A 102,500-nucleotide genomic window follows, 5' to 3' on the forward strand; every position below is an offset into this window, starting at 1 on the left:
ATCGATCAGGCCCATAATGGAAAAGGAGAAGCCATGCCTCCTTCAAGCTGCTTAGTATCACACGGGGGTCAGCAGAGGTCCGGCCCCAGCTGAGCAGAGACCAGCAGGAAATGTTTGAGAGAGAGAGAGAGAGAGAGAGGGGGGGGGAGAGAGAGAGACAGTTTTCCTTACTTTTTCAGGGATGACGATGATGAAGAGAGGACCATGAGCATCTGTACTCTTGTTGTGTTTGTTGTCGCTCAGAGCGTCTGAGCGCTGGAGTGGAGGTGAGTCAGCGTCCAGAGTTCAGGTTGGATCAGTGTCACTATCTGACACACACACACACATACACACACAACACACACACACACACACAGAGCCTAGAGCCCAGAGCGATGGCAGCAGTCAGGCGAGGGTCTGCCACAGAGCTGTCAGGACGTATTGTTGCTACCCTGCCTTCCACATTTACTGTGTGTGTGTGTGTGTGTGTGTGTGTGTGTGTGTGTGTGTGTTTAAGCTCAGCTTCCTCCCTCCATCCTCCTCTTCCTCTGACTCTTTACGCTGCCTTTCACCTCCAGTCTCCTCCCTCTTCTGTCACTTTGTCCAAGAGGTCAGTTTGCGTTCCGTCCCTTTAAATATCAAACAAAAACAAAACAGGTGATTAAGGGGACTTCCGGGTTCCATCAAATGAGTTTTTGTTGCTACAGAACAGAATCTTCACTGTGAGTGTTTCTGCTTCATCACTGGAGCTCTCATGATAAAAGTGATGTATTGCCTGCGATGCTGACTGTCAGAACGAGCTCAGCAGAACATTAATATGTGACGGAGCAGACATGGTGTCATAGTGACGCTGTGTCCTGTGTGAGGAAAGGGACTCATAAGATCAGGTCTCCTAGCAACCGTCTGTGTCTGCTTTCTATAGACGGCACGAGCACGAGAGCAGATCAGCGCTCTGCCGTCTCAGGTTTGAGATCGATTTATCAAGATCACAATCAGAACTAAACATTCTTACATCAGGAGTCAGGATCTTTGTGCTGCGCTCCTTCAGTCACAGAATCATTCAAGAGTTTGTGATGAAGGAGTTACATCATTATGAATCACAACAGACTCTTGGTATCAGTTTGAGACCATGGAAGCTTTGGAAATAAAAACAGCGACTAAGCTGAGCTCGTCTGTCGGCATCTGGTGTGGAACATGAGCACACACAGAAATAACATTTTCCTCTCAAAGGTCAGCGGCAGGCACACACACACACACACACACACACACACACACACACACACGCTGCAGTCTGTTTGCAGGGCTTTGCAGTCTAATGAGCAAACATCACCTCCTTCATCATGAAACGCTCATTCATTAATAATTCCACTCAGAATCAGTTTAATCAACCAGAACAATGAGTCAGACACCAAGCAGCATCTTCTGTGTGTGTGTGTGTGTGTGTGTGTGTGGCTCCTGACCCACAGGCAGTCATCTCAGTTTAGCAGAGCAGCTACATGCTAAGCTCTACATGGAGATCGAGGTGCTGTCCATCCACATGTATGTTTCCATGGTGATCGGCTGTGTGTTTGCACAGATGGTAACAGAACATTTCCCCTCCACACACACACACACACACACACACACTCTTTGCTTTCTTCCTCTCTCATCTCTCCATGTTTCATCTTCATCTTCTCCCTGCAGCTCTTCCTCCTCTCTCCTGTGGTTCTGTGTTTTGGTCTGTGGCTCATTTTGGTTCTTGTTCTCCTCTGTTCTCTCCCTCTGTGTGTGTTTGAGTGCCTTCAGCTCTCCTTCCTCCCCTGTGGCTCTGATGGGGAGCCACATCAACTCCAGATCCCTCTGCTGTGTGTGTGTGTGTGTACATGTGTGTCTAAGCCTGCCAGGCTGCTTGTGTGTGTGTGTGTGTGTGTGTGTGTGTGTGTGTGTGTGTGTGTGTTGTGTGGAGTAAATGGCCCCCAGGATCCCCTGGGTTGAATCTCAAATGTACTCACAGAGAGGAGAGCAAGACTGCATGCCTTTCATTAACACTGGAGAGAGAGAGAGGGAGAGAGAGGGAGGGAGAGAGGGGAAGAGAGAGAGAGAGAAAGAGAGAGAGAGAGAGAGAGAGAGAGAGAGAGTGAGAGAGTGAGAGAGAGAGAGAGAGTGAGAGAGAGTAAGAGAGCGAGAGAGAGAGAGAGAGAGAGTGAGAGAGAGAGAGGGAGAGAGGGAGAGAGAGAGAGAGAGAGAGAGAGAGAGAGACAGAGAGAGAGAGAGAGAGAGAGACAGAGAGAGAGAGGGAGGGAGAGAGGGGAAGAGAGACAGAGAGAGAAAGAGAGAGAGAGAGGGGAGAGAGAGAGGGGGGGGGGGGGAGAGAGAGAGAGAGGGGGAGAGAGGGAGAGAGAGAGAGAGAGAGAGAGAGAGAGGGCCCAGGCCCCAGGTCAGAGTGAGGTACAGGTCACAGAGCAGCTGACGTCTACATCCACTCTGTCCTCTTGAGTCCTGGGACAGTAAAGCTCTAGATAGTGAAGCTGCTCCCTCACAGGGCCAGAGTTTAGCAGAGAGGATTTTAGCATGGAGTGTGTGTGTGTGTGTGTGTGTGACATACTGGACAGTCATATTCCCCCAGGAAGCAGACTGAAGATGTTATCCTGGTATAATGACTGTGATAAAGCTCTGCCTGTCTCTCTGTCTCTCCACCCTCTCTCCACCCTCTCACTCTGTCTCTCGCCCTCTCTCTTCCTCCTCGTCTGTCTCTACTCTTTCATTTTGTACCTGTACGATCAGTGATAAAGTGATCTTTTCCTCTCTCCCTCTCTCTCTCTCTCTCTCTCTCTCTCTCTCTCTCTCCCTCTCCCTCTCTCTCTCTGTCTCTCTCTCTCTCTCTTCACCTCTCTAGCAGCCGATGCCGTGCCGGTACGAAAAGATGGGGATCAGGTAAAAAACAAAACATCTTTATCTTTCTCCCTTAATGTCTGTGTAAGTCCTGAACCTTCACATCTACTTCCTCATTTAGATAAAGCCAAGGTGACAGCAGAGCTTTAATATTCTTTTCCCTGTTTGTATTTATTTTGAGGGCTCACACACAACCTGACAGCTGCTGTTTGATTTATCACTCACTTTCAGTTTGTGTTGTAGAGGACGTTTACACTCCTGCTGCGGTCTGACTGAGCAGAGGACAGGAGGCCCGGTGTGTGTGTGTGTGTGTGTGTGTGTGTGCGGTCTCTTAGCGGGGCCACAGAGCGTCTGTCCCCTGGGCTCCAGCTGGAGTGGACTCATGTATCACCATGTCTCAGCTGGACCCTGGAGACACAGACACAGACACACAAACATCTGTCTTCATGTTTTGTTTGGATCTTACCTGTCCTCATGTCTCTTGCCTGATGAGGTCATTCAGGAGGAACAGTCAGCAGCTCCTTAATGATCTGATCCATCTACATTAAGACAAATGCTCTCTTTATGTTGGAGTCACTAGAGTCTGACCCAGCGTGTCTCTACCTGCTGCTGCTGCTCTGGGTTCAGAACCACAGGAGCTCAGAGGCCACACACACAGAGAGAGAGAGAGACAGCAGCAGGGAGACAGGCTTCTCTGTATTCAGCTCTGTGTTCCTGTAGAGAGGAGGACCTGCTCAGTCTGGGCAGCTGTGGCCTCTCAGAGACTAAAGTTAACAACTGACAGAATTTGGACGCAAATGGTTTCCTCTGAGGGTACGAGCCATGTTGACTCCCTGGTGCTAAGACACGCCCCCTGCTGGCCTCCCGCCTGTGGAAACAACCCATGACCTCAGCAGGAACACAGTCTAAGTGAATGTGGTTGTGTGTTGAGGTTTTCTCTTCCCTGCTTGTCGTGGAGCTTTGATGCTCCAGGCGTTCTTCTCACGGTCTGACAGTCACCGTATGTCGTCTCCCACACTGTCAGCGTTGTCGCGGTAACATAGATATAAGTCTCAGCTCATATAACATCGTCCTTCACTTTCAGAAAATACACAAGGAAAGGTCTGTTCTAACACACACACACACACACACACACAGAGCAGAAAGGATGATGATGAGGATGATGTTAATGTTGCAGCCTAATTGTCCTCCCTCAGTCCTAAGAGCTCAGCTGAATTCAAATCCTGCAACCTCTGACGCAAGCCGGCTTAATAACACACACACACACACACACTTCAAGGACAGTGATGACACCAGGACTGTCAGTGGCGTCTGCACACACGTCTGACTGTGATAAATCATCGCCTCCTACGCTCAGAATTATGAATTCTCTTCCCCGTGCAGCTGAACCCTCAGAGCTTAAAGGAGCAATACGTACATTTATGATGCTGTCAAGGACGAACTGATCGTTCTGTACACAGAGAGGAGGACACAGCTGATTGTCACTGCTGAGGACCACTACTGAGGCCTCCAATAGAGGTCAACAGAGGTCACACAGCTCTTGATGCCATTAAGCAAAGACATTAACCCTTCATACATCAAATCAAATGTGATTTGTATAGTCTAATATCACACACAACAAAGAGAGAGAGAGAGAAAGAGAGAGAGAGAGGGAGAGAGAGGGAGAGGGAGAGAGAGTCAGAGAGAGAGGGAGAGGGAGAGAGAGAGGAGAGAGAATGGAGAGAGAGAGAAGGGAGAGAGACAGAGTCAGCGAGAGAGGGAGAGAGAGAGGAGAGAGGATGGAGAGAGAGAGAGGGACAGAGAAGAGAGAGAGACAGAGGAGAGAGAGACAGAGAGGGAGAGAGAGAGGATGGAGAGAGAGAGAGAGAAAGGAGAGAAAGAGAGAATGAGAGAGAGAGACAGAGAGGGAGAGGGACGGAGAGTGACAAAGAGAGGGCGAGAGAGAGAGAGAGGAGAGAGTGAATGGAGAGAGATAGAGTCAGAGAGAGAGGGAGAGAGGAGAGAGAGAGAATGGAGAGAGTAAGAGAGAGAGAGGATGGAGAGAGAAAAAGTGAATTGAATGAATTGAATTGTAGCGCTGAAAGATGAAAGCTACTTCGTTACCGTATACCTTCTCATGTTCACCGCTCACAGAAGCGTTGCCATCGGTAACAAGCCTCATGACAAACTGGAGAACATTTTTAAGCTGAGAGGACAAACTGCTAAATGTAACTTCCACTGCAGCTAACCCAGTGTGTGTGTTTGGTATTGTATGGTGTGATGTATGTTAGTGAGTGTGTGAGTGTGTGAGCGCGTCTACAAGAGCAAAAAATCGACGGGTGTGCAGGCCCATCAGATTTGCTGTTGCCCCCAGCAACAGGGTCACCACTGACTGGTAGCCATTGGTTACCTGAGCAGGCGGACAAAGAGATGCAGCTGATGAAAGAGTGACCCCCCCCCCCCAACACACACAAACACACACACACACACACACACACAGAACACACACACACACACACACACACACACACACACACAGAACACACACACACACACACACACACACACACACACACACGACCCTACAGCAGTAGTCAGTAAAACAGCATAAATAAAGGCCTGTTGTCGTCACTCAGCTGCGTGGCGGTGTCATGTGATGTGACAGCAGATGATCCGGTCCATTCTCCCTCTGTGGCCTCATGTCACTCTGTATTTACCGACTCGTCTCCCTGATGCTCCCGTCTGTGCTTTCTCGGGGCCAAAACAACTCTGTGTGTTTGAGATCACGCGTGTTTGGGTTCATGTGTTTGGGATGTTCCTTGACACAGGATAATAAAAACATGAGGCCACAGAGGGGGAATGGACCACAGAGCTGATTACTTGTTGCTTGAGGAGAGAAAGCTGAGGCTGATTTCTAACACCTGGACACAGCTTGATGACAGAGAGAGAGGGGGGGAGAGGGAGAGAGAGAGAGAAACAGAATGAGGGAGAGAGAGGGAGACAGAGAGAGAATGAGCAAGATGGAGAGAGAGAGAGAGAGAGAGCGAGAGAGAGATCAGATCACTCAGGCTTTCTATCCCACAGCAGTAATATTGTTTACATTATTGAATCCATAACTTATTGACTCTTTGCTTGTCCGGGTCAAAAGAAGCCCGTGCCCTCACTGCTCCCACAGGTGGAGTGGCGTCTTTACAGCGTGCATCAGCTGATCCTAAATGGTCACCTGACTGTCTGAGTCCATTGGAGGAGGGTTTAGTGTTGGTCCATGACTTCACCGCCTGTGACGGTGACAGATCCAGATCATCCAGAGCAGAGTTTCCTCTCCTCTCCTCTCCTTTCCTTTCCTCTCCTTTCCTTTCCTTTCCTCTCCTTTCCTTTCCTTTCCTTTCCTTTCCTCTCCTTTCGTTTCGTTTCCTTTCCTTTCCTCTCCTTTCCTTTCCTCTCCTCTCCTCTCCTCTCCTCTCCTCTCCTCTCCTTTCCTCTCCTTTCCCTCCCCAGCATGGTTGTGCCGAGTTTTCCTTGGAAGGAATCAATGTAAGTCTCACTCCAGGTTCAATCAGTCGGTGCTTTGCAACATTAAATAGGGACCTTTGAGATGGGAAGGCAGCAGCTGAAGGCTCCTCTACATCCTGCACTAACCTGTGTTTTCCATATCCTCAACCGTTACCTGGACAACGACCACAGCTGCTTTTGCACCTTGCATCAACCTATCAGGATAATGAGGAAACATGTTAATGCAAGGTCTCCATGGTGACCTGGACCTGGAGTTCAGGCTCAAAGGAGCAGGTTAACATGTTTAGATCACAAACACACACAGAGTGACAAAATGTGGAAGTTGATGAAAGTTTTTTCACGTTCTCCTTTGCATCCACTTGTTTTCATCTCTCCCTCTCTCTCTCTCCCCCTCTCTCCCTCCCTCTCTCCCTCTCCCTCTCTCTCTCCTCTCATGATGCCTCATATCTCTCCTCTCTCCTCAGCTGTCCATGGAGGACACGACTTCCATCCTGCCTCGTCTCAACAGGAAGTCCAACGACAGCTACGGGATCGGTGCCCTGGCTAAGTCCTCTCTGACAGGTGTGTCAGGTGTGTGTCTGTGCTGCTAGATGGTAAACAGCCCCCATGTTGCCTCCACACGCTCTGCTGAAGGTCAAGGGTCAAGTCACTGTTGAGGGGGGCTGCATTGGCTCTGCCTGCTGTTTAAGGAGAATTCTGCTTTCTTCCCTTAGTGGTTATATGGTGTGTTTGGTTGAACAGATATTGATGGACTTATTGGGCAACAGTGTGAAGTGTCACGCCAATGACACCAAATAATCTAACACAGGGAAAAAGGAAATTATTCTTGAACTTTTGATATAATTTGTAAATCAATCAGCCTCAACAGATGACTTCACCCCTGAGGAGGAATAGGAGGAGCTTGGAACCAACATGGCCACCCCTGTGGGTGCCCCGCCCCTTCCTGTCCCCAATACTCTGCCCCCTCTCCCATTGATATCAACAGCAGCCGTCAATGACGACCACATTTACTGAGTCATTGATGGATCCGATCAGATCTTTGATTTCAAAGAAACTAAAGTAAGTGAAATTACTTACTTTAAACACTAATTGAAGCATCTCCACAGGCGTGTTGGGAAGCCTTGTGTGTGTGTGTGGTGGCCGTGCTGGTGTGTGGTTGGTGTTAGTGAAGCAGTGACTCGTCTGTGTGTGGCTGATGACTCGTTTGTGCTTCAAGTCCAAGTGTTTTGTGCTTTTGTAGTGCAGCACCTCAACGTGTTTGTGTTATATTTGTGTTGTATCTGGTGTGTGTGTACTTCAACACTCGAGTCAAAACTATCATACGGCTTATTCACCTGTGTGTGTGTGTGTGTGTGTGTACCGCAGGGCAGGAAACACTGTCATGTTGGAAACGTGATTTGCTACAATCCCAACGTGACTGCCCTGTTTGCTGAACATTGAGCAGCTCGCGTCTCGCCGTCTTTACAGGAAGCGGCACTCTATTGTCTACAGCACACACTCTACCTGATAGGTTTGCCGTCTTATCACAGTTCATTTCTACGGGGTCAAGGAGAGTGGAGCCCAATGGCCCTCTGGAGTAGAAGCAGGAAAGCTGCTCATGTTGAAGACAACAGTGATTGTCTTCTTATTGTGAAAGTGCAGCTGGGTACTCCCTCAGGTCAGTCCTAACCTGGGTCAGTCCTAACCTGGGTCAGTCCTAACCTGGGTCAGTCCTAACCTGGGTCAGTCCTAACCTGGCCCAGTCCTAACCTGGGTCAGTCCTAACCTGGGTCAGTCCTAACCTGGCCCAGTCCTAACCTGGGTCAGTCCTAACCTGGGTCAGTCCTAACCTGGCCCAGTCCTAACCTGGGTCAGTCCTAACCTGGGTCAGTCCTAACCTAGCCCAGTCCTAACCTGGTCCAGTCCTAACCTGGGTCAGTCCTAACCTGGGTCAGTCCTAACTTGGGTCAGTCCTAACCTGGGTCAGTCCTAACCTGGCCCAGTCCTAACCTGGTCCAGTCCTAACCTGGGTCAGTCCTAACCTGGCCCAGTCCTAACCTGGGTCAGTCCTAACCTGGGTCAGTCCTAACCTAGCCCAGTCCTAACCTGGTCCAGTCCTAACCTGGCCCAGTCCTAACCTGGGTCAGTCCTAACCTGGGTCAGTCCTAACCTGGGTCAGTCCTAACCTGGCCCAGTCCTAACTTGGTCCAGTCCTAACCTGGGTCAGTCCTAACCTGGGTCAGTCCTAACCTGGCCCAGTCCTAACCTGGCCCAGTCCTAACCTGGTCCAGTCCTAACCGGGGTCAGTCCTAACCTGGGTCAGTCCTAACCTGGGTCAGTCCTAACCTGGCCCAGTCCTAACTTGGTCCAGTCCTAACCTGGGTCAGTCCTAACCTGGGTCAGTCCTAACCTGGGTCAGTCCTAACCTAGGTCAGTCCTAACTTGTTCGTGCCGTGTACATTGTGTTATTTAAGCCGACTGGTCCATTGAATAGGCCACGCCTCCAACAGCCGTCTTCATCTCTGACACTCATCCTCTCTCATTCTCGTCTCCATCTAGACTCTACAGGGAGTATTTGATTTTTAAATGAGATGGGCTCACTTTGTCTAAAGGGAAAACAGTTTCTATTTATAACTCGTGTGCCTTCTGCACCTGGGGGCAAAGCTTTGCTCCGTCTCAGATGATTCATGCCTGTTTGCTTTTATTGATCAGCCTCTCAGTGTTGTTTCTGTGCAGATGCATTTGGATCTTAGTTGAACAGAGATTTGGACACCTAATGATCCTCTTCCTGTCCTTCTCTCCGTCTTTGTGACAGCATTAGAATGACGTGAGGCCCAATGAATCCATCCACTCTGTTTACCAGGAGAGGAGCAGAGGCTTTAATTATTAATATAGGTTCATCAGCATTTAGGCCATCATGCTTGTCTCAGCGTCTCATTTGTGTTACACTCTAATTAGCAGACAGGAAACCATGTCTGACCTTTGATAGTTGGGTTCTGTCACCTGACCAATGATTGTGTTCTGACTGTAACTGATACAACTCAACTCCAATCTAAGGCCCTCTATAATTGAATGAAGCTCCATGAGGCTGTTAAAGTTACATCCTTCAGCAGAGCAGCAGCTTGTTCGGCTTAGTTCAGTCAATTACACCCGACCTTCAATTCAATTAACCCTCCCAGGTCCACAAATGTCACTGACTCAAACTGCATCAAGTGGATTCAGACTGAGCTCAGTCACTCAGCACCAAACTCCATGCAGCACAGTGACTTTCACCTCTGGACTATTTAAGCCTCAATTCTGCAATTAAGTTTATGTGATAGATTAAGTGATTAAGTTTAGGTATGACAAGTTAGAGGCATATTGTCCTGCTGTAAAAATGAAGCCCCGCCCCTTTAAATCAGCAGTAGAGGCTCCAGCAGCAGCAGTGATGTTTACATGAGGCTGTGATTATTGCCAATAATGGGAGTGGCTGTTTTGTTTCCTTCAGTCTGCTTGTTTCCCTTTGAGAGCAGAATAAGGAGCGAGTCTGTGGGCCTGAGACTCAACTTACATTCAGTCAACCAGAGATAAGAGCTTTAGATAAGTGAGTCAGCTGGCTGTGGGTTAGGTTTGGGAGGTTTGTTCTGATGGTGCCTACTTGGACTCAGTCCTGATGCTAAGCAGCTGCTTGGTCTCATCTGTATCTCCATGCAGCCATACGTTCATCTAACCCAGTTTAACGCCACACACACACACACACACACACATAAAGGAACATTCTGTCATCATCTCAAATCATTCCACTTCCTCCCTGAGCCTGAGCGTGAAGGCGCGGCGACCTCATGAGGTAAATGTAGTTTTGACAGTGTGTTTGTGTGTCTGGTGTGTTTGTGTGTCTGGTGTGTGTGTGTGTGTGTGTGTGCTGGCTCGTACCTGTTGCAGGTGTGAGTCGCTCGATGAAGGACAAGGTGACCAAGCCCACCGCCATGGCTCAGGGCAAAGTGGCCCACATGATCGAGTGGCAGAGCTGGGGCAAACCATCTGCGGGGCCGCCGGGGGGCGCCGGCCACACCAACCTGCAGAGGGAGAAGGAGAGGAGGTTGGAGAATGACGCCTACAGCGACCTCAGTGACGGAGAGAAGGAAGCCCGCTTTGCTGCAGGTGAGGGCGGAGCTGTGTCAGGCAGTGATCACGCTTTAATACGACCTTATCTAAGCGTGGTCACATCATCCAGCTGGTATCATGATGGAGCTATCTAGCTGCAGGAAGGACTGAACACAGCTCCTCCCTGAACTTCCTGTCCTGCAGGCATCATGCAGCAGTTTGCCATCTCTGAGGCCACTCTGTTTGGATGGAACTCTATGGATGGAGAGAGCATGGGAGCCGGATCAAACCAGGGCAGCGTAGCTCACCTGAGCGAGGTCAACCAGGAGAGCATCACCAGCAGAGGTACGCCACCCTCACATACTCAACAACTCAACTACACAAGAGCTCAGATACTGACTGGAGTGTGTCGCTGTACATATAACCACCTCTCTAACACACACACACACACACACACACACACACTGAACTCTCCACTCAGCCACCAGCAGCACGATGAAGCACGACCACACACACATTCATCACATCGTGCTTCATCCTTTTTCTTGTGATATTGAGATGGATGGAGCCGTTCTTCCTCACAGAGAGGACAGCAGGAAGTGGAGCCCACCTGCAGGAGCACATCTGCATGCACCTTTAGACACTTTGATCCAAGTACAGCTGCAGCAGAATGTGGCTTCTGTCCCGTCACACAGATCAGGATCAATACATGGATCTGCACCCTGACACACTCACACACTCGTTTACAAACTGGACACAACTCAAGCATCTGGGTCCTCTGCTGCTGTTACACACACAGACCTGCCGCTGACAGACAGACAGACAGACAGACAGACAGGTGGAGGTGAATATAACCTCCTTTGCAGCAGTAACAGACATAAATATCTTCCTCCTGGTTGAAGAGCTCCGTCTGCTGTTGAGCAGAGCAGCGAGCCTCCAAACCCTGAGGGGCTGCAGGTGAACACAAGGACACAAGTCCATATGTGGACCATATGTGACCATGCAACACACACACACACACACAGAGGCACCGCTTTCTAAACCACTTACCCACCCGGCCCGGTCCCCAGGGAGGCGTCTCGGTCCCAGCCCCCCCCATCACTCTTATTCCAGTGAAGCGTGTTTCCTCTGGACACAGAAGCTGTTAGGATGGACTAAATGAATCTTCTACAGCACATGTTGCCTCTCATGTCACGCCTTTTACTGTAGCAACTCCATCAGGTGGCTCCTTGTTAGGTAGAAGTGATGCATTTATTTAATGTTTCTTCTTCTTTTATGTGTGTGTGTGTGTGTGTGTGTGTCCTCATCCAGACCAGGTGCTCCATCATTCCTCTGCTGAGGTGTGGCCTCACACCTACGTGTCCCAGGGTCTGTACTGCCTGTCCTCCTCTGACGCCTGGGAGCCAATCACCAGCCAGCCGTCGGGCGTGGCCTCTCCAGCTGCAGGCTCTTACATCATGGCTGCTGGTACGGATGCTCCTGGTCTCTGTGGGCTCTTCTAGTCTGTAGTCCTGGTTTAAGTGTGTTCACTTGATGAGGAGCTTCCAGAACTTGATTGGCTACAAACATCCGACTGAGGTCCGTTAAGGCGGGTCCATGTTCCATCACCTAGGCAACGCCTGAGCTGCTGTATGAAGGGAATGAAGCCACACACAGATACTCAGATAGGGTTGTAACCTTTCACAGACGGTGATATGAAAGATGACATCATCATCATCTTGTCCCTGTGATGGTTCTGACCCAGTGTCCTTTGGTCTCACATGTCAGCCCATGTTGATTCTGGTTCCAGGTGGCAGCAGTGGAGCGGGTGTGACGCCTGCTGAGGGCTTTGAGGGCTCAGTGGGCGGTTACTTCCAACAGCATCAGACTCATCTGGTCCTGCAGCAGCAGAACCAAATCCAACATCTCCAGCAGCTCCATCACTACCAGCAGCAGATCATGCAGTACCAGCAGCAGCAGGTCAGTAAAGCTCTGGAGTCAGACAGACAGACAGACAGACAGACAGACAGACAGGCTGTGTTGAGACTGTAGCTTGGTCTGTTTTGGTTAAAGGAGCTGCGACACCAGGAGCCTCCTCGGCCTCAGCACGTCTCTGAGCTTATTAAAGATCTGAGGCTTATGAAATAATAACTTGTAAAGGTCAGAGTGTGTGTGAGGAGGTGTAGTGATCCAGACCCACAGTGGGAATGAGCTCATGAGCTCTAAGCTGTGTGGAGGAGGAGGGGGAATATATTCAGTCAAGTCTTCTTTCATGCGTGACAGCCAAAGACTATTTCCTGCTTTTCTCTCAATTTACATTCTGGAATTTTAAAGGCTTCTGCCAGAGGGACACACACTTTGACACCATGTGCATCTGCTGCTCTGTGGAGTCACTCTGCTGCTCTGTGGAGTCACTCTGCTGCTCTGTGGAGTCACTCTGCATGGAGGAGCAGATCCAGAGGATCAAACACATGTCCAGTCTTTGCATTATAACTTTCCCTCAGATGTTTGGTTAGAAACAGAGCAGACCTGCCGCTCTGTTTACCGCTCTGCCCCTTTGACTCCTCCTCCTCTCCTCTCCTCTCCAGAGTGCCTCCCAGTCGCTCCAGGCCACGCCCAACAGCACCATCCACAGCCTGGGCCCCCCCACACACCCTCGCCTGGCCGACCTGTGGGGGGCAGCGCAGGTTGAAGCCCACCAGGTACACTTCCTGTTTCAATCTGCAAGGTTTTTGCATTTACTTAGATTGACTTGTGACATCAGAAAAACAACATATATATATCAGACATGTTGCCGAGGCAACTGAACATGGCAGTAATGTGTGTGAGTGTGTGTGAACCCACCTGAGGCTGAGCTCCTCCTCTCCTCCTGCTGCTGTCAGGAGCCAACATGTTGTTTCTGATGTCTGGATGTCTTTAACGTCTCTGACCTGTGGAAACCTCCTCTGGTCTGAGCTCAGGCAGCCTGAATGTTCACAGTGAAGCTCCTCCCCCTGGTTACAGGTGGAGATCGTGGGGCAGCTGAGCGGACAGATGGGGGAGACGATGGTGGGAGAGGAGCTGGAGTCTGACGGCAGCCCACAGCAGCATGGAGAGGAGGAGGGGACCAAGGTGAGTCACTGCAGGCTGAGTGTGTAGAGTGACCTCTGACTGAACTCTGATTTACAACCACATCATCTCAGCCTCTTCATTCAGGATGAAGGTGTCCACTTCAGTTGCAGTGATGTGTAAACAAATGGATGTATTGACTTCATCCCAGTATGATAAACGTACCGACTGATGTCTGAATCACTTCCTGTTCTCACAGGTGGAGGAGGTCACGCTAACCGTGGAGGCGGAGCCGTACTCTCTGACCTCGTCGCCCCTGAAGGAGGACGCCCTCTTCACCGGGGGCTCCAGCCCGGCGTCGACGGCACGGACTGACAGGATATCGTTTGATGTCTCGCCCTGTGTGGTCCAGGAGGGGGACGCAGAGGACGGATCAATTGTTGTTGTAGCTACCAATTGAGGTGCAGAGTGAGAATGAGGACGTAAATAATAACTCCAATAATCAATAAAGCTATTCTATTCTACCCCCCAATATTTACCTGCTGTGAGCCAGAGGGGTGTAATGTACAGACATCAGAGGCAGGGGGCGCTCACATGTGGAGGATTCCTCTGTGGAGAGAAAGACTCTTCCTTCCAGGACCAAACTTTGACTCTGCTGACACAAAGAGGGGAAGGATTTTATTTTAGGATGGATGAAGAAACATTTTGGACCAATGTGAAAGAGGGACACATGAAGGGGGCGGGGCCAGACAAAGGGCCGAGTCACAGTGCAATAATACAAACATGGAGCCTACAGACGAGGAGCGGTGAGCATCCTGATCCTGATCCTGAATAAAAGCTGGCAACAACTTTCACAGTGAGAGAAGGAGATCAAGCAGCGGTGACATCATCTCATCACACAAAGGAACCAGATATTCAGGCGTGAAGGTGTTTGGACGTATTGAAGTCATTACCATGGCGGCACGGCACCGGCCACCCGACTCATCAGACTCCTGGCCTGATGTGTGTCACCGGGGTAACGGTTTATGTGTGTGTGTGTGAGGGCGAGCTAGCCAGAGCAGCTGATTGGTTAGATGGTTGGACTCCTGCATCAGGACCTGGTGTCCACACTGCAGCCGTCACCACCTCCTGATCTCCTCCCCGGGCTGCTCAGGCTGGATGAAGCCTCTCCTCTGCTGTAGGAGACAAACCAGACTCTGAGTGTGTTTGCAAATCATTTCTCCTGTCTGTCCAGGATTTGCATCAAATAGAAGGAGATGCAAACTCCTGCAGTGAGCTGTGGATCAGTGTGAGGCAGTAAACTCACAAACCTGCAGACATCAGGGCCAATGATCTGCACACACAGCTTCCTGTCAGTCTGGATTCACCAAACAGAACCTGCATGCTTCTGTCAGACACTATAACACAGTGAGAATATAACTACAGGCTTTCTTAATAAAAAACAAAACCCTATAAACTGATATGTACCTGTATGAATGTAAGACTGTGTGTGTGTGTGTATGAATCTAGCTTTGTGTGTTAAATATATATGATGTCAAACTCTGTGGTTGTGCCGTTCTGTTCTGTCCCACACACACACACACACACACACACACACACACACACACAGAGGAGTGCAGAGGAGAATCCACCATGACAGCCCAGTGATCCAGGCCCACGCTGCCCCCGGTGGCCACGATCATCGTCTGTCCTCTGTCTGTCCCTCTGGCACATGTTGCTCAGAGAGTTCGTCCTCTGTTATCACACAAACAGATCAGGTTTATACAGTGAACTCACAGGTCTTTAACTGGCCTGAAAGCTTCATCCTGATTGGTCCTTTACCACAGTCACATGATGATGTCATCGTGTAGCTTTACTCCATTACACAACTGGTGAGACGCGACCGCAGAGTAAGTATTTACTGAGCCAGTGGTTGGCCAACATCCGGGTTTCACAGTCAGGGGGAGTGGTTTGCTCGGTCAGCTGGCCAATCAGAGCGGAGTGGGCCTTTTGGGCGGGGCCTTCAAGAGCATCTGTGTGTCTGTAAAAGTCTCTCTTTGATGAGCTGAACTAAGAGAGCAACACGTGATGAGGAGCTGCACTCAGGACAAACTGACATGGAAGGCCAAAACATCGAAATGGAGTTAAAGTGTAAGAACACTCTCTGGATCATCGGGTAAGTCGGAACATTCTTTATTTGTTGTTGTTGCAAGTTTGGCACACTTGAGCGCAATATAACAAGATGTATGCAGTCCAAGCCCCAGTGTCAGTGTGTGAAGGGTTAAAGCAGCGTCCATCCGTATGAAGCAGCAGAGACATGACGTCTGTCCACACAGCTCATGGATCCAGGTGTTATAAGGATTTCAGCCAATTCTAGAATAAACATCCTGTAAAGTTTCATACTTTCATACAAGAGAGGTGGGATCGAGTGTTTAGAATTAAAAGTTACTATTTAAAAAAGAGGAGTTCCTCATAATGAACCAAAGTATTAGACTGATGTAACTGAAGCTCTGTGAGCAGACGTTGGTCCTACCTGACGTCAGTTCTGCTCTTGTTCCTGGAGGCTGAATACAGCAGGAAGCAAACCTTTCTGTCTGTGTGCAACTACAAGTTCACCTGCTGCTGACCTGCATAAAGGTCATAAAGGTCATAAAGGTCAAATGCAACAAAACAAAACAAGCTTTGTCACTTAATAAAGCTTTATTTTGCTACATCATTCAGCTTTATAAAGTCTAAGATACACCAATACATGAACCTGTACACACACACACACACACACACGCACACACACACGCACACACACACACACACACACACACACAGATTTGTAGGTTTAAAGACTTTCAAAGCTGCACCTGAGGTATAAAAACAGGAAGAATGTAACTCTAGTTTTAGAAGCTGATGTTTCTTCCTGCTTCACTTTGTGTTTCATGTTCCGCCTGTGCCGCTGCACTGCAAAGCTTCAACTGTAAATGTTGATACAAATGCAAAACTTTGAGGGTAAAATGCAGCAGAAAACTTGAGTAAAAGCCCAACACAGAATATAAATGTAAAGAACAGCAGATCCTTCAGATAAAAAAGTCACAGTGTGATTAAAAAGTGAGAGTTTCCTCTCCCACACACATCAGGAGAGATTGACCTTAATGCTTTAAAGCTTTTGTTAAGTTCAATCTCAATGTAAAGGCGTGCAGTTTGTCAAACATGTTTGACTCTGGATTGTTATTGTAAGATTTAGTTTATCAAAGTTACAAATATAAAAGTATATAAATGTATAAAGGTATTAAAGCCCGATGAGGCAGAGGGGAGAGAGGAAGGGCATCTTTATACCAATGAAGACTGAAATGATAGAAGACGAGAAACTAGAAAAGGAAGAAAAAAATAAAAGATTGAAAAGAAGAGATCATTAAGAAATACTTTGTTTATAAAAACACAGCACCCTCAGTGGTTTGAGAGCTAAACCATGGGCTCATCATCGCTGTCCTCCTCCTCCTCCCCCAGGCGTCCCTCTGTGGGCCTCAGGGAGGTCAGAGGGACGGAGGCCGGCGGAGTGAAAGAAGGAGGGATGGGAGAAGGAGTGAAGGAGGGAGGGAGTGTGAAGTTACTGTTAAAGCTGCAGCTCCTGCAGCTGCAGGCCCCCGTGCTGCCCGCACTGCCGCTGCTGCTCTCCTCCGGGTCGTTCTCCTGGTAACCATGATGATGATGATGATGATGAGGGTGGCGGTGGGCAGAGGGGGGCTGGAGAGGCGCCGGGGCCGCCGGGGCAGAGGCAGCCGCGGGAGAGGAAGGGGCCGACGGGGCGGATTTAGAGACCGAGTTGTGGTTTTTGATGTCACGGAAGCTGGCCAGGGGGGGGCGGAGCCTCACGCCGGAGCGGGTGGAGCCCTCGATGGCCTTCTGGAGCTGAGAGTCAGACAGAAGAGGAAATCTTAACTTCCTAAATCTTTCAAGAAGACATTTTACTAAAACCTTTCAATGTTTAGACCGAGACTGAAGTCCTCCGGTGTAAAGAGAAGAACTCGCCCCTACTTCAACACAACACAGCAAATATCCAGGGTCGTCCAAATGTAAGCTATTAAGAAGGAGACAAGTGAAGGAAGCATAAGGCAGGAAGGAGAAAATGTGTGAAGTGAACTGAGATGTGTGGTGAAGAGGAAGAGGAGCGAGAAAGAGATGAAGGTCACAGTGAAGAGGACGGTAAAGACAGAGAGCAGAGGGAGGGAGGTGTGGAGGCAAGGAAACACACATGCAGGTACGGATCACACTCACCAAACACTCACACATCATTCAAACCGCTTTACGAGATTCTGCATAAACGACGAGGCGAGAGCCAATCACACGTCAGAGTGTGTGAGGAGGAAAGAGGAGGGATTCAATCTCATTTACTGCAAAGCTTCCAGACCCAGATGACCTTGATCAGAGAGATGTGAGCCACGTCAGGAGTGAACTCTCTTACCTCCTTCAGCGCCACCACGCCCACCAGTTTGCCGATGCTGGTGACGTAGGCGTGACTCAGGCCCAGCAGGGAGAACAAGGTGTGTGTCTGCAGGGGGAAGAGGAGACGCAAGAGGTCAGCACCAGGCTGGAGCCATCACACCGCTTCTACAACTATTAGACAGTTACATCCCATAACTCATCACAGTGACTGTGACTCTTTCCAGCAGAACGCCTCCAGTCCCCAGGTATCATCACAGATCTAACACATTTAAATCTTAGACAACACGCCTATTTTAAACTGTATTTGAAAGACCATTCAGTTGATTAGTCACTTTATTTAAACATCATGTGTTCCTGTGGAGCTGCGGCCTCCAGACAGCTTCTAACCTCCTCTGCTCTATCAGAGAGTGAAGCCATCCTTTGTTGATTTAAGGCCGCTCCTTTCCTCTAATTCCCCTGTGATCATCCTCAGTCATGGCTTCAGCTGTGGAGATGTTTCATGTTCCTAAAACTCTCTCTCCTACAGGCTTTACTGCTCTCACTCAGAGTCTAGTTGCAGAGACACAGACACAGAGACACACAGAGACAGAGACACACAGAGACAGAGACACAGAGACACAGAGACACACAGACACAGAGACACACAGACACAGAGACACACAGACACACAGACACAGAGACACAGAGACACACAGACACAGAGACACAGAGACACAGAGACACAGAGACACACAGACACAGAGACACACAGAGACACACAGACACAGAGACACACAGACACAGAGACACAGAGACACAGAGACACAGAGACACACAGACACAGAGACACACAGACACACAGACACACAGAGACACACAGAGACACAGAGACACACAGACACACAGAGACACACAGAGACACACAGACACACAGACACACAGACACACCGACACAGAGACACAGACACACAGAGACACAGAGACACACAGACACACACAGACACACAGACACACAGACACACAGACACAGAGACACACAGAGACAGAGACACACAGAGACAGAGACACAGAGACACAGAGACACACAGACACAGAGACACACAGAGACACACCGACACAGAGACACAGAGACACAGAGACACACAGACACACAGAGACACAGAGACACACAGACACACAGAGACACACAGAGACACAGAGACACACAGACACACAGACACACAGACACACAGACACACACAGACACACAGACACACAGACACACAGACACAGAGACACAGAGACACACAGACACACAGACACAGAGACACACAGACACACAGACACACACAGACACACACAGACACACACAGACACACAGACACACAGACACACAGACACACAGACACACACAGACACACAGAGACACACAGACACACAGACACACAGACACACAGACACACAGACACACACAGACACACACAGACACACAGACACACAGACACAGACAGACACACACAGACACACAGACACACACAGTCACACACAGACACACAGACACACAGACACAGAGACACACCGGCTCCAGCTGAACAAACACAAACAGATTGATACAGATCAGATATTCCAGTCAGCTGCTCTTCAGGTCAGACTCTGTATGCATCATCACATCTCAATCATAAAACCTCCTTCACACACGGGTGAGCAGAATGTTCTGGATATTAGCATGAGAAACAAAACCTTAGATACACAGGAGCACATGTTGACCCTCTGAGCTGATTCAGACTCATTTAAACATCCTGAGGAGATGAGATTATAAAAGAACAGAAGCAGGTTTAGTTTGTTTGTTACCTTGAAGGTTATGGAGAGATGATCATGAAACTTGGCTAATATCAGATCATCCTCTCATTCTCATCTAATACACTCACACAGGTTGACCTAACAGCCCTGTGGTGCAGTTTGGAGTGAGACTGTGAGTCACATGGGTTCAGATGAGTCATGTAAGCATAGATCTGCCTCCTGTTGTTAGAACACACTGACTCCACATGGGTACTCAGGCTCAGTCACTCCATCCTGGGCTCACACAGCCACAAAGGGATTCTAACACTCAGGGAAACAAACCCAAGTCCTCTGCTTCTGGATCAACAACATCTACAGGACACACAAGGAGAATATAAAGAATGGACCAGAGCTTGAAGATCACATCCAGAGCAGCAGGTGAAGAGAGAGGCGGCTCTGTGAGCTCAGCACTGCAGCACTGAGGATGCAGCAGGTCTGAAGGCTGAGCCAGACAAAGACAAGCTGCAAATAGAATTTAAAGTGTCACTTAGCAACTACAAGCGCCAAGTGTTTCCCACAAACACCTGCTCATTACAGACGGGCCTGTTTTACACCAGGGTGTGTGTGAGAGCAATAAAATACTCTAATCCATCCTCCTACTGAGAACTCTACACATGTTATAAGCTCTGATCCATCCTAACATCAGCTCTCTCCTCAGCCCTCACCTTGTGTAGTGATGTTCTCTCCACCAGCTGGAAAGGGGAGGGGTCCACTCGGATCTCGTCGATCTCCATGGGCTCGTCCACCTCGGCCTCCTCCCACACTTTGATCTGTGGGACCAGAGAAGGAGAAGCTGATGTGGCTGTTAGTTTCAAATCCAGCTGGTGGCAGAAGAAGCCTCCTTGAATTAAGATGCATGTTCAACCAGAGAGTTAGTTTGTTTCTATGATCCTCTTCCTCTGCAAGATTCACACCTTTGAATCCCAACACAGCTCTAACCAGCAGACAGAACTGTTGTAAGACCAAAGGGAGCTGTAGGGTTTCCCTCCTCTAAACGTCTAATGGGAACGCGTGAAGCCGCTGACAAAGCCACGCTGCAACACTCTGAGCTGTGTGTGAGTGTGTGTGTGTGTGTGAGGCTCCTCCTGTCCTGCTGAACACCTTCAGACCCTTCCTACGCATCCTTGCACGTCTGAAGCTCTGTGATATAGGATGTCTGACACCTTTAGGCCTCCGTATGGATTTTAGGGCCCACGGCCCGGCCTGCTGTGACGGGACGTGGAGGGAGAGGAGACAGAACCAGGCTGTGTGAGGAGCAGAGACAGAGCAGAGACAGAGCAGAGACAGAGCAGACAGGACCGCAGGGCTCAGCGTTGTCTGGTCGCTCCTAAAACCTCTGTCTGTGTTCACACCGGAGCTCAAAGTGCCACAGTTTGCATTTTCCCTAAGATCCTGTGTTGTAACAAGTAGAACAACCTTTACAAACCCATGTCTCTGTAAACTGAGACGCCCCTGTCCCTCCACAACCGTTCAGCCATAAGGAGAAGTAAATGTGTTGAAGCCTCACAGCACATGAACATGAATGTGCTGCAGCCTCAGTACTTTGGTTGATTAGATCATTCCGTCCTGAGACATAAGAGATGTAAACATTCCTCCTCACCTCCTCTGGGCTCATTGAGTCAGACAGCTGTGGAGGCGGCGGCTCCTGTAAAGACACAACAGAGGGGAGACGGGTTCATTCAGATCAAAACAGGAATCTATAACACTGAGACAAACCTGATGATGAGAGATCACCTAATGCATGTCCTGCATTCCCAGCTTGTGTTCATGAGACGGTGACCCTACGTTACGTTACGTTACATTACCATCATTTAGCAGACGCTTTTATCCAAAAGGACTTACATTACATTACCACCCATTACAGAGGGGGGAGCAATTGAGGGTTTGGTGCCTTGCTCAGGGGCACCTCGGCAGGGACTCGAACTGGCGATCCTCCTGTTCCCAAGCGATTCTGCAGGGTGTTTGTGTAATAAAAGTGTTTGGATCTTTATCACTCACACACACCTGAGACGGTCCCACTGCCTGTCTGTCCTTGGAGGTGAAGAGGTGCCTGAGTGTGTTCCTCACAGAGAGCAGAGGACCTTCATCTGAGGGGGGGGAGGAGACAGAGAGAGGGGGTGGGGGTGGGGGGTGTGGTGGTGGTGAATGAAGTTATGGGACTTGTTTACTGAAACAAAGACACCCATGGGCAAAACTGTTCAGACCCTTCAGTCACCTGCTGTGGGGGGGCTGTGTTTGGAGGAAGACTCCGGGGGCTTTGGAGGAGGCAGAGGGCCGTTCCTCTCCTCCTGCACCGAGCTGCACTGCACATGAGGGCAAACAGAGAACAGGATGTTAGAGTGTGTGGTGAGTGTGTCAGACAGGATCAAACTGCACATGAACCTTCTCTCCATCCTCCTCTTCGTCTTCTTCATCTACAAAAGCAAGAGACTCCCAGCTGTGTTTGGCAATCTGGTTCTGCTCCTGGAGACTTTGGTCCTAAAACACACACATGTGAAATGACAGGTAAGGCCCGGCTCCTCCAGCAGGGGCGGGGGAGGGTGGGGGGGTGATCTGTGCCAGCTCCTTACCTGCATCAGGATCCGTCTCTCTGGGGACAACCACCAGTCACACAGAGCCAGCAGCTCCACACGGTCGATGCTCCCCAACAAGATCATAGAGTCTGAAAGCAGCGTGAACAGTCAGCTGAGATACCACACACACACACACACGACTCCACTCTCATGCAGACAGAGGCTACATGGCAGCACCTTTGGAGTCGACCAGAGGGATGTATTTGAGCGAGGACGAGTCCAGCAGGTACTTGACTTCTCTGTAGGTGGAGTGAGAGGAGATGAACTTCACCTTCCTCACCATGATGTCCTCCACAAAGATGTTGTACTGGCTGTCAGAAACACACAACTCTTCTTTTACACACATGTAAAGCCAACTGTGAACCAACAACAGCCTTATGAAACAGCACACACACACACACACACACGCACACACACACACACACGGTTTTAGTCTAGTGATGGTATCATTTTGAGCCATTTGATCATGTTCCTAAGCTGTTCCAGGCCTGACAGACAGCTGATAGATGCTTGAGTTCCATGCTCCTGTATTAAACAGCATTACTGTGTTTGGCCTTATTGGTTCATAGATGATGTCATTGCTCAGCTGTTCACATTCAGGAGCAGGTGTGAACAAACCTCATGTGTCCGAAGCCGAGCTCTGGCAGGTAGGGGAGCTTCTTGACCTGGATGATGGAGTCGTACAGGGAGGGCTGCAGACCCTGGGCCACCATGTTGGCCAGGATCACTGCCACCATCATGGGCAGGATGTGTGAGATCTGACCCGTCAGCTCAAAGCAGATCACTGCTGTGGACACGGTGTGAGTCACTGCTCCGGTCAAGGCTGCCGCTCCTGAAGAGAGGGAGGGAGGAGGGGGTGAGGGGGAGGACGAGCGGGGGAGGGGGGGGAAGGGAGGAGTTTAAAGTAGAGGATTGAAGAAGAGGAGTGGACGAAGAGGTGGAGAGCACAAAGAGAAAGATGGAGAGTCGGGGCAGGATGAGGAGGGAAAGGAGGCACACACAGGGGAAGGGAACATCAAAGGAGACAAGTTATAGAAGAGGAAAGGACAGAAGAGCACAAAGAGGCAGAGGAAGTGAAGAAGAGGAGGGTGAAGGATGAAGGCTAGAAAAGAAGAGAAGCAAAAGTCAAAAGCAACATGTGAGAGAACAACAAAGAGAAGGATGAAAGGGTGAATGAAGGGGGGAGGAAGATGAAGGCACAGAGAGGAGGGGGGGCTGATGGGGGGGCAGATTTCTGGGTCAGTGGCTGAAGTGAGGAAGGAGTGACATTTCACCATCAGACTCCGGGAGGGGAAGAGGATGAAGAAGAGGAAGACTGGGTGAGGAGGGGAACTTGACAAGTGACAATGTGAGGGGTGGAGGGGTTGACAGTACAGGAGGAAGAGGAGGAGGAGTAGAGGATGGGGATGAAGATGAGGGAAGTGACAGGAGAGATGACAGACGACATCTTGACCATCACTGTCGAGTCCAGGGTGCAGGATGAGGAGGAGGAGGAGGAGGAGGAGGAGGGGTGGGGGAGCAGGGAGCCAGCAAACACTCAACGCCAATCAGGACAGAAAGGCCTCCAGACATCATGTGACAATGTGACACAGAGGAGAAGCTGGGAGGGGGAGGAGACTAACCGATGACTGCGTACCCCCCTGGGATGATGCGGTACAAGATGCCATCAAACACGATCCCGTGAGGAAACAGGGTGGCCATGATCTCTCCCACCAGCCTGCCGAACGCAGCACCTACAGGAGAAGAACAACAACAGCTGAGTCCACATCTAGACCTGCTCCAGATGGAGTCACACAAGCTCCAGGCTCCAGGCTCCAGGCTCCAGCTGAACCTGAACCTTTCAGTGTTTGTAACCACAGCACATTTTTCTTCTGCATTTCTAGTTTCCTGGTTGTTTCCTCGGGTACAGATGAATATTCTAAAGTTAATCATGTGTAAAGGTCAAACTGCAGAGCAACAAAAACAAGAGACAGAAACACTGAAACACTAAGTGAGCAACAATAATAACAATACTAATGAGACACAACCTGAGCCCAAACAGGTCCTCACCCAGGATGAAGACGGGCATGAAGGCTCCAGAGGGGATGGGCATGGTGGTGGCCACCGCCGACATCCAGAACTGAAGGACAGGAAGGGAGAGAGCACGGTTAGCCTGAGACACACTCACTCACTCACACACACACACGCACACACACGCACACGCACACAGACACACACGCACACAGACACACACACACACACACACACACACACACACCTCAGATTTTCCTGAATATTTGTCCCTTCTCTGTTTTATTGGATCTATGCAGATTCTCCCTCTAAAGCTAAACTCAGGTACTTGTTCCTCTGTCTAATAATCCTGCTGAGAGCTCATGAGAGGTAATGAATACCTTTACAGCAGCTCTCTGTGTGTGTGTGTGTGTGTTATTGTTGGTTTGGTCCAGATTACCATTCTGCAGCTCGTTTGTCATCATAGCTGAGAGCTTAATTACTGTGGACGGAGATGAAACTCATTAGCACGTCTCTCACAGGGCGGCTGCTTCCCCCACGAGACGGCGCTCGCTGTGTCTCCTCTCCCTCTAATCCCAACAGTCACACACACACACAAACACACACACACACACACACACAAACAGCCAATCAGAACAAACACACACAAACACGCTCACAAATAGTGAGACAGATGGGAACAGAAACATTCAGACACACTGAACTCCACTGTGTGATGGACAACCAAGTGGGCGTGGAGCCACACAGAGAGGAAGACGAAAGATGAAGGTGGAGAGAGACGATGACGAGAACAGAACAGATGAATGACAGAAAACAAACTGGACTGAATCCTACAGAAACACTGCACCTGCTACTAACAAATAAGCTGCACCATGTGTGACCTTCAGGGTCCACGTGTGACCTTCAGGGTCCATGTGTGACCTTCAGGGTCCATGTGTGACCTTCAGGGTCCATGTGTGAAAGTAAACCAGCAAAAGATAATAATAATTAATCATGTAAAACTCTTTGTTGTTGTGACTTTTACATCCTGGAAGCCCGTTTGACGTGCGGTGAGCATCAAATTCTACATCCACCAGGGGGCAGCGTTTGTTACACACATGTTAGACTGAAGGTGTATCATACGTGTGTAAGTGTGTCCACATTACTTCTGTTTAGTTCTTTGTTGAAGTAACAGGGAGGCAGAAGACATTGTCTCCTAGCAACTGTCACCGTGGTTTCCTGAGATAATACCGGAGCAGATTTTCACGAGAGTCTTCAGTCTCTTCACCTCTGGGGTTCAGTGTGAATGTGGAGCTCTTTTGTGCACAATGAGGGACAACACTCAGCTTCATCAACTTACTGCTGATTCACATCACAGAAGGATTTATGTTCAAATCTCTGCTCATAAAAAATAAGTAAAGTACAGTGAAGTGAGAAGCTGGAGAATGTGGTTACTCTCTGGTGTGTGTGTGTGTGTGTGTGGCTGCTTTAAAGAAAACATAAGCTTGAATCACCGCCAGACTGCCAGCACTGTTGACCTTGAAGAATGAAGAGGATGGCAAGCACACACACACACACACACACACACACACACACACACACACACACACACACACACACACACACACACACACACACACACACACACACAGTGGTGACCTGCAACAAATGCTGTGTGATGACGAAAATGCTGACGTCAGGTGGAGCCAGGCAAACATACACAAGTACACACAAGTACACACAAGTACACACACACACACACAGTCAGACACGGAGAAATACACACAAACAAACAGGATTGGTTCAGAAAAACAACAGGAACAAGGACACAAACACACTCGGTCACAGGCACACAGGCACACACACACCCACACTCACACATGCTCACACAGACCACAGACCTTCATGATGAAGAAGAGCAGCAGGATGATGAAGACACTGACGTCGGGGTGCAGCCAGGCGGCAGAGAGGCCCAGGCCGGGCGGGGGAGGGGAGCCAGAGATCTTAGTCCAGGTGAAGTTGTCAAAGAGAGAGTTGATGCACTCTCTGGGCATCAACTGGAGGAGGGGGGGAAAGGGGAGAGAGAGAGAGAGAGGGACAGAGAGAGAGGGAGAAAGGGAGAGAGAAAGGGAGAGAGCGAAAGGGAGAGAGAGAGAAAGGGAGAGAGAGAGGGAGAAAGGGAGAGAAAGAGAGAGAGAGTGACAGGGAGAGAGAGAGAGGAAGAAAGGGAGAGACAGAGAGAGAGAGAGAGAGAGAGGAAGAAAGGGAGAGACAGAGAGAGGGAGAGAGAGAGAGATGGAGAAAGGGAGAGAGAAAGTGAGAGAGAGAAAGGGAGAGAGAGTGAGCGACAGGGAGAGAGAGAGAGAGAGCGACAGGGAGAGAGAGAGAGAAAGGGAGAGAGAGAGAAAGGGAGAGAGAGAGTGACAGGGAGAGAGAGAGAAAGAGAGAGAGAGAGAAAGGGAGAGAGAGCGACAGGGAGAGAGAGAGAAAGGGAGAGAGAGAGTGACAGGGAGAGTGAGAGAAAGAGAGAGAGAGAGAGAAAGGGAGAGAGAGCGACAGGGAGAGAGAGAGAGAGAGCAAGCGACAGGGCGAGAGAGAGAGAGAGAGAGAGAGAGAGACAGAGACAGAGACAGAGGGAGTTAGTGAAGATGGAAGGAAAGTGTGAACATCTTTTTTAAATCCTGTACTTTCCAGGATTTTCCTGCTTTTTCTCTTTCCTGATAAATCACTGCAAACTTTCCTCCTTCATGTTATCACAATCATCAAGCTGCTGTGTTTGGCGCCAAATGAGTGAGAAGAAGAAGCACTGAGGCTACGTAGAGGAGCTACACGCCTGTACACACACACACACACACACACACACACATTAGCATTTAATTCACACACACTCACCTGCTTCACACTCTGATCTATTCTCAGCCTCTGTTCAGCACATGATCTGCGTTTAGCTCCGTGTGTGTGAACAGGAAACATGTGATGAACATGTGATGAACATGTGACCTGATGTCTGATCAGTGAAGGTCTGAGGAGGACCTGGAGCTGTTTCTCCCCTGTTGTGTTCTCTGGTCTCCTGTTCTCACTGAGGTTCAGACACACAGTCACACTGCAGCTGCATGTTCCTGTCCCACTTTATTCACCCTGCTGTCCCACTTACACACACACGCACACACGCAGGCACACACACACACACACACGTAGACTACAAATCAAACAACAAGGCCCTAAAGAGACGGATCTGCTCACACACTCCTGCTCACACACTCCTGCCTGAGTGCCATGCGTCACACAGAAGGATCATAGAGAAACAAACACTTAAGGACGCATCATGAACTCTGACCTCTCCAGCCATGAATTGTCCAAATCCGGGTGGGAAGGTCAAGGTGGAGATCACCAGGGTCACCACGGCGGGGAAGACGAGCCGGCTGGCAGAAGAACACACACACACACACACACAGGTCACTGGTGACTTCTGAATGTCTTGATTAGTAAGTGAATGAGTGAGTGGTGGGCAGACACACACACACACACACACACACTCACTGTCGGGTGAGGAAGCGTGTCATGGCGTTGGGTCGCCTCATGAACACCACCACTTGTCTGTTGAGGTAAACAAAGAACGCTCCCAGGAAACCACAACAGATTCTGCACAAACAAAGGAAGAAGATTCATCTCATGTGTGATAGAGCTGAGTCTGAGCATCAGACTGAGTTCATGAGAGAATATCAACTTAAACTCCTCTAAATAATAAACACTTAACACTGAGTTAACTTCACCAGTAAAGCTTTAACATGACGAGTTACCTCATCAACATGCAAGCACAGGTTTCTTTCTGTTACATTTGCATCAAGTCTCATTTATTATCCTACACACACACACACACACACACACACACACCCAATGATGGCAAATGCCGGCAGCTCCTGCAGGTCAAAGGGGAAATCCATGCGGAAGTTTGTCCTGAACAGAGCAGTGATGGTGACTGAAAGATGAAGAGGAGAGGAAGAGTTCAGTCACAAAGTTTCATCAGAGGAACAAAAGGCAGAGAGGCTGATTTCTGTTGAAAACACCAGGAAATATGAAACCTAAGGAGTAAAGTTAGTGATCAGTCTGTCCCTGCTGTTACAGCCTGCAGGAGGGCGCCATCTAGTGGACACAGAGGCTGTGTGCTGCTCTGTGAGGCATTTCTGGAGTTAGAGCGCCCTCTAGCGCACATTTGATGCAAGACACAGCAGATTACTGTCCAGACACACACGTCACACACTCATTACAACACAACATGAGTCTCATCCACACCTGCGTCTTTGTTAAAGACAGATAAGACTCTGAAGATGAAGGCACTGAACGTAGCAGCAAAGTATCCTCTCCAGTAGTTCCTCACAGCGAAGAAGGTGGATGTCACCTCTATGCTGAACAGCACACCTAGTGGACAAGGAAGGAACAGATACTAATTCAGAGGGCACACAACGACCAAACAAGCAACAAGCAACAACCAACAGGGCTTCAAGACTCAAGATTCACTTACAAATTAAAGTTTACAAAGACTCTGCCACTGTAAAGTTAAACTTGATGAGCTGCAGATGAGCAGATAATCAGGCCTGATGTTTAACATACAGGACATTATGACTCCAGCACACCTCAGCTATCAATACAAGAGAGGGAAACAGTCTAAGAGAAAAGTCAGAGGAAGAGGATGGAAGAGAAAGAGGGAGGAGCTTCTGTACCTCCAAGAGGAGTACCAAAGCAGCAGCCCACCCCCACAGCACAGCCCACTGTCAGGATGTCTGCATAACAGTATGGGCTCTACTGACCCAGAGAGAGAGGGGGGAGGAGGAGCAGGAGAGGAGGAGGATGCAAGGATAGAAACAGAGCAAGGTATCAGTTGAATTAAATAAATATATTTCACTGACTCATGTTTAGATTGATATGTCTTACCTGATAAACTCCAGAGAAGAAGGACATGAACCTGCTGAGCACAGCAGCACAGATACTGGCAATGTGCACAAACGGGCCCTAAGGGCACAGAGGGGGAGACTGGAGGTGAAGGCACAGACACACAGACACCCGCCCCCTGGCCTCAGACTAGACCTGGACCCAGAGTGGCTCACCTCTTTGCCCACAGGCATGCCGCTGCCCAGGCTGGCTGTCAAACCGATGACTTTGGCTACAAACGCCTTCAGAGTCAAGTACTCCTTCAGCACCACACCTCTGAGGATGGTCTTCAACTCTGGAATACCAGAACCTGAGAAAGGGAAGGACACAGGTGGTTTAGAATGAGGAGAGACTGGAGGAGGAGGAGGAGGAGGAGGAGGAGGAGGGTACAGACCGATAGCCTGAGGTGCCACCAGGTGACAGAAGAGGGAGGAGAAGAGGATGAGCATCAGAGGATAGGCGACCCAGGCCAGGTACTGCAGGGGGACGTTCCCCCTCAGCTCCCCGTGGATCCATTTATAAGCTGCAGGGGGGGTGGGGGCATGACGGATGGATGAATGGGGGAGGAGATGGGGCGGCTGGATTGTGAGCTTCAGTGTTGCATTGTGGGTGTTGTACTTCTACCTTGCAGGCTCTTGGCGCTGGCGTAGTCCATGGTCCAGCTGACCAGTGCCATGGTGATACCAAGCAGAACCAGGAAGATCCAATCTTCTCCCAACCTGTTCACCAGAAACCCCTGCACCCGGGCGACACAGTCTGTGGAAACAAACGCACCCAAACTCTCAGCAGCCTACCAGCTCACTTCTGTCCCTGTGTCCCTGTGAGAGACATCCAGCTGGGACATCTGACACCTGCTGTGCCAGGGAGCAAATGGAGCGCACCTTGTCTCCATCCCTGTGGTGTCAGTGTCCTCAGCCTGACCTCTGACCTCTCACCTCTCACCTCTGCACTTGGAGTAGGAGCGCCTCTTCTTCACAGACGCCTTCTGGTCAGGCTCAGCCGTCTGCTGTTCGGCCTCCCCGTCCTCCGTGTCTGACTCCTGCCTGTTGCTGGGCTCGGTCTGGTCGGCGTGGCGCCCGTGGCTGGCGTGCTGCCCGTTGAGGTCGTGACCCTGTCGGGCCCTCCGGTGAGCTCTGTGGTGGCTGCCGTGTTTCTTGATCTGTCTCTCAGTGAGCAGGCGGGTGGCCTCCCGTCTGCCAGAAGCTCCCTGGTGCTCCTGGTACTCCCCATAGAGCTGTCAATCAATCAATCAATCAATCAATCAATCAATCAACCAACCAACCAATCAGTAAGTTTATCTTGAGACCTGTGTAGGAAAACATTTTGGTGAATGTGAGTAGGAGGGTATTTCCCAGCTGAGTGTGTGTGTGTGTGTGTGTGTGTGTGTGTGTGTGTGTGTGTGTGTGTGTGTGTGTGTGTGTGTATGTGTGTGTGTCTGGCTGTGCAGCCCTGTGTATAAATCTAAATATATGTATGTATCAAAGATGGTTGCTGGGGGAATTTGAAGTTTGTATTATTCTGCAGTTTGATCCGTTTTAAAAATAGACTCGACCACATGTGAACCCAAACAGCTCGTGGAAACATGGACCTCTAGACTTATGGACAGACGCCATGACACCTGCCTGAGACATCTGGAGAAAAGATTAATGCTCCTCTCAGAGAGACGGAGAGAGAGAGAGGGGGGCTGAGGGAGAGAGAGACAGAGGGAGAGAGGGGGGCTGAGGGAGAGAGAGACAAAGAGGGGGGCTGAGAGACGGAGAGAGACAGAGAGAGAGACAGAGGGAGAGAGGGGGGCTGAGGGAGAGAGAGACAGAGAGGGGGGCTGAGAGACGGAGGGAGTCAGAGAGAGAGACAGAGGGAGAGAGGGTGGCTGAGGGAGAGAGACAGAGGGAGAGGTGGGGGGCTGAGAGACGGAGGGAGACAGAGAGAGAGAAAGAGGGAGAGAGGGTGGCTGAGGGAGAGAGACAGAGGGAGAGGTGGGGGGCTGAGAGACGGAGGGAGACAGAGAGGGGGGCTGAGAGACGGAGGGAGTCAGAGAGAGAGACAGAGGGAGAGAGGGTGGCTGAGGGAGAGAGACAGAGGGAGAGGTGGGGGGCTGAGAGACGGAGGGAGACAGAGAGAGAGAAAGAGGGAGAGAGGGTGGCTGAGGGAGAGAGAGACAGAGGGAGAGGGGGGGCTGAGAGACGGAGGGAGACAGAGAGAGAGAAAGAGGGAGAGAGGGTGGCTGAGGGAGAGAGAGACAGAGGGAGAGGGGGGGGCTGAGAGACGGAGGGAGACAGAGAGAGAGGGAGAGCGGGACGGACAGGGGTAGAGGGAGAGAGAGGAAAAGAGAGAGAGAGACAGAGAAGGAGATGACATATTACTTGATGTGTTCTGCTTCTCTTCCAGGGGACTCTGACTCAAACAGTGATGTCATCATTCTCTCTCTAACCTTCTCTCTTTACTTGCATGTCTTGCAGATGAACGCATCAGTGAGGTGCAGTACCTCGTAGAACCACGGGGGGGGCAATAGAACCGTGTGGGCTGTACAGTGAAGAAGAACAGACACTCCACACACACTCACAGGCCCTCAGAGTCTCATGTATGCCCTTGACACACAACAGCAGCAGCAGACTGCAGGTGACGAGGCGCTAAGTTGTGTCTGCTGCAGGACGCTCTGGGTGGGTGGAGCCACCTTTCAACAGCTCCTTATTTAGAAGGTTCATGGACCGACAGACTGATGGATGTGGACCAGATAGATTTAGATGCAAATGTGCCGCGCACACAGACACACACACACACACACACACACACAGTGGTGATCAAAGACTATAAACACTGTAAGGTTGACGTTTTCCCTCTCTCTCTCGTTTCTACGGCGACCAGTTAGTTTCATATTTGTGGGGGCGTGGCACCCTGAGCTCTCAGAGGGGAGATTCCACCTGAGTGCCTTGAAAAGAGGACAGTGATCAGGTTCCCACCAGAGAACAGCAGAGAGACACGCGATACACAGCACACTGAGCAACGACACACACCCTCCTCTTCTTCAGGACCAAGACAATACAGCAGCTCCAACTAACGCTCTCTGCAAGATACACAGACCCAGGAGAGCCAGGAGGTCTGAGAAAACCACCTGTCATGTGTCTCAATGATGTCATCTAACAGATTCTTTGAATTTTGGTTCCAAAGTTCTGTTCAAAAACCTAGCAGGGCTCCCTGTGTTACCTGGCAACCAAACTTCACAGAAATCCATCAATAACTGCATGAGAGATGCTGCTAACACACACACACACACACACACACACACACACACACACACACACACACACACACACACACACACACACACACACACACGCACAGGGTCATGTCAGCTGACCTGCTCCTCATTTCTCACACTCTTCCTTCCTTCCTTCCTCCTTACTCTAACTCCTTCCTCTCCTCTTCCACAGTGAAACTCTACTCGGAGCTATATTTAGCCTCCATGTTATCTGGTATTCTGCCTACACGTCCCCACACGTCTGATCAGAGTGCCATCATATCCCTCCCTCAGGCTCTGATAGTCGATCTTAGAAATAAAGGCATAGAAACAATAAGAGCCCCCTCTATATGGAGAGTATGCTGTGAATGTGTGAGTGCAGTACCCAGAGCAGACAGCAGGAGTGCTGCAGGTCAAAGCTGTTGAGAGCTTAAGAGCTAAAATGCAAAGTCACCATGAAATATGTGATCTGATCAGAATAATCAGAACCATGCACACCTTAGATCAACATGCACCACACGCACATACGCACGCACATACGCACGCACGCACGCACGCACGCACGCACGCACGCACACACACAGGTGTTAGGTTTCAAGCATTCAATTCTATCAGACACTCTGATGTAAACCCACATTCCAACCAATCAACAACAGGGACTCTGTGTGTGTGTGTGTGTGTGTGTGTGTGTGTGTGTGTGTGTGTGTGTGTGTGTGTGTGTGTGTGTGTGTGTGGTGACTGAGGCAAACCTGTTATGCTCCAAAAATGACATGGTAAAACATAAGTGATAAACACGTCAGGAAAAGGCTGGTCTCCATATTCATGTGTGTGAGGCTGATATGTGACAGGATCCTTCATCCAGATGTTCACACTGACCACACACACACCTGACCACACCACTGGAACAGATTAGCACCGTGGCAGACGCATGATCAGGTTTCCCCTCTTTGACACACACACACACACACACACAGTTGACCACATATCAACAAAATCAATCCGTCATGTGTATCCCACCAAGAAGAGAGAAACAGAGGGGAGTGCTAAAAGATGTGTGTGTGTGTGTGTGTGTGTGTGTGTGTGTGTGAGAGGATCAGGGGCAAAGAGGTGCACAGCCTGTACGCACCTGTTGCATGACCATCTGGTTACACATCAGCTCAAATCCTGAACACACAGACACCGACACCGACACCGACACACACACACACCGACACACACACACACAGTTCAACTGACTCCATTCATGCTCTTTGTTACACAGGTGCGTCATGCAAGATCAGAGCGCACGAGACGAATCTGAGAGAAAGAAACAACGAAGAGAAGACGAATCATACAGAGAGAGAGAGAGAGAGGGAGAGAGAGAGGGGGGGGGGGGACAGAGACAGAGAGACTGAGAGAAAGAGAGAGACAGAGGGACACAGAGGGGAGACACACAGAGGGACACTGACCAGCGTCTGCTTGTATCTCAGCGCCTTCCTTTGCGACGCATCTGCGGCCATTGACACACTGTCACTGACCCAAAAATAAACCCACCAGCTCGCTGTCTGCCTCAGCGTTACTCTGCCTGCACCGGACGCCCAGCCAGGACGCTCACACACACACACACACACACACACACACATTCTGACACGGTGTTAACTAGCTCCAGCTGAGGTTTTAACCCTCACAGCCTCACAGACCCACATGTCCACCCCAGGTCAAGTTCAGTCGGCAGTGAAGAACGAGCCTGAGGTCACGCAGAGAGTTCATACCTCCAACAAGGCCCAGCGGTGCTCAGGTTTGATAGAAATACAACCACAGATTTATTCTACTGTCATTTCTTTGAAACAAACAGTGGAAACATCATGCAGACCTTAAATCACAACTGTTACTGAAGAGGCAAAGCCACTTTGTCCTGGAGTTTGAAGGATATGACCAATTCAAGATGGACGACAGGAGACGACACTTCAGACGCACGGTGCCTTTAACATCATCATCCTCACCATCAATCAATCAAGTCTGTCAATGTGTCAATGTGTCAATAAAAACACATTAATAAGCTAATACTAGTTTGTGTTCCCCCTTTGTTGACTCTGTCAGAAACCTTTGTATTTGTGGATTGACTAGATGTGTTCAGCTTTTATTGTAGCGTCAGTGAATCAGTTTGGAGTGTCACTTTAACAAACTCTCCCTCATGGTTTCATCTCACCGTCTCCACCTGTGTTTTGCCATTATTGCTGTGTGTGTGTGTGTGTGTGTGTGTGTGTGTGTGTTTGTGGCACAACCAGAAACACCAGCAGTTTGCAGTCATGCAGAGTGTCTGACGCAGCTGCTCTGGTTTCTGAAAAAACACCTGAGTGGGACAAAGCACCTGCTAGATGAACAACGTCAGCGCACACACACACACACACACACACACACACACACACACACACACACAGCCATAAAGGTCAAAGTGTAACAGCCTCTCAGGTCTCATGTGTTCTGCTGAAAAGGCTTCAGCTCGACGTGCATCAGGACCGATGCTGTGCTGCTATCAGTGTGTGTGTGTGGGTGTGTGTGAGCTGGATTTGTTAAGAGAATAGGGTGGAGGAGGCCCAGCAGGTGAGAGGTCAGACACACACACACACACACACACAGAGTCACACCTTTCAGCTCAAATAAAAGTACATAGTTGTGCATCTCTGCAGCATAAACACTGTAATGAGTGTTATATACACACAGAGGCTTCAGGGTCAAAGGTCAACATATTGTATCAAACTAAAGGTATAAGTAGATGTAGAGGAGCTTTGAGAGGCTGTATATGTGCCATATTACATAAAAAGGCAGTGACCTGGTGGACTTTGTATCTTGTTCCTTGTCCTGTTTGTTGTTTTTCATTTCTCTTTGTTTTGTTTTGTTTGTTTGAGTGAAATAGAAAGAACATTTACCAAATGTTTCCTGAGGACTGGAGCCAAGGTGCAGCCACGTACACACCAGCAACACTCGACACTGCAGGTGTGTTCAGGTGATCATGGTGACAAAAAGAAAGTGTTGGAGCAGTGGGCGGGGCCAACCTGGAAGTGAGCGAGAGAGAGAGGGAGAGAGAGAGACCAAAGAAGCACAGAGTGAGTAAACGCATAGAAACATTCACACACCACCTGTGTCTCCTGTGAACATGTGTGTGTGTGTGAACCTCAAGTGGGACGACATGAAGCCCAGCAGAAGGACAGAGTGTTTGGATCATGTAGAGGAGGAAACAAGTGTGGAGCAGAGGAGGTCTGACATCTGAACACAGACAGACAGGTAAGACGATCAAAGTCCATCAGAGGAGACAGGACGGACATCGCACCTGTGCTCTCTCTCACACACACACACACACACGTGATTATAGGACTGTGGGACAAATTAAAATGTAAACTTCTCAAAATTCTCCAAAATAGAATAAATAAAATGAATGAAGTTTAACTTGAGTTGGAAAATCATCAGGCTGTGTGTAGTTTGTGTTGTTGTCATAGTAGAGTGTGTGTGTGTGTTGTTTTGAGTACGTCTGTGTGTGTTTTAGGCAGCTATAGTGTTTAAGCGTGTGGTGACACAGACACTTGTTGTGTGTGTGTGTGTGTGTGTGTTGATATGCGAGAGAACAATGCAGACAAACTGGTTCAGTGACATCCAGAGCCCGTCTGTGTGTGTGTGTGTGTGTGCGCGCTCTATATTTTCCACACTGAGAGATGACAGTGATGAACCTTGGTCACACTTGAATGAAGCATTAAGTCTCTCTCACACACACACACACACACACACACACCTTGTAAAGATGCCCTGGGTGGCTCTGGCTCATTACATCACAGCTTCATCTCTGCTTCACGTCAGCTCAGCACCGGTAAGAACCAGAACCAGACATTAGCTCAGTCAACCTAGAAAAGAGGATGAGGATGAGGGGAAATGTGTTTGAGACAGAAATGTGACAGAAGCTTCAGATATGAAACTTTAGAGCCTGATGTCTGACTGAAGAGATACATTATTGGTTTATTCTATAAGGATTTTTTCCTGACAAACTTCTACCTTAAAAATGTCAATCAGGTTATTGATTCTATTTGAACCAATCATTTTGAGTCGTTTAGTCTGTTTAGTTCTAAAGAAATCCCTCAAGATCAAAGGGAAGAGTAAAGAAATCTACCAGGATCTCTCCCTGCCCCCCCCCCGTCTCTCTCTCCCCTCCCTCTGTGTCTCCCCCCCCGTCTCTCTGCTTCACTCTAAACCTCTGGTCTTGTGTACGCTGGTTGTGCCTGACACCATCTCCACTTGTAGCCTTATTTGTTAAACAAACGAGGCGTTCAGGAGCGACGCCGTGTGCTGCCCTTCTTTCAAATGTGACAAAGTGGTTGCCATGGCATCCAGTCGTTCAGTTTTTTCTGTCCATCCCATTTGATGATCATCTATTTACATGGATTTGAATTATGAGGAACTGGTTTTAACCCAAAACGCCTTAAGTGCTTATTTGCATAAACACACACACACACACACACACTTCCTCACTCGCTCAACCACTTTGTGTTCGCAACGGTACCATGACTTTCCCTGAGAACTTCAGAGTGTAATTGAGCTCTAAGTGAGGCTTAGCTGCAGGTTTGATGAGCGACGTGTCTGATGTGTCCGTGTCTGTCTTCCTCTGCAGGATGGCGTCCAACTCCACGGCCGACTGTGCGCTGAACGACACCCTGTGTGGTGAGGACACACACCTGCTCACACACTCCATCTCTCTCTATCCTCCTCCTCCTCCTGCCACACTTCAGTGTTTGGTCTCTGATGTTTATTCTTCCTCACACAGAATCACCTGTGTGGAGAGAATGGAGACTGAATACTTCACCTCTGCTTTCTGCACATTCTGTCCTCACACACTGGTCGGCTGTGTTTGTGTTGTATTTGCCATTTCCTGTCTTTTCTGTGGTAAAGGTGTCAGTCACAGTTCCAGTCTTGTTGTCTCGGTGTCACTCAAAGGTCCCACAGCTCAGGATTCACTCAGTACGAGTCATGAGTCAGGTCATCGTCTTTGTTGTGTAGACAAAACCATAACGTTTTAAATAGAGTTTGATTGACAGCATGCCAGGTTGCCACAGACACCGAGTCAACCTGACCACAGGCTCTTCCTCCATGACTGATGAGGAGGAGCAAACAGTCTCAGTGTGTTTACTCTCATGAGGGGCGTTGTTCTTGTTGAGTCTCTGTGGGTCTGAGGTGCAGAGGTTTTAATGAGAATGACAATTATTTACTGCATAGTGCAAATCCTTCACCACGCCTTGGAATGTGACCGTGCCTGAATGTGACGTTACATGTTCTGCTGCTCCCAAGGGGCCTGAGAGACAGAGAGAGAGAGAGAGAGAGAGAGAGACAGAGACAGAGAGAGACAGAGAGAAAGGGGTGAGAGAGAAACAGAGAGGGGGAGAGAGAGAGAGGGGGTCCTGTCACCACAAGGGTACAAACTTAATAACTGTAGTATCTGTTTCTGTCAGGAGTGAAGGGGAGAGATGGAGATGCTTTGTCAGTGTGATGGTTATTTTGTTTCTTCACTGCAGACCTTCATCCTCCTCCTCCCCCCTCTCTCTCTCCCTCAGTTGTGAGGGAACACGACCAGGCGGTGATCATCGTTCCCACGCTGCTCCTCCTGGGCTTCGTCCTCACCTTACTGCCCATGTGCATCATGAGGTACTATACTCGCTTTAAGCAGTCTCGGGCCACGGCCCCCCAGCGCCCCCCGACCAGACCCACACAGAGGCACAACCACAGCCGGTACCTACAGGGCATCGATGGTGAGATGAGCCACTCCTTCATCACCTTCTGTCTGTCATGGACCTTTAAACATAAGACTGAAGTATATTCTGTCTGTGTTGTTGGTGAAATTCTTGTTGCCACAGAGACTATATTTCCCATAATAAGCACAGTAAGCACACACAGTACAGACTCTCTCTCTCTCCCTTCAGCGCCCCCTGGGATCAACCCCCTGGAACACGAGGAGCTGCCGATGACGATTCATCAAGTCAACCTGAATAGCAGGCCGGCCCCGGCTGCAGTACCACAGAGCGCCACAGAGAGGCACCATGGAGCGTTCAGCCTGGTGGCAGCGCTGCCCCGGGCCTTCAGCATCAACACTCAGGAGACAGTGGGCGTCTACAGAGCCCGCATGGAGGGCCGGGACGTGGTGCTGAGGGCTCTCAAAGGTAAACACAGCTGCTCCTGGGTTCACCTGAGCCCAGACTGTTCACATTCTAACTACATGCAAATACAGAAAAAAAGTTTACAGCACCAAGAGTTCCAGAGTCTTCTAGGTCCCAGTTCAGGTTAAACCTCGGACCTGTGCCTGTCCTCTAACCTGTCCTCAGAGTCGGCAAACAGCAGTGAGAAGCAGCACTTCCTAGGCTTCGCTTCTTTCCTGTCCGGTCTGGGGCCGCACCCTTTCCTCCCTGCACTGCTGGGGGTGGTGTCGGTGCAGCCCCCCCTCATGATGGTGATGGAGGAGCTGCAGCACAGGGACCTGCTGGGCTTTCTGTGGAGATGCAGACAGGTACAGACGTCCATGACTGAGAGGACAGAAGCTGTAGGAGGACAGAAACGCCATGCAGGTCTGCTCCCAACACAATAAACATGCAGGTGTTTCACTGTAGGATCACTCAGGAGGAGAGGAGTCATGTGACCTGACGGAGAGGAGGATCTTCATCATGGCAGGACAGGTGGCCTCTGCTCTGGTTGGTTCACCTTACACACACACACACACACACACTCACTCTCATCTGACCCGTCACACACAAACACACAGATGGGATTGTTGATTTCTTTGATCCTGTTCTTCCAGGAGTACCTGCACGGTAAGGACTGTATCCATGGCAACGTGGGAGCTCGCAGCGTCCTGGTGGGTGGAGATCTGACCGCCAAGCTGTGGGGTTTGGGTCCCTCCTACTGCAGGAGAGCGCAGGCGGGATCCCCGGGAGAAGAGGAGGACACGGAGCTGAAGAAGTGGCAGGCGCCTGAGGTGCTTGCGAGGAGAGCCGTCAGTCAAAGCAGCGACATGTGAGTGCTCAAGCCTCTATGGAACACACACACATCACCTTCAGTGTCTAGGAGAATTTTCATAACCATAGTAACCAAGGTCTTCCTCTATTTTCCCAGATGGTCCTTTGGTATCCTGCTGTATGAAATGATCACATTAGGTGAGTCTTCTTCTGTGACATCATTCTAAATGGATAACAATAGGACAGATTAGGTTCAGCGTCTTAAAGTCTGCCTCCATGTGAACAGGTGACCCACCGTTCGCTCAGCTGATGGCCACTGAGCTGCTGCAGTATCTCCAAAGAGGAAGGACCCTGAAACGACCGGCCAACTGCTCCAACTCACTGTGAGAGCAACAGCAGCTATTAGTATTAATGAGGCTTTATTAAACAACATCAGGACACAGCTGCGCACAGTCATTTAGAGATGTTTAGCTTATATTTCGTTCACTTAAAAGAATAATCATTTGGTATTAGACACTGTTTGAAAAGTTTATAACAATATTCAGCCCCAGTTTGAGACACAACGAATTCTTTCCGGTCACATTTATGAAAAACGGCCATTTTGTAGCGAAGCAGTGACATCTTGAGGCCGCTCAGGCGCTCTACAACAATAAACCCCGACAAAACGCGATATTTCAACCAGTCAGGCGCGTTTGTAAGCAGACGTCACTAACACAGCGGCGTGTGGCTGACAGATAAACACATTTAATCTCATACCTACCGTGTGCAGGTTCGCCATTATCCGGTCCTGCTGTGAGTGGAGCCCGAACCAGCGACCGACCACAGCCAACCTGAAGAAGAAGCTGCGCGCGGGAGAGAGATCGGCCAATGGGAGCGCAGTGATCCGCGTGCCTGAGCCGCTGAACGTGGAGAGGTACCTGAGGGAGGCGGGGTTTGGAGAGGCCTACAACTACGCCGTGCTCTGATTGGCTGGGAGAACCGTCAGTCAGCCGCTCCGCCTGCTTATTGGTCAGCTGCTGGGTCGGCAGGAGGATTTAACCCTTTGGAGTCTGGAGCCGTGGCTGCAGTTTCTTCACTTATCAATGGATTCAGATTTTTCACATTAAAAGCTGCACTGTAAATATAAACAATAACACAGGATGACGGATGGCTGGTAAGAATCTTGACATTGTTTCTACAAAGTTCCTGATTGTAGAAAAATCAAGGAGGGATTCAGGTCAAACTCTACAGTGGAGGGTTCTGTTTTGTTTTTTTACAGTGCAGCAGTTTGTGGCCTATGAAAGACAAATTCAACAAAAAGTTCAACCTTAAAGGACATTCTTGGACCAGACTGAGAAGTGTGATGGGACATTCCAGTGCGTTCTTGTTGTTTAAGAGCCTGTTGTGATATTTAAGTGTTAAGACGCACACTCACTTTACACGCTGCAGTTAAACTGTGTACGGATTGTATATAGCTTGTATATACTTTATGTGAATGAAGACAATCCTGTGTTTTTGCAACACGTTGAACTGAAACTAAAGTGCTTGAGCAGAGCTGCTGCACTTCCACAGATCCTAGAGCACCATAGACCCTCTCTAGTGGGGCTCTAGCTGCTCTGCTTTACTCCTATAATCCAAACACATGACCGTTAGATGAGCTTCATTAAATTGGAGAAGCTAAATTGTGCAATTCTGAGGTACAACACAATTTTAAATTGATTAGAGCTCATTAGAGTTCATACTTCCTCCAGACCAATGAAGCCAAAATGGGTCTTGTTCTAATAAAATTGATCTGCAACTTCTGCCGTAAATCTCAGACTTCCATCCTCTCTGTTTTGGACGCATGAAGAACTGGGGCTCACTTTGGCTCTGAAAAGTGCGTCACCATGTACCAGCATACCTCCACCAAGGCCAAACAGTAAAACGCTTGGTAACGAACACGTGCAACCCATCAAACCTTCACATTCGCTCTGCCGTTTCAAAATAAAAGCACAGGCAGCCTGGTTATAAAAGAGTTTGTGGCTTTATTTGCTTTGTTTCACTGCAGAGCCTCGCTTCACTCAATCACACCAAGAGTTTGCAGATTTTCTGTAATTATTGCAAAGAAACATTAGGGTTCTGAAGCAGCTTCAGACTTCAGTGTTGCTTGTGAGAAAGTGCTACACACGGGGAGGAAGATGAGTCAGCATGATCCACACTGACTGATTATCATCTCAACTTCTGTGATTGGGCTCAGAAATGACTTTGATTTAGTTAATACTGCAAAGTCCAGGGGAAAGTGAAATATAAACACACAGCTAATGAGAGTCTTATGCTGCTGTCACTCACAATGAAGCCAAAGCTGCTGTGAAGGTAAATACTGCGAGTGAGAGAGACGAGCTGGGACGCCACGCTGAGGAAGACCAGCTGCATTTACACCACAGGGCCTCTTCCTCTCTGCCTCCTCTCTGCCTCCAGGGCTCCTCTCTCTTATCTGCTGCTCACCTTGTTTAGAGTTCAAACATGCAGAGGCCAGATTAGTTTCACAGACAGAACAGTGCAGGGGATGTAACAGACAGGAATCATCAAAGCTTCTGTAAATGTCCACTTAAGGCTCCAACAGGCCACAGAGTCTTTGGTCATTCATCACAAATGATGTCCGTCACTGCAGTTTGGAGGAGGTATGACTCATGCCTTCCATTAAGACTCGATCTCAGTATTTAAACACGGTGTCCACTGTGAGACAGGAGACAGAGGACATCAGAGTGGCGTCGCTCGTCGCTCCAAATCATTTCATTCATTTTTTTGGGGGGAGAAAGGCAACGGATGTCATCGCTTGAAATGGCGATAGTACAAAAATGAAGCGCTAATATAAAAGAAGGAATGATATGAAAAGCTGTTAAGAAAAGAGACGTTCATCTAAAGCATCTACTCAGGAAGGCCACAAGGTTCACAGGAAGAGAACATGGAAAACCTCTACAGCTTCAAACAAGGCAGCAAACACATGTGCATTTAAATAGAAAGGCAAATATGACACTTATTACACTTCATCACTCTCTCACTCACTCTCTTCACATAGGCCCACGTCTGGTGGAGTCTCTGCTTCTGCTCACGCTGCTTCGCTTCAAATACTCACACGGTTTAACCCTCTGAAGCCCTTTGTTTACACTCTGATGTTAGTCTGCGTCTTCAGAGGGTTACGCTCACATTGTTGCATCACATTTACTTTCATTCTTCATCTCATCGAGCTTCTTTTAGGTTTGACGTCAACACACAAAATCAAGCCCGTGTCGTTCCCCGTCACTCCCACACATTCACAGATCACATCAGATCAGCTGCTGCTTCCACCGTCGGAGCACCGAGCCCAAACATGGCACAGAGACAAACGGAGGACAGGACTCTCTCAGAGCGTCTCTCACACTGGACACAACGGTTACAATACTTCAAACTACTACTCTGAGTATTCTGTATTTTGTTGACAAACTATCTCGACCTCTAACGGAGCTACACACAGGCAGAAGTAATAAATATTGTGTAAGTGAAGTTAGCCTGGGTCACATGTCCACACTGTCCAATCAGAGCACAGACACACAAACGCAGGAAGAAGACGCAAAGAAAGCAGCGGCGACCGAGCGACACAAAGGTGTGATGGCACACAACACACGTCCTTCATTTGTGCAATAGCTCTCCGGGCCTACGTGGTTGGTGTTCTGCTGCCCCCTGCTGGACACAATACACTCTGCAGCGACTGTGGCTGACAGATCTGTGATTGGCCGTGAATCAGTTTGAGTGGCTGAATGTTCAATACTGTCAGATAGAAAAGACTTTAGATATGACTCAGAACTCATGAACCTGAACCCCCCCGCCCCCTGTACCCTGTGAGATGTGAAACATTCATGATGACGGTGGCTGTAGTATCTACAGTTGGAGTGTCAGATATTAGTTTCCTGATTAAATACTCTTTAAATAACTGTACAGTGTCCACATGTGTGAGTCTGTCTGAATGTGTGAGTCCTGTGTGCTACAGACCCACAGGGGCCAAAGAGCTTCAGCTTGGCTTTAACAATGCACAGAGTCCGTTCAGGACTGTGAGGTCTGGGTCCAGGTGGGTAACGTGAGCCGGTCCAGAGCCGGAGCTCGGGGTAAAGGATCAGGGCTTGACTTTGATCAGGAGGGAAACACTGACTTCAGTCTCTCAGGCTGTTAATGTGGGCGCAGATCTTCAGGGCGGGGCCCAGCTTGATGTTCATGGTGGACATGAGATGCTCCTCCTTCAGGAGCAGCAGAGCCTGGCCGTCAATCTCCTGAGACAGGAACTGGGAGGCCAGATCCTCGCACCCTGCAAGGGGGAGGAGCAGGGAGAGGACAGAGGGAGAGAGAGGAAGATAAACCAGAGGAATGCAGAGGAGGGAAAACAAGAAAGAAGACAAAGATGGAGTGAAACCATCATCAGGTTGAGTCAAACTCACACATCAGTATTTCCCTTTAAACATTCAAAACAAAACCTTCCAACCTTGCAGAGAGGAGATGAACTGCGACACTTCCTCCACGCTCCAGTGGGCGGGGCTAGCGGGCAGGTCGGGGGCAGAGCCCTCCAATGGGAGCGGAGGAGGCGGCTGGTGGCAGGAGGCGGAGGAGGCGGGGGAGAGGGACATGGGGTCGTACTCGTCATCGTCTCCACTGGAGGCTTCGTCTGAGTGACTGGACTCTGAGTGGCACTGAGGGCAGGAGAGGAAGATCTGAGCACTCAAGCTTCAGGTCAAGGTGATCGCCCTGTCATGAGAAATGTTGACCAGGCGGCTGACAGAGTGTGTGTGTGTGTGTTTGTGTGTGTGTGTGTGTGTGTGTGTGTGAGCTGATCTGTCTCACCTTGGCAGGTATCGGTCTGCCTGCGATCTTGGCACTGGCGATTTCTGAGCTGGTCCGGCGTGGAACCCTCCGCCGGGCGATGCCTCCCTCCTCGTCTGAGTTAGAGGCGTGACCTTGACCTTGACCTTGGCGCAGGCTGTGGCCCTGACGCACGCAGAAGCTCTGCCTGAAGCTCACGTTGTACCTGGGGAACCAATACATACTGTATCGTAGACAAAGAGTGACATATACGGTACTGAAGCCAAGACGAGCAACACAGAGTTTCCCTTTGCTCCTAACACGCTACACGCTACACGCTCACGTGTACGCGTGCAGAGGACAAAGGGCAATGCAGAGCAGAAGCAGAAACATGTGACATCTTAAAGATGCTGAACAATGCAGACAGCATTGTTTATACAGAGCAACATGGCAAATCACATACAACACACATGTTTAACCCTTCAGGTCTCTTTCTGCTGAGCTAAACCTCCAACTTAGTGTTAAAGTCACAATTCTGCAATGACGTGAATAAACCATAGAAATGTATTTTGTAACAGCACTTAATATTATAAAATGTGTTGTAATGTGTTCCGACTCCTCTGGGTTTGTAGATTTGAGACGTGGAGTTCAAACTAGGAGCAACGCCTTAAGAACAGAGCTGCTGTGAGACACCTGGAGGCCAGCTCCACACAGACGCTGCCCCCTTGTGGAGGTGCTGTTTTACGCAGCAGGCTTATCTGCTCGTAAACCGCAGGACAGTACAGAAGGACCTGAGAGGGTTCATGTGAGGAGGATTCAGAGCAGTGCTGCAGTTTGAGACAGACGTGACATCGTAGGCGTGCGCTTTTATACAGAACAGTGAATGAGTCCAACATAAAAACAAACAAACTGCATGCTGTAAACTTTACAGTTGTAGCCATCTGAGAAATCCCACTTTTCATTCCCATGTGGTAACTATGGTAACTACTAACTATGACTTAAGTTAATATAGAAATCTGGGTGTGACAGCTTTAATGTCACTAAAGCCCATTAGGTGTGAGTGTGTGAAGGTCTGAGGGGTTTCACACCAGCATAGTCTAGTCCAGTTCAATCTGACTCCAGTCTGCCGGTCCTGGTCCAGGTTCTGGTCCTGGACCATTTCTCAGATGGCTTCAGCTGCCCACACACACACACACACACACACACACACACACACTTCATGCAGGTTGAAGTACCTCTTTGCACAGGACATGGAGCAGAACCTCTTGGTGCCTCTGAACTGGCTGGCAGGAGCAAAGGTCTTACAGTACTCACACTTCAGCACTGAGGAGAGAGACAGACGGCACAGTGAGACACATCCTGAAGGGAGACGGAGGGAGGTACAGGAGCAGCTGGGGGTCAGGCTGCGCTGCCTCCATCAGATATGATGTCACATGTTTCTGCGAGGTGAAGCAGCTTATCACTGTATAGACTGAACACTTTTCCACTGGGCTCTACCTGCACACACACGTCGCCCCATGTGGGTGTGATTTCTCCTTTTTGGCTCAAATCAAGGCTTTCCTCATAGAGTTAGAGACATGTTTAATAATCACTGTCTCTCCAACATCCTGTTCACGTTAGAGGCTGAACTCTGCTCCGACACATCTGGAAGGCAGCGGCATCGTGGCGGTTTTCCTGTTTGTTACCTGTTGCTGTGGTAACGCTCTCTGATTGGTTGGTGTCTGGGCTGTCGTTCATCAGATCCTCAGCAGCCGAGTCCTTCACCGGACCACACACCTGTCAAACAAACATGGGGTCATACGTCTGCGTGCGGCGGCTCGTGGGTTAATAACAGCGTGACCGTGTACTCACAGGGAACGGCTCCGCCCCTTCCTGGATCACAAAGCCTTCTATCAGGTGAGTGAGGACGTTCGGTTTGACCACGGCCTGAGGGGGAGGAGCTCTCTCCGCCTGACCACACCCACCGCAGGACACGGCCAGGGCGGGGGAGGGAGAGGGGGAGGAGTCTGGAGGAGCAGCGGAGCCTGGTGGGGGGCGGAGTTAAATCAATATGACTTAAATCAGACCTAATAAATGATCAATACTGTGGGTCCAGATGTTACCTGCTTCAGCTGGAGCGGCTGTGACCGCAGTGTGATCTCTGACGGACAGGAGCCGCGGGGGGGAGGGGCCATGCTCGTCATTGGCTGAGGTACAGTCTGACTTCCTCTTCAGCGAGCCGATCAGCTGCTTCCCCTACACGCAACACGTTTCATTAAGAACTTCAGTCCATGTCAGGAAACATTAAGAGGACTAAAGCATCGTTCACTCGTTAGGCAAAATAACGCTGCTTGTTTCCGTGGTAACCATTTTATCATTGCATACCTGTGACGTCTGATTCCCGGCTGACGTCCCGTTGGCGGTCGCGCCGGCTGACGCTCTTCTCTGCTGCTCCAGCGGGAGGGAGAGCGAGGAGCGAGACAGCGAGGACGGAGGAGAGGAAATGGCGGGCGATTGGGAGGACGCGGCGCCAGGTCTGTTCTGACTCTGCCCGGGGCTCTGGTTGGCCTGCGGGTGCACCTGAGACACCTGGGCCAGCGGGGGGGCCTCCTGGGGGGACTGGAGCGTCTTCAGGCCCACGCCCCGGCCCACCACCCCCCCCTCCCTGGAGGCGACGGACGCCACCACGGTGAGCAGGCCGGCCGAGCCGCTGAGCACCGCCGCTCCGTCCTGACTGCAGCTGCTCCGGGCCAGAGCCAGAGCTTGACCGTTCCCCAGACCGCTCTGCCGGGCTCCTACGATCTGGACGGGGATGTGGGGGGGCGGGGGAGGCTGGGCGGAGCTGCTGGGGGGAGGCGGGGCCGGCAGGATGGGCGGGGGGTTCCTGGAGGGCAGCTGCAGGGGCAGGCGGAGGCCCTGCAGGGTCTTGGGTTGGATGGGAACAGGTCCGTTAGCGTGGCCCGGTTTCTCGGCGCCGAGCGAAGCTTTCTGCAGCGGCTGCACCACCAGCGTCTGAGCGTTAACGGCGGGTTTGATGGTCGCCGTGCCGACCGGGTAGCCGTGGGGCTGGGACGCCGCGTTGGACGTCGGCACCAGGATGTGCGTCGCCGTGGCGGCTGTGGTTACCGTGGTGAGGGCGCGGGGTCCGTGGAGCAGCAGCTGGGACAGAGGGATGGAGGACGTAGAGGAGGACGAGGACGACGTGGAGGACGGGTGGGCTTTGAGGTTGGTGGGCTGTGGGTAGGTGGGGATCTTGATGTGGGGAGGGTGAGGCTGGTTTGGCTTGGTGGGGGACTGGGGGGTGGACTGATGGGAGGGCGGGGCCAGGGAGAAGGCGGCTGGAGAAGAGACAGGAACAGGAAACACTTTGTTCACTGAGGAACACCAGCAGGTATGAACCACCTGAGAGTTAAACTTCCTCCTCACCTGAGTCGCTCCTCTCTGGGGCTTCTGTCTTCACCCCGACTCCTTTAGGACCGGAGACGCCCCGCATGGCCAGGTTCTGCACCTGGAGAGGGGGAGAGGGGCGTGACCAAAGACCCAGAACGCATCATGATGTAAGGATGTGATGTCATCATCCAGCAGACCTGATCGTTGTCTGATTGGCTGCTGGCGGAGGTGGGAGTCGTATCCTGTTGTTGTTGTTGAGCTTGTGGCTGCTGGGTGACTGTTGCCATGGCAGCAGGTGCGGTGTTACCTGGCATGAAGATGAGCTGAGAGGAGATGGGGGCCCTCAGGGAGCGGTTGACCTGCATGAGGACGGGACAGCGGGATGTCTTTGCTGGTTTCAGGAGGTCAATCAGGCGTGAAGCGTGTTACACGTGACATGTATGTACTCTTACCCTCAGGTACATCTGTCCCTGCCCCCCCGCCGCCCCGCTCAGCAGCACAGACTGACTGATGGTGGACGTGGCCGAGGCTCCTGGACCCATGGGACGGCTGCTGGGGGAGGAGCCTGCAGAGGTCAGGCTGGCCTGGGGGAGGAACACGCGTGACAGATTTAACACGTATAAAAGAGGGAGCCGCCCATGAATGTGACGCGTTACAAAGTAAGAGTACGCACGGCGGTGCTGCTGGTGGTCTGAGAGGAGCTGCTGGAGGGACTGGACTGACGACTGGCAGCCAGAGTGGCCTACACACACACACACACACACACACACACACACACACACACACACACACACACACACACACACACACACACACACACACACACACACACACACACACACACACGTCAAACTAACTCCAAATACCAGCAGCGGTGTGTGTGTGTGTGTGTATGGACGTGTGTGTGTGTGTGTGTGTGTGTGTACCTGCTGCACGGCGGCCAGGTTCTGCAGCTGTGCAGCGTTGTTGATCTGCTGCTGCAGCATGAGCTGCTGGAAGTACTGAGCGGCGTTAGGCTGCCTCTGTAACGCCTGCAGGGCCTGAGGACAGGAAGGAGAAGCGTGAGGAGGAGGAGGAGGAGCCACACAAGCCACGCTGAGCCATCAGTGGAAGGTGGAACCTGCATCTTCACGGTAAGGAGACACGTAGGACTTCTCTCAGAGAGAGAGAGAGAGAGAGAGAGAGAGAGAGAGAGAGAGAGAGAGAGAGAGAGAGAGAGAGAGAGAGAGAGACAGAGAGAGAGAGAGAGAGAGAGAGAGAGGGAGAGAGAGAGAGAGAGCGAGAGAGAGAGAGACAGAGAGAGAGAGGGAGAGAGAGAGAGAGAGAAAAAAAAGAGAGAGAGAGAGAGAGAGAGAGAGGGAGGGAGGAAGGAAGGAAGGAAGGAAGGTGAACTCCAGGTTGAGTGTGTGTGTGTGTGTGTGTGTGTGTGTGTGTGTGTCCGTCCCCGAGAGCACAGTGTGACAGACGTGTTCCTCACTCATAACACATTAATATGACAGAAGACAGAGGAGCAGGAAGGAGGGAGGATGATGGAAGAGAGAAAGAGAGATAAAGACACACAAGAAAAACACAGAGGAAGACAGAGGAGAGAGGAGGACAGACATGATGAAGAGGGGGGGGGGTGATGAAGTGGCCCTGCCAGCTGCCTGATGAATGTGTGTGTGGACGCTCCAGCAGACATCAGCTGAGGGATGAGACAGGCTGGGATTAGAACAGAGAGAGAGAGAGAGAGACAGAGTGCTGCTGGGACAAAACACACACACACACACCCACACCCACACACACACACCCCATCAAGTCTGTCTTCACCTTCATATTGATCACCTTCTCTCTCTCCATCTCCTTCATTCCGTCATAATTTAACGTACAGCAGCAGCTTTATTCACACACACACTCTCACAGTCACACACACACACACTTGCCTGCACTGCCTGTCTCTCATACAGAGACATGGAATTCATGGGCGACGGTCTGGAGCTCGTCCCAGATGCTGCGCTCCCGTTGGTCGAGGCCCCCTGCTGGTTCTGCTCTCCATCCGTCTCCATCGCTGCAGGAACACACACACACACACACACACACACACACACACACACACACACACACTTATCATTATTTCATCTTGGTACTATTCTGGATTTACTGTATATTAACCAAATAAATGTTTGATCGCTTACAAAACTTCTTTGATCTTATCCCTGCATGTTCTCTCCTTTATCCCTCCATTTGTAAACATTACTGATTTGATCCTATGATTGTCTGAGCTGCAGTGATAGATGATAACATTATAAATGTTGATATCTTTCTGTCTCACTTTACACTCCCACTGTCTGAACTGATTTATTTCCCCTCCTCATCTTCACCTTCATCACTCTGTGTTTACTGTCAACTCTGGCTTTGACCACTGGATCCATCTGAACTCAAAGTCTATAATCAGCTTGAGCCAGTAAATTACACCTCTTCCTCTTCCTCACTCCCTCTGCAGTCTGCCTTCTGTCCCAGCTGGTGTGCTGGTTTAGCTGGTGACCATGTTAACTGATGACTCTAGAGTGAAGGTGGTTGGTCGTAGTCAGATGAGGCGTTGGACGCTGATTAAGTTCATTTATTCGTCTTTGTGATGGAATAATGTTTCTATTTTTGGAATTGAGGTTTTATACAAATGATCTTGCAGATTAAAGGGGTATTTATTTAGCAGAGGGTTAATTTGACACAATCGACTGTCATGACCGTCATATTCCTCTCATGTGCATTATGATCTAAACATTTGACACAAACTTTATAATGTATATCTTGTTAAATTACTCTGTAGATACATTTCCCTTCTATGTAATACTAAATAAATATAACATCCTTTCAGAGCAGCTAACATGTGTGTGAGGATCTGAGGCTCGGACAGCTTTAGGATCTTTAAGGTTTAATAACTTTACGCCTCCTGACTTTGTCACTGATTCTCCTGATCAACATCAGCAACAACCGACGCGCTCCGGCTGGAGTCACCATATAACACGGCCACTCTTCCGTCCATTACACCGGTCTGTGAGCGTTTGATCCTCCATCAAAGACCTGCGGAGAGCTGCAGCCAGAGACGCGCCGTCGGCCCCCTCAGCTACCGACCCTCCGGCCGGGCGGACAGATGGACGCCCCCCTCCCGTTCTCAGGGCAACCGGAGGCTAGCCCCCCTCCTAGCATCCCGCTAACCTGCTGCCAGTCTGGCTCGGTAGCGGGGCTCTCGGTCCGTCCTTACCGTCTCAGCCTCCTCCCGCTCCGGCTGGCTGCTCGCAGAAAGCCTGCACACGGCTGAAGGACCCCCGGGGCTCGTGGTTGTCGTGGTGTTTTCTCCCTCCGTCTTTATTTCCTTTGTAACGCGGCGGCGGCAGCGGGGCGGCGGAGCGGCGGAGTAGCGGCGGCTCGGAGTGTTTTGCATAAATTAGCGGCTGATGTGATGTGGAGGGAAACGCCTCCTCCTGCCGCGCGCGGCTCGTTCCGGCGCCACGTGATGACGTGAGGAGCGGCGACCCGACATACTCCATTTACTTGTACACACACACACGCACACACAAGCACACACACTATCACTCACGGTCTGTGTTTGATATTGAATATTATCGATTCATGAGAGCAGTCTTAATAATCATAATCATAACAATGAGACCATAGTTGTGAGGAAAATTAGGATTTGACAGAAGTAAATTTCATATGGGAGTTTTGTTTCCTTATCCTTATGATAAATGTTGTGATAACTTGTTAAACCATTTCAAGTTTTAAATGAAATGCAGAATGGAGTTAATCTCTCTCTTATAATGATGTTTGATTCTTTGAAGGCTGCTGTTTACATAAATGTACCCAACATTCAGATGTGGAGAAAGTAAATTAAAAGCAGATTCACTCTTTCATGTGTTACATCATGAATATTTATTATTTAACAACATTATATCTTATGTACAAACACAAGTGAAACAAAAACAGTTGGGGTGAAGCATCCATCAATCAATCACCTGCATCAGACATCTGTAAACATCATACAGTCTGATCTGAGTTCATGGCTGCCAATCAAGCAGGAAGTGCATGAAATCACAAACAGAAGCAGAGGGACGTTTACACACACACACACACACACACGCTCTGAGCATGTGTGAGGTACAGAGAGCCACAGACAGCAGATGTATACATGTGCAGGCTCAGTACATATAGTTACATCACAACAACACACTGGTCATCAAACACACAAAGCTACCATCACACAGCTCTGAGCCCAAACTGTGACTGGACCAGGAAGACGTGAGCCCGACTGCACTCAGACAGAGGGAGGAACACGCTACGCTCGCTCTCAGGAGCATGTTTACCGTCTGAAATCAGGTTTCCCTTCCCCCATCCAGTCTGAAGACCATCACAGTTCCTTCTGTCTGCTTCTCCCTCCTTCCCTCCTCTAAGTGATGAAGATGTGCACCCCAAACCCCAGATCAGAACACACACTGACCACTACAGTCAACACATAAATACTCTTTTAAAAAATACATATTTACAGCTAATAGCTATACTCTCCTATGTTTGTACAGTGATGAATGCAGACTTTGTACATGTGCATGATTAGACGGGTGTGGTTTGGAGCGGGGCGGCCGGGTCCAGATACTCGTTTCAGGTCCTCTCAAGTACTTGTGAGAGACTCTGCAGGCTCAGGGTTCATCCACACCCGAGCACGCCGGGGTGAAAGAGAAGGGCCTCTATATTTAGACTTCAGATCACCACAAATTTGTAGCACAAACATTTGACTTTAGCAGCTACTAGGAAGGCTTTAGTTTTCTGTCTTTTATCATCAGAATCAATAAGGACCCCTGAGGGGTCATGAGGGTCAGATCAGAGACCACAGCGCCCTCTACAGACGTGACAGCTTGTATGCGCTTCAATAAAAAAGGAGGGTTTCCTTTGTGTTTTTCACGTTCTGAACACTGTGGCTGTGTGAGGTGGAGTTCCCCTTTAATGAGCCTCACCAAACCAAACAGCTCAGTGTTTGTGTGTGGAGGTGAGGAGCTGCAGGTGTGACTGCACCCTGGAGCTGGAGAAGACTCAGACTCTGCTCTAATGTGTGGCACCGCAAAGACAAAGCCCTTATTAAACAACTGCTGTAGATTGTAAAGCACTTCAGCGCAGTATGACACCATTCTGACGTTTCTTCAACTTGTACTCTGAGACACCAGCGTCCAGGGTGAAGCCGGGATGAGTCTGAAGCGGGATGAGACCCAGAGTTGGTTTGTGTTGGTTTGGTTTGGTTATAATGAGTGAATGCAAAGTGAGGGAGGAGAGACTGAACACAATACTGAACACGACCACGAGAGGAGCGAGCAACGCGTCTCCCCCCAGTGCAAACACAGCACATCACTATCGTGCACGAACACAGCGGTACACCACAAAGCCACGACCCAGACCATCGACGACCCCCCTGGCTGCAAAAACACACATCTGAACAAACTCAACTTCAACCAGATGTCCTGGAAATGTGTCTGTGGTGAAACACGTTTCACCTCCTCACCACAGCTTTGTTCGCGCTGGAGGCCTCACACACTCAATAGTGGAAGTGGAGAGGAGTGACAGGTCGGGGGCGGGGTTATGTCGGCTGAACTTACAACTATGCTGCCAGATTTAAAGGAAACCAAGACAGAAGTAGGACATTAGGATTGGTTCTGGTGAATCCTAAAGAGAATCTAAATAACTCATCCCTGTGCTCGTCCATGCAGTCGCCCTGACCAACCAGTAGGAGTCAGTGGTGCAGCAACAAGGACTAAACCTCAGCTTCCCACCGTGCGTGACCAAGGTGCCCCCCCTCCCCCTGAGCTACAGTAGATTAGATTTGGACCTCTAAGCTGCGAGTGTAGGATGCAGATGGAGAAGCTTCCATCTGAGCTCAGCTGGACGGACGACATCCTCACCCAGCAGGGCGAGGAGTGAAATCACAACAGAGCGGGCCGGGCAGCGTTTCACTATCAGACTGTCGCACAATTGGACATGGATTGGAGTTGTGCGTTGGAGCCTGGAATGTGAGCGCAGGTTCAGGGTTCTGATCCAGACGCACACGGGACTGGAGGAGATTAGTTGAAGTAAATTACTTTTCAAGATGAATATTTTTGCAGTGTGGAAATAAATAAAGAATATTTAATACATAAATAAATAAATATATATTTATAGTCTCAAAGTGCAGCATGGGAGAAAATAACTTCTCTTACACAAACTCGTGCAATGGAATATTGAAAATATACTTTGTGTCATACGTTTACCTTTACACAACACACACACACACACACACAACATGGCTAACAGATCAGTGGAGGCTAACACAGTCACAAACGGACCAAGCGTCACAAAGCAGCACACACACGAATAAAGCCAGAAACACGCCGAGGCGCCCAAACCTAGATGTAGTGACTGGAAGTGGAGCTGCAACACACGATGGCGAGGGCGAGGAGGGGTGGGGAGGGAGGGCGGGGAGGGAAGAGGACCTGCAGCAAAGTCACCATGCAGGTTTCCCCTTTTTGTTAAAAGTCAGAATTCTAATTCAATGCAGGAAGTTGATTTGGATGAAGTTGAGTTAAGCAGAGTCAAAGTGTGGTGATAAAGAATGGAGCTATCTATAATATCATAACCATCAAGCTAAGACTTTAACCTCTACAGCTCAATGTTTACTTACTTCCTCTGATTATCAAGGAGCTCAATATTTGTATCTATTTACAAAAAGGTGATCTTAACTCTAAATGTCAATATGAGCTGACATGGCTGCTTATGATCCCTCTGAACTTCCTCTGTTTAGGATAAAGACTCATAAACTAAGTTACTACTCCTCCTCCACGCTTCACTCTAGGCAGTTTAGTATCAGATGCATCTCGCAGCTATTCTACTTCCAGCTACTGCAGGCCGGCTACACGCCAGCGGCTGGGTTAAATAGTCTCAGCTTGATTTCCCTCTCCAGGTTCAGAGCTGTTAGAGAGCTTTAAGGTGATATAGTGCCAGTGACTTACATGTTAGTGATTGTTTGGTTAATATTTGCTGTGCTGCCTATCAAAGTGCATCTAAACGTGAGTGACTGAGCGTCTGCATCTAAATCTGCAGCTTATTCTCAATGCAGGGCTGAAACTACAAACTCCTTCAGCTCAGCAGCACTTTGGGTTAGTCTGGTATTAGATAAGGAGCTGCTAACATCACTATTAATATTCATACAAATCTATATCTAAGCTCATAAATACTCTTCCTCTTCTCCTCAAAGAAAGATCAACATTGCACGTAACCCTATTCTACATCGGGTCATCAGTTTGATCCAGGCTGATAACGCTTTGTGCCCAGGCTTTACTTTTTAACCCTATAGGCCACTGTCCGGATCTCAACCTCTCGTCTGTCAGAAGCCTTCAAACACAGCCTGGTGAGAGGAACAAAGTAGACCTGCTCCTGTTCTCTTAGAACACTTCTTCTGCTGTTCCTATGTTTGTTTACATTTCCAAGCCATCAAATTGGCAACAAAGGAACTTTTTCTAATAAATCTGAATAATGAACCACAGTCCACCGATGTGTGGCTGCTTCTCTCCCCACACACACACACACACACACACACACACACACACACACACACACACACACACACACACACACACACACACACACACGTGTTCAGACAAGAAGGAGACCCTACCTTCCTAAAAAGCAGTTTGACATGTTGTTGTTGTTGTTGTTGTTGTTGTCAGGTGATTCAAACCATTCAGATCCTTCTTGTCTGAATTCGTCCTGGATAAATAAACTTCTGTGGTTTTCCTGCAATTCATTCATTGTCAAACTACAGCTGCTAATAATTCATATTGCACCAAAGTATATAGTATAAGTATAATATCAATCTAAAGCTTAACAGAAATGAGTGAAGCAAACGTGTCTCTGTGGACAGATCTACTCTTTAACCCTCTGAAGGCCAAAGTCCATTTTCCTCATTAACTTTTCTTTCTTTTCATTGAATTTGTGTTTCATTGAACCCACGTGAACACTCAGGTTCAGGTGTGTGGGTGTGGCTCACGCTGCCCTCTGGTGGTGCGTGGTCGTATGTTTAGGCTCAGTTCAGGGGTTCCTGTCTGGATTTTTGAGCAAATTCTATGTAATCAAAAATTGGCGGGAAATCTTGCAGCTGGTCTTCATGATCAACCAGTCAGATATTAAAAGTCAAATTCATATTTAGATGGTAGCTATTGGCCTTGGTGGAGGTTTGAGCTCTGTCAGGTCCAGGATCTTTACGCTTCATCGATTCAGGCTGCAGATCAAAGACAAATTCATTATGGAACAAAAGGACTTCAGACTCCAGAGGGTTAATGTTTCACTGGTATGACTCAACATGTTGGAGAGCAGAACCTTGTTGAGGCCCTACAGAACCTGTAGATCTGTAATAACACTACAGCTCTGATATCAAATGGTTTCTATTGATGCCCAGTGTGATCCTGACTTCAGGGTGATGTGTGTCTGTGTCTCACCCGTCAGGCCCAGGCGTTTACCTACACACTCTCCTGTACTGTTGTGTTTGCTTTATCACCCAGGGGCGTGGTCTCAGTGGTGGTGGGCGGGACCGAAGCCGCGGCCGACGCAAACGCAGACCCCGACGCCGACTCCGATGGCGGTGCCGTCGCCGATGACGACGCCAGTCCCGATGCCGACGCCGACGCCGGGACCAGCGGGACCTTCTCCTTGCTTGGGGAGGCGGGGAGGGTGGTGGCCGTGCGGGCGCTGGAAGGAGGGTCCTCGGCGTACATGGAGGCGGGGGGCTGGCCGCTGCTGAAAGAACGGGCGATCTCGTCAAAGGTCTTACCCTTCGTCTCGGGGACTTTGAGGTAGGTGAAGATGAAGAAGAAGATAAGGAAGCCCATGAAGATGAGGAAGACCCAAGGGCCGCACCATTCCTGAAGAGAGCGGAGGGAGTTTGAAGTATTTAGTAATATTTACCTGGACTGAGCCAAAGGAAAGGAGAAGGGAAAGTGGATCTCTGCTCTCTTACCACTAGCTTAGGGAAGCTCATTCCCACCAGGAAGTTGGCCGTCCAGTTGCAGCAGCCGGCCACCGCCATGGCAGCCGGGCGCGGCCCCTGGGAGAACAGCTCGGCCACAATGAACCAGGGGATCGGACCAGGGCCCAACTCAAACATGGCCACAAACATCATGACGGCCGCGATGGCAACGTAACTCATAGCTGGAATGCTTTTCTGTCAGGAGAGAGAGAGAGAGAGAGAGAGAGAGGAGTGAGAGAGAGGAGTGAGGGGTGAGGGGTGAGGAGTGAGGGGTGAGGGGTGAGGAGCACCTCCGGTGTTCAGACCTGCCTGCTGTCACTCACCAGCAGCAGGGAGATTGTCATGAGCAGAGCGCTGACGGCCATTCCACTCAGTCCCAGGAGGTGCAGGGTTCTTCGTCCAGCCTTCTCCACCAGGAAGAGCTGCAGGAGAAACAGACAATCAGAGTGAGGAGGACATTTGAGACGCAATGTTCTCACAGAGTGGAGGGACATTCTGTCAGATGCAGAATGTCCCTCCCCAAGCAGGACAAGCGTCCTTTGTGCAGGAGGTTTGTGTGTCGTGTCTCCTTGCACAGTAGTGCTGCTCTTTCAACAGAACTCACAGAAACCACAGTGAAGACGGTGTTGACCACACCGGCCCCGATGGTGGCGTAGATGGGCTGCTTGACACCGGCCGACTCAAAGATCCCTGTGGAGTAGTAGAAGACCTGAAGGACACACAGAGGACGGGAGGGAATGATCACAAACTGATCTTATCTTATTGATCCGGCCCAGTGTGGTAGGGGGGAGGGACCTCTGTGTCCTCAGTGACCTTTGTGTCTTCACACTGACTGAAAGGAGTGTTTGTTTTGAGAGATGAAAAGCTCACCCTTTCTGCCATTGTGTGTGTGTGTGTGTGTGTGTGTGTGTGTGTGACTCACAGCATTGATTCCTGAGAGCTGCTGGGAGAGCTGCAGCATGACGGCGATGAGGAGAGGCTGTCTGTACACCGCCGTGCGGAAAAGCTCAGGGATGGTGACTTTCTTCTCCTTGGCCATCTTAGCGCTCTCCTCCTTCATCTCCTGCATGTCCTTGCTGACGTCTTCGCTGCCACGCAGACGCACCAGGGCTGTGGACGGAGCAGAGGGGCAGATGTTACAGAGGAAGAACACACAGATGGAGCTTCTGCAGCCCTATGATTTATGCAAGGAACCCACAGCAGGTGTAGGTTTACCCAGGAGGCTCAGGCAGAGCAGCGGTGCTGTCTGTCAGGGTGTGTGTGTTTGTTTGTGTGTGTTTGTGTGTGTTTGTATAAGTGATATGGTGAACGCACGCCAAAACCTTCTGGCATTCAAGGACTCTCCAGTCTCATCACCTGATATCTCTCTCTCTCTCTCTCTCTCTCTCTCTCTCTCTCTCTCTCTCTCTCTCTCTCTCTCTCTCTCGCCCGTCACTCTCTCTCCCATCACATGATCTTGGTCCGTTGCTCAGGATATCGGTTGCTGCATGTTTGTCTTGTTGATGTTGTTTGCCTCGTGATGTGTTTCAGTCTAATCATTCTTGTCATGTGACTGTGACATCATCTGAGTCGCACCTTTGCGTGCCTGCTCCTCCTTCTTCAGGTTGATGAGCAGGAACCTGGGGCTCTCTGGGCAGAAGGGCAGCAGGATGCACTGCAGCACTGCAGGGACCACAGTGAGGGACAGCAGCAGGGGCCACAGCTTCTGTGAGCCCAGCAGAGCTTCTAGGCCAAAGATCTGAAGACAAGAGGCCACCAGAGCAGACAGAGTCACAACCACAGCACAGCTATTCAATCTGAGAGACTCCATATATCAGGGGCAAAGAAAGATCCCAGACCTGAGCGATCAGGATTCCCACCACCACGCCCAGCTGGTGCAGGGTGCCGAAGGCTCCTCGGAGGGGAGTGGGGGACAGCTCGCCCACGTACATGGGGGTCAGACCTGTGAAGAGGCCGCAGAACAGGCCGATGACCAGGCGGCCGGCGATCACCATCTCATAGGAGGAGCAGATGGTGCACAGACCCATGAGGAGGCCACCGATCAACGCCAGGATGTTGACCAGGAACATGGAGCGACGTCTGGGGAGAGACGATCAAAGAGGATCGATTGATTACATTAAGGAGCAACAGGTGGATTTGTAAACACACAACATGGCGTCATCATCAGGACTCCACTCTGCTGTCTGTCATCATGGACCTGCAGGTCAAAGGTCTCTGTGTGACAAAGAGGAACACTGACAGATTCATTGGTTCCCTCATGAGTGTGTTCACACCACATCAGAGGAGCCGGTGTGTGTTTACACCGTAAACAATGTTCCTGCTGGCTTTGCAGCTCATTTCCACAAATCTGGCCTCAGCCCAGAGTGAACAGGCGTGAAGAGTGAAGCTAAAGAGTGCAGAGAAGATGAAGAACACTCAGACGAGCGGAGGTGGAGAAATGTAGGAACGACTCTGTGGGAAACATTACAGACGAGCGCTGAGCCCCAGAGAGTCACGCCCAGAGAGTCACGCCACAGAAACTCCATAAGACAAACCACCTCTAATGGCTGAGCCTAACCAATTCCAGGAAATACACCGAGCCGGGAGGAGAGAGCTTCATCTGTAGCCTCCAATCTGAGAAAACACATTTCTACCTAAGCACCAAAGTACTGTTAGGAGAATCCTCTAGCTTTGGATGAAGTGGTAGTGTCCAATCAGAACACGTTTAAAAGACTACGTGTCTTTTATACCAGAGTGTGTCAGAGTCAGAGTTACTATAGGATAGAGATCGGTGACAACATACCAAGGGTTCAGGGTCAAAGGTCAGAGGTGGATCTATTTATTTACCTGCCAAAGCGATCTGCCATGACGCCCACACTGAAGGAGCCCACCATGCCGCCCACGCTGAAGATGGCGACGGCCACGCTCCAGACGATGGTGCAGGTCCCCGGGCTGATGGCCTCGCCGTAACGCTCCACCCAGGTCTCATTGAAGAAGGAGCGCAGTTTCTGCACCCAGCAAGGAGGAGGAGGAGGAGGAGGAGGAGGAGGAGAAAAGGAGCAGGTGAGGCGGAATCAGCAAAGTGTGAGCCGTCAAGAGGGTTGATTGAGAAGTTCTGAGCCTTATGACACACGTGGGAGGGATTTGATCCAAATTCTCTACAGCTGATGTGATGATGTCATACGGTGCTGGGAAGAGGTGAAAGTCTGAAGGGGGCAGTTTAGGGTGTAGGTTTCACCTCTGTATAGAATAATAAAGATAATACTACAGACTGATTGATTTACTACAACGATCCACAAACGCTGACACGTTTCCCACAGATTCTGGAGGCTTCTTACATCCTCACCTGCTCTGGAGCGTTGATGACTCCGGTGTTGTAGCCAAACTGCAGCGAGCCGATGACGGCGGTGGACAGAGAGAACAGGAGATAACCTGTCACCTGCTTCTTCTGGAGTGAGAAGGAGAAGAGAGACAGACGGGAGAGACAGAGTGAGGGAGAGAGAGAGAGAGAGAGAGAGAGAGAGAGGGACAGAGAGACAGAGAGAGAGAGAGAGAGAGAGAGAGAGAGAGGGACAGAGGGACAGAGAGAGACAGACGGGAGAGACAGAGTGAGGGAGAGAGAGAGAGAGAGAGAGAGAGAGAGAGAGAGAGAGAGAGAGAGACAGAGGGGGAGGGGGAGAGGGAGAGGGAGAGGGAGAGAGAGAGCATATTCATAATAAATATGAAATCTGATCCTATAATGTGATTTCCGGGCCCTGGCAGACAATCAAAGCCCACACAGGCCTGACGCAGACACACAAGCATTTCAGTGACGCACATAAATGACTCACATGAACCTGAACATCAGATGATCAGGTTTCTCCTCATGTTCACACCAAATCTGAATTTACTCCAGTGAGACAAACGCTTCATGATGTCACACTACTGTAGTTTGGACCTGAGGCCTGTGGGCGCTGGAGCTCAGATGTTTTTATGACCGTGCTCTTAAGTGGATGTAGTCCTTTAAATGCACATGAAATTTCACCCTTGGATATGAAAAGAGCCGGCGCTGCCATGGTGATGGTGGGTCTCAGGACGTTTACCTGAGGCTCATCTAAAGGTTTTCATAAGGTAAACTGTGAGGGGGAGGAGGAGGAGGAGGAGGAGGAGGATATGAGATCTGCAGCTTTAGCACGGCCGCACGGAAGGTCATGAGAGGTCACACTCTGCTTACTGCTCTTGTTTTATTAATGAGATAATAATCCACATATGAAATCAGCGGGCAGGTCAGGTGGGAAAGGCACCGGGTGCTGAGCGGGCAGAACAGGCTGGATGTTATATGAGACGGTGTGGAGGCCCGGCCTCGTCTGAACCACAGACCTTGGTTGTCCTCTGCCGCTCCAAAACCAAAAGGCTACTAAAGTACACAGGCCAGGCCGGGACCATCAGAGGAGGGGGAGGAGTCAGTGAGGGTCTACATCACTTTGCTCAGCTATCAGCCACAAGCTGGACCCAGAAAAGTGCTGGGGAATGGAGACTTTGAAGCTGCTGATTGTTTATAAACAACGGCCAATTCATTCATTTAAACTCACATCAATCACTTTTAAATGACTTCTTCTCCGTCTCGTCTGAGGATGAGTCAGAGATCAATACACATCGGGCACAAACCCAGGGGGCGTGTCTGTGGGCGTGTCCCAAACCCAGGGTGGGGATTGGTGTTCAGGGATTGCAACAATGCAATGGAAAAGTTTTATTTGAAGCGGGGACACACACACACACACACACACACACACACACACACACTCAACCTGGAGTTCACCTTCCTTCCTTCCTTCCTTCCTCCCTCCCTCTCTCTCTCTCTCTCTCTCTCTCTTTTTTTTCTCTCTCTCTCTCTCTCCCTCTCTCTCTCTGTCTCTCTCTCTCTCTCCCTCTCTCTCTCTCCCTCTCTCTCTCTCTCTCTCTCTCTCTCTCTGTCTCTCTCTCTCTCTCTCTCTCTCTCTCTCTCTCTTTTTTTTCTCTCTCTCTCTCTGTCTCTCTCTCTCTCTCTCTCTCTCTCTCTCCCTCTCTCTCTCTCCCTCTCTCTCTCTCTCTCTCTCTCTCTCTCTCTCTCTCTCTCTCTCTCTCTCGCTCTCTCTCTCTCTCAGTCTCCCAACTCATCTCGTTTTTTTGTCAAGTCACAGTGACTCAGTACGTAATTAAGTTATCGGCCCTCATTTGAGGAAGAGGACCAATCACATCCTCATCCTCATCATCATCATTTAACTCTGAGTCACACTCTTCATGTTGACCTGCCCAGATGGACTGAAACATGGAAACAACGAGCACACAAACGCCTGTGTTGCCTGGCTGCCTGTCGCAGCCCATAGATGAGGCCATGCACCATTACCATGGCAACAACAGACAAATTGGGCCTGAGCGCCTGAGAGAGGAGAGAGCGAACGTCTGCACGTGGCGAGAGCCGACCAAGCAGAAAACATTCACCAACACACACACACACAAAACACACACACACACACACACACACACACACACACACACACACACACACACACATATGAGTCACGAGAACACACACATTCGTCTTTTAAATCTCCCTCTCTCCCTCACTTGCTCTCTCTCTCTCTCTCTCTCTCTCTCTCTCTCCCTCACTTGCTCTCTCTCTCTCTCTCTCTCTCTCTCTCCCTCACTTGCTCTCTCTCTCTCTCTCTCTCTCTCTCTCTCTCCCTCACTTGCTCTCTCTCTCTCTCTCTCTCTCCCTCACTTGCTCTCTCTCTCTCTCTCTCTCTCTCTCTCTAGCACAAGAGTAGGTGAGTGCTGCTGTCCCTTCCTTCGTCTCCCTGGCAACAGTCTGGTGGTGACAGTTCTATTGACACAGGATGAAAGTGAAGCCCCCCCCCCCCAACACACACACACACACACACACGCGCACACACACACACACACACACACACACACACACACAGTGACCTTTCCAATGAGCACTGACCCACATGTTTGACCAGTTGATTGTCAAATTGTTCAACACTCAGACCGGTGGTTCTGGTGTGTGAGGACAGGAAGTGGCCGGACGCCATCGAGCTGATGAATTCAATAAGCTAACAGGCTGAGTTGTAGCGTGAGGGTCCCACAGCGCTCGGCTCCGATCGATCAGCTCGTCAATATCTGGCACCAAGAGTCAGAATACGACGGCAAGTCACTGCACGCCAGAGATGACCTGCTTCTATCAGGACACACACACACACACACACACACGCACGCACACACACACACACACACACACACACACACACACACACACACACACACACACACACACACACCTGCGCGCATTTATATGACTAACAATAAGAACACAGCTCCTCTGAGGTCAGGATTATTTTGGTCATATTGCAGATCTGAACCTGGCCTTTACCCAAACACAGATTATTGTAACACACTTCAATGTCTGAACGTTTACACACACACGCTCATAATCCAATTATGGGGCATTAAGTTGGAGCTCATGTGAACCACACGCTACGCCGACGCCACGGACGAGGTTCAGCTCAGAACAGAGTGACAACAATCGCACAGCACATGCAGAATACTGTTCTATTACACACACTGCACAGGCGTGTGTACAGGCGTGTGTACAGGCGTGTGCACAGGCGTGTGTACACTGTGATCACGTGTATTCAACTGTGTAGTAACTAATAAATGTAAACATGCAGCAGCTTCTCTGTGTGTTTACATGTGACAGATTAACAGCCAATCAAAATGCAGCTTTCAGGACCTTTAGTTTGTCTGACTGGATGCATTTCCACCATTAAGTTCTGACATTTTGTTTGTCTCAACACAAACTCCTCTCCTTTAAGGTCGTTCTGACGTCAGCGTTTGTTTACAGCATGGAGCCTGATTACTGAACAAATGTTACACATGTGTGAGTTCAGCCACTCTTCCTCGGTCTGACTCATCAGTGACCGATTCAGTACATTTCCCACCCTAATGCTTGACAGCCCCCCCCCCCCCCCCCCCGAGGCTGGGCGTGTACGTGCAGGACGTGTGAGAGCAGGGAGTGAGAGCAGGGAGTGAGAGTTCCCTGTGTGTGTGTGTATAGAAACAGGTGCTCTCCTCATTAATAAAGGTCACATTTACATGAAAACTGACATAAGAACTGATAACAGTGTGAAGTCAGGATACAAACACTTGAGGTGGTGAGTTTGTTATTTGGTTTGTTTAGCTTCAGTCTTCATTCAGTCTGACTTTGTGACGTACTGAACCATCTTCAGTCTGTGTTCTACATGTATGAGTAAAGGAAGTATTATATGCTGTGCTGACTGCCACACCATGCAGGCAGTGACACAGTGTCTCCTCCTCTGAGCTTAAGTGATTAACAAACCCCTGAATGTGGGTCAGAATAAGGACACTTTGGATCAGAACCAACACTTGCCTCCCCCTCCATCTTCTTGGCAGGACGATCCGTGTGCTGGAGCTGCTGATCCTCAGGTGGCGGCCGTGAAGCCTCTCAGGTCCCGCCCGGCGCTGCTGACTGCTGCTGAGAAACAAACACACCCAGTTAGGCGCTGTCCGTGGTACCAGCCGCTCCGCTCCGCAGAGACACGACCTCGTCTCCTCGCCTTCCAGTGATCACTAAGTGGTCATCAGTGTTGTGTCTGGTAAAGTAAACATACCGGGAATGTTTTCTGCTCGGTTTCCTCCTGAACGTCGCTCTGACTGTCGTACGTTTGTCCTAAATCAGTAACAGACCGGGGAGGAGCCGAGGACGACCCGTCGTGACTCCGGTTCGGACGGAAGAATCCCTCAGTGAGACGCGGCGGCGGCGCTCCGTCCTCCCGTCATTCCTCAAATTAATGCAGCGAGGCAGCGAGGAAAAGCGCACGTACGCGTGTCCTTTCCCGTCCTCAGCCTATGGAAAACCGGGATGCTGGGATTCGGTGTCTAAGCCCCGCCCCCGCCCATCCACACGGCCGGTGCGTCAACGCGGCGTCACGCAGCTCTCACGGTCAGGGAATGATTCGGTTTGGTCGGTCGAAATCGTGGGCGCATGCGCGGAGGGATCGGCGCGCGTGGGCTGAGAGGCTCGTGACAGGTTGTTCGCCCCCCCCCCCGCACCGGCTCCGCCCCGCCTTCCCATGATGCCTCGCGCTGGCGACCTTGACAGTCGGTGTGGACTCAGGCTGATGCTGATGCTGATGCTGCAGATGCTGATGCAATGTGGATGGTTGCCGTGGTAACGTGCCGATGCTGAGCAGGTCAGCTGATGCTCAGAGAAATATAAAGATATCAATGTTGATTTATGTTATAGATTCTAGTTTCTAGTTTCTACCTAAGATGTGTTTCCTCTTTTATAGAGTTCATCACAGTTAATCAATACAATTAATCTAATACTTTATTGCCTGGTTTATCTGAATGGGGGAGGAGCCATCTGAAGAGCAGATGCAGTTAGAGATTAAAGTGTGTATGCCTCTGATCCAGAGCATGGAGCTGCAGGATGTAAGGATCAAGATGTAAACATGAAGGTCACAGAGCTCCTGAGACCTTCTGCTTCCTGCCACTCTGTGATGGAGTGAGTTTGTATTTGTATTTATTTACTCATTCATTTGGTTTCCCTGCTTTAAGGAGTTGAGTGGTTTAGTTGAGCTGAAGCTTCAGTGTGAGGAGTCACAGCAGTCAGGTGCTCACAGGTATGGAGTCTCTGCGGTCAGAGCTGTCACGACTCCAGCCTGAAGGAACTCAAACAAGCTGCACCTGCACTCACACACAGAGTGACCTCACTCATTATCGTGTTTCAGTATGTTCACACACACGGTCACACACTGATTCACCACATGTTTACTACACACAGATCTGAGATCAGCTACACACTGTTTACTCTGAGACCATGAGCCAGATCATTTTGTTTGTAACCTATTGTAAACCTATTATAACATTTAGATTGTGTTAGAGTTTATATCTGTGGTTTTTGCTTTTATTTTTTGATGATAAAGCGTCAGAATGTGGATCAGTCAGCCTCTGTGGGGGCAAAGAATGCAGGGAACCAGGATAGAAGAGGAGACACCGCCACCTGTTGGAGGAATGGGAGAGGTGCAGTTAAACACAGCTGATACAGGTCTGACTCATGAGAGAATCACTGTGCTCCTCCTCCTCCTCTCCTCCTCTCCTCACTGCAGGCTGGCTCTTCTCCTCTCACAGGTGCTCCTCAGCAGTGAGGTGAACCAGCTCCTCCTCCGGGTGTCTCCTGGGGCACAGGACCACAGAGCTCCTCTTCCTCTCCTCTCCTGGGCTCTCACAGCCAAAACCTGGAGGGATGAGAGAAATGTTAGTTTCAGTTCACCTGTTACCATGGCAACCCCAGTTCCCTCATATGAACATTTTATATTTTTACATCTTCTATTATTTTGTGTCATTAAACTTTGAAACTTTCATTTATTACTATCTCCATTTTAAACACACACATGTATGTAAACATGTCACACACTTTGACTCTACTTATTTATGAGCTGTGTCTCAGGGCTGCTCTGGTTTATGATCTAACCCGACTCTTAATGCTTCTGTAATAGAGATCAGGAGCTGCTGCCAGGTCACCTTAAGTGTCCCTCCTGTCCCCACACTGTCCTTCTTCCTGTCTCCACCCAGGAGCCGTCGCCCCCGTCAGCCCCGCCCCCCCTCAGGCCCTCTCCCTGGCTCAGACTCTGGGCCTTCAACCACAGGAACCTCTGAGGAACGAGCAGGAGAAAGAGCAGGACCCTTTACACCTACAGCTTCATGTAGATCTGATCTCTATAGATCCAGAATCAACCTGAAGGCCTCAGAATAAACAAACACGATGACGTCACTGCCCTCAGCGCTCCTCTCCCCCTGTGGATCATACAGGTATTACCCCACAAAGTGCCATTATGTTTATAAACATATTGGTGATAGAGTTACAGCACACAGGATCAAAGGTGTGTGTGATGTCCTGACTGTGTCTCCTGTACAGGAGGTTAAAGGTCAAACCACAGATTTGTCCCTGCAGACGTCTCTCCATACTTCTTAGAGCTCTTTAATCTATTCTTAACAGTGAAGCTGAGGGCGTCAGATTCACTGTGTGTGTGTGTGTGTGTGTGCGTGTGTGTGTGTGTGTGTGTGTGATATTTCACATTGAAGCATCTCACATGTTTACAACCGGACAGATGATAAATGTATCTTTAATGACTTTTGATGCACGAATCAATCAGACGGGCCGAGTGAAGACATGAAGACCTGAACCTGAGTCATCATGGAGTCAGGACCAGATACAGACTCAGCATTAAATATGAACTTTAAGAAGGAGGTAGAAGATATAATTCATCCAAAGTACTGGAGACATATGTTAGAAAGAATACAGATTGAACAGAAGATAATAATGCGTGTGTGTGTGTGTGTGTGTGTATTCACCTGCTCCTTCTCTGTCCTGACTGTGACCACAGCGCCCCCCAGTGTCATGCAGCGGTACTGACTGCTGATCCAGCCAAAAGGGGCAGAGCTCACACTGTCGCTCTGGGCCACAGAGCAACACGCAGAAGAAGAGATCAGTCAAGTCTTAATCTGAACCTTCCTACTTTCTATTCATATTTTACTTTTTTCAACGGCCAAGCACAGACGTGTGCCCAGGCTCTGACTTATTGAATGGTGGCCTTTGATTGGTTGAGTCAGATCTCAGGCCTGTTGCTCACAACAACCTTGGGCCAATCACAGGCTCCCATTCATTTATTGCTGGGAGTGGGCTCAGCCAATCATAGGCATTCACTCTGGAAGTGAGGGCTGACCTGGCCAATCAGAGGCCTCAGCGCAGTAAGCCCCGCCCATAAGTAGTGATGTCACCAACTATGATATCAGGCAGCAACTTTACACCACACACACACACACACACACACACACAGAAAAGAACTTACACACTGTCCCATCACCTGTTTCCATGGATACAGGGTAATAAAGGGTGCGTGGGGAGAAAACAGAGCAGAGTGACAGATGTAGAAAAGCAAAGATGAGACCAGTGAGAAGAAGCAGAGCCTCAGTCCTCTCTGCAAACCTGATCCAATGATTGATCCATTAGAAACAAGGATGGAGTTCCTTCTGGATTCTGTTTCCACCTGCAGGAGCGGACCTTAACACATGTGTGTGTAAAGGCATCAGGCTCAGTGCAGGGACGCATACATGAGACAAAATGGAGGTGCAGTAACATGTGGACAGAGCGTTCAAATTTAGAGACGCTCCAAAGGGTCCTTTAAAACATGAAGACAGGGAGTGTAGCTTCAATATAAAGTGAACGAAATCTATAAGGTAAGAAAGAGTTAATCTGTCAGACTGATGCATTGTGGGTCATGATGTAAACATGTACCTTTCTCTGCAGACGTCGGCTCTGTTTCCTGCAGATTCACCGACATGGTTTGATCCATAAAGTGCTTCCTGTCAGACTCACAGCCTGAGAACCACAGTGTCCAGCAGCTGATCCCCATTATGACATCATCCCATCATAACTAACACCTGCTCCTTCTCCTTTAGACTCTCTGATGAACAGAATGAAGCATGGATCCACCTGACGGCTAAGAAGTGAAGCCATGATCCACACAGAGACACAACAACATACATGTGCAAATGTCTGGATTCATCAAATATGCATCATTTTATTCAAAACCCTGAGTATTTACATGTACAGTCTTTTATCGGGCCTGTTCCTCCTCTGCAGACTGAACACACTGGGAGGAACAAACACCCTCACACAGACGAGCCCAACCAAAGGCCTCCTGACCTCCACAGCTCCATTATAAAGTTTCATCCTATAAACTAAAGTTTCCTGCAGCGTCAAAGAGACAGAGAACCACCACCCTCTGATTAAACTTTTCTCTCGCGCGTTTTGTCAATTTAATTGATGGCCAGGGGGCGTGTCCACTGGAGAGATCTTTTCCATCGCTATGGCAACAACAGATACAACCAGCAGAGGGTGCAGTAAACAAACGCAGCTCGTCTTTAAAGTGCTATGTACTTATTTACAATGTTGTAATAAATAATTTAAATTCCACATAAAATACTTGATAAAGTCAAACTTTACATGTGCAAAAATATAATTAACCCCTTATGTTGACTTGAACTTGAACTTGAAAGAGCTACAAACAGATCAACAACGACCATTTCACCTCTGTAGCTCCTCTGAGCACGTGCAAACAAGTTCATATATGTGTGTGTGTGTGTGTGTGTGTGTGTGTGTGTGTTTGCGCGCGTGTCGTTGTCATGCAGGCAGAGCTGGCTGACCGGTGTGAGCACAGAAATAGGCGGGATCAGATGAGTTCACCTCAGTTTAATAATCCCGCTGTAAGCCTCCGGTTGCCATGGAGACACAGGTCTCACTGCAGTGACACGCTGATGAAGAGTTAACTTGCTTTAATGCAGTCGTGGCCGTGACGTGTCCTGTCTGACATTGAGCAGAGGGACAGAGACGCTGAGGACAGAGACGCTCCTCAGGTCGATGCTGCATTATAAAGATGAAACATTCAGAGGAGGAGGTTAGAATGTTCAGAGAATAAAGTCTTACTTCAGTCATAAAAAAGCTCTATTGTAAAAGCAGATATATATGTACATATACTCTAAATCTCTCAGATCCTCTCAGTGTGCATGGAGGTGTCACTGTCATAGTTCAGGTCTTCATCTTCATCTTCATCTTCAGCTTCATCAATGGAATCCTATTACCAGTTTCAGCTGATAAGTCCTGTGAGGGAGCGAGGAAGCAAGGGAGCGAGGGGACAAGGCAGAGAGGAGGGGATCAAGAGATCAGGAAAGCGAAACAACTGTGAGTTCACTGCAGCTCGCCAACAGGGAAAATCAGAAAATCAGGCCAAGCTGTGATATTAACGAGTCCTCAGCTGTGATCTGGGACCGAGTCCCGTCTCCTGCCTCGTCCCGGCGGGTGTGTCATCGATCACAGAAGACAGACGCTCACGCAGCGCCGGGCATGGAGGTTGAGTCAGGCTCCTTAGTGGCAGGGGACAAAGGGGGACTTGGTAAGACCGCCGTGCAGCTCCACCGTCTCCTCGGACCAGGACACCACGTCACCGGCCAGGTGGACCTCACAGGACGCCTGGCTGTGGATCTCGCTGGCCGTCAGGACTCTGGACCACAGCTGGAGATCAGCCATGTCACCCACGAAGGACTGAGTGACATCGAAGCGTCCGCCCATCATGTCCTGTGGAGATTTAATGTCAACACTGAAATGGGTAACAAGACAGAATCTCAGCAGACAGTGAGCGACTAGAGAAGGAACCTCTAATTCTCCATGTGGTGGTTGTAGGTCACTATGTGAGATGTTCTGAGCGCTCCTCCTGACAGCTTCTACCTGGGGTCACGCCTCTCCGCATGTTCTCACCCAGAGGGAGCTGCTCCTCTTCCCAGGAGGTCTGTCAGAGTGTCTTACCTGTTCCTGCCCCATGATGAAGACCCCTCCTGGTCTGATGGGGTGCCAGGCAGACAGGTTCTGCCCCGAGCCTTTCTTCACACCGTCCTGGTAGGCCTCCCACTGGCCGTCACGCGTGGCCCACGTCATGCACACATGGTGCCACTTTCCATCTGTCAGGATGATGGGCATCGTCGCTGCCTTGGTACAGACAGACAGACAGGCAGACAGGCAGACAGGAGGAGCAGAGGAGGAGGTGTGACAGAGATGAAGCTGTGATATAAAGACTGTGTGACTGTGTGATTGATCGGCTTCCTAATTGGTCTTTGTGCGAGGCAAAGAAAACAAACATGACAGCTAATCTCTACTGCCAATGTCACGTTTACAGACAATTAGGCCACTTCATTAAGATAACAGGATTAACTGCGTCCTTAATGTGTTTGTTGAGCTTGTGGCGCCGGGTCAGAATACCACAAACATAATCTTTGTTTCAGGGAAAAGGGACGGACATGTGAGAGCTGGAAGGATCATTAAGTCACATTAAAGACTCCTGAGTGACAGAGACGACTCAACCATGATCTGTGTTCATGTTGTTGTCATCGTAACATGAAACATGTGTCCATGTTAGACCGGGGGGATGGAAGGAAAAGGAAGGGGGGTAGTTACAGTTCCCCCATTTACATTTGGTAGGTGTGTCAGTCTCACTTTACTAATCTTTGCTGTGGAACGTTCCGGATGGATCAGGAGGAGCTCAGTACCTTGTCATTGATCAGCAGCTGCATCGGGTTTCCGCCCCATTCCAGCAGCACCAGTTCATTAGCTTGTCCAGGCACGGCGTAGGAGAAGGGAGTGCCCACACCGGGACCTGCGCCCGCCTTCAGCCACAGGCAGACGGTCAGCGCCGACAGGTCGCTGACCACCGAGCGCTTCATCTGAGCGTACATGTAGTTGGTCCTCATGGGGAAGTCCAGATGGAAAGTGCTGGGAATCTTTGGCTTCTTGTTGTTTCCTGTTGAGACAGAGAGCACAGAGATGAGATTATATACTGTATATGTGTGTGTGTGTGTGTGTGTGTGTGTGTGTGTGTACCATGGTTGCTAAGGTGCAGTTTGTTGAGCACGATTTCCAGTTTGTCGTGTCCAGCTCCCCGCATGGTCGTCTCTTTGAGGCCAGGGCGATGACCGTGGCTGTTGCGGTGGTCGTCGTGGTAGTCGTCATGGTGATCATCGTGGTGGTCGTCGTGGTGGTTGTCGCGGTGGTCATCGTGGTGGTCATCGTGGTGATCGCCATGGCCGCCATTGTGTTGATCACTGTGGTGGTCGTCACGGTAGCTGTGGCCATGACGAAAGCGCCGGTGGTCATCGTGGCGATTGTTGCTGCGATGATTGTTATGGTGGCCGGGGCTGTGGTGGTCATCATGATGGCTGTCGTGGTGATGGTTGCCATGGTAATTGAGACTGGAGCCACGGTGGTTCCTGTCGTAGCGGTGGTCATAGTGTCGATCGTAATGGTGACTGGTGTGATGGTTGTTTTGTAGGTAGTAGGGACGTTCATCATTGTGGCCATTGCTATGGTGATCGTCATGGTGGTCGTCATGGTGACCATTGCCGGGCTGGTAATCGTGGCGGCCATTGCTATGGTGATCATCGTGGTGGTCATCATGGTGGTCGTCACGGTGACCATTGCTATGATGATCATCATGGTGGTCATCACGGTGACCATTGCTATGATGATCATCATGGTGGTCATCATGGTGGTCGTCGTGGTGATCATCATGGTGGTCGTCACGGTGACCACTGCTATGATGATCATCATGGTGGTCATCATGGTGGTCGTCATGGTGATCATCATGGTGGTCGTCATGGTGACCATTGTCATGGTGGTCATCATGGTCATCGTGGTGACTGTTGTCGTGGCGATCTCGGTAGTAGTCTTGCAGCTGCACCTGTAGAGCATTGATCTTCCGCTGGAGGAGGTCCCTCAGGGAGCTGGAGTAGGAGCTGGAAGAGTTCCTGGCCTGGAGACACACACACACACACACACACACACACACACACACACACACACACACACACACACACACACACACACACACACACAAACACACACACAAACACACACACACACACACACAAGGTGTTTTTGTTTAGCTGTTCCTTCAGGAATTTGCTTCAGGATTTCTGGAAGTAATCACAGCCAAACACTCGGCTGTGTTTCCTTATCTTCCCTACCAGCAAATCCAGATTTGTCCCCTGCCATTACGCACCAGGATTAATGTCCTCGTCAGGGAGGATGAGGCTAAGTGGAGGTGAGGGCGGTCAGCATCCTGCAGCGTGTAATACATGAAGGAGCTACCTGCTAAACCTGCTATACATCCTTCTCCCAGCGTCAGTGCCTGGGACCGGGACCTCCATCCTCTCCCTTTGACCCCTGTCAACTCACACTCCTGTCTCCACCTGACTGGCAGGCACAAGGGTCGTTTTAGGTCAAGGGTGAGACCTAATCCATCCTAAAGCAACTTCTTGTTCAGGCTCAAACCTGGGCGAGTGCAGTTTAATTATGGAAAGCAATGCCACTGTTATGGAAGCATCCATGCCCGAGTTAAAGGCTCATTCCTCTGAGTGCTTAGTTGTTGGATTCTCTACTTGATTAAAGCGTAACACCAAATATCAAAACGTCAACTCTGTAGGGGTCGATGGCTTTTTGCACTCACCTCCAGGGTTTCCAGGCGCTCCTTCAGCGTCTGCAGGGTTTTCCCCGTCTGCTCTGGAGAGAAGGCTCCATGTTTGCCGTAGGAGGGGCTCTGCCTGTGGTGGGGGTCCGAGCGGTGGCTGGTGTGAGGGTAGCGGTGATCGTTGCTGTGGTACGGCTCGTGATGTGACGATGACGACGAGTGGTGGTCGTCACGATGGTTGTTGTAATGGCTGTCGTGGTGGTTGCTATGGTGATTGTCATAACGGCCGACGCTATGGTGACCGCCGAAGCCCTCGCACAGTGTGAGCTTTGCGGTCAGCTCCCTGATGGTCTCCCGCTGGTCCAGGATGGTCTCCTTCTGCCTCACAAGGCTCTCACGAAGGTGCAAGATGGTGGCTTTGGCCTCTTCGGACAGGACGCCCCGCCGGCTGCTGCCGTTACTGTGTCCGTTACTGTGTCCGTTACTGTGTCCGTTGCTGTGTCCGTCATTGCTGGGTCCATGGGGAACACTGGGTGGGGAGTAGCAGCTAGGATCGGCTTCAGGTGGGATTGGAGTGCAAACAAATTTGGGGCTAATTCCATAATCAAGTTCCTTGCCGGTCAAACTCCCCACTGATGCTGCACATGATATGAGGGAGCAGAAGATGAGAGAATGTAGCTGAACTGGAAGAAAGCTCAGTGAAGCTCCACCCCTCTGCTGCCATCGAGACAAAGGAGAGAGACTCAAAGAACTGATGTCTTTGGCCATAATTGATTAGATTCCAGTTGATACCTTGTCAAACGACAGGCGTCCCCAGCTTTACCTGTGCCCTGATGCACACCAGGAGAGGAGGGCATTTGCAGTGGATTGGCAGCTATCTAGATGAAGCACGAGCCATGAGGCGTCATTAATCCCTTTCAGAGGACGACTGAAGTAAAGGTAGAACTCCAGAAACCCTGAAAGACGCACTGCTGGTGCTGCCAGGCTCTCACACTGACCCTGAGGTGTCACGTCAGGTGATCTGGCTCCATGTTAAGACGCCGAGCTGCCAGAGCTCGTCTGACGCATCTCAATGACGTCTGATGCTTCTTTAAAGTAGAGAGATCAGGAGACCTGCCAACCAGATGATCCCTCTTGTTTCCGGACCTCCTGTGTCGGACGGCCAGAATAATCCCTTTAATTTGAGGAGAAGGAGAATAAGATGAAGGAAGATGAAGACATGAATGAAAACACTGAGATCAGGTTTACTTGAGTTAGAGTGTCGCCTGCTTCAAACAAGTCAGTACATGAACCTCAATGCTAAATACCATTAACATACATGTTAGTCATTAGGCTCCACCTGTTAGAGCTTCAGTCAGGCCTGAGGTTCTGAACCCGACCCAGTCCCGTGACCCAAGGGTGCCGTCTGAGTCCAACCTGACATTTACCAAACCACACAATGACATCACACCTCAGCGTAGTCAGATGAATTTGTGTCTTTTCACTGGAGCATGGCCCGAGCTCCTCCTCCAACTCCTCCTTCTCCTTGGCTCTGAGCTCACCTCAGTGATGACCCCTCCTCCCTCCTCCCTCCCTCCCAGCTGGCTAACCATATGATGAGTCATGAAATAAGATCAATCAGACCGGTAGCTCCCGAGTGAACAGCAGACAGTCCAGCTCCTGGTCTGGGTCAGAGGTCAGCACCCCTGAGGTTGTTACAAAGGAAAAGCCTCATTAAGAGACGTCACACAGGACCGGGCTGAGAGGGAATACTTGTGATTCCATGGAAAGCTCCGAGGCTCAGGAGGGGAGAGTGATAATACAGCAGCGGTGAGCACAGAGCGGCCAGCACAGAGCGGCCAGCACAGAGCTCATGTTTCTCTGCAGCACCATCACAGAGGTGCCGCCACACTTCTTCTCCTCAACAAACAGCAAAGATCACACAGATCTGTGATGCATAGAATAGAGCCACATAGAACAACAGAACGCTGTGAAACAAAAGCTCCTCTACATGAATCACACACAAATGTGTTCACCATGGCCCCAGGAAGCGTTTCCCTACGACCTTTGACCCTGGAGAGGCTAACATCCAGGTGCCTTCTCACATCGGAAGTCTGAGCGATGAGGATCTGTGGAGGAAATGGAAACGTGCCGATCTCTGACTCTGCACCTGTGAGGCGCTGGATTTTCCTCATTTGGTTTGGCCTCTTTGAGCCTTGTGGGAGGAGTCAAACCAAGGTCTCAGCGCCGCACGTGGCCTCAAGCCCATCGGCAAAACAAACACGAGACTTCAAACAAAGTATGAAGCCATTTTCCTGTTTTCCTTTCCAGAGAATGTGTGTTTTACTGGATCAAGCACTGGATCTGCAGTGAAGCTGGAGCTCTGACTGCAGGGTGCAGATTAGACTTACATAAGCAAAGAAGCACACACTTAAGCATACAAACAGTATTTCAAGATACTTCATTTAGCCAGAAACTATGAGTACAAACTGTAAAACTACTCACACAAAACCACAAACACATCGTATCTTTATCACACTTCCACCCTGAGCAGCGTCGCCGTGCAGCATGGGCAGGATTCCACTGCGGCCTGCTCTAAAGCCTCATACACACTTACATAACAGAGTCAACCACATCATCTGCATACAGTTGAACCCAAAAAAAACACACACACACACACAAAAAAGTAGAACATTCAAGCAAACAGCATGGATCAACCAGACATCCTCATTATTTACCTCAGTGCCAGGAAACCACCGCAACCTGCTGCCATCAATCAAGAGGTCTTCAGTTCTTTCTATAAACAAATTGAGTTGAATAAAAAAGTTTCATGTCTCAGAAACTCTGTTAGAGCTGCGAGGAAGACATGAAACATCTCTTACCTGACTGAGGTTTGAGTCTGTTTACTCAGCACACTGATCAGCTTGAGGAGGATTACTTTAACCCCCCCCACCCCTCTCTCTCTCTCTCTCACTCCCTTCTCTACATTTCCAGCCTCACCTTTCTCCCATGACTCCCACCTGCCGTAGCCTCATGCTGGTCTTCCTCCCTGTTGAATCCGGCCTTCCTTCCTCTGTTTGGATTCAGGAGCGCTGTAAACAAACAGGACATTGGTTACAGGTCCAGGTGTGTGTACCAGTCTGTGACACACCTAAATGATCGCACACAATAGATCATACATCATAGAAGAGGCGAGGTTGTTGTGTGAACATGCTAACTGTTCTAAGGAAAGATCTGCTCTGGACTTTGTTGGCGTTATTGTTTGGTGTCGCTGCTCTTTGTGACTTCCTGGATGCTCAGTGTGTGTTTGTGTTTTCTTGTCGATGTCCTTTTACTAAAGCAGGAAATGAGCTGGGCTCCATGTGAGAGGTGTGGGCGTGGAGTGTTGGTGATAGTAAGAGCGGGCGTGTGAAAGCTACACACAGTGAGAAGCGTCCAGAACAAGCCTGGTGTCTGCAGTGCATGCTGCTCTATTTCCAGAGTCTGTGGGTGTATGAATCGATCGCTCTGCGTCTCTCTGATGGATTTCTCCCTGTGTGAGTTTGGAGCGCCGCTGTTAAATGGCAGCTGACATTTAGCATGGATTGAACATTTGTGCTATGAAACCAGAGTCCTGCTGGAGATCCTGTGTGTTTATGCAGCAGCTCACTAAAGGTCCAAACTGTTTGAGAAGCACAAAGCCCACGGCCTAAAGACAGAAGACAAACATCTTAAATAGTCATTAAAACCCTCTAACTCACTTAGACCAAGGAGTCGTTGACCCTCGGCCTCAGCAGAACCTCTGCAAAGCCTCTCAGGAGTGATAAAGCTTAACTGGGGAAAGGAAAAGGGGGAAGGATCCTCACTCATCCTCAGCCGTTTGTGTGTGTGAGGGTTGATCACGGCCCGGTAGAGACGGTCAGAGGCCACGGGACGCTCTGGACGCCTGCAGACCCACAGATGTCTGCTCCTTCTCCACTCTCAACATCTACAGCTCAATGTGTTCACTTTCTTTGGCTGTACATGTAAATACTGTATGTATACAGACAATGAAGTCAATTCTGTTCTGTTCTTGCTGATTAGACAAACCTTTGCTCCGTGTCATGAGGGGGAGGGGGGGGGGGGGGGGGGGGTCACCCAGGGGTCTGCAGCTTACAGGTCTGGACCTTCTCCAGGCCTAAGCGGGTCTCATAAGCCTGTTTGATCCTGACCTTCTCACCCCAGAGGGATAAATCCACTTCTTTGTCTCCGGTATTCTGGTGATGACAGAGCAGTAACAACCTGGCTTAGTCCTGTCAGCCTCAGCTCAGGTCAGAACCGGCCACAGTTTGGTGCAGGACTAGAAAATGAGTCTAGATATGAATCGGTGTGTAGCACAGAAACAACAGAGTGTTGCTGCTATGAGCGCCTCTTCCTCAGATCAGCTCATGTATCATTATAGATGATGTCATATCTAACGCGTCCCGTTTACTCACATATTCGCCGAAATCGCAAAGAACTGATCCGCTTAGTCTGATGAGGGCCTCAGTCACAGGGACTCAAACACACACACACACACACACACACACAGGATGATGTCATACTTGTCTCTCTGCTCGGCGGTTGACTGAAGCTCCATTTGTCTTTGGTTCCTGTATAATTTCCATAACGAATGGTGAAGAAGCTGGAATGCTAATGATCCAGGCCGACGCTGACCTGCAGGTCGGCTCTGACGCACACGCATGATTGTGTCTAATTATCACTCACGCACAAGCAAACGGATAGAGGGAGGAAGAGGACGGATAACAGACGGAGAGGAAACCAACAAAAGGAACGACCTGTGTGTGTGTGTGTGTGTACACCTGTATGATGTATGAGTCACAGAGAACAAAGTGAAACTTTCCCACATCCCATTACTAAAGTAGAAACAACTATGAAGCTCTTTACCTCCATGAAGGTTTATGTTTGAACTTTGTTTTGCTTGTTTGAGACTAAAATCCAGCAGAGTGAAGAAGAGTGAACGTGTGTGAACCTGAGCACCAGCGTCAGATCAGAGGGAGAACCTGTGGCTGTGAGGAACAGATTCATCTTCTCTTCCTCCTCCTGTCTCCTATCTCTCCTAGTGTTAATGGAAGCAGAGAAGAAGAGCAGCATGGTTACACAACAACACCACCCCTCCCTCTCTCTCCCCTCCCCCCCCCTCTCTCACTTTCACTCTCTGGATTCTTCTCCTCTGTCGTCCATCCTGTCCCTCCTGTAGTTCTTTGTCCTTTATGCTGGAACACACACACACACACTTATTGCAATGCAAAGCACATCTGACTGCAGTATTTATTTTCTCTCACTCCCCCCCCCCCTCTCTCTCTCTCTCTCTCCCTCTCCCTCTCCCTCCCCCTCCCTCTCTCAGCAGGAGTTCCTCTCTGGCCCTCTGATCAGTTGAATGCAGAAGGATTGATGCATCTCTTTGGTTGAGCAGTGAGATGTTTGTCCTTCATGCTGCAGGTTGTTTGTGTTTACATGGAGGTTCAGTTTGCTTCTTTCATTCAGAGCCAACAAAGCCAGAGCAGAAGGTATTCAGGCCAGAGTCCCAGTCAGGTTTAGCTGGAACACGTCCACCCTTTACATCCAGTTAAATATAAACCTCTGCATGTCTCACTCTGTCTCACCCTGTCTCCCTCTACCTCACCCTGTCTCACTCTACCTCACACGGTCTCACCCTGCCTCGCCCTGTCTCACTCTGTCTCCTTCCTCCCTCAGGCTGCTGGAAACCGTGAGAACTTCACAATAAAGAGGACCTGAAGGCTTCAAACACCTCAAAGTGACGTGATGTGCCGACACATTTGAGCAGAACGTAGAGTAAATATGTATTCTATGCAGTGCTGAGTGTCAGAATGAGGCCAGAGAGGCCTCAGCATGCAGACGGAGCGGCGGTGACTCTGTGTGTCATCGGGCTCAGGAGGAACGTGCAGCTGCATCTTTATGTTCTGAGGTGTCAAATCTACAGTTTCCTCTTCAATCAGCCGGGTGGAAGCAGCGAGGGCAGACACGAAGCTCACAGCCCGGGTCAGCCTGACACGAGACCCCCGCTGAGCCTGAGGACGGCTTTAATGTCATTAACAGGTGGAGGGCAAAAATAGATTACACACACACGCACAGAGAGAGGGGGGGGGGGGGGGGGGGAGTGAGAGAGAGAGAGAGTGAGAGGGAGAGTGAAAGTGAGAGAGAGACAGAGAGAGGGGGGAGAGGGGGAGAGAGAAATAGAGAGAGAGAGGGAGAGAGAGGGACAGAGAGGGAGAGAGAAAGAGAGAGAGAGAGGGACAGAGAGGGGGGGAGAGAGGGAGTGAGAGAGATGGAGAGATAGAGTATAAGTGAGAGAGAGAGACACACACACACACAGCATGGAGGTTGTGTGTTGTGCCTCATTTCCTCACAGCAGAGACGAGCACAACGTTAACATAAACAAACAGATACACTTACACACCACATGGTGTGACCACACACACACACACACATTTTAGGCATTTACCTCATGGAACACACAGGAGCCTGCAAGCTTACACCAAGGCATGCACGCACACACACACACAGACGCACACGCACACGCACACGCACACACACACACACACACACACACAGGCCCTACCTAGAGAAGTAATGTGGAGCTACTGAGGCCTCCGCCCCCTCCCCCCCTCTCTCTCTCACTCTCTCTCGCCCTCCGTCACTCCTCTCTGAGCCGCACACACACAGGAAGCAGGTCAGCAGCTTGTTACTGTCATTGTTGTGATGTTTGTGAGGCTTTGTGTGAAAGAGTGAAGAACAAAGCATGGTTTGATTTCATACGCTGCCAAACTCTGAGCTGAATAAAAGTCCAGACGTCTGTGTGTGTGTGTGTGTGTGTGTGTGAGAGAGCAGGACGCTGCTGTCACAGTGCGTGTGTGTGTGTGGTTCCTCCATGCTGCTCTGAGCTCCTCTGCCTCAGTTTGGATGAAGGTTTGAGTCTCATTTATGTGTTTAATCTGGACTGAAGGTTGTTTGGTCGCTGCTCTTCTCTCACTGTGATTCTATTCTGTGTGAAGAAAATGAAGCAAAGCTAAAGTTTCCTCCTGCAAACGAGCTGCTGTACAAAAGAGAAGCTTCAGAGATGCTAAACAGACAAGCTGTCAATCAAACTCTCTGACGCCATCCCATCTGCTCAGTGTCCCTGAACGCCTCATGTGGCTGAAGGTCCTGAACTTGTTTATGAGAATCAAGTAAACAATCAGCAACTTCATGTTCTTACCTCTGCTCTGTAACAGTTTGATGTTTTGAGATATGAATGGAATCAAAAGTGCAAGAGTTTCTACAGAGCAGAGAGTCCCAGAGAGTCCCAGAGAGTCACAGAGAGTCCCAGAGAGTCCCAGAGAGTCCCAGAGTGTTTAGTCTGCAGCTGGTTAACATAAGCAGCACTGATGTGAGGTCCATGGATGCGTTCTCCCAGGGGGATGAGTCACGTCTGTTGTCACTGCATCCCTCAGAAATGCAGCCGGACAGCTGCTTCCCACACACACCCCCCAAAATTGTCAGTTTTCACTCAGTGTGCATAGCAGTGCTGCAGGGCACGGGATGGAGGTGGATCAGTGTTTTTCGTACATGAAAATAAGAATAAAGACATGTTTTAGTTTCTTGTTGTTACTCCTCTGTTTGACTCCCTTCTCTCTCTCTCTCTCTCTTGTAGGATTCATCTCTTCATTCTCACATGACCTCCTCCTCTTCATCATGATGCCATTATCCATACTGTGTCCGTCTGAGCCAACGTTTCTCCTCCAGACTTTGGTCAGCTGAGGGCCGCTCCAGATCCTGATCCTGATCCGAGTCCAGATCCTGATCCAGATCCAGATCCAGATCCAGATCCCAAGCGCTTCCTGCTTAATCCCTTCCTTTCTGTCAGACTCGTTCATTGTTGTCTCTCTACCTTCCTCTCATACTCAGGGCAGGGAAGTGAAGCTCTCATCCCTCAGTCTACTTTGTCTTACCACATGTGGTCGACCTTCTTTGCCACAGAGGAGGTCCTGGGCCTGGGGGTCCCAGGAGCAGGGGGGCCAGGTGGGGCTCAGAGTCTGAGCGCCCTGATGATCGGACGCGGTGCGCACGGGAACAAACGGCGCCGAACCAACTCAACAGGACCCGCCATGAGCGAAGCCCAGGAAGGCAAGGTGACGGCTCTTACACCGTAGGCATTCTCCCTCAGGTTGCATAAAGGTGCTGGATGAGGGAGCGAGCAGTGATGAGCTTCTATTCATGTTGGTTTGAAGTTGCTGAATTGTCAGAACTCTCAGATGTCACTAAGTTCTCTTTCCTCTCTCTTTAGGCGGTTGTTGTAGCGAGTCGATCATGTTCACTTTGTAATTACGCCGCTCTGTCTTTGGTCACCAGATCAAGTTGGCGTTCTTCGTGGCCATCGTGGGCGTGGTCCTGACCGTGCTGGGGGTGGGGACAGAGTTCTGGGCGGAGCTGTCACCGCCCAAGGGTTTCTACAACAACCAGGTCAGTCCCAGACGCAGTAGCTCCTCCCCCTTTCTGCTCAGTGGAAGCGTCCATCTCCTCCACACACGGCGGTTTTGAGAGCAGGTTTGTGTCGAAGCTTGTTTCCTGTTACAGCAGCTCTTCTGTCTGCAGACCTGTCTCACCACTCACTACGGCCTGTGGAAGGGCTGCACTAGGACCCTGTGGGTGGCCGACATCGACCCGGAGAGAGAGAGCTGCGGCCCTGCAGAGCTGCCTGGAGGTGAGCACACTGAGACACGACGACACAAACAAAAGGGAAGCAACATGACGTACAAATAAACAATCATGAGTCAAGGAAATCAATAAGAAGGTAGAAAAGAGACGCAGCTCTGGAAACAGAGAAACAGAATTACATTGAAACTGACATTTGTTGAGTTCCAGTGCTGGAAACTGAAGAAATTCACCCACAATGCAGTGGGGATGTGGCTTTCATCGCACTAATTAAGAGTGATGTACAACTGAGACCAAAGCAGAGGGGACGAGAGAGAGGGAGGGAGAGGGAGAGAGAAAGAGAGAGAGAGAGACACCTTTCTCTCCAGCTGCTCTTCTGCCTGTCTTACTCTAAACTGTCTCACATACTGTATTTGTATTCTGTTTTTCTGACTCATCTTCATCTTTCTCTTCTTCCTCCACTCTTGTCTTCATCTCTCTTTTCTTCTCTCTTCATCCTCACCATGTGTTTCTGTTTCTCTCCTGTAGAATCAAACTGCAGCTACTTCAAGTTCTTCACCACGGGAGAAAACGCAGCCATGTTCCAGAAGACCACGCAGAAGAGTGAGTCACACACACACACACACACACACACACACACACCTATCAGAGGCTGTCCTACCTCGTCCGCCCACTCCCTCTCTTCATCCTTTTCTTCTTCTCCTCCTCCTGTTTGTCTCTCTTGCTCTTTTCTTTTCTCTTCTCTCTCTCTCTCTCTCTCTCTCTCTCTCTCCCTCCCTGCCTCCCTCTCTTCACCTCCGTGCTGTTGTCCATTGACGGCTATCTCAGCCTCCTCTTCCTCCCACGCTGCTGTCTAACCTCATTTCCCTTGCAGCTCCATCACAGCACGACACACACATGAAGACGAGCCGACCCACATTACCATCTCCTCCTACACTCGTCTCTAAACGGAGCAATTTCATTCTTTTATCAGTGTGTGGAGAAATCAGTTTGTGCATAATGTGAATGCTAAGTGTGCAGGAGGAACGTCTCCACATCAGAGGATCTCATCAGCTCAATCTAAAGTTTACATCTTATCAAATCCAAGAACATGAATATTCCTCCAGCAGCAGCATGAGAGTGGAGTGGGTGAGAAGATGAAGATGTGAACGTTACATAACTGTGAGATAGAAACTCCTCAATCCTTCAACTCTTCTTCACCGGTGTGTGCAGGATGTTTGGGCTCAGAACCGAACCAGCACCAGTTAGCTCAGTCTATGTAAAACTATGACCCTACAAGGTAACCAAACACACAGCAAACACACACGTCTCTCCTGCTCCCCTGTGCAGATCTGAACATAGCGGCGGCCATGATGGCCCTCTTCAGCCTCTTCCTCATGGTGATGGGCGGCGTCTGCATCTCCATGGCGCTCAGCAAAGAGATCCTGTTCTTCCTGAAGCCGGCGTCCGTCTGCTTCATCCTGTCAGGTCAGAGATTTGCCTTTTAGGAACGATGTCACTTTTCTACAGATTCTCGCCGTGACCAGTTTGACCTCTTGACCCCTCCTGCAGGCCTGCTGGTGCTGTTGTCCCTGATGGTTTTCCACCAGTCGGTCCTGGCCCTCCTGGCCAGCGACCACACGGTTCCCCTTCACCACGAGCTCTCCTGGTCCGTGTCCTGCCTGGGCTGTGCGGGCGGCGTCCTGATGGTGGGCGGGGTTCTCTTCCTCCTGCTGGCTCAGCCCTACAGTCCCTGGCAGAGGTGCCTCCCTCAGAGGGAGGGCAGCAGCTAGTGGCCCGGAGGCGCTACTGCACTTTATCTGGCCTTTCCAGTTTCCCCAAAGGCGTCTGAGCAGAGATCACGTCTGTTCTGGATTATAGCTGCACTTATTTAGCCAGTCAGTTAACTTCACTTCATCATATATCACCTTCATCACCTGTCTAACATGCTCCTTCCTCTCTCTCGCTCTCATGCTCCTTCCTCTTCACCATCTAACACGTTTAGTTCTGAACCATTGCTGTGGCTTTGGTTCCAGATCTATAGATCAGCGTGTAGTTTGTCTTATGTTCACACCACAGCACAGGGGTGACATGATGATGATGATGATGATGATGAAGATGAAGGTCCCAGATGGTGATGTTAGTGCTCAGACATCTCTGGTAAACTCCTCTTTAATGTCTTACTCACTACACTGCAGGTTTGGAGGCAGTTCACCGTTCAAGTGAACAGCTGACTGATCTCCAGCCTGATCAACTTAATGACACACGCTGATGATACTTCTCACTTCCTGTTTGATGTCGAGAACCTTTTCCTGTTTCAATGAGACTTTTGAGCTTCAATTCACTGCTGCTGGTGGATCACAGAGTCCAGTTACAGCAACGAGGGGTTAGAGCTCTGTAGAGGGGTTAGAGCTCTGTAGAGAGGTTAGAGCTCTGTAGAGGAGTTAGAGCTCTGTAGAGGGGTTAGAGCTCTGTAGAGGAGTTAGAGCTCTGTAGAGAGGTTAGAGCTCTGTAGAGAGGTTAGAGCTCTGTAGAGAGGTTAGAGCTCTGTAGAGAGGTTAGAGCTCTGTAGAGAGGTTAGAGCTCTGTAGAGGGGTTAGAGCTCTGTAGAGAGGTTAGAGCTCTGTAGAGGAGTTAGAGCTCTGTAGAGGAGTTAGAGCTCTATTGTCTCTTAACTCTTGGTATTGGTCAAAGCTCTGATGTCGTCCGGATTGTGTCTTTACCTTTGTATCAACAGATGAATTTCTTATTGGATTGGTCTTTATTTTAGGAGACACTTTGAATTTCCTTCAATGAAATGGATCCAGGATGTGATGCAGCAGTGTGTGTGTGTGTGTGTGTGTGTGTGTGTGTGTGTGTGTGAGGAGTACTGATACTGAGAGCTCAGAGTAGCTGTACTCCTGTCTCTGCTGTCTCTGCTGTAAGGTAACCTGAGTGCTGCAGGTACCATAGGAGCCACAGGACTCTGTGCTCTCACTCCTGAAGCCTCTGCCATGTTCTGCTTCTCTGTGGCTGAATGGAAGCTGAACCTTTAACTGTATGGACTTGAGTGTGAATGACATCATTTTATTATTAAACACCACATGAATATTTAATGTCACCATCTCTCTCTTATTTCTCATTTCTCCTGTGTCTCTCGCTCTCTCTCTCTCCTCTGACAGTCTTACAGATCAATCAGCTGCTTGCCTTTAGACTCAAACTCTAATGTAGTTTTTCATCTTTAATTAGACGGTAAACAAGTGTGAGTGACAGGGAAAAGCAATAGAGCCAACATTCCAAACTGGGCTGTGTTGATCTGCTGTAAGCTGAGCTGAAGCTCACAGAGGGAGCAGGACGCCTCTCTTACCTCCTCACATATCAGCCAGGGAAGTCATCAGTCTGAAGCAGCAGGAACGCCGCAGTGGAGCTGTGTCAACATACCGAGAGCCGTGTTACCTTGGCGTGTTCTGTTCTGCATGTATGACACAGACGTGCACAGGTGGATGCAGCATGTGATGGGTTTCCATCCTGCCCCGCCTGGTGGATCCTTGCAGGTTGTCTCCATCAGCACCTTGACCTCCTTCAGGCTCACGTCTCCTTCTGTCTCCCACGCTGTTTGGTCTCTGCAGGCTATATTTAGACGCTGAGGCTGACAGGACTGAGGCAGCAGAAGAGACGCCAACCTGGAAGAGAGCTGCACACACACACACACACACACACACACACACACACACGTCAAACACACCACATTTCTACATACACAACAGCTGATATAATGTGTGTGTACTCCACACACACACACACACACACACACACACACACACACAAACTCGCTGTATGCAAGTATACATGAGAGACACACACTTCAATATGTATGAAAGTGCAGTGTGTGTGTGTGTGTGTGTGTGTGCACCCCTCCCCATTGTCACTCAACATAGAGCATCAAATGATCCGTCTCACATAAATCTGAGCTCTCATTAAGTAGAGGGAGCCGTTAACACCACAGCTCCAGCTTTGAGTCAGCAAAGAGTGCAGCAGGTGTGTGTGTGTGTGTGTGTGTGTGTGTGTGTGTGTGTGTGTGTGTGTGTGTGTGTGTGTGTGTGTGTGTGTGTGTGTGTGTGTGTGTGTGTGTGTGTGTGTGTGTGTGTGTGTGTGTGTGTCTTTTACCTGCAAGCGTCATTCATCCCCATCATCCACTCCACTGGAAAGCAAACACACATCCCAGATGAAACATGAGAGCCTGATGAGTGAAGTGAGACATCAATCCTCTCATCTGAACAGGTTTACTGGCTGAACCCCAGAGAGGGTTCATAACCCAGACACCTCACACACACCTCACACACACCAACATGAGCCTCAGCAGAGAGGCAGAGCAGCAACCAGAGCTGCAGCTCTGCTCTCCTCTGGACCAGGCTACTAGAAACCAGCAGAACTTCCCCAGTAAAGGTCAAAGGTCTGTAAGCACATCTGAGCTCACGTGCTAGATGGTTTGGACCTAAATGTGTTACTGTGGCTCCGCCCACTGAGGTTTAATTCAGTCATTGAGATCATCTGAGCCCTGATAAACATTTACATAACTTCACTCTGTGGGGACTCACGTCTGCTGACCTGAACACGCAAGAGGAACATGAAGCTCTCTGAGCACGCTCTATATATATATAGAGCTTCCTACCACAGAGAGAGAGAGTAAGAGTTAGAGTGAGACAGGGAGCAAAAGTGAGACAGGGAGAGAGAGTGAGAGTGAGAGTGAGACAGAGAGAAACAGAGTGAGAGTGAGACAGTGAGAGACAGAGTGGGAGTGAGACAGAGAGACACAGGGAGAGAGTGAGACAGGGAGAGACAGAGTGAGAGTGAGACCGAGAGACACAGAGTGAGAGTGAGACAGGGAGAGACAGAGTGAGAGTGAGACAGAGAGACACAGGGAGAGAGTGAGACAGGGAGAGACAGAGTGAGAGTGAGACAGAGAGACACAGAGTGAGAGTGAGACAGGGAGAGACAGAGTGAGAGTGAGACAGACAGACACCGAGTGAGAGTGAGACAGGGAGAGACAGGGTGAGAGTGAGACAGAAAGAAACAGAGTGAGAGTGTGACAGAGAGAGAGATTTCCAGCAGTATTCCATGGGGACATGAAGTCTCTTGGTAAGAAGCTCTCTGCTGCAGAGGAACCAACGATCAGTCAGGTTCTTACATCTTTGCAAGAAATTCAAACTTTGCCACTAAGATCCCCTCCGGCTTCAGCTGAGCGTCCTGGTTTGCAGCTCAGACTGCTCTCTGCTCTCTGCCTTATTAAACAGGGGGCACCGTCTTAGTTACTGTCATGTCCGTGTTTAAGGGTCAGATTTGATCTTTCACACTTTTGTTTGGATCTCATATCAGAGGGTTGCTTAGTCCATTCTCAGCACATGGTCATGGTTTATGTGGCAGAAGCATGAAGATGAGAAGTTCCCCTCCTCTCCCTGAGGGTCTGAGCTGCAGTTTTGAACTATTCAAGCACCCACGCTGCTCACCTGCTTTGACCCTCTGAGACTTCAGCCTCTTCTCATTATCACTAAAAGACACCAAGCCTGAAACTGGGATAGGAACCCTGCAGGGTAACGGCACAGGTTTGTAGAGCTGGAAGAAGATTAAACATCAAAGTGAGACATAAATAACTCGGCACCTGGTCTGTCACGTCTGTATTAGCTGCAGGAGAAGGGTGCCGCATGGAGCCGCATGGAGCAGCAGGGAGCAGCAGGGAGCAGCAGGGGGCCGCACTGCTGTCAGACAGCAGCTCCACCTCAGACAGGTCAGCCCGGTCCTTTCTAAGATGAGAGCCAACCAGGTTCTCCTCATGCTTGCCTGGGCTTTTTCCATCACCTCAACACGCCTGCCTGCCATTGCCCTTGAGCAAGGCATTAGACTGCAGACCTGAGAGTCAAATGAGTCAAAAGTGTAAAACTCCAAACAATGCACTGACACAAGTCCTTTTCATATAGAACTTTATTGAATATATATATATATATATGTGTGTATATATACCAGTTATCTGGAGTATGTTCTTGTGAGGATCAGTATATTGTATTGCTTGGTCTTGTCCTTTACACACACACACACGGTTTGCCATTGGCCTGTCTCCTGTGGGAGCGTCAGTAGCCTAAGTATTCAGACGAGGAGCAGGAGGCGGTGGGATTATGGCTTTTGTCTCAGGATAAAAATGTAAGAAGGAACACAAAGTGGACAAACATGAGTACATCTGTCATCTGCCAGAAAAGACAAGACACTCATTCACCACCGCCATGCGTGTGTGTGTGTGATCTGCACACACACACACACACCCCTTTGTTTGCTGGCGTGCTATTCTCAGCAGCATGAGGAAGATGGTACTTAGCATGTTCAACCACTGACAACACCAACACAGACCACACTTAGCTCACTCTCCCAGTACTTAGGCTGCTGTCTACATGTCACAGTCAGGCAGGAAGCCAATGTAGCCCAAAGATACAGGAGATCTGAAAGCATAGGACAGGAAGAATATCTACTGCACACACACACACACACACACACACACAGCAACTAAACCAATAGATCATATCAAGTCTATCTCCTACAGATCTACACGAGTCAGAACATTAAGAACATTGATTATTTGGCTATGTTAGTAATGAAACCATGTGGATGGCAGAGAGCGGGAGGAAATTAGAGATACCAAGAGAAATACTAAACTATGCAAGCAAATACCAGGGAAAAGAAAGGAAAAGAATGGAAAACCGGCTTCACTGAGCATCGGAACGTCTGCTGGCAAAACCTGGACGGGGAGAGAAAGTGAGAAAGTCTTTAGCGACGACCATCTAGGTGCCCTTGAGCAAGGCACTTAACCCTCCAGTGTTCACCAGCAACATGCTGTGGCTCACAGTGGGAGAGTGAAGCAGGGGCAGCGAGTCTCCCTGGAGAAATAAACGTGCTGGACCGATGAAGATGAGGGTGTAGAGAAGAAGAAGAAGAAGTCCCACCTCCTCACCCTTTGTGCACATGCAGTCCACGTGACAACACTGAAGAATCCCGGAGGAAACCAAGGAAAAGTACGTGAAAGAATATAAAAGAGTACAAATACCCTGCAAGAACCAGAACGATCATAGAAACACCAGCAACGGGATTAATATCAACATGTCACACGGCCCTGTTACCTAGGAGACGAGCCAACAGGAGCATTCACAGACAGGATGTGCTTTTTGTTCAACTGGATGGATCCATAATACACTCAAGAATATTGTCAATAATACATTTATTATTCTAGATTGTGAAGAAGTATATAGTTCTAACTAAAGAGGCAGAGGGAGGGAGAAGAGAAGGTTCTCTCTCTCTCTCTCTCTCTCTCTCTCCTTTCATTCAGGTGCATTGAGAGTTTAATGGACCAATTATTGAAAAAACATTATTCTGGTAAGCAGATTTAGTCGTTTTCAACCATTAATCTTATTCTGTCTTTATGTTTAATGTAAGAACCCTAACCCCCGCCCCCCCATCCCCCACGAGTGTAAACTGAGCCCCCCCGACCCTGGGGCCTCTGGTTGCAGCCCTTTTTGTGGCGAGTTGACCTGTAGCTTCTCAGTATCTAATCGTCATCATAAGCACTCAAAGAAACCCTGAAAGCAGCGTGAGGCAGTGTGGGAGTGAGGCTCCATGCAGGTGGGGCAACATCTGGCAACATCTGGCAACTTTGTAGCCATCTTTTCCCCCTGTTTAAGTTCACGATTGCTCCATGTCGTCTCTTATGACTGCTTATGATGAACATGTATGGCAGCTGACTGGGCTCAGGTACAACTGCACACTGGAGTGTCGCCCTCACACTTATAATGCCTCAATCTCTCCCTTTCTCGCCCCCTCCCCGTCCCCCCCTCCCCTCACCCCCTCCCTCCTCTCCTCCCACCCCCCTCCCCTCTTTTGCCCCCTCCTCTCCCCCTCCCCTCCCCTTTCTCGCCTGCTCCTCTCCCTCCTCTCTCTCTTTTTAAACTGTTGTGGTTTTAAACTGGCGTGGTTTTCCTGTTCAGTGTGTCTGAGTTGCTGTCCCGGTCCCGTTTAGCCCCTAACCGGTCCAGGGTCCCCACGTTGCCCCTGTCCCGGTCCCGCTCCCTCTCCATGGTGGCGGTGGATATGGGCGCCTGCTGGCTCGGTGGGGCAGCTGATGTGGAAGTATTCAGCGGAGCGGCGTTCTGTGCTACAGCCGCTGCAGCTGCTAAGTTGGACTTGGAGTGAGATGGGAGTGTGCCGCTGCTTATCACCGCTGCTGCTCCTCCTGCTCCTCCTCCTCCTCCACCTCCTCCTCCTCCTCCACCTCCTCCTCCTCCTGCAAGGCTGCCGCTGGAATCTTTAGGGAAGTAGTTGTGGAGCTGGTACAGTGTGGCTCGATCCACCGTGCCGTACAGCGGCGGGGCGCCACCGCCCAGGCTGCCCAGCTTGGAGTCTCTCCCCAGGGTGTACATGGAGATATCACCGCCTCCTCCGCTCCCGATGCTGCTGGAGTGGTGAGGGTTGGGCAGGGTGGCCACAGAGAAGGGCGGGGCGGACGGAGGCAGGCTGAAGGTCTTGGAGGTGCCGATGGGGGAGTTCTCCTGTGAGTGCGGAGGGTCGGTGGATCGCGAGCTGGAGCGGGACCTCCGGCGGAAGCGGTAGCTGGGCAGCCGCAGCATGGCGTGAGTGGTGCTCTTAAAGAGGTCGGTGCGAGAGCGGCAACGCAACTCTTTGTTTTTCTCAATGTAGATGTTTACGGCCAGGACGCCCACCATCTCAGCCAGGATGAAGGAGAGACCCCCAAAGTAAAAGGACCAGCCGTAAGAGTAGTGCCACTTCTTATCCTCGTCCTTCTTAGGAGAGATGTCGCTCAGCGCCGCGGAGATGTACACGATCACGCCGATGATGTTGCTGAGGCCTGAGGACACACACACAGTGACACACACACACACACACAGGCAGCTTCATTAAAGTCACATCACAACAAGTTTACACATTTTAATGCACTTCAGGTAAATACCGTCTGAACTAGCACCGAGGATCTTGAAGGGTTAATTAGACACAAACACACAGATTTGGTATTTGGTACCTGCAGCCACGAAGAGAATCCCTCCCCCAAGGATGATGTTCCTTTTGCTCTTGTAGAAGCTGCTGGATGCAACACACACTCCGCCCAGCAGGAGCAGCACAGCGCTGAGAATGGGGAAGATGCTGGAGGCTCGCACCACGCCTGAGGAGACCAGAGGAGAGCAGAGCATCAGCTTACTGACCAGAGCTCATCAATCAACTACATGCACTGTGTGAAAGTACTTGCTCTAGAAATACTAACAGCTGTGGTGATTAATAAACATTTGACCTGTTTTACATAATAGTGCTTCAGTGATGACAACAGACACCTTCAAATGAGCATCGTCTCAAAAATACAGCAAGTCGCCCCATTATCTGGTTTCTAATTGGACAGACATGAACCCAGACTAACTTACTAATGTATATGACTTCTACATACTTATGAGTCCAGGTCAAAAGGAAATCTCTGAATCATAATGTTGTTCTCAGGAGACACACACACACACACACACACACACACACACACACACACACACACACACACACACACACACACACACACACACACACACACACACACACACACACACACACACACACACACACACACACACACACACACACACACACACACACAGGAGGAGAAACCTGAACACTGAGCTGAAACACATCCATTAGTGAAGCTCTTTCACTTTAGCTGAGGGAAAATAAAGGAAAAATCTCTCTTTACACCCCCAGACTCACAACCCCAGCACCTGGGCATCTACACACACACACACACCAACAGATCTCACACACACACTCACTACACAGCTCCAGGAAATGTTTCGCTCCAATCTGACATGCGTGCATTGATGTCCGCCCACCATCCCCTTCTGTCCATTCTGTGTGATGGAGCCAGCAGAGTGTGTGTGTGTGTGTGCGCTATCTAACGCTGGCATACATGTGTGTGTCCATATGTTGCATTAGTGTGAGACTCACGCAGCAGATACTCTGCAGCATCTTGGTCATAATCTGCGTCATCTGGGAAGTGATCGATCTGAGAGCAAACACCTCGCTTCATTCCTGAAGAAGAGGAGGAGAGAGGGAGGAGGCAGAGAGGGAAGAGGGTGAAGGAGAAGGAACAGAGATGTTGGTTTGTTCCTTTATAGAAGCAGCAGTTACATCATCAAGGTCTTCATCCAGCAAACACACATGCAGACAGACAGACACACACACACGTTCCCCTGGAAACAACAACTCCACATGCGATGAATTAGGACATAGACAACCATTCAGACTGCTTGTCCTGTGTTAACACTTAGTGACCACTAGATGGTGGCAGAGACTCAGGACGGGACAGCCATCAAACCAGAACCTTTGAATCTGGATCAAGACCATCTGGATGTGGAATTCATGTGTTCATTTAGCAGGTAGTGTGTGTGTGTGTGTGTGTGTGTGTGTGTGTGTGTCTGTGTGTGTGTCTGTGTGTGTGTCTGTGTGTGTGCTTGCTTGCTGGTGGCTCCGTACACCTATTTATGTCTGGTCTGATAACACTGATGAGCACACTGACCTCAGCAAGATGAGACCAGCAGATGAGAAAATGCACACGCAACCCCCAACAGACCCCCCACACACACACACACACTCAGCTGTACCTTCCAGGCAGCAGATCCTCCAGAGGCCTGAGTGTGTGAGCGCCCCCGGGTCCTTCTTGTCCTTGTTGTTGGACTCATCCTGGGTGGAGTTGGCGGTGCTGTTGCAGATGAAGGCCCGGGCGTACAGCCAGTAGTCGGTGCCGATGGCCACCGTCATCAGAGCGAAGGCGGCGAAGGCCCCCATGGTGGTCAGCAGCACCTGGATGCCCCGCTCACACCAAACCATCGCTGGGCAGGAAGGACAGGAACACAGACGCCATTTAACATCACCTCAGCTGATCAAGGGTGGGATGGACCTTTACACAAGCAGCCATGTTTGAGACCACAGAGGAGATCCACTTGAATTTAATCAGAAACTATGTTGTTTTAAAAGGAGCTCCTGACTGACTGAAGCTGATCCTGCTTCACCTGATTCAGCCCTGCAAAGCACATACACTTTAATCACTTTAATACAAAATGGCAGATCAGAAGTGTCCTTTCATAATAAACCATTTTGGATTCCATCCTCTCAAATGAATTATGCATCCCGCTGTCAAATATTTATGCATTAATAGAACAACTGCCCCCAATGGGCCACTGGAGGTGACTGGGCTGAGCCTGAGCTCTGAGCCTGAGCGCTGAGCACAGTGGAGGAGTTTTAATCCTGAAGCAGGAGGCGCTAGCAGCTGCAGGAAGAACAAAATGACAACTTCACACAGATAACAGGAACACGCGTCTGTCCAAAACACAGCAGCAGAGGCGTGATTGAGCTCAGGACGCCGTGAGGGGGACATGATGAGGCTGTCCAGGCTCAGGCTCAGTCTGCAGGGGACCTCAAGGTCAATGTGTGACCTCTCAGGGGCCAGCGGGCACAGCCGGGCTCCTCTTCTTCCTCTACTCTGCATTTGTGCTAAGAGCTTCACAGACTTCTCCATCTCCCTTCTTACTCTGATTCAAAGATCCTACCGTCTCCTTCTCCGTCTCCTTCATCACCTTTGACGGTCTCTACATTTCCCCCACATTCTGGAGAGGACAGCTGACCTGCTGCTCGTCTCTGCCTGACCTGCAGTGAGCAGGGTAAAGAGAAAGACTCCTTTGACGCTGGCCTCTTTAGGACTCCTTACACCCACGGCGCTCTCAATCAACGCCACATCTCTTTTGTGGCCACAGCCTAGAGACCATTTTGAGGCTTCTGCTGACATGAGCGTCTCCTATGATCGTTCCGTCTTAAGTCGGACCTTCTTGTCAGCTATGAACCCTCGCCCCCCGTCAGCTCACCAAACCAGTGAACCCTGGTCCTCCTAAACTCTGTGGTCCCGACCCACTCCCACATAAAGGAGTCTAGAGCACATCGTTACCATCGTCTGAACCAAAGTCACACCTGGCACAACTGCGCACCAGGAATTATGTGTTAGAAACAGGAAACAAACATAACAACACAAGGACCAAGACGACAATAAGGAAAGATAAGAATGAACGAGAAACATGCAACAAGAAAGCCGTGTTAAAAGTCTAAAGGCGAAGCATCAAACTCCCACACAGTGATCGCTGCCTGAGAGCTCATAAAGGAGCATCGACACGGTGATGCGGCTGGAGGAAGCATTTGGGGAAAAGGATGAGTGTCAGTCCTGACAGAGCGGCTGACACCCACGTCAAAGGAGGCACAGTGCGGCGCTCTGCCTCCAACGCCACAGAGCAACAGAACCAAAGAACACAAAACCACACAATGCAACAAAAGGTTCAAGGCTGAGGTGAAGACCAACACGGCGGCTGTCTGTCTGTCAGTCAGACGCATGGAGGGACAGACAGGCTGAAACACAGAGCTTACCAAAGCGATTGCAGGTTTGGGTGAAACTGTCATCGACACTCAGCACGGAATGCATCGCAGTCACTGTGAAGATGAGGAGGAGAGAAGGAAAAATCAAGCAAGAGCGATAAAAGAGGAGGAGGACGCCGAGGACAAAGGCTCACGAAGACGAGGATGAAAGAAGAGCGGAGAGGAAACCGGCGGAGATGAGGAGGAACCAAAGGAGAGGAGGAGAGCGGAAACACCACTTCCACTCCGTGGTAGGATGGAGTGGAACAAGCGAGGTGTGGGCGGGAGCTGATGAAGCTGTGGGTGACATCGCCGTTACATCGCCGTTACGCAGATGGGAAATCGTTTTGGAAAGCTGCATCTTTGCCGGCACCCGAGGGGTTAACGTAAACAATCGATCGCTCTGAGAATATCAAACCTCTGTGGGCTTTTTGCAAACCGCTCGGCTGATTCGGCAGGCGTACCAGGTGTTTCCATGGCAACAGAAATCCCAAAATAACAAAGAGCACTGCCCCTCTGACGCTGAGCTCCACCTGGAACACACAGGAAGCAGAGGAGGGCTGAAGCACACAGATGATGATTGTAGCAGCAGGTTTGATTCCCATGACTGCCTGTGCCTCTGAGCAAGACTCTGGACTCTTCACTTGGGATTCCCTTCTAAACTTCAAGAGTTACAGAGCAAGAGTTTGAATTGAACAAATCTAGAGTCGTCATATTTTCATCCACCAGCACAACAAACCAGAGGGCAGAACTTCGGCCCAAAGCTTCGTTCTGATTGGTCCGTTTCCTCCGACGTCAACAAATGAGCCGCTTACACACCTTACACACCTTATGCTTAAAACTTACAGTGGAAACTTTGACTTAAAAAAAAATCAAAAGAACTTGATATTCTGTTTGCTGTTAGTCTGATTTTAAATGCTGTTTCTGTAAAATGTCACTTTTAGAATGAATTGACAGAAGAAAAGTTGTGTCTATAAACTCCTGACATATTTAGATTTTTATGATGAAACATGAGCTTCTGTCTTTGTTTCATCAGCTTGACAGTTCAGGAATTGTTTGTGATTTGTAACAAAACATTTCTCTCCTCTCCTCCGCCATCAACAGGTGGAGGTGCAGATGAACTTATTGATCCTGACCGGACAGACATCACAGCCCGTGAACCAATAAGTGCAGAAACATGAAGCCCTGAGCCGGAGCACCAGAGGATGATGTCATCAATATCAGTGTGCTGTCTTTTTACATGATCAATAGTTTTCACACATCTGACTTCAATGTAATTCTGTCCAGACAAGAAGCAAAAGCTGAGCACTGATCAGTCTTGGTGGAGGTATAAACTCAAGCCTCACCTGTGTGTGTGTGGCTCTCTGCATGATTGTGTGCATCTATTGTGTATCCAAGTGCTCGTGCATGAATTAGTGCTCCTGTGTGTGTGTGTGTGTGTGTGTGTGTGTGTGTGTGTGTGTGTGTGTGTGTGTGTGTGTGTGTCTGAGAATCCACATGTGCATCTGATTGCTGAGGGTGGTGTGTGTCTGTGTGTAGGACCACATGCACATGTGTGCGTGTGTCTGTGTGTAAGACCACATGCACATCTGTGTGTGTGTGTGTGCGTGTGTGTGTGTGTGTGTGTGTGTCTGTGTGTTACCTGGGGGCATGTTTCTGCCTTTCGCCTCCATCTCCTCTCCTCCCAGTTGTCTTCCTTCTTCTTCGTTGGTGTAGAGCGCTCTGTAGCCCCGGTCCGAGCCGCCTCCATCCACTGTTTATCCTCCTCCCTCTCTCCTCCTTCCTCTCCCTGTCTTCACTGCGAGTGCTTCGTCCCTCCTCAGCGAGCGGGGAGACTCCAGTTGGCGTCCTCGCCTCTTATTGAATTGTCATGGCAGTCATCTTACATCTACACACACACACACACACACACACACACACAGACAGACAGAGAGCGAGAGCGAGCGAGAGCGAGAGGGAGAGAGAGAGGGGGGGGGGGGGAAGGATGGATATTCGATTAACCAACATGACATCGGAGTCTTCATGGCAAACAGATTCTCCTGCATGGAAACAGCAGCCGCACACACACACGCACGTGATGCTGAAAGACAAACACAAAAACACACACCAGAACCTGATGCTGATGGCAGGAAGAGCCTCCTGACACACACACACACACAGCTGCTTCCACATGAGAGAGAGCAATAGAAAAGAACAAGCAATGCAAGAGAGCGTGCTCCATTCCATTGCCATGGCAACAGTGAATTCCAAAGTCTATGGTAGAGCTTATGAATGTGTGTGTTGTTGGGGGGGGTTGAGAGGATTTTGCTGAGATTTTTTTTCTACGCTCGGTAACACACACACACACACACACACACACACACACACACACACACACACACACACACACACACACACACACACACACACACACACACACACACACACACACACACACACACACACACACACACACACACACACACACACACACACAATTATGTCAACTCAAACATGTCTTGATGGGAGCCACAGGTATGGAGCTGATATCCCTGTCATACTGTGATCCACCAGCAGGGGTCACTTACAAGTGTTTATGCTTCCCGTAACATAAGTCAACACTGTTCTCATGACTTAGGTTTAGTTTCACCTGATTATCTGGAATGATGTCAGCCAGCAAACGTCCACCTGTGATGTCATCGTACTCACAGCATTTTAACGCTGAATTCTTCTAAATGTGTAAAGGCAAAATTTTGCGCAAAGTTTGTGCTGTTTCATGGAGCATCAATATGGTTGCTTACATACACCTGACCAGGAGCTCCGCTTGGCCCCGAGAGCCTGTCAGGCTCAGAGAGCTTCATTCCCAGATGAATCATGAGCTTTGCAAATATGAAATGTGAAACAAACTTAGTGAGCTGATGCAAGCTGTGATTGGTCAGAGCAGCCGACGTTTGTCTCGTCTGATTGGCTGCAGAGGTGTGGGCTGGTTCTCCTCAGTCCACACAGAGTCCAAGTGACTGAAAGGAAACAGGAAGAGAACAGATGGTTGAGTTTAAAATTAAAAAAATTGTCAAATTGAAAACCTGTTTCCATCAAAGTGTTGTGATTTGAGAGAAGTCACAGTTCACATAAACATGCAAACATGTAAGAAGATGAGACGACACATGAAGTGCTTGGGCCTTCAGCTGGTCTCAGTGGACTCACTTCATGTCTGCAGCCTGTAGAGGGCGCTGCAGTAAAAACCAGACACTCCCACCAGGGTTTGAACCTGAAACTTCCATCAGGCTGATGGATGCGTTACCACGGCGCCACAGGAGTCTGTGAGGTTGCTACAGCGCCCTGCAGTGGAGACATGAGGCATGACGGGCTGGAAGGCTTCAGACTGATGGAGTGAAGCTGAAGCCACAAAGGGACAAAGTGAAAAGAGAAAATCATTTAACATTTCAGTATAAAGAGTTGTGATTTCAATGCTCATTAAAGTCAAAGTGATAAAGAGACCAGAAACCCGTTAGCCAGCACGTCTCCAGCTGAGTCCTGACACCCGACAGCTCTGTCAGGCTCAGCTAGCAGAGCTATCAGGGCCTCAGACGCTACATCCTGTCTGGACTCAGCTGGACTCAGCCTGTTTCCACCTCCCACAGCGAGGACGAGGGGTTGGGTTTCTGGGAGGCAATCTACTCTACTCTCCCTCCATCATCTCACACTGACCACACAACCACACATGAACTTAGAGCTTCACACGGTGACCTTCAGCTGGACTCTGAGACTTCCTCCTCTCTCCAAGTGACCAAAGAAGTTTCCTTGATGAGCAGGTGTAGAAGGTCCATAACAAATTCCAGGAAATTCCCAGTGAAGAATATTCTCGCAAGTTCCAGGAAAAAGTGTCAATAGAAATGAGCCCAGTGTGTCTTTTAAACAGTTTGAAGCCGGTGAAGTTTGTTTACATCAACATACAAGTTCATCACATTCACATGATAGAAAGAAAGATGGCGGCACACGCGCCTCCGCCAAGGAGAACACAGGGGTTCACGAAAATATATAGAAAATAACAAACACAGCTGCATGTTACACACACACAGCAGAGTGTGAGTGTGTGTGAGTGTGTAACATGCAGCTAGAAACATCAAACTACCTTCACATTAGCACACTAACAGCGTTTAGCTCCTTCCTGTTGCTTGCTGTCATCTTGTCGAGGGTAAACAAACACACAGAGCCAGGTGAACTTAATGGAGCCGGGTTAAACCATGACCAAAGTTTTTAAAGATTAAGTCATATTGACATTGTACAGTTAAATGCTTCATGTCAGAGTTGTGTTTTCTTACTTATATATATGTGTATGGAGGTTTATGTTTGTGTGTGAATCTTGGTTTAGTCCACTCACTGTCAGCTGAGCGGTGGAGCCGAGCGGGAAGCGCGCGCTACGGAGACACAAATGCGCATGCGCCGACTCCACAGCGGCCAGAAGCTTTTACAAATGTATTTATTATTTTTAGACGTGCCGAGATCATTTGATAAATGTTTGAATGAAAGATGAATCAAAGATGAATCGTCTGTTTCATACAACGATCATGTCTGACAGCGGACCACATCCGGCCCGAGATACAATCATATCCGGCGGCCGAGAGGTAATATCTTAGGTCGCCTGTATGTAGCGCTACCGTGTTAGCACGTCATGACGTCACAGCGGGACCAAGCGATCACGGACAGGTAGAGCTGCAGAGAGAATAGAGCTGAACTGCAGCCCTATTGATCAGGTCTTTATTGATCTGGTTCCTGCTGATCAGGTCTCCACTCAAACTCAGCTTCTTCGTTCACTCGCGATTTTCCGACACGCACGCACGCGCGCACGCACACACACACACACACACACACACACACACACACACACACAGAGGGTTGTCCTGCATTTGATTTGACCTCAAGATTCATCATGAGTGTGCACGTGTGAGGAAGACACGTGCAGGTATCAGCACCCACAGGAGAGAGAGACAGAGAGACAGAGAGACAAACACACAGACTGAGAGAGACACAGGGACAGAATGAGAGAGAGACAGGTAGAGAGAGACACACATAACTGATAGAGAAGGATAGAGAGATACAGATGGAAAACAGACAGACGGGCATAATGCCAGAGAGATGAGCAAACAGCTAAAGAGAGACAGACAGGTTCCAGTGATAAAGATGGACTGAATAATGATCAGTGATAATTGGAGCTCTGTGACTCACTGATCAATACCTGACAGGACGATCACAGCTGCTTTAATAACCAACACAGGGGCGATCAAATAATAAAGGAGTGTGTAAACGTCTCTGTGGCCTCATCCTGAAGCAGAGAGGAAGAGGAGAAGGGGGAGAGGAAGAGGAGAGAGATCAGTGAAGAACGAGTATGCAGAGGAGAACAGACAGGTGGAACAAAGAGACGCCACTTTAATAAGGAACAGAGAGCGAGACCGAGCAAGATGGATAGTCAATACTGTGTGAGTGTGCTGGTGTGTGTGTGAGCGAGCGAGCGAGCGAGTGAGCGCTGGAGTCAGAGTAATAAAGACAAACAGAGCAAATCAATGCCAAGGCCAGAAAGACAAACATGTAGAAATGAAGTGCAGTCCCATGTGTTAGAGAGAAGAGACTGCAGCCGCCCAGAAGATCCTGACGTCCTCAGAGAGGGACGTGACTGAGCCGTGGACACGCCAGGCAGCACCATATAGAATACATCTCAGTACATTAGTTTGTTGTCATTGCTAATGTTTAGTTCTGTTCAAACCTTCTTCTTCTTCTTCTTCTTCTCCTAAACGTGTTCAGGTCAGAACAGATGAGCAGCAAAGCATGCTGGGACCAGGCAAACTTTATTGAGTTTAAATCTTAACAAAACACTGCTGGCAGTTAAAAACCAGAATAAATATTCTCAGTTTGATGGCCGAGTGTGTTTGAAGGATGACACAGCAGAATAACAAAGACATGAATGAGTTTATAAACCTGTCATCATAGAAAGACGCCTTAAGAAGATTCAGTCACAGTTTGAGAAGGAAGTCAACTTTACAAAAATAAAAGTCTTTTCTCATGTTGGAAATGCTGAACTGCTGAGCAAAAACAACATAAACACTGCTACATGAATATACGTGTGTGTGCGTATGTGTGTGTGTGTGTGATATTCAGCTTTGGTTATGAAAAGCAAACCTTCTCCCACTGTGCTAAATCATTCCTGTTTAATATTCAAATATCTGTGAGGCAAACTGCAGCTCATTTGCTCCGCATGCAGCCACACTCCCTCTCTATGTGTGTGTGTGCCTGCATGTGTGTGTGTGTGTGTGTGTGTGTGTGTGTGTGTGTGTGTGTGTGTGAGCTCATCCCATCATCTGAGCTCGCTCCTCAGGGTGAACCTCCACAGATCTCAGTGTAACCGCAGTAACAGTTGTGCATGTAAACGTCCTGAGTGTTACATTTGTTCAAAATGGCTTCAGCACTTCGTCCTGTCAGCTGACCGCTCATATGCTACAGAGACGGGAACCAAACTGGCTCCATCATCATCGTCATCGTCACCACACACACACACAGATTGGACTTTCCTTGTTGACTCAAACATCATGTGTTCTACTCCCACTTCCTCTTGTCTCCTCCAGTACTTAAATATTTGTTTCTAACTTTGGTACAAAATTACTATTTGTATAATATTTGCTTCATGATGTGGCTCAGCCTGGGTGAATACGTCACTCTGTGTCCAATCAGAGCACAGCAGGAGACCTAAACACGTATGTATCATGTTAACATCATCACTCATTCATCTGTCTCCTGGGCAGCCACACTGGCATGTTGGAAACGGCACGTGGTTGGCTGCAGTTTCCACATAATGCTTGCTAACGCGTTGAAGCTTCTCTTTCTGTTGATCTTCTGCCTGGCAAATTTTCTTTTCTGAGCCGAAGGTCACCTCATGAATATTCATGAGGCCCTATGAGGACTCAGATTGTTTATCTTCAGTGTACAGTTAAACTCACACATTTTACGCAATATTCGCACAAAAACGAGAAAGAAGTACAACATTTTGGTGTGACATGAAACCGACCGACCAATCAGCTGAACGTGCCACCAACTCCATACAACAACATGCCAACTCCATACAACAACATGCCAACTCCACACAGCCCTACCACCCTGCTGTAGAAACTCACATACTGCTGCTCCTCTTCGTATACTCGTTCAGAAACACTCTGATCCTTCAAACACTGGGTGTGTAAGCACAGTGGTTGCATATGAGGATGTAGAGATGCTACCTTAAGGAAAGACATGGAGGCTCTTCGTCCTCGCTCTTCGTCATTATCTTAGTAAACCAACATTTTGTCAAAAATACAAAACAAATGTTACATGCCGACTGTATTCTGACATGATCCATACATGTGTACTGTGATGTCGTCTACAAGTAAGTTTGAATGTTTTTGATTGCACCATGGTTGATCACAGTCCTGTTTGTTGCCGTGGTTACGTTCCAGATCAACAGAAACCTGTGCGAACGCTCTGGATTTATAAAGTCTCTCTGCTACGACTCCACTTTGCTTTCACTCCCAGAATATGAAACGTTCTCCGCCAAAGCTTCACTCTGAAGATACAAACATCTTAGAAAATCAGAGACAATGAAGTATTAACACCATGTGACCATGGTCTGAGCCAGGACAGGGGGCGGGGCCTGATGCCTGAACGTGGTGGTGAGAAATGATCAGCCACAGCTTCACATTCCAACTTCCTGTGCTGCTTCAATCTGTTGCTGTGGTAACGTGGCCCTGATGATGCAAGTACCACAGTCACGGTGTCGCCCCTGGTCGTCGTGTCCCTCGACTCTTCTTCTCGTCGAGTTGGGAGTCCTGCCGAGCGTCTGTCTCGCTCCCCGCCGTGACTCATCCCTCTGCCCACCTGCCCCCCCCCCCCCCCCCCCCCGCTTCTGCTCTTCATCTCCTTTCAACCTCTTCCTTCCCTCCTTCCTCTCCTCTCTCCTCCCACACACACTTTTAAGAGCATTTCTATACATTGGAGCAGCAAAGTGACGTTCACATCATCGTGGAAACGCAAGAGGATCCAGGCGACTCACTCACTCACTCACCCACAGTGAGTGAGAACCCATGATAGACTTTATATCTGCTCCATTCAGTGTACTAACGGTTCTCAAACTGTGGTAAGTGAAACCTGAAGTGCCCTCTGAAGGTGGAGCAGAGGACCAGATCATCTGAACATGGAGCTCCTCCTCTGATTCACATTGAATCTAATTCCTTCAGTCAATATTCAAATAATTGTTTTAGCAGCAAATAATAAAAATGATTATATATTTTTATTATAATAATGTTTTATTATGAAAGAATTCGATTTTCTGAAACATTTAGTTTAATGTGATTTAACATTATTTAATTGTTTTATTAAGATTTATTTATGCTCAGTTCCCATTTTTAATATTATGATACATTTAGGAGTTACTGAGTTTTTTTAATATAATTTCATATCATAAATGTGTTTATGCTCTGTTTTCCTCGACATTATATTTTCTGTATCTCAGCCAAAGATAATAAGGTGAAATATTTACTGTACAAATCTGAACTTAGCGACTAGCGAACGACCCTGAAGCTGGAATCATTCAGAGAGTAGAAGAAGAGAAATATCACACACACACACACACACACACCACACACACACACACACACTCACACACACACACACACTCACTCACTCACTCACTCACACACACACACACACACACACACTCACTCATTCACCATCAGCACAGTTTGGGTTCTGGCTCAGTTCAGCGCCCTGCAAAAGATGGTTTGTTTGTTTGTTTGTTTGTTTGTTTATTTGTTTTCCACGATAATGTGAACGCCCCCCCCCCCCCCGCTTGTTTGGAGCCTAGCA

The 102,500-nt window shown here is 49.5% G+C and overlaps 8 protein-coding genes and 1 pseudogene across 10 annotated transcripts; 2 read left to right on the plus strand and 7 right to left on the minus strand.

The window, feature by feature from the left end:
- The first annotated feature begins 10,242 nt into the window (after nt 1–10,242).
- LOC142989189 (uncharacterized) lies at nt 10,243–14,921 on the plus strand. Its single transcript, XM_076138621.1, has 7 exons — nt 10,243–10,461; nt 10,609–10,749; nt 11,716–11,871; nt 12,194–12,363; nt 12,972–13,085; nt 13,387–13,494; nt 13,691–14,921. Exons 1-7 carry the CDS (start codon nt 10,257–10,259, stop codon nt 13,889–13,891), a joined length of 1,095 nt encoding a protein of 364 aa, XP_075994736.1. The 5' UTR covers nt 10,243–10,256; the 3' UTR covers nt 13,892–14,921.
- A 1,272-nt stretch (nt 14,922–16,193) lies between these two features.
- On the minus strand, nt 16,194–38,904 carry LOC142989183 (chloride channel protein-like). Its single transcript, XM_076138613.1, has 24 exons — nt 38,674–38,904; nt 30,075–30,366; nt 29,757–29,888; nt 29,527–29,655; nt 29,309–29,442; nt 29,136–29,213; nt 28,925–29,003; nt 28,497–28,622; nt 28,098–28,182; nt 27,744–27,845; nt 27,541–27,625; nt 26,105–26,260; nt 24,264–24,333; nt 23,837–23,947; nt 22,833–23,046; nt 22,392–22,525; nt 22,212–22,303; nt 22,024–22,119; nt 21,857–21,944; nt 21,646–21,728; nt 21,242–21,286; nt 20,307–20,411; nt 17,864–17,950; nt 16,194–17,310 (listed from the first exon to the last, which is right to left on the minus strand). Exons 1-24 carry the CDS (start codon nt 38,902–38,904, stop codon nt 16,864–16,866), a joined length of 3,201 nt encoding a protein of 1,066 aa, XP_075994728.1. The 3' UTR covers nt 16,194–16,863.
- A 1,668-nt stretch (nt 38,905–40,572) lies between these two features.
- LOC142989185 (polyhomeotic-like protein 1) lies at nt 40,573–50,887 on the minus strand. The gene is made up of 15 exons (XM_076138616.1): nt 50,731–50,887; nt 49,412–49,536; nt 48,416–48,529; nt 48,163–48,231; nt 47,942–48,073; nt 47,687–47,848; nt 47,526–47,607; nt 46,485–47,437; nt 46,223–46,355; nt 45,972–46,144; nt 45,806–45,896; nt 45,356–45,443; nt 44,163–44,346; nt 43,807–44,011; nt 40,573–43,632 (listed from the first exon to the last, which is right to left on the minus strand). Exons 2-15 carry the CDS (start codon nt 49,532–49,534, stop codon nt 43,481–43,483), a joined length of 2,661 nt encoding a protein of 886 aa, XP_075994731.1. The 5' UTR covers nt 49,535–49,536; nt 50,731–50,887; the 3' UTR covers nt 40,573–43,480.
- Nucleotides 50,888–55,999: 5,112 nt separating this feature from the next.
- slc2a3a (solute carrier family 2 member 3a) lies at nt 56,000–63,904 on the minus strand. 2 transcript variants are annotated; one of them, XM_076138618.1, is made up of 10 exons: nt 63,893–63,904; nt 59,831–59,929; nt 59,332–59,492; nt 58,344–58,584; nt 58,081–58,243; nt 57,428–57,615; nt 57,110–57,214; nt 56,829–56,927; nt 56,497–56,700; nt 56,000–56,401 (listed from the first exon to the last, which is right to left on the minus strand). In XM_076138618.1, exons 1-10 carry the CDS (start codon nt 63,902–63,904, stop codon nt 56,000–56,002), a joined length of 1,674 nt encoding a protein of 557 aa, XP_075994733.1. The 2 variants fall into 2 exon arrangements, with proteins under 2 accessions (XP_075994733.1, XP_075994732.1); XM_076138617.1 differs by having other exon boundaries at nt 59,831–59,932.
- Nucleotides 63,905–68,118: 4,214 nt separating this feature from the next.
- On the minus strand, nt 68,119–70,065 carry LOC142989182 (neuronal pentraxin-2-like). The gene is made up of 2 exons (XM_076138612.1): nt 69,890–70,065; nt 68,119–69,661 (listed from the first exon to the last, which is right to left on the minus strand). The coding sequence occupies exons 1-2, from the start codon at nt 70,058–70,060 to the stop codon at nt 69,452–69,454; spliced, it is 381 nt and encodes a 126-aa protein (XP_075994727.1). The 5' UTR covers nt 70,061–70,065; the 3' UTR covers nt 68,119–69,451.
- A 543-nt stretch (nt 70,066–70,608) lies between these two features.
- LOC142989184 (uncharacterized) lies at nt 70,609–75,838 on the minus strand. Its single transcript, XM_076138615.1, has 4 exons — nt 75,522–75,838; nt 72,582–73,716; nt 70,958–71,885; nt 70,609–70,877 (listed from the first exon to the last, which is right to left on the minus strand). The coding sequence occupies exons 2-4, from the start codon at nt 73,308–73,310 to the stop codon at nt 70,609–70,611; spliced, it is 1,926 nt and encodes a 641-aa protein (XP_075994730.1). The 5' UTR covers nt 73,311–73,716; nt 75,522–75,838.
- Nucleotides 75,839–80,494: 4,656 nt separating this feature from the next.
- LOC142989191 (voltage-dependent calcium channel gamma-6 subunit-like) lies at nt 80,495–82,966 on the plus strand. Its single transcript, XM_076138622.1, has 6 exons — nt 80,495–80,671; nt 80,892–81,002; nt 81,135–81,243; nt 81,723–81,797; nt 82,524–82,661; nt 82,746–82,966. Exons 1-6 carry the CDS (start codon nt 80,495–80,497, stop codon nt 82,964–82,966), a joined length of 831 nt encoding a protein of 276 aa, XP_075994737.1.
- Nucleotides 82,967–89,149: 6,183 nt separating this feature from the next.
- On the minus strand, nt 89,150–95,308 carry LOC142989187 (voltage-dependent calcium channel gamma-4 subunit-like). Of its 2 annotated transcripts, none has more exons than XM_076138620.1 (6): nt 95,278–95,308; nt 91,841–92,068; nt 91,185–91,268; nt 90,226–90,366; nt 89,461–90,054; nt 89,150–89,409 (listed from the first exon to the last, which is right to left on the minus strand). In XM_076138620.1, the coding sequence occupies exons 1-6, from the start codon at nt 95,306–95,308 to the stop codon at nt 89,150–89,152; spliced, it is 1,338 nt and encodes a 445-aa protein (XP_075994735.1). The 2 variants fall into 2 exon arrangements, with proteins under 2 accessions (XP_075994735.1, XP_075994734.1); XM_076138619.1 differs by adding an exon at nt 94,592–94,606 and having other exon boundaries at nt 89,150–90,054; nt 91,841–92,077.
- Nucleotides 95,309–102,494: 7,186 nt separating this feature from the next.
- Nucleotides 102,495–102,500, minus strand: part of LOC142989188 (voltage-dependent calcium channel gamma-7 subunit-like) — a 5,542-nt pseudogene continuing 5,536 nt past the window's right edge.

This window comes from Genypterus blacodes, unplaced genomic scaffold, assembly GCF_046128005.1.
Source record: "Genypterus blacodes isolate CSIRO-AG114 ecotype Tasmania unplaced genomic scaffold, CSIRO-AGI_Gbla_v1 ptg000386l_1, whole genome shotgun sequence".
Classification (NCBI taxonomy): Eukaryota; Metazoa; Chordata; class Actinopteri; order Ophidiiformes; family Ophidiidae; genus Genypterus; species Genypterus blacodes.

What these genes read in the sequence shown, in the direction of transcription:
- LOC142989189 (XM_076138621.1), top strand. Translation starts at nt 10,257, where the DNA reads ATGAAGGACAAGGTGACCAAGCCCACCGCCATGGCTCAGGGCAAAGTG. An exon ending in GGAGAGCATCACCAGCAGAG is followed by an intron (nt 10,750 to 11,715) that starts GTACGCCACCCT and finishes GTCCTCATCCAG; the next exon opens with ACCAGGTGCTCCATCATTCC. An exon ending in TGCAGTACCAGCAGCAGCAG is followed by an intron (nt 12,364 to 12,971) that starts GTCAGTAAAGCT and finishes TCTCCTCTCCAG; the next exon opens with AGTGCCTCCCAGTCGCTCCA.
- LOC142989183 (XM_076138613.1), bottom strand. Translation starts at nt 38,904, where the DNA reads ATGGACGTCTGTACCTGTCTGCATCTCCACAGAAAGCCCAGCAGGTCC. An exon ending in AGGCAGTGGGACCGTCTCAG is followed by an intron (nt 21,287 to 21,645) that starts GTGTGTGTGAGT and finishes GTGTCTTTACAG; the next exon opens with GAGCCGCCGCCTCCACAGCT. An exon ending in GCGTGGTGGCGCTGAAGGAG is followed by an intron (nt 17,311 to 17,863) that starts GTAAGAGAGTTC and finishes TCTGACTCTCAG; the next exon opens with CTCCAGAAGGCCATCGAGGG.
- LOC142989185 (XM_076138616.1), bottom strand. Translation starts at nt 49,534, where the DNA reads ATGGAGACGGATGGAGAGCAGAACCAGCAGGGGGCCTCGACCAACGGG. An exon ending in AAGGGGCGGAGCCGTTCCCT is followed by an intron (nt 45,897 to 45,971) that starts GTGAGTACACGG and finishes TTTGTTTGACAG; the next exon opens with GTGTGTGGTCCGGTGAAGGA. An exon ending in GCAGACCGATACCTGCCAAG is followed by an intron (nt 44,012 to 44,162) that starts GTGAGACAGATC and finishes TCCTGCCCTCAG; the next exon opens with TGCCACTCAGAGTCCAGTCA.
- slc2a3a (XM_076138617.1), bottom strand. An exon ending in TCATCAACGCTCCAGAGCAG is followed by an intron (nt 59,493 to 59,830) that starts GTGAGGATGTAA and finishes TGCTGGGTGCAG; the next exon opens with AAACTGCGCTCCTTCTTCAA. An exon ending in TGGGAATCCTGATCGCTCAG is followed by an intron (nt 58,244 to 58,343) that starts GTCTGGGATCTT and finishes TCTTGTCTTCAG; the next exon opens with ATCTTTGGCCTAGAAGCTCT.
- LOC142989182 (XM_076138612.1), bottom strand. Translation starts at nt 70,060, where the DNA reads ATGCCCATCATCCTGACAGATGGAAAGTGGCACCATGTGTGCATGACG. An exon ending in TCATCATGGGGCAGGAACAG is followed by an intron (nt 69,662 to 69,889) that starts GTAAGACACTCT and finishes AAATCTCCACAG; the next exon opens with GACATGATGGGCGGACGCTT.
- LOC142989184 (XM_076138615.1), bottom strand. Translation starts at nt 73,310, where the DNA reads ATGGCCAAAGACATCAGTTCTTTGAGTCTCTCTCCTTTGTCTCGATGG. An exon ending in AGCGCCTGGAAACCCTGGAG is followed by an intron (nt 71,886 to 72,581) that starts GTGAGTGCAAAA and finishes GTGTGTCTCCAG; the next exon opens with GCCAGGAACTCTTCCAGCTC. An exon ending in ACTGCACCTTAGCAACCATG is followed by an intron (nt 70,878 to 70,957) that starts GTACACACACAC and finishes CTGTCTCAACAG; the next exon opens with GAAACAACAAGAAGCCAAAG.
- LOC142989191 (XM_076138622.1), top strand. Translation starts at nt 80,495, where the DNA reads ATGTGGTCGACCTTCTTTGCCACAGAGGAGGTCCTGGGCCTGGGGGTC. An exon ending in GCGAAGCCCAGGAAGGCAAG is followed by an intron (nt 80,672 to 80,891) that starts GTGACGGCTCTT and finishes TTTGGTCACCAG; the next exon opens with ATCAAGTTGGCGTTCTTCGT. An exon ending in CCCTGCAGAGCTGCCTGGAG is followed by an intron (nt 81,244 to 81,722) that starts GTGAGCACACTG and finishes TCTCTCCTGTAG; the next exon opens with AATCAAACTGCAGCTACTTC.
- LOC142989187 (XM_076138619.1), bottom strand. Translation starts at nt 95,308, where the DNA reads ATGGAGGCGAAAGGCAGAAACATGCCCCCAG. An exon ending in GAGGATCTGCTGCCTGGAAG is followed by an intron (nt 91,269 to 91,840) that starts GTACAGCTGAGT and finishes CCTCTTCTTCAG; the next exon opens with GAATGAAGCGAGGTGTTTGC. An exon ending in TGCTGCAGAGTATCTGCTGC is followed by an intron (nt 90,367 to 91,184) that starts GTGAGTCTCACA and finishes TGGTCTCCTCAG; the next exon opens with GCGTGGTGCGAGCCTCCAGC.